At 49.3% G+C, this 142,267-nt stretch overlaps 4 protein-coding genes across 9 annotated transcripts in view; 1 reads left to right on the forward strand and 3 right to left on the reverse strand.

Annotated features, from left to right (window-relative positions):
* The window catches only part of ZNF407 (zinc finger protein 407), a 425,669-nt gene extending 421,707 nt beyond the window's left edge, over nt 1-3,962 (reverse strand). Inside the window, exon 1 of the mRNA XM_060122030.1 lies at nt 3,724-3,962. The gene's annotated coding sequence lies outside the window, so the exon portion shown is untranslated. The remainder of the gene's footprint in view (nt 1-3,723) is intronic.
* Nucleotides 3,963-10,204: 6,242 nt separating this feature from the next.
* CNDP1 (carnosine dipeptidase 1) lies at nt 10,205-41,588 on the reverse strand. The gene is made up of 12 exons (XM_060122032.1): nt 41,538-41,588; nt 29,987-30,112; nt 27,287-27,436; nt 26,564-26,726; nt 25,785-25,873; nt 21,704-21,904; nt 19,227-19,311; nt 17,128-17,288; nt 15,858-16,022; nt 14,278-14,419; nt 11,225-11,372; nt 10,205-11,043 (listed from the first exon to the last, which is right to left on the reverse strand). Exons 1-12 carry the CDS (start codon nt 41,538-41,540, stop codon nt 10,977-10,979), a joined length of 1,500 nt encoding a protein of 499 aa, XP_059978015.1. The 5' UTR covers nt 41,541-41,588; the 3' UTR covers nt 10,205-10,976.
* Nucleotides 41,589-43,911: 2,323 nt separating this feature from the next.
* On the reverse strand, nt 43,912-61,394 carry CNDP2 (carnosine dipeptidase 2). 5 transcript variants are annotated; one of them, XM_060170483.1, is made up of 12 exons: nt 61,376-61,394; nt 58,273-58,362; nt 57,033-57,176; nt 53,485-53,647; nt 51,281-51,369; nt 49,595-49,795; nt 49,279-49,363; nt 48,364-48,524; nt 46,389-46,553; nt 45,298-45,439; nt 44,938-45,085; nt 43,912-44,545 (listed from the first exon to the last, which is right to left on the reverse strand). In XM_060170483.1, the coding sequence occupies exons 2-12, from the start codon at nt 58,330-58,332 to the stop codon at nt 44,476-44,478; spliced, it is 1,428 nt and encodes a 475-aa protein (XP_060026466.1). In that variant the 5' UTR covers nt 58,333-58,362; nt 61,376-61,394; the 3' UTR covers nt 43,912-44,475. The 5 variants fall into 5 exon arrangements, with proteins under 5 accessions (XP_060026466.1, XP_060026465.1, XP_060026463.1 ...); XM_060170482.1 differs by lacking the exon at nt 61,376-61,394 and adding an exon at nt 60,796-61,342; XM_060170480.1 differs by lacking the exon at nt 61,376-61,394 and adding an exon at nt 60,083-60,119.
* Nucleotides 61,395-78,822: 17,428 nt separating this feature from the next.
* Nucleotides 78,823-106,983, forward strand: DIPK1C (divergent protein kinase domain 1C). 2 transcript variants are annotated; one of them, XM_060120657.1, is made up of 4 exons: nt 78,823-79,089; nt 98,405-99,079; nt 101,815-101,979; nt 106,279-106,983. In XM_060120657.1, exons 1-4 carry the CDS (start codon nt 79,060-79,062, stop codon nt 106,477-106,479), a joined length of 1,071 nt encoding a protein of 356 aa, XP_059976640.1. In that variant the 5' UTR covers nt 78,823-79,059; the 3' UTR covers nt 106,480-106,983. The 2 variants fall into 2 exon arrangements, with proteins under 2 accessions (XP_059976640.1, XP_059976641.1); XM_060120658.1 differs by lacking the exon at nt 78,823-79,089 and adding an exon at nt 93,813-93,947.
* Nucleotides 106,984-142,267: the final 35,284 nt, after the last annotated feature.

Here is a 142,267-nt window from a genome sequence, read left to right on the forward strand (position 1 = left end):
TTTCCAGGTAAATGACCTACCTTACTTTCCCCCTTACTCTTTTTTAATTCAACTTACATTTCTTCAATATCTATTACAGGCATACAACCTGTGCTTGGGCCCGATAAGATTTTGATATGTAAGAAAAGAACATTTTAGTACACAAAACAACACAGAAAAGCATAGAAAAACAAAGATGGAAGTAACTTTTTACTCCCATACAACCTAGCAATCAACCTGGACACGCTTTTCAGTGTGAATGTTGGTAAGACTGAGGGCTCTCACAGCTCATGTGTAGCCCCTTCAATAGTAAGTGGCTCTGACCACTAGAATTGTCTCCAAAAATTACCCTTGAATATGCCAAAATGACGCTGAGAAATACTCCATTTCCAGTCCTTTTTTATTTTTCATCTAATCATATGTTGTTTATGCATTACTGTTTGTGATACAAAATTTAAAAACTTGATTCTCTGAGTACCAGGGAAAAGGTTAGGCGGGTAAAACCTGCAGAGGTTTACTTACTCTCCTCTTATGAGAGATCAAAGGCAACATCACGTGAGGCCAGGGTTCCCGAAGTGTGGCCTCAGAGCCAGCAGCTTCAACATCACCCAGGCACCTGTCAGGAGTGCAAATTCCCAGTCCCAGCGCAGGCCTGCTGAATCAGAGCCCCTGGGTGATGCCCAGCATCTGTGTTTTCACAAGGCCCCCAGGTGGCTCTGATGCACCTTAAATTTGAGAACTATTGATGCTTCAAAGAGCAGAAAGCCTAGCCTATAAATCAGGGGGCCTGATTCTAATCCTTGTTCTGCCACTAATTTCTGAGACATGTTTGTCACTTAGCTTCTGGGGGGCTCAGCCCTCTCATCAGACAATGAGAGAATGAAAATAGATCACTGCCACAGTCCTTATGCCCTCTAAAATGGGACAACTCTATGAGGCCTAAAAGTGAAAAGAGAATCACAGCGATTTCTCTTTCATCAAAATGAAACAATTAAAATTTCTCCCTTTCATCAACTGGTCTCTGAATCATATTTCTTATTAACTGCGTTAACTTTGCTTTAGTGAAAGCCATATAAACTCTAATTTTACAGTTTCCTATTTAGTTCTGTAGCAAGTCTATTTTGGAGGAGTTCCACATAATAACAAAACTTCCAAGAAACCTACGCTACAGACTGAATTATAATTCCCGCCCCCAGCCCCCATCCCAAATTCGTACGGTGAAGCCCTACTCCCCAGTGTGACAGTATTTAGAGACAGGGCCTCTGGAAGGTAGGTTTACCTGAGGTCATGAGGGTGAGGCCCCCAAGATGGGATCAGTGTCCTTAAAAGAGGAAGAGAGACCAGAGTTCTCTCGCTCTCTGCCACGTGACAACAGAGCAAGAAGGTGGCTATCCGCAAGCCAGGAAGATTCCCTCAGCAGGAATCGGCACCTTGATCTTGGACTTCTCAACCTCCAGAACTGTGATAAATAAATGTTTGTTGTTTCAGCTACCCAGGCTATGGTATTTTGTTATAGCAGCAAGAGCTAAGACACTCAAATGTCCCCTCTGGTGTGGGGATCTAACACGCCAAGTTACAGTGCAGAACTGTGCTCCATGACCTCTCATAATGACTGTGATCGAACCACAGGAAGTATTTACAAGCAAGAAAATCAAAGAATTTAAAAATGTATAGATCTAGATATTTCCATTACTACACAGCTTTCATTTATCCTCCTGTTCACGGATTTATAAACTGGGATGCTTCTCGCAACCTGTATTACCTGTGAAACAAATCTCTTCTTAGAGGGGCTGTGAGAGAGGGAGGTGAATCAAATAGAAGAGTCTGTTTTATAGAAGAGAGTTCTCCTCTAATAAAACAAACCTAATTAGAATGAATGTTGGGGAAAATGTCCCATCAATCAAGTGAATAGCCATTAACCCTTAAGATCTCCACTCAAATATATCCTGAAAGCTCTCACCACTCCTGCCCCAGCAGTGATCATTTCCTCTGTGCTCCCGTATCTCCATTTCAGCACTTGGCAAAAGGCATTACATTTGTTTACGTATCTGTCTCCTCCAACGGACCTTGAAATCTTCTAAGGCAATATGTTACTCTCTCCTGCACTAAAATGGTGTCTGGCATGAAGCAGGAACCAGTGATTATTAAGTGGAGCCACTTTGCTTTGTTAAACACCAGTGGAACTCTGTCCTATCTTGCAGCTTTCGTGTAAATCTGAAATTATTCCAAGATAACAAGTTTTTTTTTAAAAAAGGCACCAATAGCAACTGCGCTATCAGCAATCACCACAACTGTCTTACACATCGTGTAAGAAGACATTAGCTACTACAGAGCCTTGCCTTAGCGGGTTTTGTTTGTTTCTTCGTTGCAGCACTAGGGATCATTCGTTGCAGCATGCCCGCTTCTTAGTTGCAGCTTGCCAGCTTCTTAGTTGCGGCATGCATGCGGTATCTAGTTCCCGGACCAGGGATCGAACCCGGGGTCCCCTGCGTTGGGAGCACAGAGTCTTACCCACTGGACCACCAGGGAAGTCCCCGCCTTAGTGTTTTCCAGACGTGACACTAGGAGTTAGTAATTTCACATGTAGCAAACTTGAAGAAGAATGAATAACAAACATTTGAGATTTGAATCCGGACGTTAACTTTGGTCAAGTTATTTAATCTTGGTCTCAGTTGGTGGAAAGGGGTTAATTCCTGCTCTACAAACTGCTGTGCTAAATAAAGTATACAGCGTATATATCAAATGAGCTCTCCTAATGATGTTCTAGTCAATAGATAATCAGCGTCCTTCCCTGCACGGTGTTCCAGCTGGACTAACACCTCGCCGCAGAACAGGTGCACACCGTAATTAGTTCCACGGGCACGAGCTGTAACGTTATACCTCAGTCACCATTAGGGTTATGGTTACCTATAAAATAAATCCTACTCGTGTGTCCCTGGATGCCAACCCTGCCAAGATATATCCCACTCCAGAATTCCCCCTTGAAAATAAACAAGCTATTCCCACCTCGACGCAGCCGACAGGGGTCAGCCGCTCCTGCCACCCGCCTCCACCAGACTGGTCCCCAGAAAACGGACAAGCACACACAGTACGTGCCCGCTAGCTGGGAAGAGGGGTACCCGCTGCTGCAAAAACTGGTGTGCGGCAGCCTGGGGTCTCCGTCCAGGGCAGAGCGGCTGAACCCGAGCGGCTAGGACCCTCCCTTCCTGTCGTGCCGCTCTCGGGCACCAGCGCTCCAGACCGCTGCCCGGCCGGCGTCCTAAACGGAAGCCGACGCTGGTGGCAGCGGCGCGGCTCCGAGAGACCGGGAGGGGACGGGCAGCCGGAAGAAACCGACACGCGGCAGCTCGGCGTGTGCGTTTCACTCGGGGGAAGCCCGGCGGTGAGAAGCGCCCGACCGCGGGCAGGGGCGCGCGGAATCGCCGCCTCCGCCCTGACAGCCAGGCCCGTGTGAGTCGGGCCTCGGGGCGAGCAGCGGCTGGCGGCGTGGAGCCCGGGCGGCCGCAAGGCCGCGCGGGCGGCGGGCGTGTGTCGGGTGAGTCTGGGCGGCGTCGGGAGGGACCGGCGAGCGGGGAGGGGCGGAGGCGGGGGGAAGGGGGGAGGAGGAAGAGCGAAGGGCCCTGGCGGGGCTCCCGGCGCCCAGCCGCCCGGGCCCGGGCCCTCAAGCCACCGCCCCCAGGCCCCACGCTGACGCTGGACGGTCCCCGCCTCCAAACCCCCCGCCCCGGCCAGAGAATAACTTACCTGTTTGCCGACGGAATCCCTCCTGCTCGCCCCTCTGACTGACTCCTCCGGCTCACCGTCTTCCCTTTGGGAGGAAGGGGCGGGACTTCCTGTCTCTCCGCTGAGCGACTTCCGGCGGTCTTCAGGCCGACTCCTTCGTGGACTGCGCACCGGACACCATGACCAAAAACCAGGATCCTGGAACTGGATTAGTAAAACCCACGTCGAGTTCCCTTTTTCTGTCCCGACTGACCGGGGCACCTATGTGCCTCTTGTTTTTTTTTTTGTCTGTCAGCTCTCGCCGGAAGTTGCTAGGAGATGGGACCGGAAGTTCCGCCCCTCCGCAAGAGAGGAAAACGGAAAGCCAAAGAAGACAATCTAAGGAAGGGGAGATGCGTCCGGCTGGAAATGTCTGAGCCGGAGGGCCAAGTGGGGTTTGGGGAGAGTCCCCAAGCGGATTTCTCTGGACATTCTTCCCTTCCGTGTCCCATGTCTCCTCACCCCACCCCGTCCCCCGCCCGCCCGCCGTAGAGGACCCCTGAGGGCGGCGCGTGAGCGCAGAGGGCGGCGCGGGGCGAGCGGCCGCTGCCCTGGGCCTTCCGGGCCCCGAACGGTGCCCGGCGCTTCTAGGCGGCCGTCTACGGTGACACGGTTTCTCTGCTGGGCCAGGCGCGTGCGCAACCCTAGATGTTGAAGACAGTCTGTCGGTGGACTCCAAGAAAGGATCCTCGGAGTCACGGGCCGCAGGGAGCCACGAGCCGAGTTCCGATACTAAAGGGGAGGCAGAGCACCGAGTGTGGTGGCCGGCCAGTTGGGCAATAAAAGCCGAAAACGCCCTAGGTGTTTAAAAAGCCCCCGCTGGACCGTTTTTATTAACGGTAGTGACGCAGCGCAAGAATTGTTAGGAAGAAAGTAAGGCACGACCGAAGCGTGGTCGTCCCCGCCGCCGCCTGCCCCTCTTGCGGGAGCATCCGCGGACCTGAAGCTTACAGCCCTTCCCCGGAAACTCCAGATCCAGGAAGGAAGACCGCGGCTTGCAAAGTGCTCTGACGGACACCTATATAGAGATGAGAGGCGACATCCCACTTGCGATCAGCTTGAGACACCGCTTGCTCAGCATTTTTGACTTTATCTTGTAGGTATAGGGAAAGCTCTTAAATAATTAGATTTGTAAAATTTTAGGTAAACGGAGTTTTTAAAGGATGGCCCTGTAATAATGATGGTAGGCTTTCTAAACCAAACCCATCTCTCAAGGCCAGTTCCAGCTCAACGCTTATTTAAGTCAGAATATTCAGGTGATAATAACGTTTTAAATACTGGTTTACAGAGTACTTTTCATAGACATTATCTGGTCGAATTTTTACTGTAATCCACATGAATTCTCATGTCCGTCACCCACAACAGGAAGTTGTAATTTAGAAGAGTTAAATAACTGTTCCAAGATCACACAGCTAGTAAAGGTGGAACTCACTTTTCAAACTCCAGAGTCAGCCTTTTCCAGTCCACCTTGCATCTTTTAATGAATAGCTAGTTCAAGAGTGTTAGTCTTGGATGAGAAGGTGATGAATTTCTCAACACTTAAGAGTAGCTAGCACTGTTTTCCATGTTGACGAGGCATTCTGTTGATTTGTAGGAGATTGACCTTGCTACCTTTCTTACCCTGGGAACTGAGTTAACATTTCATCTTCCTTCTTTGAGCAGCGAGTTTATTTTTCTTCTGAGTTTGTTTTTCAGTTCCCCATCATGCAGTATTTTACTGAGACAGGACCTTTGCATCATACCTTAAGGAAGTCAACCTTAAGGACAGTGACCTTAAGGAAGTCAACCTGACTTCCTCGTGTATAAAATTAGTCATTTAGAGTAAAGTTCCGGTCTTTCGTCATTCTGTTAATAGAAGAGGCTCTAAAATTTCTAAGCCACAGTAATAGTGTCTAATACTGTTACTCTCATTAAAACATTTAAAAGACTGTTCCATTAGATAATACAGCGGTGATAGCTGTGGTTTATTAAGCACCTACGTGTCATGCAATGCGCAAGAGAATCCAAGAATATAGGAAAAATTTGTTTTTCTGTGTCTTATTAGGAAAATTTATATATAATATATATATCCTTTATATATATATATTATATATATGTATATATATAATAAAGCTCCTTTGGAGCTTCTTTAAGACATGTTTGCCAAAGATGATGTCTTTCCATTACTTCTGGCCTCCATTTTTTCCTGATGAGCAGAGGTCATTCAGATGTTTTTCTCCCTTTTATGTTTCCCTGTATGTAATTTCTCATTTTTCTCAGGCTACCTGCAAAATTTTCTCTGTATTTTTGGCTTTCAGCAATCTGATTGTGATGTACCTAGGCATGATTTTCTTCATATTTATACTATTTGGGGTTTTCTGAACTTTGAACACCTGTAAATTTATGTATTTCACCAAGTTTGGAAAATTTGGGACCATTATTTCTCCAAATACTGTTACTTTTCACCATTCTCTCTTTTTCTTTTGAATTTCAATTAAATATATATTACACCTCTTGATATACATAACTCACTGAGGCTTTGTCCTTTTTTGTTTTGGTTTCATTCTTTTCTTTCTCTCAGACCTTCAGATTGGATTTTTATTGATCTATTCTGATTCTTTCTTCTGTCATCTCCAATCATCTGTTAAAAGCAGCTAGTGATTCTTTTTTGTTCTTAATTCAGATATTGTATCTTTTAGTTCTAAAATTTCTATTTTGTTCTGTCTTACCGTTTCTGTTTCTCTGCTGAGATTCCCTATTGGTTCATTTACTAAAGGCATATTTTCCACTGTGTCTTTGAGCAAAGTTATAATAGCTGCTTTGACATATTTGTCTGCTAATCCCAGCGTATGAATCATCTTGGGGTTAATCTTCATTAATTTGCTCTTTTCTCTTGATTGTGAGTCATGTTTCCCTTTTTCCTAAATGCCCAGTAATTCTGGTTGTATCCTAGGTATTTGAGTAATATAACGTAGAGACTCTGAATTCACTTCTATTCTTCTGAAGAGGTTGGTTGTTGTCGTTACTGTTTTAACACGCAGTTGTTCTGGCTGTACTGCTACTCCTTAACTTTGTCTCTCCTGTCATGGTAGCAGCTGAAGTCACATTCAGTCCCCTCAGCCTTAGCCGAGAGGCTTTCGTCCGCCTCACACAGGCATGGTTCAGAGGTCATCCAGAGACCTAGGCAGGGCGTGCAGAATGCACTGCTTCCCCTCTGTGACTGTCCTTTCCTGAACCTCTTCCCCTCACTCTGTAGGAGCCCTAAAGTCTGCCTTCCAGTTTTTCAAGTGGGGTTTTAAATAAAATTTAGATAGCTGCCTTTATTTGACTATAATTATTTAAAATTTGAAAGGAAGCATTGGTCATTTTTGGTGACTAACCATTCTTGATGACTCATTTACTTTAACAGTGTCATTTAAAGTTCTAATTTCCTTTAAGTTAACATTTTCTGCCACTACACTCACATGCCTACCTACAGTAACAATGAGAGTAGGCTAGGAACACTTAACCACCCACGCTAGAATTTTAAATCTAAGTTCTCTTTGAATGCTGTTTTGGTGAATTTCAATGTGGGAGGTGAGATGATGTAAAACTTCATATTTTCTATTATAGTCAAAGGCATAATTTCTCTGACATCTTTTTTCATTCTCAATAAGAAATTACACTAGAATAATTTTTTAAATAAAATTTTTCCACGTAGTGACAGTTTTTTTCTCTTCAATCTACCTAGTCAAAGAAAGCTCAGAAGCATTTATTTACTTATCATAACTGTTAAGAAATTATAGTCATTAATCCGTTCTCTTCCACATCATGCTGGAAAGAAAAAGAACACTTTGCTTCAGAAAATCTGTATTTCTGGCTTTATTTCATCGACTGATTGAGCCTTTGGACAGCTGAACAAAGAACACCCCCAAGCCAGCCTCAGCCTCCCAGAGCTTGCTTCCCAAAGAGGACAGTTGTTTTGATATAGTAAAGAGGGAGATTATCTCTCTTACCAGTTAAGTGCCCTGCGATATAGAATGCAGATGTTACAGAGCTGTTCAGTGGAAGAACAGAAATGATATGTGCAGGTATTAGGCCTGGGTTTAAGTTTGCTGCTTGTCATGAACAGCAGTGGTATTACAGATAGATAATAGAATTATGCTAGATTTAACCATAGGTACATTACCATTGAAACAAATATTTTATTTCATCTTACATAAGTCCGCAACTCATTATTTAACTGTTTATCTACTACATGTTCAGTTAGTATTCAAACTTGAATTGAAACATAAAATTTAAAAATAATAGCTAGATGGCATTGAATACATATAACACTAGATATTTAAAATAGTATGGTATTTAAAAATCATTTGGACCTATCATAAAATGGTATTTGTTTGGGGGCTTGTGTTTTTTTTGGTTGTTTTTTTTTTTTTTTGTGGTACGCGGGCCTCTCACTGTTGTGGCCCCTCTCGTCCCGGAGCACAGGCTCCGGATGCGCAGGCTCAGCGGCCATGGCTCACGGGCCCAGCCGCTCCGCGGCATGTGGGATCTTCCTGGACCGGGGCACGAACCCGTGTTCCCTGCATCGGCAGGCGGGCTCTCAACCAGTGCGCCATCAGGGAAGTCCGGGGCTTGTGTTTTTTTAAGTGAGAGTTACTTATCAGAAGTGAGAAGCCAAATACAACTGTATTATTCGTGAGCTTCCTTCTTACTCTCTGCATCTAAGAAACTTACTGAGCACATATTATGGGCCAGGCACTGTGCTCAGCACAGCGTCTCCTCAGCTCAGCGGGCTGTCACCCTGCACGAACTGCAGATGGTGTTACCCAGTCTTCTGACCGCTCAAGAGAAATCATTTGGGTGAGGTCTGCTGATTTTGAGATGCTGGCATCCAATTCAGAAGTGCTTAGAACAACGTGAAGGCCACGTGAAACGCACTGAAGGCAGCCGTATGGGGCTCACGGCTGCTGATTTGTGGCCCCTGCGCAGACAAGTGCTGCCTGGGCGGATACACGGGCGCTGTTATCAGTCGATGGCACCTCAGCATGACTTGTTTCATGTGCTTTTTCCCAGTGCTAGCTGCTCCCAAGACGGTTTCAACTAGGAACAATGTGAGGCAAAGAGCATAAAGATAGAAGTTCAGGCCAGGGAAAGCCCAAAAATGCAGCTGCGGAACCAAGAGGAGGATTTTAGCGTGCAATATTGAGTACCTACTGTGTGCAGCGCACTTCACTGGACCCCTGAAGTACAGAGATGAGTTGGAAATGGAAGACAGAGATTGGAGATAGAGAATATTTAAAAATTTTACTTGGCCTCCTGGCCAATAAGTGGGTAGATTTCTATCACCCGTATGTGTGTAACTGCCCTGAAAATATTTCCCTTCTGACTCCAGATCACAGCAGAACCCAGGTAGGCACCTGGCTTGGGGCCGGGTAGAAAACCCAGATGGACCTGGGAGAGCTGGGGACACTCATCGTGACCCCTAGAGGCAGAGAACTATGGCTCTGCACCCAGACATTCCAAGGTTGGGATCTCCTAGACTCAGTGACCTCAGCCTTTGTCCTGCCTTTCTTGCCTGGTGGTAGCTGAATAATTAACCAGACGTTGCAAGTCTCAGAGATTCAGCAGGAACGTAGATCAGTGAATGAGTAGTCTTATAATTTAGATGCTTGGTAAAACAAACTGATGTTACATTGCTCAGAAGCAGTTACAATACATTTTAACCAGCCTTGTTAATTGATTAATATGAACACCCTTTTAAAAATATAAATGGGGATCATAAACTTCTTGTATATTTAGTTCTTGAGAAGTCTGCCAAATACACCAGTTAGGTCCCACAAAATCCAAAATGTCAAAAGGTTCTATGTAATCTGGCAAGCACAAACCAAGCTTAATAGCAAAAAAATATCAAATTCCTGCCCATACTCAACAGACAGCATTTAAATGTTCTCCAGCATCAGAGGAAAAGTGGCTAAAGCCTCAGCTGGGTCCCATTTCTGTGACGCAGTTCAGGACAAGCCGAATTACTGGCCCTCTGGTCCAGCCATTTTAGATGAGGTGCAGCAAGTTTTAAAACTGACATTTCAAGAACCCATGAAGCAGTGGAATGTGTTATGCTTGTTTTTTATTTAGAATCATGAGAAACATTTTTAACAAACCTTTAAATTCTTCTCCATTAATGTGATTTAAATAATTTATAGAGATTAAATCTGTTTGTTTAAATATACTCAACTGTAGAAAAATTGCATTTTTTGTTTGTTTACACTGTCAAATCCAATCAAGCCAAACAAGATGGTTAACTAAAATGATTAATGAACCCAGCATTAGCTGACGGCTTTAAATTTAGAATGTGTTACTGATGTCAGGGTTGATTAGCTCTCTATCTAAAACCGATGCTATTAAAAGCTTTGAGCAATTTATTAGATGTAGTCACTGAGTACAGTTCCCGCAGGGTGAGAGAAATTCTATCAGGATTAATTCTGCTGTGGCGCATTGACAGGTGCGCAGATGTTGAAGAGAGCAAGGAGGCCTTCACTGACGGGGCAGGAAGAAAGAAGAGGCTGCAGGAGGGGCAGTCGGCTGGCATCAATTGCAGCAAAGGTAAAGAGGCTTGGAACTTAGAAAGTACTCATTTTCGCACAAGGAATCCCAGATGGCGTAAGCATATGAATATTGATCATTTCCATTTCAGCACTTTTGAAGAAGCAGGAAAAATAAATGAAGGGGAAGCAAGAGGTTAATGCGGTATCATGCTTTAGTAACGCCTCTAAAAATGAGCCCACAGGGAAATTACAGTAGGCAGTGCTGGAGACCAACATGTTTGTCAATAAGATAAAGGGCACAAGTGGTAAAAGCAGGGGTGACGTAGGATGGACAGTCACCGGATGGGATGACTGTGTGTCAAGCACTTAGAGGCCTAGAACGCAAACTGCAGTGATTACACCAATCAAATTGCAAGCGGAGAATCTCATCAGAGACTTGTCCTCATCCTGAAGGGTACCGTGAGTCCAGGCCTGGGGCAGCCGCAGCAGGACTCAAGGAAGTCAGGTTGTTGAAGGTGGCTGTGGCTTTAGAAAGGTGTGCACGGTGACACAAAACCACGTCCGATGTCTGCGCCTTGGAAATATTTTATTACTGGTCCAGATGTCCAAGGGAAAACATTATTTGGGGGACCAAATTCCTCTGAATAGTTAGATTTTGTTCCTGCCCAGGGTTGTGTGAAAGGGGATCTGTCAGTAGGTCAGGCCTAGGCTGGAAGGTTCCTACCATGATTAATGCAGCTTAGCCATCTCTAGGAAAAAGGCAGCAAATAATTTGGATCCCTCTATGTAATTCCACCTAACAAAAGAAATAGAGACACTGTTACTCTCATTCAGATGACAGAGGGAAAGTAGTCTACAGTTTAAACAGGAAGACTTGATGACAAATTGCATCTGAAGTATGCAGCCTGTCTGGAGGTTACCGGTGTGAGGACCCAGGCTTGTGCAGTGAGGGGCGAGCGCCTACAGGACGCACTAACCTGTTGATCTTCTCCTTCTGGGAGTGCTCCCCGTCATCCACCGCACCCAGCGGGAGCATCATCACACTCTTCTGGATGGCGTCCTGGAATATTCTGGCAATGGGTATGGTTGATCCATCTCGGATCATGTCTGGCTCTGTCCCAAACACTGAATGAAGCACAGGAAAAGAAGGCATTTGAGTAAAATAATGACAAGACTACCCCCAGTAATCTCCTCAAATGTAGTGTTTGCTTTGTCTTTTTCTTCTTCTTTGTTTTAATCATTAAATTTGATACTTGGGTTCGGTAAGCTTCTTGATTTCACATAATTTATGTTCTAAAATCATCAACAGAGTCAAGAAGAAAACTGTGGTTGCCTTCTTTACAATTATCTACTTTTAAACTTTTTTTATTTATTTTGGTCATGCAGCATGCGGGATCTTAGTTCCCCAACCAGGGATCAAACCTGAGGCCCCTGCAGTGGAAGTACAGAGTCTTAACCACTGGACCGCCAGGGAAGTACAATTATCTACTTTTTAAAAATATTTTTAAATTTATATTTTGAACTAATTTTATACTTACAGAAAAGTTGCAAAAACAGTGCAGAGTTCCCATATATCCTTTTACTTTCCCTAATGTTAACATATAACTATTGTACAATTATCAAGAATAGGAAATTAACATTGGAATAATATTATTAAGTAAACTCAGACCTGATTGGAATTTTACCACTTTTTCCCTTTTTCTATACCAGGATTGAATCCAGAATCCCACACTGCATTTTGTCATTGCTTTTGAGTCTCTTCTAGTCTGTGACAGGTTCTCAGCCTCTCTTTGACTTTCATGAACTTGACCCTCTTGTAGAGTACTCATCAGTTGTTTTGTAAAATGTCGCTCAGTTTAGGTTTGTCTGATGCTTTCTCCTGATTGGAAGAAGTCATGCATTTTTGGCAGGAGCGGCACAAGATGGTATGCCCACTTCTATGGCTGGTGCATGAATTAAATATTGGGAAGGTGGGACTTCTTTGTTTTTTTGTTTGTAACCAATATACAAATAAATAGCTGTACTCAACCGTCACCTGAATGTCTCAGCGTTTGTGCTCAACTTTCAAGGTATCCCAGGAAATAGTTTTAACGGATATCCTAGGGTCTGGAAAGAGATGAGTTCAAACCTTGTAGGCTAGAGGACAAGTTGCTGGTGACAGAGCAGGAGTGAAAAATGAAACAGTTGCAAGAGAGAGCGTGCCCGACCTTCCTTACCCACAGAGCAAGGTGTGAATGTGAATAAAGATGATGGACTTTGTTAGCAGAACTGGTCCAGCACACAAACAGGCCCAAAGGTGCCCATGCCTTCCTGCAAGAGTACGTCAGGCCTTGACATTTCAACCACACGCCTCTCTTCAGGGGCATTACATTTACCTTCCTAACCCTTCCTCCTCTTTTCTTCACTCCAAAATTGGCAAAATGCTGCTACAACTGGGACAGTAGGAATGATTATGCAGAGAAGCACGGCTCTAGGTCTTGGACTTGTCCTGTGATTGTTAATGTCTGTGTCCCTGTAGTGATAATCCTGACAGACAGTGAGGGCTCCAAGGAGGTCTGGACCCCCAGTTCCAGCTCCAGCATCTCTGGGGGTGTGGCCCAAGGCCCAACTGTAATATAGTGCATCGTCTATATAAACACTTGCCAGTGTCTTCCCGCCTAACGTTTGGAGAGACCCCAAAACTCCCCCTGCTTTTAGGAGAGCCCCCCACTTCGCAACTGTTGACAGTGTCCCATTCCTGCTGCAGAAAAGACTGGCTGTTCCTCCTCCCCGGGCAGCCAGAAGCCCAGGCCTGTGTCCCTGCTCACCAATCATGTATCCTGTCCAGGACTTTGAAATACACGAAATCAAAACAGGCACCGCTGAGGAAATTACAAATAAAGCTATTCCCTACCTCTGGAGAAGCAGAATGGCATTGTAAAAAAGACCGCTGGTTTTAGAGGCGGATAGGCTGGAATTGAGTTTCTCGTGTGTTCTGTAATTTTATACAAGGAGCACATATCCAGGAAGCTTCTTCAGTGCAAAGCTCACATGGCCTGCCTTGGGGCCGTCTGCACCAGCCAGGCAGTCCAGGATGGGCTTGGGAAGAACACGACCACACACAGTAATTAAAGACCCAAACCCATGCCAAGACAGGTCCAAGGTTCAAAACTCTCAGGGGAGACTCTGTGTTCACCGAAAACCCAAGCAAGGACAGCCAAGCTTGCACACACACACACCCCGTCCAGGGTGAGCGTGGCTCTTGGAGCGAGGCTTTTATGTAGTGGGTCTCGTTGTCTGCTTCATGCTGACCCGAAACCACTAAAACCCACACCTCCTTGTGAGCAGGAAGAACAAGTCCCCGCAGGGCGGCCCGTGTCAACTTGCTCACTGCACTACATTTGAGCTCCTTCTTCATTGTTAATCCCGGAAGATTTCCTTTACTTTCATGCGAGTTCAGCTGTGCCTTTAAAAGGATGTTTTCAAATGTTGGTCATCATTTCCAGGAGTACTGGAGGTTTTCAAGTCCATCATTTTGCCCCAAATTCAAATCTCATGGTGTGAACTTAAACCCTGGCTTTGCCACTAATAGCTGGGTGCCCTTCAGCAAATTACTGAAATGGTGAAGGGCATTGGTGCTGAAGAACCTAGGGGCAGGTGCTGAAGAACCTAGGGGCAGGACAGGAATAAAGACGCAGACGTAGAGAATGGACATGAGGACACGGGGAGGGGTAAGGTTAAGCTGGGACGAAGCGAGAGAGTGGCATGGACATATATACACTACCAAACGTAAAACAGATAGCTGGTGGGAAGCAGCCGCATAGCACAGGGAGATCAGCTCGGTGCTTTGTGACCGCCTAGAGGGGTGGGATAGGGAGGGTGGGAGGGAGGGAGACACAAGAGGGAAGAGATATGGGGACATATGTATATTTATAACTGATTCACTTTGTTATACAGCAGAAACTAACACACCACTGTAAAGCAATTATACTCCAATAAAGATGTTAAAAAAAATTTTTAAATAAAAAAATAAAAATATCTGAAGTCCAACCTGTTTTGATGGCTCTTTTTGCCGCAAGATACTGATTATCTCTGATATTTGCAACCCACGGGTGTAGTCCTAGCGTCATAGATACAGTCATCTGGTTGGAGCTATTTCTTTTGGAGAATATATAGTCAAGATGCTGCTTCACCTAAAAGGAACATTTTCAGGTGGAAAAGAAAATTTCAAGTTATTCTCTCATACCATGAACATACAGTCGTCTTTCAACAAGAAACTGATGAAATCTCAACCCAACAAATTCAACTATTTGGGTTTTACCTTAGTTCTTCCGGAGGGATGGCATGGAGTGAGCAGGGCTCCAGGACTGGGAGCTTCGCCAGTGGGAGGAACGCGAGCTCTCACTCCCCTTCTGTCCCCAGACCCTCCAATCCCAGCTCTGACCCTCCCCATACTCACCAGGGTGTCTGACTGTTAACGTTTGGTTATTATGAATTTTGGTAATTATGAAACACAATACAAGTACAACTTCTCCATCTGACGACTGACCACTCTTTTTGGACTTACCAGTACCTTAATGACTCTTATGGGGAATACCATGCGTTTGGAAATTTCTGAGAAGTGGAAGCAGTTCCAAGCTAAGCTGTGAAGGACCCGTGTCATCAGCGCCCTTCTCTTTCTTGGCTCTGTTCCAGCCGCTAGTCAGGAAATCCTCTGAGAACAACTCCATACTCTAAAATAGCCCTTCTAGGGACTTCCCTGGCGCTCCAGCGGTTGGGACTCCGCACTCTCACTGCCAAGGGCCCAGTTTCAATCCCTGGTCAGGGAACTGGGACCCCACAGGCCGCGTGGCGCGGCAAAAAAAAAAAGAAAAAAAAATCCTTCCAATATTTGCTTCAACCAATGTTAATGGACGCCTGTCATGTGGCAGGAACTGTTCTGGGTGCTGGGGTCACAGCTGTGAGCACGACCAGGACGGTCCTGCCCTCGTGGAATTTATACGTTGTAGACAGAGGGACAAAAAGGGAGGGAGGGAGGAAGGATGGAGAGTATTTTAGGATGTAATCAGCACTGAGAAGACAATGAAAGGGACAGTGGGATAGACGGGGGTGGGATGAGGTGTTTCCTGAGCTTATTTATTCAGAGTCTACTTTCTGTTAAACTTGGGGTAAACTGATGACTGGTGGATAACTGAGACAGGCACTCCCTCCAGATAAGGAACGTTTTCATTAAAATGGCTGCTTTCAGAGTGTAGATTTCAGACATCACAGACAAACTGATGACTGCAGCTTGAGATGTCCCAGCTCAGCCCAGCCGTAGGCAGTTAGCTTCTCCATCTGGGTGTAAAACCAATCTTGCCTTCATGGCTACCATTTAATTTTTTAAAATTTCCCATCACTCCAACTCCAAACGGTTACTTATCTGACTACTATAATTGCGTATAATTGAGCAAAGAGGTTTCTACCGAACAAAAATTTATCAGTTTCTTGACATTTGTTCCAGTCCCTTTTGTATTGGAAAAAAAAAAAATGATACTTCTATGCGAACAGCTGAACTGCCCGCTAAACTGTGGTGTTCGGCGCTCAGAAATGGCACTGCCACTGGGCGGGAGAAAAACGCACGCTGGTTACCTGCTTCTCCACCACAGACATATTCATGTGAGGGACTAGACGGATTGAAAATTTTCCTATCACTCGGCCAGGGATGACTGTTTTGGCTCCAGGCTCATGAAACGCGCCCTCGATCCCATGAATAGAAAGAGATGGGTATCTCCACAGGTGCATTAGAAGTTCCTCCTAAAGTAAAATAAAATCATTTTACTATCTAGAGGAGTGTTTAGTTAAAACCCAGTTGAATTATATTGCTTGTATCACCAATTTCTGTACATCTGTGACACCATTCATGACAAGTTAATTAGCACCTTACTTAGATATGTCTGGACTAATAGTACAGGTGGACTTTTCCCTCAGGACCTGAGACCCTCTGCTGCCTTCACCTGCCCTAGCTGCTACCACTGACAAGGGCCCCTCACCACTCCAGCTCTGAAGTTTGCAGTTAATAGATGGCAAAGGGGCCCTTTCCAAACCTGGGGTTCAATTGTAAATTTCTATCCCCAGTCATTGCCATGATAACTTATATGCTAAATGCGTTTTATTTTCCAGAAGGTTTCAAAGAAATCTACAGACATTTGAGCCAGTGGCCACCAGAGAGCTAGTCTGAGGCAAGAGACATACTTCGTAAGAGTAAACTCCCCACCTGTATTCGGCATTTTTCCCTCTCCTGGAGCGTCTGCCCAGGAGCCAGCCAGAGCTACCAAACACCACAGCAGGCAAGGGTCTTTTTTGTTTGTTTGTTTTGGGTTTTGTTGTTGTTATTTTAAGGAGGAGGAGAAGTAGAAGGGAAAAGAACAAAATCTAAATTTACCAGTAGCCAATGCTTTGGGCTCTGGGTTTACTTACTACACTCAAACAGCAACGTAGCAATTTACACATTAGCCCCATAAAGCTCTTGGTTTTGTCTTTTAAAAAATGAATAATTAGGGGTCTTGGAGCTGAAATGATCTCAGTCTATTCTCAACCTTTAAACAGATAGATAGGAAGCTCAGCTCACTGGCTGAGGGTGGCGTGAGGTTGAGTCTCATAAGCCAGTTTGGAAACGCACGGCTGTGAAGTGAATCACTGCCCTGTGGTTAGGCGCCTGAGGCCGGTGCCAGACGGACCCCAAGAAAAGGCCCAGTTGATCTAGACCACGAGGACCACGAGGTTTCGCGAAGGGAAACCTGCCCCTCATGTGCTCTCAGCTCTGAGATGTGCAGAACAGCAGCACATAGCAAACTAGGCACTGGGAAAATACGGGTTTTCATCGTTCCTCTTTCAGGTTACCCGTCAACGTGTGACCTACCTTGGTGTCAAACAGAAATTTCTTAACCTGGCTGCTGTTCCGGTACTCCTCAAGGTCCAGATCGATGGCTTCGTATGTTCTCTTTTCCTCCTCTGTAACAGGAGCCACGTGGTCATAGATTCCAGGGATCAGAATTCGACCAGAAGAGTCCACCAGGCTGCCTATGAGAGACACACAGGAGACAAAGGCGGGTGGAAGCTACAGGTGCGTGGGGTCCTGGCCCTGGAGCAGAGCCTCAGGGACCCTCCTGGGGCTGCAGCGAGCCTGCGACCGGCCCTGGGACCGGCCCTGGGCCCTACAGCAGAGCCACTTGTCAGTAGCTCACATCCCAGAGGTGACAGTGGGAGAAAGGAGCCGGTCACCAGGAAGACTCAGCCTGCGTCAGACCCGTTTTAACGTCCACCTTGTCGACAAAGGGATGGAAACACACGGCTCTGCAATCAGTTACATTTGGAGTGACTTACCTGTGTTACATGCAAGTTCTCAGCTACACTCTTACATCATAAACAAGGTTCCTTTTTTAGTTTTATCTTATCCTGAGTTAAAAAGTAATGTGTTCATTAGAAAAATATTTTAAATATATATGTATGTGAATATTTGTACAAACCTGAGAAACTGAAAGTCATCGTTCCTTCTCAACCTCTCTCCCCTACACACACCACAATAACATAATAAATACTCATCTTTAATCAAAAACGTAACAGCCTTGAGGTCTAGTCTACGAGCTACGTCATAACCACAAAAGCTTTCGTAGTGGCGAAGCAGATACACTGTTCTGTTATTTGTGAAAAAGTTTGGGGATTAACAGCAATGAGTGAAAAATCATCAATGAGCATCTATAAAAGAAGCAGATGCTGATGACATGGATGGATGGATGGATGGATGGATAGAGAGATAGATAGGTAGATAGATAGATGGATTTAATTGGACAATGAAGGAGCAGGAAGCTCTAGAATAAAGGTGATACTGAAGACCCAGAGGCAACCTCCCAACAGGTCGCCCCGTGGGCTGGCGGTTCCCTGTCAGTTCCCTGTCGGAGGCTGCCGAGGCCAAGGGGATTCGGGAGGGCGTGGCCAAGGTAGAACTGTGTCAATATGGAAAAAAGAGAGATTTTTGCTAATTGATTCCCAAAGAGGGAGTGCTTTTTGGCAGTTTGCCCAAAAGGGGCACGTTGTAAAATTTGCATAAAGTCGCCCTTGGGACATCACACCTGGCTGTGGGACACAGCTAATCAGCGGACCTGCTGGAAGAAGTCTTAGGATGTACGTGATCATTTCTGGTTTGTTTATCTGCTTCACCAAATGCTCCATAGCTCATAAGGTAAAAACCATAATGCAACTACCGTTAAAGAACAAATTTTCTTTGTTCTTTAACGGTGAGAAAGGTGAGAAAGATCCAGGTATTGCGAGGTCTGAGGCTTATGTAACCTGAAAACCTCTTTTTTAAAAAGAACCAAATTATGACTATGAACGTGCGCAGTGTCCCTGCCAGGACTGTGCAAGCGAGGCCCTGGAGATGAAGCCTCCTTCAATTCCGGGATCCACCCGGAGGCTGGGCTGTCCGAATGTAGGCAAGAGCTCCAGGTGAGTCAGGTGGGCAAGCTGGCTCTCTGGAAACACACACGCACGCGCACACACACACACACACACACACGACTCCTACCTGCATCCACCAGGCCCACCACCTGAGGAGGTCACAGGCAGGGGCAACGAGCAAACTCAGTGGCGTCGCTGAGCCACGTGGGACCACAGCGACTCACAGGAAGGAAGCCAAGAGGTGTGGGTAGATTGGGCACCAACTCTGGATGCTTCTCCAGAAAGGTCTCTGCCACTATCCTCAAGTACAGCCAGATGTGTCGCAACATCCAGTGAAAGGAAAGGGGGTGGATTGAGGAAGGGTTTCAGTCCATGAAGAGAAACAACGTGGATGTAATAAGCCTAAGAAACGTTTAGCCAAGGGGGAAGCTAAGACCGTGGTCTTCCTCCGCTCCACCCTTATTCAGGGCTGGCCTGGAAACCAAGGGGGAGACAACTGAGTCAAACAGAACTACGTTAGCAGATTCCCTGATGCTTAAAAAGTGAAACGAAAGAAGACATTACCAAGAAGAGCGACCAGATCCGCCATGGGTTCGTTAAGGATCCCACCAAAGGTCCCCGAGTGGAAATCCTGATCTCTGCACTTCACCTGCAAGACAGGGAACGGGAAGGGAGCTGCTTTTCGCCGTGGCTGCTCAGAGACACCTTTCACCAGGCAGCAGACCCGCCCCGGCTGGCCCTCAGTGCTCAGGGGTCAGCTGACATTGTCACCACCGTGCTTCCGTCACACAATGTGGAGCGTCTGCCCCCCACATCTTCAGGTCCCACTGAATTCCCCGAAACCAACCTCAGCCCTAGCCTGGCCACCAACAGTGCCGAATCCCAGACCACCAGCCCCTCCTTGGCCTAACGGCTGACGTGCAGCGCAGTTGCCTTGCTCTGGGTTTCACGCCATCTCATGCTCAGCCCTCCTTCAAGAAAAGTCTCCGGGAAACTTTCTTCTCCTTGTTCTTGTCCTCCTGCAGGACCATTCTACTTACGTCTCCTCTGATGACTTCTTTTCTGTCTTAATCCTTGGATCACTCTACACACAGAGCTTCAAGGCCCACGGGACTTCCTTTACAACCGCCAGACTCTCAGCGCTCCTTCCGTAGGTCTGACCTTTGACCTACTCACAAGACCTAAAGCTTCTAGTCGCTTATGGTACATAACACTTTGGTGTGCTCCCAGCTTCTGAACTTGAGGAGGTCTAGACGGAAACATCTTCTCCTACAATTACTTCCTCCTAGCTTGCTGTTTCCAAAACAAGGAGAGATGCCAGTCCTATAAATCTATCCCCTTAAAATGATGTTGGGGACTTCCCTGGTGGTCCAGTAGTTAAGACTTCGCCTTCCAGGGCAGGGGGTACAGGTTCGATCCCTGGTCGGGGAGCTAAGATCCCACATGCCTCGCGGCCAAGAAACCAAAACATAAAACAGAAGCACTATTGTAACAAATGCAACAAAGACTCTAAAAATGGCCCCCATCAAAAAAAATCTTAAAAAAAAAATGATCTTGGATTTCTCCCAGGCACATTATGTCCAATCGGTTCCCAAGTTCTAATGAGTTTGGGTTTTTTAATTCTCTTTGACCCATTGCCTCTCCCCTTTCCTGGCGGCTGGCCCTTCTCTGCCTCTATCGCCATCTTTAAAGCCCTGCCAGGTGAATCTTCCATTTAGTCACTGTAGCTTAGGACCCGCATCTCATCAGGCAGGGATGCTAACAAAGCGCTCTGGGGTCGCAGGGCCCCACCTCTGAAATCTTTTGCCGCCTTATCCCACCTCTGCTCACAGCTTCCCTCCTCCTGGCCCCCTCGTCACGAGCCTGCCCTCCCCCGTTCTGGGCCACAGCAAGACGTCCAGTCCCTCGACCCATCCAAGACCTCCCCAGCTCTCGTCCTCCTGTCCTTCTTTTCTCCCCATTCAACCCGAATGCCCCTGTGCATCCCTTCAGCCTCTCCATGGGCAACGTCTTGACTGACTTCGTCTCCTCCATCACACCATCGGGCACAGCCTAAGCCCTGGATCAATCCTGCCCACTGGGGTGTCTCCACCACCGGCTCCTGAGCACAGCTGCAAACGATATCCCACTGCTCGGACAGGGGACTAAACACCCTCACCTGCCCGCCAGCCACTTCTTCCTGCCCACCTGTTCCCCACAGAGACTACTTCCAGCACGTCTCTGCAGAGAAACTTCCTTCTGACTCAGCAGTAGAAAGAGGGCAACGACAGACAGCGAGATGTTCCACGGCCTGCACAGCTCGGACCCCACCCTGCTTCTGCAGCTGCCCGGGACCCCGGCGGGAGAGCGGAAGCCCTTCCCGGCTCAGGGTCGCACCCGCCCTCTGGCTCTCATACACCACCCCCCACCACCCCCCCACCCCCGCTTTGCGGTTTCCAGCTGCTCTATGAGGGAGGACTTTCTGATTCTAAATTGCAGGCTCCATCACAGCTTGTCTGCATTAATAGAAAAGGAGCAGGAAGCAGACTACGTGTCAGGGCGGAGCTCGAGGTCGCTTTTAGTGATCACAGCAAGCCTGGGAGGATTACTGTGCTCACTTGAGAGGTAAGGAAACAGGCTCAGACTTAAGGCGCTCTCAAGGCTGTTCGTCGGATGAGCCAGACCTCGGGTGCCGGCCTTGTCGGTGCTAGCACCCCTTCTCTTTCTGTCCAAGACGTGGTGGGCAGAGCAGGCAACGGCCGCTCACAGCATCCCCAGAACCCGATCAGGCGGTCAGTCTCCTTACCCCAGTGCCCCCGTGCCTGCCTCCAAGTTTCACAGCTGGAGTTCCTAAAACGTGGGGAGTCACAAACCCCTCTGAATCTTCTCTCCAGAAGAACGTACACAGCGCATGCGTTCACGGCTGGGGTCTTCATGAACTGCCCCCGTCCCAGGACCCCGGATCCCCCGGGGCCATGCCCCCGGGTCGGGGTCTACTCCCTGTCCTCCCCGCCGGGACCGCAGCACAGATCCACCTCCAGGCGGCTGCCGTTGGCAAGTACCTCCACCATGAAGTAGCTGTTCCCTCGCGTCCCCCACGTGAGCGCGGGCGTCCTCCGGCTGACCCACAGATTGTCTGAAATCACGATGTAGTCTACGCTTGAGAAGAACCCGGCCTTCTCCTTCTGGACAAGTTCCTCCAGGGCAAGAGAACCAGCCTCCTCCATCCCCTCGATGACAAATTTGACGTTCACAGGCAGATCCTGAATTAACAGTGGAGCAAACCACGCTGTCAAAAAAACTGGACACCTTGCCCTTTCACCTTTTAAAATCCAGGATTTGTTTGCATGTAACTTAAACACACTGAATTATTATATACATTCCCAAAAGCTCTGTTTATAACGAAGAAGTTTTAACTCAGGTTGTGACGGAGAATTCAAGGTAATGGCCAGGGGGCCATCAACCTAAGACTGATGACAGAGGATCTGGACAGGGCATCCCTAAAGAAAAGGCTGCGTGCACCATATGGGGTTCCGCTCGGCCCCTGCAGAGAAGCCCGTTCCTCTTTCTCCCCAGAAGGAATTTTTCCAGAAAGGTTACTCAATTACAAATCTCTTTTCTGTCCTCATAATTCTGAGCATGATAAATGAGAACTCTTTGAAAGGTTGTCTAACGTTTAAGCCTCAGGATAATTTTCATTTCAAGTATCTGTTATCTTTCAGCTACGAGTTCAATCTGCCTTTTAACTTATTCAAAGGCTTTGATCTTGCAGCAAAATGGACCTTGAGTTTTTCTCTAATATTAGGACATGGAATAGCGCCTTTAAAATTTTTACAATGTGACTTTCCCCATTTGGTTTTGGTCTTTTTATATCTGTATAATTTATAACTTCATATCTTTGAGAGCCGTGTGGAGAAGAGGGGCCGACGGCTTTTCCTAGAGCATAAGGCACGTGCAGGGTGGGGGTGAACAGTTATTCTATGCAGACGAGGCAATGCAAACACACTCATTACCTCTAATAAGTGGGATTGCCTGGCCCCAGATTAACAAAGGCAGGATGAGTGGAGGATTATGTATTAGGAAATGTGACCTTCGGTCATTCAGCTGCTTAAGGGCATTTGGGGATAACAAGTTTTTCAATGCATTCCTTGAATACATTTCTATGTGTCTTAGGAAGTTACGCTAAAGTTCTGAAATCTTAATATTTGAAAGCTCCTTATTAACATTTAACTAGAAAACAATTCCCAAGAAGTAGCTGGAAAGCCTAAGAATTTTCTGGCAAAATGTGATTAATAAAATACAAGTCAATAGCTATTAAGTGTTGGAGGAGGACGTGGGGCTGGCAGCCCAGCCTGGGCTTTGGTCTCTGCCCTGTCCCTTGACACCCAGGGACCCGGGACCAGCCATTTCACCTCTCGGCAGCCCACTTCTCTGTTAATACTTGCTCTGCCTCTGGGTAAGACGATCCAGTGAGGTGATGTACATTTAAGTGCTCTGTAAGCAAGACAGAAAGAGGGGATGGAGGGCAGAAGGGAACGAGGAAAGAAGAGACCAGAGCTCATAAAGGGCCTAGTACTCGCAGGCTCCAGGGAACCTTTCCATATTCACTGAATCCACGCAACAAGCCTGGAGACAGATATGCGCATTCCTATGGACGAGGGGAGTGAGGCTCAGGGAGATTAACTGACTTTTCTAAGGGCAGAGTGGGGATTGCTTGTTTTGTTTGCGATTATACATTTCAGAGTTGAAATTTAAAAAGCAAAGCAGGGGCTTCCCTGGTGGAGCAGTGGTTGAGAGTCTGCCTGCCGATGCAGGGGACACGGGTTCGTGCCCCGGTCCGGGAAGATCCCACGTGCTGCGGAGCGGCTGGATCCATGAGCCACGGCTGCTGAGCCTGCACGTCCGGAGCCTGTGCTCCGCAGCGGGAGAGGCCACAGCAGTGAGAGGCCCGCGTACCGCAAAAACAAACAAACCAAAAGCAAAGCAGATTTTGACCTTTATATAGGACCTGTCTTATAAATATTGCTTTCCTCTTCTTAAGAAAGAAGGACAGAAAACGAGAGAGAGGGGTGGGATGTGGGGAGGGAGGGAAGGAGGGGGAGAGAGAGAGAGAAAGGAAGGGAGGGAGGGAGGAAGAAAGAAAACAGAGAGAGAGAGAGAGAGAGAAACCAAGGGCTTACTTAGGGGAGTGCCATGAACAAGAGGACAACCTTGCAGTGGTCAGCAGGGCCCAGGCAGAAAAGCGTCCTGATTCACTAAGCCTGTCTTCCTCAGTGAGATGAAGCAGTCAAGTGAGAGCAGTGAAACCCTCTCTTCTGCTTATGTCTCAGGAGACAACAGACTCATGAGAGAGAAGCCCCTGGAGTCTGATGAAATCACCTCCGAGAAAGAAAAAACGCAACGTCAGGACCTGCTCAATGGACAGGATTTGGGAGAAGCAGCATCAAGGACCTGAACCTCGGGCAGCAGCTGGGCAGCTCCACTTGCCTTGTGGACAAGTGGACACGGTGCCCGGAGGTGGACCCAACCCAGTCCTCAGCAGACAGGCACATCATCCCAGCCCGACCTCGCAGCCCTCTGTCTCGGAGGAGTGTGCTGCTCCCAGAGCCTCTTTGGGGACGGGGTAGGGATGGTTGGCGGGGGTTTGCCCTGTGACTGCCGACACGTCCCTTTCTGTCCATGAACCCAACAAATGGGCCCCACTTCCTCTTAAATTCCCAGTGTTCCAAAGTGCTTAATTCAATTCAGCCACACAAGTAAGATGAGGGAAAGGTAGCAAGGCTGCACATTTTTAAGGTGACCCCACAAACTCCTTCTGCACCCCCAGGTTACAGAGCCCATACTCTGTGGAGCCCAGACTGGAACAGGCTGGGTCTCATACCTGGGCCTGGTCTCCCTGGCACAGGCTCAAGCTCACCGACTAGCAGGGCCATTTCTGCATGAAAGGGATGGAATCACACCATCAAATCCACCCAGTGTTAGAGGGCCGGCGCCCATATCAACACCCTCACTTTTACAGAACAGAATCTGAAGCCCAGAGAGGTTAAGTCTCCCACCCATGGCCACACAGCTAGATTGGATCCTGTTTGGAGTGCAAGCATGCTCATTACCAGAAGAGAAAAGAGCAGTGCGAGATGAAACCATCCTCGTGGGCACAGCAAACGACAGTTTTAGTTGGTGGTCTGAGAGAGTAGCCCTCCCCTCAAAACTGCACCCCACCATAACCCCTCCTTGGACGGATTGAAACCACTTCCCACAAGAATGGAAAGAACTCAGGGATTCAGACAGAACGTCACACCTCAGAGATTGCTATCCTGCTAATTTGCAAAGCAGCTAATATATTTCTTAAAGTGTATGTCTGTCTCTATTAACAAAACCATACTTTGTGATAAGAAGGACGGGTTGCAGATAAAAAAGATAAGCTGAATAAGTTGAAGATAAAAAAAGACAAGTCCCAGCAGATGGTGATGTAGCCACAGGCTCATCATGTTTTTTGCTGTGTCACATTGTTGCATGTCAACAGCACGGGATCAAGGTATCACCCTGCCCCAAACCAGCTGGGTGGCTTTGAGTACGTTCCCTTCCTTTCCCAAGCCTCTCTCTCTTTATCTGTAAAATGCGTGTGATTGTAACACATTCCTCTGCAGATTGCTGGAAGAGTAAAGGACATCATGCAGCTCAGAGCCAGCTGCCTCCATCACCATCATCGCCATCATCACATCACCATCATCATCGCCATCATCACCATCACCATCACCATTATCACCATCACCATCATCATCGCCACCATCACCATCACCATCACCATCATCACCATCACCATCACCATCATCACCATCACCATCACCATCACCATCATCACCATCACCATCATCATCACCGTCATCATCACATCACCATCATCATCGCCATCATCACCATCACCATCATCACCATCACCATCATCATCACCGTCATCACCATCACCATCATCACCATCATCATCACCGTCATCATCACATCACCATCACCATCACCATCACCATCATCACCATCACCATCACCATCACCATCACCATCATCACCATCACCATCACCGTCATCATCACATCACCGTCATCATCGCCATCATCACCCTTGCTCCCAAGCACAGCCGGCACCTACCTCGTCCAGAGCTCTGAATGTGCTCACAGCGTTGATCCACGCTAAAACAGGGCCTTTGTTGTCTGTCGTTCCTCGGCCATACAGTTTTCCTTTGAAAATGGGGGAAGAATTTTCAGAAAAGCATGGACACCTCTGCCAAGTTTAGTGAGCCAAAACCAAAGGTAGCTTTACAGGTACTTGTTTTAATGGTGCTTTCTATTTTTCTAGGCAGAAGTCTTGCTCTGAAATCACAAAGTATTGTTTCTTATGTACAAATAGTATGCTAGCCAGCAAACGTAAGCTAATTTGAAATATACAGATCCCTTTGGCCTTAATAGTAATTAGCCATCTTATCCAAGTTCATTGAAGAAGACCCGCGGGTGTGTTGCAGAATGTCACGTAATACAGCCTCTCACTCAGATTTTACAATTAGCAGGACAATGAAAAAGGGTGTATGTGTCTCTCCATTAACCTTTCTTTTTCTTGTCTTTATGAAACATAATTACATTTGGTGTTTTTAAAAAAGAAAATATGTGACCTACACAACTATTTTCCTTGAAACCCAAGACCTCTCCTAATGGGGACTTGATCTGCCCAGAGGCACAAAGGTTCATGGTTTCTTTCACAACTGAAAGAAAATCAGCCTCGTTGGACCAACCGGTGGACCATGAGATCAGCGTTCTCTGCACTCCTAACAATGACAGGTAAGGCCTGGAGCCCGGGGCAGTCACGTCTCGAATTCTTAAGCCCTAGGAGCAGTCCTTCACCCACAGAACAGCCCAGCACGAGGTGTCACTGACCGTCCACCTCCGTCAGCGTGTGAGGGTCCGTGACCCACCCATCCTCCCGGCTGGCAGGCTGCACGTCCAAGTGGCCATAGAAGCACACGGTGGGCTTCTTGGGATCATCCCCCAGTGCGGCCAGGATGACGGGAGGTATCGGGAGGCTCTGACCATCAGGCAGCTGCAGACGGAAAATGGATAACTGTTTTGAAAAAAAAGCCATTTGGTTCTTCCAGAAAATTCAAAGACATGGAGGGCGTTAGGAGTCTGTTACTAGCTCCAATCAGGTGGACACAGTCCCGTTAACAGACTATTCAGACTCGTCAGTGCTAAAGCAGGCGACACTGGGAGGGTAGATTAAAGACCCGTCCACTCCCGAGGGGCAGTAATAAGCCTTGATTCTGACGAGGGATTGGGTCCTTTGAGAAAGAGGCATTTGAACTTTAGGGAAAGAGCCATCTGGGAGAAATGTGAAGCACGTGAAGGACATGAACAGCACAAGGGGGGGGCCTTCATGCACCCCCTCCACCTTCCCCCCGTCCCCCCCCGGTCCCGACAGGACGAGAGGCCGATGCTACAGCCTCCTGTGGGCTGAGGTGGAGATCTTCGCCCTTACTGGGAATCGCGGTGCTGCTTCTGCTGAGCATGAGGGCGAGCAAACCCCCATCCTGCCACCACGAAGGGACGCCTGGCTGATGCCCAGGGAAGTGGCCGCTTGGAGGCGGGAGGGGATGCCAGCACCTGCTGAAAACCTGCGTCCACCAAGTCCACGTGGGCTCCCAGGTTCCGGAGCCGGTCTGCAGCCAGGTCCGTCATTCTGAGCAGCTCTCGTCGGAGGCGCAGCACGGGCTGGACCGAGTCACTCTCGACCGCCACCCACTCCTTCAGCGTCTGGGAGGAAAGGCGACAGGCGGTCAGCACGCGGGTCATCCACACCCACTCTTGGGGGCGCACCTCGCCGGGTCCCCAGCGCCCTCATCTGACCTGGAGACCGAGCTGGCAGACGACAGCTGGAGGCGTGACCAGGAGCCCAGAAGCCAGCGACGGCTGGTCAATGCAGGACGGGACGGTTGGTGGAAGGCCGCCTCTGAAGCCTGGCCTGGGCCCCTCAGCGCCACCAGGCTCATACAGAAGGCGCGGGTCCCCGCCCCCCTTGTGGTCTCTAGGAACTGAGAGCAGCCGCCCCGCGAGGGCTCGGCTTCCCACAAACGTCCCTGCAGGTCACTCTGATCCACCCCACGGTGGCCTCAGCTAGGCTGCAGGACCCCCTGTGACCATCCCGTGCATTTCAGCTCTGAGGTCCCCCCGCTGCACCTGCAGGATCCGGGAGGGGGTGTAACCCCGGGTTTGAACTCAGGGCTGGGCAGGCAGACAACCCGAGTTCCTGGTCCTGGTTCTGCCCACTACAGGTGGGTGGCTTCAAGGACACTTCTGAAGCTCTGGAATTAGCCTCAGCTTCCTCCACTGCAGGAGGGGCGTGAGGCTCCCTCGCTGCGGATTATGGTGGAGGTAATGCTGTGAGACAGTAACACACACACACTTTGGTCTCTCTCCCCGGTTCCCGGCCAGCGCTCCTAAGACTTTTACAATTTCCTAAGCGATGAGGTACTAGGAGCATCTCTTGTTCTAACATTTGGTCTTCGACGCCGGGTCCTGACAGAGCTCCTAATGCCCTTGGGATTTCCCGGGTGAAAAGGAGCGTGCTTTCGTTCTAGTGAGGAACTTTGGAGGCTTCTGGGCGTGTGGGCCGGTCACCAGAAAGACCGAGCCGTGATCAGACGCTCAGAACTTCCAGCCCCAGCTCCCCACCTTGGGGGAAGGATGACGGGCTGGAGATGGAGCTAAGAATCGGTGATGCCTACGTGACGAAGCCTCCATAAACATCCCCGAGGCTCGGGGTTCAGAGAACTTCCGGGCTGGGAAGGGATGCCCTGCAACCCACAGGACAGAAGCTCCCGCCCCGGGCAAACGTGTAGAAGCGTGTCCCTGAGTTCTGCGAGCTGTTCTAGCAAACAATGAGCCTGAGGAGGGGTCACCAGAGGCCCTGATCTGTAGCCGAGTCAGGCAGAAGTGTGGGCAACCTGGGGGCCCACCACCAGCTACTGGCGTCTGAGGTCGGCATCGGGGTAGGGGTGACACTACCTCCAGGAAGACAGTGTCAGAGGTGAGCCACGTCGCAGGACACCGGGGGGGGCACACAGAGAACTGGAGACTTGCTTGTTGTGCAGAAAACCCACACTCTGGGGACAGAAGAGGAAACATGTCTTTCTTGGTGAGGACGGAGTGAGAACGTATACACGGGAGACCCAGGCCGAAGCCTCGCCCCGTGGGAGCTCCGTAACCACTGCTGATTCTCAATGTTAGGAACAATCCTTCCCATTCCAGGGTCCGTACTTGAGCCGCTTACACTGGGACAGCCGCAGTGTTTATTAAAAACCATACATGTGATTTTGGACTCTACTTCCTAACTTATTTTAGTTTGATTTCTATCCTGGTTGTAGCACTTCTATTTTTATTGTGAAGAAATGTATTTGATCTGAAGGAATATTGTGTTTTACATTTTTAAACTGGAATTTGTAGGGCGGATGCTGCCAAGTTAGCACTAAACTTAATGGACTGGGAGGATATGAGGACGCTGCAGAGCAGCGATGGGCTGAGAGGCCCACATTGGCGCATGCTCCCACCGCATGCCTCATCTCTCCCTGCTGTGAATTCCAGCCTGCACTGCGAACCCCAGTCGGGTTTCAACATCCCAACAGGCACTTACATCAAGTTAACACGCTCACACGAGGAAGGATTCCATGAAGGTCAAGCTTAGGCACTGCAGCCTGTACACTGAGCTTTGTGCTTTAGTATGAATCATGAGGGATTCACGTCTGTTTGCACAGTAATATTCCCGACACGGGTTGGTTGACCCATAAATGTACACTGAACACACATCGTGTGCCAGACGCAGGGTCGGGGGCTCGGGGTCCAGGGTCCAGGGCGGCCCCAGGGGGTTCCCGGGCTGTGGAGGTGGGCCAGGCATGCCAGGGGCACAGGAGAGCCAGCAGGAGAGGGACGTGCCAGGCGGTGACACGACGGGGAGGATGCATTTCAGCTAGTTTTGCAGGTGGGGAGGGTCTCTGAAGGGGAGGATGGGCCACCTGACGACGGTCCAGAGTAAAGGTGATCTCAACAGAGCTTGCTGATCATTGCTAAGCAGACATTCCTAGATCAAATGTGCTGGGAATGCCCTTTTTGGAAGGAATGGCCGGAAGGGATCTCTTACCTGAATCTAACCAACATTTATTATTCTAAGTCAATGAGGAGTCACAGGCATTTTAAATGGAGTTGTCAAGCAAAAAAAAAAAAAAAAAATCCACATCTCCCAGCAAATAACCATTCTCCCAGATTCCCAAGGGGCATATCCAAGCATTTTGTGCGTGCCGTGTCTCTCACCTGTACAAATTCATCCTGATGGAGATCGATGTATTGGAAGACCTTCTCTAGCAGCCCGGTGGGCGGGGAGGATGGTGAGAACATGCCTCCGTCCAGCAGCAACAGGAAAGCAAGGAGAGATGATGCCTGTGAGCATGTGACAGGGGGATATTTTAAAATAAGGACCAGGTTTTGGACTTTCCACCTTTCAAATACTTCAAGAAAGTTAATGTTATCCAACACAGCTGATTCCAGTCTTCTGAACTAAAATAACACAAGGTAGTAGAATGGGAAATATATTTTTTGCTATATCTTCACCCAAACCCTTCATTTGCAATGCTAAAGAATTTTAATAAGATAGAAACCAAGTTAACAAGCTTGTATTTAAGCAATGCTGTTGTTCATTTTTTTTCCTATGACACAATTTTCCTACGGGTTCACTTCCTATAAAGCTAAGTCAGCTCCCTACATCCCGGGTGTTAAGGGCAATATTTATAAGAGAGAAAAACGTGAGATAATTAAAAACAAAACCAAAAAAAACAGCAACAAGGCTTCTTTGTGTGATTAACCACTTTATGAAATATTAGAAAAGTAAGGACTGAATAAAATCCTGTGCAGTGCTGTAGGGTTTCTTTCCATCAGCTCCTGAGGTTAGAATACCTTGAGAAGAAACTTACAAGCCACGCTGTGATAAATAACATCGCAGGACTGGCAATCATGTGGACACTGTTGGCCACAGTCTCTGCCTGGGAGCCCCGGGTCCGTGGCTTTCTCCTCTTTCCCTCCCACCAATCTGGCCTCTCTGCTTCCATCCCTGACGGGTCCCTTCCTTCTTCTGCCCAAGACCCCATTTCCTCCCTCCCCCCTCTCCCTGTGACCCCTTCCTAGTCTCCTCTGGACTCCCACAGCAGGCTCCAGGCTGGGTGCAGAGCAGAAAAACTGTGTCCAGAAGAGCGTAGGACTTCCAGGTTGCAGACTAAACTAATTATCTTCTTCCAAACCAACTCTTCCTTCTGGATTGGCTCTGTTCATTTCTGAAATAGACTTTAGTTTTTAGAGACATCTTAGGTTCAGGCTGCTTCTTCCCTTGGCCTCCAGTTGCAGGCACCAACAGAGCCAAGGGGAGGACTTGGGTCTAGAATATAAAGAACTACTACAACTCAATAAGAAAAGACAAATTAACCCAATTAAAAACGGGCAAAAGATTTGAATAGACATTTCTCCAAGGAAAACATACATATGGCCAAAGCACATGAAGAGATGCTCAACATCGTTAGCGCCAGGGAAACGCAAATCTAACCGCGACACGACCACAGTTCACACCGCTCAGGATGGTTAAAATCAAACTGCCAGATGACAGCAAGAGCTGGCGAGGACGGGGAGGGACTGGAACCCTCGTGCACTATTGCTGGGGATGTAAAATGGTGTGGCTGCCTTGGAGACAGCCTGGCAGCTCCTCAGACGATTAAGCGCAGCGTATCTTACAGCCCAGAAATCCCACTCCTAGGTGTGTGCCCAAGAGAAATGAAAACATACGTCCACACAACAACTTGTGATTGTATGTTTACAGCAGCATTATTTGTAATAGCCAAAGCTGGAGACAATCCAAATGACCAGTAATGAACGACTGAATGAACAAAATGTGGTACAGACACACAATGGAATATGACTCAGCCATAAAAAGAAATGAAGTATTGACACGTGCTACAGTACGAAAGAACCTGAACACATTCTGTTAAGTGAAAGAACCAGAAACAAAAGACTACACATTGGATCAGTCCAATTATGTGAAATGTCCAGGATAGGTAAATCCTAAGAGACAAAAGTAGATTGGTGGTTGCCTAGGGCTGGGAGGATTGCGGGAAAATGGGGTATGACTGCTGATGAGTTGGGGATTCATTTTCAGTGATGAGAATGTTCTAAATTTGATTGTGGCAGTCGTGCAATTCTGAACGTACTAAAACCCACTGAATTGCAATGCACACTGTAAGTGGGTGGACTGTAAGGAAAATGAATTGTATTGCAATACAGTTGTTATAAAAATAATAAATGTAAGCATTCAAAAATATAAATATATTACTGAGTATGAGAAATGTCTATAAAGGAAGCTAAGGCGGGGGTAAAATCAGGGTCAAAGCGAGCCATGCTCCTCCGTGAGTGGACGAAGCACTTGGTCCAGCAGATGGCGCCAGTGAGCTGTTCAGCATCTGCCCCGTCCTCCTCCGCGGCTCCCAATTCACCTTCTGAGGGCAGCTAAGTCCCGTGGGCAGAGCCTAGAGCCAGGGGCTGCGAGGACCCAGGAGGGAAAGGCCCCTGCAGACCCACAGTGGCAGGACGATGAGGTTCGTGCAAATGGAGGAGGAAATTTTTTGCAGCCGATCCATCTAAATTAATATTTGAACTGTTATTTTTATTTTTCATTAATTCAATTTGCATTAAAAAATTATTTGGGGGCTTCCCTGGTGGCACAGTGGTTAGGAATCTGCCTGCCAATGCAGAGGACATGGGTTCAAGCCCTGGTCCAGGAAGATCCCACATGCTGAGGAGCAACTAAGCCCGTGCGCCACAACTACTGAGCCTGCGCTCTAGAGCCCGCGAGCCACAACTACTGAGCCCGTGTGCCGCAACTATTGAAGCCCGCGTGCCTAGAGCCCGTGCTTTGCAACAAGAGAAGCCACCACAATGAGAAGCCCGCACACCGCAACGAAGAGTGGCCCCTGCTCACTGCAACTAGAGAAAGCCCGCGCAGCAACGAAGACCCAATGCAGCCAAAATAAATACAATTAATTAAAAAAAATTATTTGGTGCTCCTCTCCAATGAAATATGAAAGGAAAACTTGAAGAGGAAAAGGAAGCCAAAGGAAAAGGAGAGGAAGGAAAAACCTCGATTGTGAGGACCGAGAGTCCTTCCTGAGGACTGAGCTTCCATCAGGCTTGTTCCTGGAGATGCGGTCCTGCCCACAGGGCCTGCACCACCGCACCCCTCGCCCCCAGAGCCGTGCCCCGTCTGTCTCCCCTCTCCACTCGCCGTCAGGCCCGCAGAGACCAGCCGTGGGCACTCATCCTGCTCTTAGGATCCCGGGTGGGGCCCCTGGGCATCCTTTGGTCCCCTCCCGAGTCTCTTGTGTTCCTCATCGTTCTGTTTCTTTTCTTGGGTTATAGTCATGTTTGACCTGAACAAATCACCCAACAAAACCCTGGGGACTTAGAAAGGGTATTCCTGGCCTTGGCCTTCGCAGGAAGGAGCAGTCGCTGGAGAAGGCAAGGTGAGGGTGAGGGTCAGGGAGCAGAGACGGAAGCCCAGGTCTCAGTGTCCTCCTGGGGGGCCGGTGGCCCAGCCTGGGCTGCAGGGCCTCGCAGAGGAAACTCCTTTGCTCCAGAGGCTCCTGTTAATTCCAGCTGGTTGTTCTCATACTGGGAACCGAAGTTCCACGTGCCCTTGTGCTGAGTACTTACATTTAAATGTAAGGACCTCCTGACTTCTCAAAGTCAGGCCACACCTCTGCGGTGTAGCCATCCCCCACCCCGTCCTTCCCCTAATCCAAAGAGCTCCACTTCCTCAAAGCCTCGCCTCCCACTGGACGCAGGCCTCAGTGGTCACTCTGCTCTCTCCCAGCCCCAGCCAACAACTGGAGACAGTTAGGTGAGCCGTGTACCTAGCTGACAGTGGCCTTGAGATCCCATGGGCTGCCTCAACCAATGACACTTCTCTATCTCCTGCCACAAAAACAGCAGGCATCTCAGAAGGAGCCTGGGGTGGTTGTTAGTTTCTGATGTTGAACAGAATAAAGAATAGAAAATGAAAGCGCTCTCACCCCACACAGCCTGGGCCAAGGGTACAGACAATGGCCCATCAGCCAAACCCTTTTCCGCCCGTAAGAAACTTTAGTGCCAGCGCCAACCTGGATGCCAAGAATTCTGCTTACCAAGTCCTGCAGAGCTCGGCGTGACCTTTACAGAGGTCGCTCTGCCGGTGTCTGCTCTGATGAATTTTATAACACAGGCAAATGCTTTGTTAGCCTCGTTTATCTCACCACGAGAGGATTAAAAACAAAAACTCCAAACCGAAACACAGGCCTTTCTGGCTTGTGTTCATTCCCTTGCCGGCTCTGAACTGAGCCCAGCGGCTCCTGCTGAGGTTAACCAGTCCTGCAGGCTGGTGAGGGCGTGGCTCTCAGAGGGCAGCCTGGACTCACGCCAGGGCCAAGGAGGCAGTTTCAAGGAGCGGAACGCCCCAGAACGTCCCAAGAACTGCAGCGTGTCCACCATCCTCTCGTGGGGTCTGCCGGGCGAGTCTGACCCCAGAGAGGAGAGGTCAGTGGCCGAGCCTCACTCCCAGACCCAGAGGCGACCCGCACGCCGCACAGGCGGCTGGGACGCCAGCACAGGCTCGGCAGGGCCGCGGAGGGCAGAGGTCACCAGAAGCGGGCACGGAGGAGGCCCCGGGCGCCAGCCTGGGGCGCACGTGGAGCTGAGAACAGGCTCTGGCCCTCTCGATGGCCGACGGCCCGCTGCGGGCAGGGGACACAGGCTCTGAAATGGGCACAAAGCACCACCACGTGCCGCCAGGAAGGGCCCGAGGTCAGTTCCCACAGCGGCCGGCCCTTCGAGGCCCGGGGCTCCGGAATGCTCCATCCGGCGCGGCAGGCGGCCAGTCCAAAGACCCGGCTCCTGACGGCGGGGGCGTGCGTGTTTCTCCACCGCCTGTGGTCTTTGCCAGTGGGGAGCCGGCCGCCTGCACAGGCTGCGGGGACCAGGACTGGCCTGCCAGTGAGCGAGGCCACCTCTTCCCGTCTGGCCAGGGACCTGGGCCTCTCCTGACATCAGCCTGAGGGACCGCCGGGGCTCACTGCCTCTAGCCTCTGTCTTCTGGAAACAGGGGCAGCACAGAGACAAATGCGTGGAGCAGAGGAGGGACTGAGCTCGCCAGAGACCCCGCTGCTGTTTCTCCCGCAGACAGGCAGCCACGCCCACCGAGCCGGGGCAGAGGGTCTGAAACGGTGAGAGCGCCGTCACCACTTAGAGCTGGACGGTGAACTCCTCAGAGGCGAGCCTGTGGCTCTGATCCCGCCCCTGGAACCCAGGGCTCCCGCTCCGAGAGGGGAGGGTGTCCATCCCGAGCGGCCTGGAGCCCAAACCTGGGGTGAACCTGAGATCTTCAGAGCTCCTGGCTGAGGCTACACCACAGCCGCCGCCCCCTTTTCCTTCTTCTAAATCTCTTTTGAGGGATTTTTGCATAAGAGTGCTAACAGAATAAATCTAAAATACCTGTAGGAGTGACTGAATGATCTCAGGGCACAAGAGGTGAACTCGGGGCGTTCCGGCGGCAGAATGAGGGAATAGGGGAACGGGATGGCGGGGCTGAGGTCAGTGGGACCCGAGAGGCAGGGAGACCCAGACTTAGAGCCGCAGGAGGGTGACCAGGGAGGAGCAGAGGCGCCTCAGCGGGGCGGGAGAGGAGGACAGGGTTCTGGCAGGACTGGTCCAAACGGAGCTGTCACCAGAGAACACGTCTGCTTTTTACCTAGATACTCCTTTAAATCTTATCTTCTAAAGCTGAAGTTCACAGCACAAACTTGTTTTGATTTCAAAACATGGGGCTTTATGACCTTCACCACTGGGAAGCAAGGTCCCAGCGATAAAGGGAAGGAAGAATTCCAGGCTTGGCCTCCTCCTGAATCAGTGCCACGGGCTACTGTGCAGTTGGGGACAAAAGTTCAACACGTGAAAAGTCAAGAACGAGGGCCATTTCAAGGACAGGGCAGGAACTTTTCAATCCCTGTGTACTACGCTCCTGTAGCTGCCGGAACCAAGTGCCACCGGGCTGGGTGGCTTAGGGCAACGGGAGTTCAAAGGCTCACAGTTCTGGAGTTAGAACTCAAGGTGTCAGCAGGGCCACACCCCCTCTGAAGGCTCCAGGGGAGGGTCCTTCCTGCTCTTCCCTGGGGGGGGGGGGCGTGGCTGGCAATGCTCGTGTTCCTTGGCTCGTAGCCGCATCCCTGCCACCTGTGCCCGTCTCCTAGGTGTATCCCTGCCTCTTCTAAGAAGGACTAGGCAGTGGCTTTGGGGACCACCCCAGACAGTAGGACCTGATTTTAACTAATTACATCTGCAAAGGTCCTCCTTCCAAGCAAGGTCACATTCTGAGGTTCCAGGAGGACATGGATTTGGGGCCACTATCTGACCCAGTACACTCTGTTAGTCTCTTGTCACTAATATTCTCTTATTTGCTTTCTTAATAATTATCATCTGACTCACTTGAACATGAGCCGCATGACAACTGGGACTTGGTCTTCCTATGTCCCAGGTCCCCGAGAGCCTAAGCTGTGCCTGTCACAGAGCAAGACCAGGTCCAGCCAGTATTTACTGAATAATTACATGCATAGTCCTGAAGGACACCAAGAGTAGTTGATTTTCACTAATGTAACTAGTGCTACTTCAACGCCGTGTAGAAAATGCAGAATCTGTCTAATAAAACTATTCCAGCTGTAAACCTGAATAACGGAAAAAGTGAAGGTCAAATTTGGGCAGACTTTTCCCTCCTGGCAGTCCCCCCAAAACCCCCATGTGGACCTCTGTTCACTGATCTGCCTGCCGGGAGTCTTTTGGTCCTCTCCAGCCTCCCAGCTCTTCATCAGCAAAGCCATGCCAGCTGCTCCAGGCTCACAGGGAACCCCTCTGCATCCCACGGAGTCCACAGCCTGCACCTCACAATTCACAGCATCCTCGCCAACTGCCGCCCCCCTTCCTCCCTGAGTGATTGCAGGCTTGCTCTTGTCCCTTGACGTCCTCAACTTCACTGTGATGGGTGTGACTGACATATTTACACATTTTGCTCAATCATCACTGTCTGTTTTCAAACTGAAAACTCATTTCTGTCTTTTTTTATTCTGTAAAATGCTTAGTAATTCTCTAATATCACTGTTACCTGAAAACTGGGTTCACCTCTTGGTGGGTGTCGAGCCAAAAGACACAACCAAGACAAAGAGTGGGAGAAGGAAGGATTTATCACTTGCAGCGAGTAAGGAGAACATCAGGGATATTTCCCAAAGCAGTGTCCCTCCAAACAGCAAATTGGGAAAGTTTAAGCTAAGGGAATATGCATATTCATGAAGGGGCTTCAGCATAGAATTGGGGCAAAGGTCACCAGAGTCCAAGTTTTGGTTGACTGAGGTCACGAGGGTCAGAAAAGGTCAACATTATCACCCCTGAGGTTCCAGTTGGTCTCGGGGTGGAGCCTTCAGGCTAATCTTTATCACTGAACAGAACTGGGAGTCTTTACAACTGATTTATTATCTTCACTCTTTTTACTTCTCTTGCTTGATGACAGTCATTTGTTCCCACCTCCTTTTGTTCCCTTAAGATCATTAATTACAGAGACCTGTTCAAGGGCAAGCATGGTGGCCAGGCGTAGATCCCAAAATGGCTTCGGCTAAAATGGCTTCTCTTCTGTCAAAAAGCTGCATCTGGCTCTTTTCCTCCAGGGACCCCCTACCCTATGTGCTCACTTCTCAACCATTTCCTTTATTCTCTTTCCTAGGACTGCTACTACAGCTGGAGTCTGTCAATCTCTCATATGTCCTCCAGCTCTCTTCTCTTTTCTGCCTTTTTTTCCTTTTATCTCTGTGCTCCACTTCCCAGGTGAATTCCTCAGTCCTGCTGTCCGGCTCATTCATCCTCTCTTTGGCTGAGGCCAGCTGGCATTAACACCCTCTACTGAGTTACTGCAGTGACTAGTTTCCTTTTTCAGGGTTGCTGATTGGTTGTGTTTCCATCTGTTCTTGACTCATATGTGCCCACTTGTTTTATAATTTCTTAGTCTATCATTTATCTCTTGAAGATTTTAAATGTACTTTGTATCCATTTTAAAGCATGTTCTACTGTTTGCATTTCAGTGGCAGTAAATCCACTTCCCAGTTAATTTTGTGGATTATCTTTCTCATTGTTAGTGTTTGCTCACCTACTACAGAATGTTGTATGTGACAAACAGTTCACCATTGCCTACCTCCTAGTTCTCACTAGATGTTAATTACTAAGGGTTAAGAATTCTAGTCTTATATGTAAGTGAAACTACTAGAAATAAAAAGGGTAAAGAAAAAATCTCTATATACAAAGTATGCAAGGATGCAAGATATGATTTTGGTAAAAAAAAAAGTATAAGGTATGAAGATGTGTTTCTGTTAAGGGAAAAATTTTGTCCTAGTTTAGAGGTTATTTAATGGTTGTTTCATTTTTTTTAAGGAGAATAAAGGACAAAAAAATAAATAGTTATAAAAAGTTGGAGAAGAGAGAAAAAAAGTCTTACGTTGTGTGGTCAAGCTGGCTAAAGTTAAATGAATTTATGATAAGATTTTTGTTTTTTAAAAAAGGATTTTTAATATCAACAGTGTGCCTATGCAAAACTGGAATTCAACTTTCTTACTCTGTTAAAAGGACAAGGTTTTCTTGGATTATTGCAAAAGATTTTTCTTTACCTGTTGAATAATCTGCCTAGAAAACAAAGATTCTGCACTTATCAAAATAATTTCCTGTATTTCATGTTGTTTTAATCAGCTCTTTGATTACTCAAGAAAACTGAGTCTTCTCAATATTAAAAGAACTAAAGTCTTTTTATAACTATGCAAATTTATGAACATGCCTTTGAAATCTTTTAAGTCACTTTAGTTAGAGATAACTTAAAAAAAAAGAGATAACTAAGTATTGTTTCACGGTGACTTGTGATCACGTTGCATCAAGTGTCTTAAACCTGTTGACATATTTGAGAACCTCTCGAAGTCAAATTTTAAATGAAGTCTTTTTGACCTAGAACCAACTTTGGGATTTTTCCAGAGGGCCCCCAGAAAATATCAAAGATTTGTTCTCTCTCCTTATAAAAATAGTGATATGAAACTAATTAGGCTTATTTGATATGTTAAGTTACATGAGAAGCATTGTCAAATAAAAGTGATGTTTAACTTAGGTTATATTTGTATGGATATATGTTACTAATATAAGTATTTCAAAATTGTGTAAAAATTCCTGGAAATTTGTCAGTGTCCTTACTGTCCATATAATCATCGTAATTCCAACTGTTATCTTAAAACGTTGTATGCCTTAGAAATAATCAAATTTCCTTTTCCACTGAATCATTTTTTTAAATGAACTCTCACCATATCTTTAACCATGGCTATTTAAAGTCTTTTGTCATTCACAAAGAGTTATAGCTTTATTCTGATCATTCTCTGAAAACATTTATAATCAGTTACAGGCAAGAAGCACCATGATGACATCACTTGAATTAATTTTGAGACCATGCCACTGGACTGAGCAAGGATTTCCAGAACTAACGGAAAAGCTGATGGATTCATAAAACTTCTAACCCAAGATTTAGCAAAACAAAAATCATTATATGGGACTGAATGAACTGATGAGAATTACTGCAATTTTTATGACTTTTTGTTTGAAATATTGCTAGTTCTTTAATGTTTTGTTTCCAGGTTTAAGGAAAACTTTTTTTCTCTTAAGCTATCTGTAACTTATAGTAATCTGATAAATTGTATCTTTGTAAACAGAATTGAAACATTTATGTGTTTCTCCCTCATACCTCCAGTACTTATAAACTCTAAGTACTCTGATTTTCATGACACTGTAGTTCATATATATATATATATATACACACACACACATACATACATACATACATATATATGTGCAAATGCGTAAGTTAAATAAGAATCTTTTCTCTGTATCACAGGACTAAATTGAAAACATTGGTTTATTACCAGGGTCTTGGCTGGGATGCCATATTTGAGAATGACAGGCATAGAATCAGACGTGAACAGAAGTTTTAAGGAACTAAAGTTGACTTTACTGAGCCAATAAAGCCTCCTGAAAAGACAGCCTGGTGCCTCTGTTACAGAGTTCCTACTCTTACAGGTGAGCAAGAAAGGTCACTTTCTGGCAGACCCAGGACTCTTTAGGTATACTGGAGGCCTCAAGAAGAAGGGAATTCACCCAAATCTTGGTTACTGCAGGTGAAGCCTGATGGTGACACTCGGCCTGGCTTCCTGCCCTTGAGAAGCTTTTACAAGTCTAATCTGAGATTCCTTTTGAAAGTTCCAGTAAAGCGGACTTCAGAGCTGATATGATCAAACACTACTCTTGCAGCACTTCTGCAAATAATCAAGCCAAGTGTAATGAGACTAGACTCTTTACCAATTAGTCTTGCTGTGATTATATTTGATAGGAATGGAGGTGACTGTTGAGAGAACATTATGTTACAATAAAAAAACTACAGTACATCCATTATCAGATCGAAGCCCTATTCGCTCTTTGAGGTTTTGTTATCTACTCGTAAGCTGGACCCTGAACTCTGCTAGTTTCCTCCAGTATCTGGCGACAACTCTTTAACGTTTCCAGTTTTCTCCTACCCTGCTAACTTGGAGTCACTAAGAACTAAAGTTGCCCTTTTCCTGAAGCCCTACAAACTGGAGCTGATACGAACTACAGAGAAATCACCACGATGAGTCACACATGGACAACTTGCTTGACTGCTGCTGGGTGGGCCCCTCGGAAAGCTCACCAGAACGCCCAACACCATCCCAGAGTCATTCAAACTACAAACCAGGACACTTGTCAGAACTGCCCTCACTCCACCATCTAAAGATGCTTTGAGCCCAACAGCCAGAGCTTTTCTTGACTGACTGCCCTCTGGACTCAAAAACAGAATTTGTAGTTAGTTTTAATCATTAACCTTTATTTTTGTTTCCTTAGAAATGCTTCGTATTAAATAGCTCATTGCTTGCACCATAGAGAGCCCTAAATGAGATACAGGTAGATCACTGGTTGCTTAGGGATGGGGCAGGAATAGGAGAACAGGAAAGTAATTGCTAAGGAGTATTGGACTTCTTTTTGAGGTGATGAAAACATCCTAAAATAAACTGTGGTGATGGTCACATATATCTGTGAATATACTAAAAATTATTGAATTACATGCTTTAAAAATGCAGATTCCTAGACTTCCACCTCAAAACTATTCACACTAATGTTTTGGGGGGGGCAGCAGGAGGCAGAGCAGAGTTCAGAGTTCAGTGAGGAAGGGCAGCGAACTGCATCTGGGTGTGTAGAGTTCTCCACATCACCCTCTAAGCGGTACTTGGACTTTTGCATTCAGCAGCTGGAAGTTGTGCTCTGTGGTTTTGATAAGAATATTGCTTTTCGTGGTAAGAAAAGATGAGTATGGAGAAGTGTGCTGTTGAACGTCTAGGTCACCCCACCTGCCTGGGCCTTGTGTCAGCACCCCGGCCCCCAGCATTCACTGAGGGGAACTGGCTTCCAGGTACTGTGTAAGATGCTTGAAAGTAATGCCATTTAACTATTTGTTGGAACATACAGCCACCCAAAGCGCGCCGATAAACTGCTCCCAAATGCCGCGTCGCTCAGGCTGAGACAGGCAGCACCCGAGAACATGTCTAAGTGCAGGTGGGGATCCGCTCCGCAACCTGCCTCACAGGCATGGCACACGCACCGTTAGGCAAGCGGAAGGCTAGGCACGCTGCTCCCCTGGACCCTGAGCGGTGGAGGGTCTACTCACCATCCTTCCTACTTTGGGATCCACTGGGCGGCAGTTCTGTGGTCTCGGCAATTCCCCCGGACCTCGAAGGAAAGTGGAAGAGGAGGTCTCACCAAGGCCCTCAGCTGGTCACATTAAACATCCCCCCACGAGGTGCCTGTCTGCGTCCTCCCCGTTCCCCCAGAGGAAGACAAGGCTGGAATAGTGGACCTATTCACATTCGGAAAACAAAGCTGCTTCAGAGACATGCGTTCAACTCGCCAGCAGAGGGAGAGACAATGCGTATCGCGTGCACAGACATGGGATGAGGCCGTGGCCCGGAAGTCATCTGATGTTACTGAAGGGCAGCGAGGCCAGCCAGGCCGTGCGTGGCAACCCAGGGGCTTTGCCTGGCACGTGTGGAGGCGTCACCTGTAGCAGGGAGCAGATGCACGTGCCCAGGGCCGGCAGACCTGAGGGAGGCCGTGCGAACACACGCTGTTGCCTCTGGCGGGCGACACCTCGGCCCTGCGCCGGCACTGTGGGCCTAGAGCGTGTCAGCACGACAGGCCGGGTGTCAGTCTGCTCCGGCTGCCATAGTGAAGGGTGGCAGAACGGGCGGCTTAAACAACAGAAATCTATTCTCCCCTAGCTCTGGGCCGGGAAGTCCAAGATCAAGATGTTGGCAGGGTTGGTTCCTCCCTAAGGGTGGGGGAAGAATCTCTGCCTGGCCTCTCTCCAAGGGCTGCAGGTAATCATCCAGGTTCCCTGTCTTGCAAACGCATGGCCCAGCCTCTGCCTTCGCCTCCACGTGGCCCTCTCCCTGGGTACATTCCTGTCCACACGTTCCCCCTTCATGAGGACACCAGTCATACTGGACTACGGCCCACCCACATGACCTCTGCAAAGACCCCATCTCCAAATCCGGTCCCACTCTGAGGTACTGGGGGTTAGGATTTTAATACAGATTTTGAAGGGATGCAATTCAACCACTAACAGGCTGTGAGTCTCCAAAGCACTTAGAGTGTGCTGGGGAGAACTTTCAAATCACCCCAGGCCTGGGAGCCAGTTATCCCTGGGCGGGGTTAGTCCCTGGTCTCTCCCACACGAACGGCTGGGGCCATGGGACCAAATCCATGCAACGTCTGGGTCCCCGTCCACACTGTTGGCTCCCCAGTATGTCTTTCCTCTCCTGCAGCGATAGAAACGTCATCCACACGTTTCCTGCCTCTTGTGCAGTTAGGAGTTGCTGTGTGACTACCTGAGAAAGATGCGAACTCTGCACGGTGCCCAGAAGCGAGGAAGCCTGTCTTCCCCCATCCCTCCTTCCTACAGGCTGGGGCTGCAGGCTGGAGCAGAGGCCACGACCTTGACGTTGAAGCCGGGGAGCCCCGCCTGCCCGAGAAAACTGTCATCACCTTGAAGACTGTGTCGTCGCGGTCACAGCGGCCTAATACATGTGGTTTAAGGATCCTGACAGGTCTACCACGCTTTCCTGATGCCGTGGCCAAAAAGCAAGAGCAAAGGAACTATGACTTTCCCTTGGTCGCACGGAGACGCTCAGCTTTCCTTCAGGTCGGGACTCCTCTCAGCTCCTTCTCTTCTGGGTCAAGAACGCAGCCCAGTAAGTTCTCTTTTTCTAAATAAGACCAGGCAGGGTATTCTTGTTAGCGGTCAGCTTCCTGCCGTGGAGTAACACCATTCAGGGTCACAGTTGGGGAATGCCTCTCCTCCCACGGAACAGTGGGATGAATGCATTTCACGAGCACCGAGTAAAGCTTCTGCCCCTAACTTGAAACTAGAGTTAAAGTGCACTGACCCTGAGCAGGTAGCTCCAAGGACTCAGTCCCTGGAGGGCGCAGGGTGACTGGTACCAGACTGTTTTCCTGGACAAGCCTCCCCAAGGCCTAGCAGCATGAGTGGTAAGGATGGAGATAAGGAGGCTGCAGCTCACAACACTGCTGAGGACACTGTGGAGGTGACTCCAGGGCTGAGGAGGACCCGGGCAGTGAAGGAGAGATCCAGGGGCTGAAAGCATGGCTTCCACTCCACCCCGTTAAGTGTCAGGTGTGACAGGGCCCAACAAACATCACCCCCGTCCCCCATGCCAGTCCCGGCCTATGAGTCAGGAGGGTCAGCAAAGTAGACAAAACACAGACTTCACGATAAACAAGGGCCCGGTTCCTTCGGGGGAGTTTAGTGTGGCCTCCTCCATCAGCTGGGCCGGGGGACTCTGCGGTTTAAACCAGTCTGATAGGCTCTTCTGTGGCTCGGCAGCACCAGGAGTGGGGACAGGAGAGGACGAGCGAGACGGGCACCGGCGTTCTGAGCCCGGCCCTCAACCCGCCAGCCCGCACCGCATACCTCACCGCGCACGGGCACGGGGCTGCGCAGAGAAAGGCGCACAGGCAGCAGCTCCTCCAGAGGCTCAGTTTTTATTTTTTATTTAGCAACTCAGATTGAGATCAGATAACCCTCCCAGCAGGTTTAGGTTTTGAGGGATCGCAGTAAAGAGAAGATGTGGAACACCAGTAACAGTTAAGGTCTCGAGAAAAGGACAGAATGTGCCCAAGACAGCAGCGGACAGAAAGGATGGACCTCGAGGCACCAGGTGCCCGCGACTCAATGCTCCAGGTGTGTGCGACCCTGGCTCTGGGGGCAGAGGTGGGACCAGGAAGCACCAAGGCCTCTCTTCAGCCCAGGAGACATCGACCAGAACTTTCTACAGAAGCACCTGTGCTTTTAGGCCTCGGCTATTTTCTGGAGACACCACTGAGGATTCAGCTGTCACCCAGGGTCGTTTACAAGCCCCCAGGACTGAACGTTGATCGCTGCCGGGATAGGTTCACTCCATCCTGAGATGTGGTCTCGTGTCCACTGCCGGATGCCTGGAGAATCTGACGAGAGGGAAAGGAGAGAGACGGGCTTCCACGTTCCTGAGCGACGGGAAGAGCGCGAGGTGATGGGAGGAGGGCGGTGCTCAGTTCTTCAGCTGGGACACTTCGTACAGGTACGCAGCCAGCATCTTGGTGCCTTCAATGTAGTTGTGCCTGACAGGGAGGAACAGTCACTACGCTGGCTGGTGTCCCGAGGGCCGGGCACACATGCTGCATTCCTCCCGGAAGCGGAAGTCCCACCGTCCCAGCGTGCTGGCCCTGAGTGCTGCTTGCCTTGGTTCTCAAGTCCAGTCCGACTGCCCCACCAGGGACCATCCCTGGTCCTGGTCTAACGGAACGTGCGGCTCTCACCTGGTACTTAGTGTGAAGGGCCTTACTGGACCACAGCTGCTCCCTGTCTGTCTGGATGCAAAGTCTCCACCTTGTGTCCTAACACCCAGGGCTCTGTGCTCTCCCCCTGCCCTCCAAGCAGGGCCTTTCTTTGCCTCAGTCCCTGACTGGCCCACCCCAGTCATCCCAAGACGGCCCCTCTTTTCTGCCCTCACCTGTTGAGCTTCTCATTCTGGGAGTGGGCTCCGTCATCTGCTGACCCCACGGGCAACAGCATGACATTCTTCCCCGTGGCCTCCTGAAATGTCAAAGTCACAGGAATACTGCCGCCTTCCCTGGTCAAGTCCGGCTCAACACCAAAAACTGAGGGAGAATGGAATAAAAGACACTGAGCTTTAGGGCTGCGAGGCCAGGGATCCGCCACAGATCTACTGGCCCGCAACCCCAAGTCCAGACCAGCAGCCCCGCTCTCAAGGTTGGAGGTGGCACAGCCCAGCCCGCACAGAGACAGAGCCAACACAGCCACACGCCCACAATCCACCAGCGCCTATCAGCCCCCAAAGAGGACGTCTGACCTGTCTTCAGGGCTCTTCTCCCAGCCAAGTAATGAGGGTGGTTGAAGTCGGATACCCAGGGCTTCCCACCGTGGCCCAGGTACACCTTGAACTTGTTGGGACTGTCCAGTTCAGCAAACTTCTTGGTCAAGTAGCTCGTAACCTGAAGCACAGGCAGGAGAGACAGTGTCTTACAAGCCTGGCCTCTGATCTAGTGCTGGGGATCTACTCCACAGCAGTCTCTGGGGGTGAGCCCACAGTCGTCTACAATGGGTCTATAAGGGGTCTACAGTGAGTCTATGGGTCTACAATGAGTCTCATTTGCTGCTGCTAAACACTGATCTGCATAACTACGATAGCAGAAAGAGGGATTTTATCATGAAACAAACTTCAGTTATTTAAGGTAAAAGGTAATGTTTTAATTTCAAGCAATTCACCCTCTACGTAGATATTCCCATATGATGTTAATATTTAAATCCCATATGATGATAACACTTAAAGCAAGTTTAAAGAACACGTCCCTTAACTTGCTTTACAAAAATGATTATATCTAAAGCAAAAACAGAGCCAGGTGCTGACCCAGGGTCACCTCATGATGAGAAAATCTCAGTCCTAGGCTTGGAGAGTGGCCCTCAGTTTCCCCTCCCAACAGGGAAGGTCCTGACTCTGTCTCTCCATGAAACCTTCCCAGGTGAGGACGAGGGACTGCTCCCCGCAAGCCTGGCTGACTTTCAGATACCAGACGCTGCCCCACTCTGGATTCTCCCCCTCTGGACTCTTCCCCCTCTGCCGCTCACCAGGGACCAAAGGCCCGTGGACTCCCACCAGAACACATGCAGCCCAAAGTCAGCAACTGCCTTGAGCCTCTGGATGAGGTCAGAGGTGAGATTTTAGCACGCCTCAGCAGTGACAGAGGCCAATCGCACAGGATGCCTTTTCATACAACCTTTACCTCTGATTAGCTCTGAACTGCTTATCCCAGCAATCGCTGAGCTGGCGAGAGCCAAGGACAGGGCTGCGCGGGCGGAGGCGCGCTCTCCTGCTGCCCAGAGCCCCGGCGGCAGGCGCTGCACGCACGGCACGCCCTCCCCGCGCCCCCGCGCCCCACGTGCCTGCTCGGTGACCACTTCAGGAGTCATGTCTGGCACGAGCCTGATGGAGAACTTGCCGACCACCTTGCGAGGAATCACGGTCTTGGCCCCCGACCCAGAGAAGGCACCTTCGATCCCGTGGAAGGAGAGGGACGGGTACCGCCATCTGTGCATCAGGATGTCTTTCTGCAGAAAGACGACAAAGTGGGTCGGAGACGGCACCGCCTGCTCATGGAGGAGCCCGGCCGGCCTGGGGTCCACACACCATCAGGAAGGCAAGAGCGACCCAGCAGCCGCTACAACAGACCCCCAAGCGGGGGCCCTGCGCGTCCAGGATGGCTGCAAGCGTGTCCTCTCCGCGCCTCCCAGTGAGTCCGCACCGCCCGGGTCAACAGAGCTGACCACACAGAAGCCACGGTGTTCTGGCCGGCCCCACGCATATGCGGGCTGTTGCAGAGCCAGGGGCACCAGGAGGGGGAGGGAGGCATGACCCCGGCCATCCTAGGTCCCGGGCTCACAGGACACCGAGGGTGGGGCGAGCTCCCCGAGGAGGGCAAGCCAGGCCGTGCACCACGTCCTAGGCCAGTGCCCACGGACAAGCCCGGCAGTTTCTGCCCTGGGGACTGGCACAAGGCAGCCCCCCGTCTCGCGAGCGTCTACTCGACACGGCCCCTCTCGTCCCAGCGGAGGCACGCGACGTCATCAGGAGAGGACACGCCGCCGCCCGAACCCCTGGGCTTCCTCTGCGACTCAGCACGTAACTCTGGACATGTCTGTGAACCAAAGAGCCCAGTGACAGCTGGAAGGAGCAGACACGGCCCTTTAGCAGGCACCTCACGCAAGGGCAAACGTTACCGCAAGGCAGCGGGGCAGGAGGAAATGCAAATGTGTCCATAGCCCAACCTTCCCCAGACTCGTCCCTACCCCGGGACTAGTCTCTCTTGGTCACGGCGTCAGGACCTAACCAACTACCGTCCGCGAGGGACCCGTCTCGGCTCTGCCTGTGAAATCCTTACTCCGCTCGGTCCTCTCCGATGTGTCCTGAGCCTGAGGGGTCCCAAGTCCTGCCTCCCCGTCCCCCCAGCGCCCCCTGCAGCCTCACGGCCCCCCAGCCCCAGTGCCTCAGCCCCTATGCTGCCACACCCCCGCCCACAGTCTGTCCCCAGAGAGGTCTCATCAGCGCGTCCCTCTACTCAACACCAGTCACACCGCCGTCGTCCAGGACAGCGCACGCGCTCCTCGGCAGATCAGAGGCCTTTCCGTCAGGCATCTTCACTCCGAACCCCGGGCCTCACTGGCCGCCCACGAGCGGGACAGCTGAGCCCGCTCTGCCGCTCGGCCCCGCCTGTCTCCTGCAGGCCCCGTGGCACTCCTGTCTAAGGAGGCCTCCCCCCTGCCCCCAGGCGCCAGACCACCCCACCGTGGCCTCCGCACACCCCCTAAGCTTCTCTGCCCGTCTGTCACCTGGAGAGGTGACACTCAAGAGCCAAGCCCGGTTGTGCCCCTCCTGCCTGCCCAAGGCCTGCCGCTGCGGCTCAATGAAAGCTTAGTTAACCACGTGAACTTACATTCACACCTTAGAAACCAGGAACTAAGCTAATTAAGAGAAAAGTCACAACATGATTTTCTCCTGACAGTTAAGTAAACGTTTTGTGCAAATGGTTTCCACCTCAGCACCCAGCTCCATCAGGAACGGCTTAAATCATCTCTGGGCCGGGTGGTAAAGCGACTTCCCCGCGCGTGCAAATGAGGAAAAGCCCCCGCCTCTCTGCAGACGTGCCCCAGCTCCGAGCTCTCCACAGTCGACATCTGACACGTTAAAGAGCTCCCAGCTCCCAGCCTGGCGCGTGGTGCCTTCCGGCGCCTGCACCGTCCTGCTGCTCCCGTGCCCAGGGTGCGCCCGAGTCCGCCCAGCCCTCAGCCTCCTCCCCGGGGCCCCAGGACCGGGGACGCTGCCAGCCTGGCGGAGGCAGGCCTCGCGGCGCCCGGGCAGCACCTTGCAGTCATGCAGCAGGGTCTCTGTCCCCACATCCCGGGCGTACTCCTCCAGGTCGAAGTCGATCTTGTCGTAGAGCTCCAGCTCCTCGTCCGTCACGGAGGCCACTGCCTCACTGATGCCGGGGACAAGGATCCTCCCCTTCCGGTCCATCAAGGAACCTGGAGGAGCGGAGAGGATGGGCACTCGGCATGCACGCACTTCTTAAGCCGTTTTGTTACCGTAACAACCCAGGGAGGAGAGCGGGGTCACCTTCCGTGTAAGATAAAGGGATGGAGACACGGAAGGTAGGTGAGCCGCCCACGGTCGCGGAGCAGGATACACACGGAGCAAACGGGCTCCCGCAGGCCCGCCCTGAAAACCACTCCTCTGTCCATCATGTCCTGTTCAAGGCACGTCCCACGAGAAACTACCTGCTCCCACGCTGAGGACGGAAAACCGAGTAGGGCAGGGTAGACTCCAGTCCCAGAAAAGTCGACTCCATGCAGGGCAGCCGCCGCCCGCCAGGGAAGGAAACAGGACTGAGCACACGGCGGGCCGAGGCCGTGCGCCAGGGGGACACCGGGCAAGGCAGCCGTGGCCTCACTCTCAAAAGGGCTGAGTGCACAGGAGACCGCTGCGGCCAGTCACAGTGTCAACTAGACCGAGGCAGACGCCCTCCAGGGACGTAAGACACAACGGCGTCCAGAGGAAGGACCGCCGTGATGCCAGGTGACAGGGCAGGTGGGGTGCCCGAGTCGGGCCACGGAGACGCCGTGGGGGAGAGGGGAGGCAGAAATGAAGCATGGGGGTCTTTTAAAGGGAACAGTCAGTCGCGGGGGGGGAGGGAGGGACAGAAGGCATGAAGCAGCCTGGAAGCAGTGCCCGCACCAACCTCCTGCCCAACTGCCACGCGGTGACGGAGCCCACGCTCACCCATCAGCATGATGAGGTCGGTCATGGCCTCGTGCACCGAGCCGCCGTACACGCCGGAGTGCAGGTCCCTGTTGCTGCATTCCACCTGCGGACACACGGCCACCCTGCTTGGCTGCTCACGGGAGCCCGTTCTTACCATGCGACAGTAAAGTGAGCAAAGAACATTCACACGACCATTTTCAAAATCAAAATCTGCTCCCTCAACAAGCAAAGCAAGGTGCTTCCTAAATGCCAGAACTCTGGAAACGCCAACCACAGGAGAAAGCGTGGGCACCCAGAGCCCTCCCAGCTGCTCCCTGCACGACTCGGCACACACCTCGATGAAGAAGTAGCAGATGCCCCGGAGCCCGTAGGTGATGCAGGGCTTGTTCTTCCCCAGCCAGTAGTTGTCGGAGATGCAGACGTAGTCCACATCCTTAAAGAACGCGTCCTTCTGGGCAAAGATCAGCGAGTCTAGGCCTTCAGAGCCAGACTCCTCCATGCCCTCCAGACAGAAGCGGACGTTGACGGGGACTTCCTGGGCAGGAGACCGGTGAAGGAAGGTACTCAGCACGCACGGACTTAGAAGCAACAGCCAGGAAGCCACCCAATGTTGTGAAGTCACGAATTTCAAATAACCGACTTCCTCCAGACCCACCACTGGGCAGGCTGTGTGTGGCCCACACAGACCCTCAGTACCCAGGCACTGGGCCACCAGGGGACAAGCGTGGCTTAAGCCGGTCACCCTTAGAAGGACTCCTTCCAAGGAGCTCCCAGCCCGACCACATGTGCCACTCGTTGGGGTCTCTGCGCTCACCCAGCGCGAATCTGCGTCTCCAGCAAAGCTGAGCCGCTCCCTCTAAAACAAAGGCCACGACACAGACAGCCGGAGCCTTCATCTGCGCGGCCACCAGCAGCACACGCAAGAGCGAGAGAGCGCTTCCCCCAGTTCAGAAGGCGCTCCACGCACTGTAGGCCCTTTTCCTCCAGAGCTGACAGTGACCCTAAGATGCCACCTGGCTCCTGCTCGGTGGCCTTCCAGGTCTCCCCAAGGCTGTGCTGTGAGGCACGTGGCCCTTCCACAGGACAGAACGTGAAGCCACACTTGAGCGAGGCGATGCCAAAGGCCACGGAAGGCTGGGCCTGTATGGACTCAGGTCTGCGGGGTCCTAGCTCAGAGCTGCCCCCAGACAGTGCTGCTCACCACACGCACCGCCCCCCCTGCCACTCCAGTGGAACAGGGGTGAGGGGAGGTGCGCTGGGCAGCTCTGCCCTGCACACGGCCACCCCTCTGCTTGGCCACGCGCTGATCCCAGGGGCCCTGGAGGAGAGGGGCCTTCCCAGCCCGAGCCCAGCTCCCTCGAACCTTTTCAGATCTACCACCGCACGTCCTGACAAAAATGCTTGTCTCATCATTCTTATCACAACACAAGATAAAAGCAGGATGCAGAAACTGCCTATACGTTATGGTCACAATTAGATTTAAAAGAATTCTCGAGAAGATTGGTCAGTAACAAAATGTTAAGTCTCTGAGGCCTGGATTCTAGGCACCTCTTTTTTCTCTCTACTTTTCTGTATTTTACAAACTTTCAACAAGGAGCAGATGTTTCACTTAAGGAAATATATTTTTAAAAATCAAACTTACTTTTAGGAGGATAAAAACCACACAGAGAAAGTAAGGGTTTGTCGGCTAGCACAGGGCCTGGGTCACGCCCTGGCAAGCACCCACTTCCCAGGCGCGGTCAGAGCCCAGAACTCTCACCTGCCTGGGTCCCTGCTGAGTCACCAACAGGGTGACCTTGGGACAACTGTAAAACCAATGCACCTTCAATGTTTCCTCAAACTGGAAAACAACCTATAAACTGGAAGATGACCCAGCTGTGCTGATACAGTTTGGCGGGGGAAGCCTGCTGTCTCCTGGCCCGTGCTCTTTGATCTTTACGGGCTGTTCTGGGAACAGAAAGTCCCACTCTGCACCCCCAGGTGGAGCAGGTGAATCGGGCGCTAGATGTGGGCAGCGTACCTGACACGTTTTCTGGAAGGCTTCCAGGGCGTTCATCCAGCCGGCCACTGGCCCCTTATCATCGGTGGCTCCTCTCCCGTACAGTTTGCCTGGAACAGCAACCAGCAAGTTCATCAGGTGATGGTCGCAGCGCACAGAAAGGAGCACCTCTCAGTGAACATCTGACGACATCCCAGCACGACCCCACGCAGCCGTCCTAAGCCTCTTCCTCGTGTCAGAAGCCCCGTTCCCATTCTATCAGAAGCCCCGAGTCTCCACCCAACACGATTGTTAGGATCTTCCAGAGAACTCGCCCGATCTAAGAGCAGCGCGGGAGTGCAGCCAAGGTCCCCACCGCCTCAGGGCACGGGCTGCAAACCCAGCTCCGCGGGACCACTGCCACTTGGCTAGGGTGTTAAAATCCAGTCCACAGCCAGCCGGCAGCAGCGGGTGAGGGAAACCTGGCTGGATGCAGGTGCACCGACCAAGGAGAACCACAGTCTCACCCACACCACAGCCCAGTTTGATGAAGAACAGAACTGACGTTCGTCACGTACCTCTCTAGGTTATCACTAAAGGACAGGATGTTGCCCCTCCCCAGTGTAACCAGTCACCTCCCCTCTGCACAGCCACCTCTGGGACCCCCGTACAAAGGCGGGTGTCTGGGCTAGGCGTTGGCCACCTTGAAGGACACGAGGGAAACAAGCCCAGACCCCCCTCCCAGACAGGACGCAGCGTAAGGCCCGAGGGAGGCCAGAATCCCGGGTGCCGCGTGCTCAGGGGGCCCCTCCCGGCCTCAGTCTGTCCCGGTCAGTCGGTCCTCTGTTCTCCTCACCCTTAGCCTGTTTTCAACGTTCGGCAGGTCAACCTGACCCACCCCAAAGTGGGCGTGTGGGGCTTAAAGCCATCACTGCCTTGGGGATTTCTTTTTTAAAGTAAATCTGCTTTTCACAAAAGCTAAAAAGCTCTTCTAAGACGCATCCTCATCCCTGTGGCAAACACTGACCCAGCGACCCCAGGGAGCGGCGCTGTGCGGGCCGAGGTGGACACAGGCCGAGAGCGCCCACCCCCGGCCCGGCACGCCAGCAGCCGTGTGGGGGCAGCTTCTCCGGGCTACGGGGCGCTCCAGGTTCTTCCATCCTGCGTGTCTGTATGTCTGTCTGGGGGTGGGCTGTCAGGGAGGGGCTGAGCAGTAGGAGACCAGGGCTGGCACGGGAGGAGGCGCAATGAGGGGAGAGAAGATGGGGCCCACTGGGTCCCCCAAGAGGCACCGCTGTGGGGCAGGGCGGGAGGTGGTGCAGGACCCGCCTCCACAGGCCAGGGGAGGGCCTTGCAAGGGGAAGAGAAGGGGCAGGACGAGGATGACCTCTGGGGGGTCCTGGTGCAGAGGGGAGGGGAGGAGGGCCGCCGCTGGGAGAGAGGAGAGGGGACGAGAGGAAGGGCGGGGGCCCAGGCCCTGGACTGAGGACACGTTAGCAAGTGCACCCTGAGGACCGCTGTGCACAGCAATGACGTGACTGTCCCTGAGCTGGGGAAGCTCCAACAGAAACTCAGCGTGTCCCACAAGAAAGGCTTTTTTTTTTTTTAAAGACGGTCTGGACTCGGCCCAAGGGGACGAGGCACAAACGAAGGGGCTGCTCCATGTGGCGAAAGGCTGCATCCAGTGCGGAAACGTGAGGTTCAGTGACAAAGGCAGGAGGAGCCTTTACCCGGGGCAGGTTGGGGGGCAGCGAGAAGAGGGGCCAGTGCGGGGGGCCGTGAAGAGGTGCGCGAGGTGCCCACGGGGCCCAGCCCAGGAGCCCTCGATGGCATCGCTGAGCCATCACTGCCATCCTCACCAGGGCAGCAGGCATTGGGGAAAGGCCGACGCTTCCCTAAACCCTGACGGGAGCTGCTAAAATGTGCCACGGAAGCAGCTACGAATCGTATCAGGTTTGGATCCCAGGTTTTGGGAGGCTGCACCGCCTCAATTCAGATCGGGCTTCCTGGGAAAGTGTCAGCAGCAGGAGAGGGAAGCCCAGCAGGCCCAAGGCCCCAGAGACCTGGTTCCACAAAGAAAGGAAGGCTTTTGGAGGTTTCAAGGATGGATGCACACGCATGAGGCTTCCAGAACCCAATTTCTAGATCGTGTACAAACAGCCAGCTCTGGAAAGACAACCCAGAGGCCACGGGTGTACCTCCTAAGCAAATGCCACAAGTCCTCTTCCTCGGGGAAGCGTCCCTACCGTCTCGCTCCACCAAGGTGAAGGGCTCGCTGTCCCAGCCGTCCTCCAGGGCTGCCGGCTGCACGTCCAGATGTCCATAAATGCACACCGTTTTCTTCTGCGGGTCGGAGCCCAGTGTGCCGAGTAAGATGGGCGGAAGTGGTATCTCCGAGCCATCAGGGAGCTGGGGGAGGAGAGGAGGCCGTGGAGGACAGGCTTTGTGTGAAGAGGGTGGTGTTGACAGCAGATGTATCAACGTGCCCTGGACAATCTTGTGTGTTCTCATCAACCACTTCTATTGCAGAGCTCAAGACCACACTGTTCAACCGAGTCATTAATCAACAAGAATACACTTTCCCATAATCCGGAGCACAGAGACTGGACTACGGCCACACCACCCCGAACGCGCCCCATCTCATCAGAGCACAGAGAGTGAATTACGTTTACCAACTGCAGGTGGCTTGGTCAATTTTTAAGGTTGATTTTCAAAAAAAACTTTTATGTAACAAAACATATTACAAAGGCTGAGTTTGGGATGCAGCTTAGTTCATTATTTTCTAAAATAATGTATAAAAACGCCTGTAATCTTAAAGCAGAAGATACACTTTAAAGTTTTTTATGTAAATTACAATCATGCACAGAAAGGGCCATAGACCAGGGTGTGAGGAACTGCAACTTGCAGGAGGCCACACTGCATCAAGCCGCAGTAGCTGGGACGCCTTCTGAGCCTTCTCCCAAAGGCCGCAGCCTCCCAGTCCCCTAAGAACGGGGTACAGATATTAACCACAGGATTCCCTCCTCATCTAGGGTAGAAATGCAGGTGTACGAAGGCAAGTCAGTGCCAAGCCCCACATCAAACTCCGGTCCCTTCCAACATTCACATCAGCTGGGCGTCTGCACCTTTCATGGTAAGCCACGGCCCACTAAAGGCCCTGCAAAATATCCGGCACCCCATCCTCCCCGCCCTTCCTGCAGTCCAAGAGGACAACCCGAGGTCCTTACGAAGTGCCCCAACGGCAGGGAGGGTGAAAGGAGCACGTCCTGAGCTTCAACTGCAAGAGCGAGGATGAGTCACAGAGGAGCCATCACACACCTGGGTGTCAGGCTAGTTATTAGAAAACGCTCTGAAAACATACATAACTAAACAGAACACACAAACCTAACTGGTAATGAAACTATGGTAACAACTTACAATTAAGAGGTAAAATGAGCAGCAGCTAAAACCGACAAGCAAATCAGTACAAAGCTGGTGATGGGCCGGTATAAGTGTCCTTCTCCAAACTCCCAGGGGCACTAAGCACCTCTACGTGTCCGCGCACGCATCAGGGAACGTTCCAGGCCGCCGAGTGCTCTCAGGATACAGGATCTGTCTTTCCAGTACACCCGACTCATAAATGCCAACTTAAGTAACTGCTGCTGACCCTGCAGCTGCCCATGCGCAATCCTGGACTCCACCTCGCCACGCACGCACGCGAGCTGCCCTGGGGCTGTGTCCTCGCGAGGACGGCCTGTAGCCACCAGGGCAAAGAACCGTGCTCGAAACCAAATGCCCTGACCTGGTCACACAAGACACGGAGCGCTGCAGTCCCAGCTGGCCCTTAGCTCGCCTCATAGGAAAGTGATTTTTAAACAACAGACTTTCTCTAAATAAATCTCTGCTCCAGGCAGCTCCTCCGAAACACTTCAGCATTTTCTAAGAAGCCACTTGGGCCCATAGATACTCATGCCGCAAATTGCAAATCTCTCTCTGGGCTTCCCCACTTACTCAGATGTCACAGGACAAGGCCTGGGCGAGGGACACAGTGATGTGTTTACAGGGAGAACGTGCTGTCCTCTCCCAGCACCTGTGTGGGCACAAGTCTGTGACACAGGGTCCTCGTGTCTCCCTCCTTTCCACCCATTCTAACAGCCACCACACGAGTCCAGCTCCCGACCCCTGACCCACTGCACTGGCGCCGGGGGCTCTTCCGTCACTGCTCTGCTCACGAGCCATGACTGTCCCATTTGCTGAGCTCCTCTGTCTGGTGCTTGGGCCCTCAGGGACGGGGCCCGCCACCGCCCGGGGCAGCGCTGGGCTGCAGGCAGGCTGGACGTGATGGCTCCTGCACCGACCCTGGCAGGGAGGCCCCAAGAGCCCCAAATCAGCCCTCCCACCATCACACCGGCCCCTGAGCCTTGCCCAGCAGGGACCGGGCTCCCAACATCATCTCTCCTCCGTGAGCCTGAAGGTACCCCAGCTTCTGCGCGTACAAGTGCTGACGGCCACCCCACACCTGCCCCAAGTCACCACCACCTCCAGAAAAGGGCAACACCGCTGCCAGATGAACTGATGCGCTATGGCTGCGCCCCACGAGGACTTGGCAGAGCTTCTCTAACAGTGATGAAAGCTGCCAGCTCCTTCCCTGATAAAAGTAGGCATCATGGAACTCAAAGAGTGTGGCAGTCATTTAGTCTTTCATGGAAGGTCGTTTCTGAAGAACCGCACTGTTACATCCGTGTTAAACAGAATAGATCCATATATTTTAACAAAACAACTCTTAAAAATTATTTGCCACCTAGATTTTTTTTTAATGTATTAGGAAAAAAGGAAGAGGAAGCAAGTCAAGTATGCTCCTAACAGAAACTAACTCAAAGAAACCTGGTTTAGCCTCTCATGAGTGGGCAAAGTGCCATGAAGCTCTAAGGTGTCTTACGTAATCTTCAGTTAACTATTAAGTCTGTGGTCAGAAGAAATCTCACACAAACAACACTGGACTGGGAAGCGGAAGGCCCAGATTTTAACCTCCTTTGCCGTGGGCCTTTTATTGGTTCCCAGGGCGACAGAGCCCACCTGGGCCTCTGGGTCCTTCCATTTATGAAAAGAGCTGAGTGTCCACATCTGAAATCCCAGGATATGGTTTCAACAGACACATAAATCATCAGGCAAGAGAACCAAGATAAACCAAACCCAGTTATCACTGCAACACAAAAGAGCGTTGCAAACTTTGAAAATGCATGCCATGAAACATGTAATTAACACGGGACTGAAATCATCTGAAAGGAAAATAGTGGAATAATGTACCATAAAATGAGACTGTTCATTCAAGTTAGAATCTGTCAGAAACCTGCATTAAAATGCAACTGAGCCCCAAGTCCCACACATAAAGTAGCCCTTTTCCAGGAACCAAGTCATGAAAAGTGCTGTTTCTACCAACTGGGGACACAGTGGGTGTGAGTGGGAGTCTCCATTAGTTTTGCATCTGATTGGCAAAGAGCAGCTTCCTGGTCTGAAGGCTGACTGACTTCTGGGAAGGAATGTCAGCTCGCCTCAGAATGGCCATTATGTTAACTTCTGCTTAGATAACACTCAACAGTTCTCCTCCCTGGAGAACAGTGATGAGTATCACAAATCTCTCTCTAATCCAGCTCAAGAAATCACAGTTTAGCATCCAAATCAGGCCTTCTTTGTTTGTTTGAAAGACCAGCAGGTTATCTGAAGCAAAGACATGTAAGAACTAGCCTAGTCCTATCAACTCCTCAGTAAACCTGCTCGCTGTGGCTCTGCAGCGCGGAGATTGCCGGCCACCTACCTTCTGGTTTCCAATGTCCACCAGCTCCACGGAGCCCCCCAGCTGCTTGATGTCGGCAGCGGCGACCTCCATCATCCTCCTGATCTCACCTCTCTTCTCTGGCCACGCAGACACGCTCTGGATGGCCACCCATTCCGCAAGTTTCTGTTTGTGGATAATAAGCAGATGGGATTCTGAAAAGGTGCTCCTTGAGGAAGGAAAGTACTCACAAGTGTGCCACTGTCAGGCCCACAGAGGTCACTTGCTACCTGCGGCCACTCCATTTGGAACATGCTGCCCAGACACAGAAGAAGAGCTCCATGGCATCTGCTTTTTGCTTAAGATGTAAAGGGACTGTCTGTACTGACCCTACACCAAGAGCTATACAGCATGACAGGAAAATCGTTAACCATTAGGAGTGACGTGAGTGTAACATGTACAAAGTTCCACAAACACGTTTATATCTGCATCTGACAAAATTACAACTGAAAGATACAGAAAATACCCAATATTTTCAGAGTCCAAGTTGGCTTATTTATCATCCTGACAATGGCCAAGTTCTCTAAAATATAAGTTTTGGAATGAGAACTCTAAAGATTTCACCTGAAATATGTCTACCAAGGGCGATTCTAACGTATGATGCTTTAAGTTAACATCAAGAAACAGGTTAATGCATAACATTACCAAATCATTTAAAACATGCTAAATGTAAATAGTTCTTTATATCTATCACAAGAATAAACAAAAATCTTCAATTAGCTTTGCCATTTCTAGAAACATGTATTAAGAGTTTCTGTCAAAAGCCAACTTATATACTGTAATGAGAAAGCAGAGGAAAAGACCTCTAGACAATACACATTTTTCAGTTACTTTTTATTTTTTTTTTTAGTTACTTTTTTTTTGTGGTGAGAACACTTAAGATCTACTCAAGTACACAATACAGTACTGCTGACTATAATCACCATGCAGTACACTGGATCCCCAGAACTTACCCATCTTGTAACTGAGGTTTGTACCCTTTGGCCAACACCTCCCCAGTTCCCCACCCCCTGGCAACCACCGTTCGACTCTCCACTTCTCTGAGCGCAACTTTTTCAGATTCCACATGTGAGATCACACTAGCGTTGGTCTTTCTCCATCTAGACAGTATTTTTAACACTTGATTACAAGAGCATAATTCATGTTAGCTTCTTGAAAGTTTCTCTGGGTGCCATGGAATTAAACTGAACTTGAATGCTCACTAGAATAAACATTCCCTTACCTTAATGTAGCGATCCTGATTCTCATCAACGTACTTAAACAGGGCAGTGAGGGCCGACATCTTTCAACCAGACCGCAGACCTTGGAGATTCTTGGAAGGAAGAAGAATCTGTCAGTGCTGCCTCGAGACAGGGTCCAATTGATCAACAGGCCTGGAGGCACTTGTGCAGGATCATAAACTGTACTCCACCCCCCGACCAGCACTGGATGCAGTTGTCACGAGGACTCCAGCAAGTGACCTCGGCAGATACAGTGGTTCTGGAAAGCAGTCAGAGGCTCAGGCTGATCTCCATTCTTTTTTCAGAAGGAAAAGGTACACAGAATTGTGTGTCCAAATGGAAGGTAATCGAAGGAAGGGCCTGAGTTGAAGACAAGCTGATATAAATTAAAAGCAGGTACTCCCCAGGAGCACTGACATACCGGCATTTTAAAACGTTTCTTAAAATTTAATTTTACTCTCTTAAAGCCCACAACTTCCCCTTACTATTACCACAGAGAAAATAATCACTCCAAGGCTCCCAGCAAAAATGTCACATCTTGTCTCCCTGCCACAAACCAACAACACAGCAAACAAAGCCTGAGGAGAGGATCTTAATTCAGTTTAAGGAAACTGACAACCTGGGCCCAGAAACAGCCAAGACAACGTACGAAACTCCACTAGGGCCCGATTAAGATTAAAGAAACTTCCAGCCTCCCAGGTGCATTTTCTAACATCCAGTTTCTGCGCTATGCGACCCAACACGTCCTGCTCCACCTTACAAATACAGGGGAAAAGAAATCATGTGACCCATCATCTGTTTTGTTTGTTTGGCCGTGTCTCAAGGCATGCAGGATCCTATTGATAGTTCCTCAACTAGGGACTGAACCTGTGCCCACTGCAGTGGAAGCTCGGAGTCCCAACCACTGGACCGCCAGGGAAGTCCTGACTCATCTTCTTTAAAACCTGGAATCAATATGAAGCACAGAAAATCCTGGAATTGGCGCCTTCAAAATTGGTTCTCCCCCCTTCCTCCAACTGACAACTCAGGTTCCATCACGTGGCAAGACTCAAACCTCAGCAGTGACAGGAAGAAAGTGCTCAGGGACAGGGAGCAAACTCAGCACCGCAGTGACAGGAAGTATTTCAGAACTGCAGCTGCAGAGTCACAAGACCCTACTACATCTCTGTAGTTACGGAGCAGGACGCCAGAAAAGCACCTGCGTGTGGATACACTGGAGTTGAAGAGCATCTTTTTCTTGGTATAGGATTCTGAAGTGACTTCTAAAGACAGGAGAGACTTTATCCACTGAGACATAAAGCCTGGCAACAGATCGAGGAAGTGCAGTGTGAGTTCAGTAAGGTCAATCCTCTTCCCACACCCATAAAAGAGCACACAAACCTTCCAGCCAACTCAGAGGGTTTCAGCTGAGGCTCTTACCTCAAAGACAGGGATCCCTGAATGCAGAGGCACAGCATACAAGTCAAAGTTTTCAGTCACAAAAGAAACCCTATTTAGCAGGACAATATGCTACATCAGGTACTTTTCATTTGAGTTTCTGGTCATTAAATGCCACAAATCCCACACTCACTGTGATATATTCTCATTAATATTATGTTCTTTGAGGCCCAATTAACCAATGGCCTTCCAGCAAAAGCCAAAGATTCAACTATCTAAGCTGCACCTTCTATCAAAGGAGAGTAAACAGAGACCGAGACCAACTGTTCAGCTCCGCAGGCCACCTCACCAAGGCCGGAGAAAAAGCACCTGCTCCTCTGAACTGCTAACCCAGTAAGAGAGGTCAGGCCAGGTCCATTTCTCCCTCCCACTCACAGTTCTGGTTATTCCCGTTTCACCACCACTTCTTTTTTTTTTTTTTTTTTTTTTTTTTTTGCTGTACGCGGGCCTCTCACTGTTGTAGCCTCTCCCATTGCGGAGCACAGGCTCCGGACGCGCAGGCTCAGCGGCCATGGCTCACGGGCCCAGCCGCTCCGCGGCACGTGGGATCTTCCCGGACCGGGGCACGAACCCGTGTCCCCTGCATCAGCAGGTGGACTCTCAACCACTGCGTCACCAGGGAAGCCCACCACCACTTCTTTTATATGCCCTGGTGAACTCCATTTATTAGGGTGAAAGCACTGAGCTGGAGTGAGCAAAAGCAAATATTTACCCTCTCGAAAGAAATGCCAGCCTCACTCTCCTCTTGGAATCTAAGGTTCTGGGGAGTAACATAACTTCAACAGTGAAACTAGTGTGAGAGGAAGAAGTGATACGGTAGCACCTGGAACCACCCAGCAATGCCTATGAATGATTCTCCCAGTTCTGAGTGCCCCTATCCTGTCCCGCACTGATTCAAGGCACATGGTACCCTAAACAAACGCCGGAATCATGGCTTCAAATCTGTGTAAAACCACTGAAACAGCTGTGGAGACGTCTGGTTTGCCCAATCTAGACCTTCAATCCAAACGTACAGTTCTACAGAATTACTTCTCGCCACCCCTCCCTGCAAACTCCAGGGACGACAAAGGCATGAATAAAACCTGCACCAGATCACTGAGCCAGCACTAGGATCCCGTGTCGGTGGCGCGGGCGGCTCGCAGGCCCTGCCCGCGAGGCCCAGGGTCTCAAGGGCTCGGTGCAGGCCGAAACGGGACCAGGCATCACTCCACTTGACAGGTGAGAAAACGGAGGCTGCCTGAGAGCTGCCAGCTGCAAACGCGCAGCCTTAAATGTGGGCGGGGTCTAGAGACCCCGACCCCGGGCCTCTGACCCCCCGGGCGCTGGCCGTCCCGCGACACCAAACTCAGGCTTCCGCCAAGGGCTCTGCTGAAAAAGACAGGCTTTAGTTTTCTGCGGTCCTCGCCGAGGGAGGGTCGAAAGACCGGCACGCGCGCGTCCTCCCCGCCGCCCCAGATCCCCGACCCCCGAGCGGGCCTTTTGACCCGACACCCTCTTCTCCCGTCAGGCCGGCCACACGCGGAGCGGGCCTGTGTCCTCGGCCCCACAGCCGCGCCCAGCCTCCCCTGCTCCCCCGGAGGCGGCCCGGGGCCCCACGCTCCCGGCCTCCGCCCCGCTGCCGCCGCCCTCAGGAGCCTCCCCGCCTAGCGGTCCGTAACAGCACCTCGCCAGCCCGCCGCTGCCGCCTCGCCGCTTCCGTACCACGTGCCCCGGTCACGCCCCCGGCGCGGGCCCGCCCCGCCCACCAATCCCCGCCCACCAATCCCCGCCCTTGTCCGGAGAGCTGGCGTCGCCCCGCCCCCGCCGCCGTGCCGTCCACCAATCGCGGGCCTTTCTGGAGACGGCGTCGCCCCGCCCCCACGGTCGCCCCGCCCCTCCACTGAGAGGTACGGGGGCGGGGCGCGCGGGGGCGCGCGGCCTGAGACCCAGGGAGGCGGGGTGCGAAGCACCTGCCTGGGCGGCGACATCCTTCCGTCCACCGCCTAGTGCTTTCACGGTGAGGTCCGAGAAGAGGTCTTCAGTGCAAGGTGGTCCGAAGTGGGGGCGCCCACACACACCCCGAACCCTCCCGCCGAAAGCTCCCGTCCCCGCAGGCTCCTGAGGGGCGCGCGTTGCAATTTCACATACCTTTGGCACTTCGCTCTCCAAGCCTTCACCAGTACCATTGCTGAGAGGGGGAAATATTTTAGTATTTAGTCTTACAATAATCCTAGGAATTAATGAAGAAAGTAGACCCACCATTTACTTATTCAGCATGTACTACTTCTCTTTTTAACCCTTACAAGGATCCTTGGGGGTACGATTATCTCCGTTAGAGTATTCCCCCAAAATTTGGCAAAACTTTTACCCCTTCCACATTCTTTGTTGTTTTAATAACAAGTTTAATAGTTGCAAGGGATGTAGTTTCCCACACCCTGTAAATATTTTGAAAGAAACTATTTTGAAATAAATTTTTACATGGTTTGTTTTTCCTTCGAAATTCTATTTCCATCCATATCCCTCACAGAATTTTGTCAAATTATAACACGTTTATACTTGAGAGTCTTTTATTGATGATACTATCATACTTCTCTGCAACAGAATATGTATAAAAATTTAAATTAGTATTTACTATAGCTAGAAAGTTCTAAGTGTTAAATCTTTCCTCTGGGCTAAATTCTCATTACAATTATTAGTAGTACATGATTGATTTAAAAAACCACCTACATATATTATACGCTTTGGTAAAGAATTTTTAGCTATTTAAAGTAATTTATTGGAAATATATCCTTTACTCATATCTATTAGGCTTTAAAAAAATTAGTTCAGTTATCTATAAATGAGATTATTGCTCGAATAAGACAGGATTCGGTGAAAAACACAGCCAAAAACAGTGATTTAGAATAAAATCCATAATACATTACTCATATATTAAAATTTTATGGGCATGTGGTAGAAATAAATAAGAGCAAAGAGGAAGCTTGGGTCCAAGTAAAAAGTGAATGTGCATTTACAGTAGCTAATAATCATTTGACAAAAGTTAATGAAGATGTTTCTCCTGCAAATCTGAATAAAAGTCAAGAAAATGCACAATTTAATCTTGATACAAAACTCTTTTACTTGGAAATATAATGTTAATTGTCAGAAGGTGGAACTTTCTATCTCCTACCCCCTGAAATAAAGCAAAACATGCAACAGACAGGTGGTCTTGAGTGAGGAGGCATTCTCCCATAACATACTTTCAAACTGTATTTCAAATTGTCCCTTTGTTTGGAGCATTTTGGCTTTTAAAGAGGTAATAAATGTACAGCACTTAGAACGATGCCCGGGGTTGAGTGTCTGGGTCTGCTCAGGCTGCTATAACAGAATATCAAAGACTGGATAGCTTATAGATAACAGAAATATATTTCTAACAATTCTGGAGGCTGGAAGTCTAAGATCAAAGCGCTACCAGGTTCAGTGTCTGGTGAGAGCCCGCTTCCTGGTTCATGGACACTGTCTTTTCCATGCAACCTCACATGGCAGAAAGCTCTCTGGGGTCTCTTTTATAAGGACGCTAATCCCATTAATGAAGGTTCTGCCCTCATGACCTTATCACCTCCCGAAAGGTGTAATACCAAATACCTCCAAATACCATCCCCTTGGGGATTAGGTCTCAACATATGAATTTCGGGAGGACACAAACCTGCAGTCTGTGTAGCTCTGTCTTGTAAAGGAATGCAGGAAGGCAATAAGGACAGCAGGTGGCTCCACCGCCAGCAGGTTCTCAGGTTTATCTGCTGTAGGAGAGAGAAAACATGGAACTGGGGCAGCTGGAAATTGGTGCCCTTAAAACTTTCTGAACCCTTCTTCAAAAGTCTTCTTGTGCCCATGGGTATTTCAGTCTGAAGATCACTGCCTTACCCAGCGATTAAGTAAATGAGCTAATATTTAAACCTAAGGGTACACAGCTGGAAATCTCCAGCAGGTGGCGATGCAATCCAGTCCTTGGGTAAAGGATGCTTTGCAGATTGCTCGGTATTGACAAATCTGATCTTAGTTTAAAGAGCTAAGTAAATAGGTTTCACTTCTTTGCTGGATTTTTTTGGGGAACAGGGACACTATGAGAGAAGACAAAGAAAGAGTTATGTGGTCGGGTGACCAGAGGTTGGGTGCTTCAGAAAGAGAAATGACATGACTTATTCTGAGAACGTAGGGAATACCACCATCACGGAACTTACTATTGATTACAGATCCATTGATACATTAGATCGTCCTTCCAATCACCACGATTTTCAGTTCCCAGCACGGTCACAGAGCTTAGTCTCCAGACTCCCAGGCAGCTCTGTTTAACCAAGCTTAACTAAGCACACAGACCATGGGAGCACCCATCACCCTGGAACTTTGAGAATTTTCCTGAGCACAGGGGCCACTTTGGAAAGCCTAATTGTTCTCAGGAACCCAGATGCAGAGAAGTGGTAGGTCACCACGTTAGATGCCTGCGACATTGGATGGCACAAACAGAGAACAGCGGGGGAGGAGGCTAGGAGGGGGCAGCAGACGCCAGCTTTGCTCCACACGCCTCAGCCCCAAAGGGGCTGCTGAACTCCAGTCCCCCCACAGTGGTCTCTGTGGGTCTCCCTCAGTGTGTCTGTCACACACCGCCCCCCATTCTTTTTTTTAATATATAAATAACTTTATTTTATTTATTTATTTTTGGCTGTGTTGGGTCTTCGTTGCTGCGTGTGGGCTTTCTTTAGTTGCAGCAAGCGGGGGCTACTCTTCGTTGCGGTGCGCAGGCTTCTCATCGTCGTGGCTTCTTGTTGCAGAGCAGGGGCTCTAGGCGCGTGGGCTTCAGTAGTCGTGGCTCGCGGGCTCTGGAGCACAGGCTCAGTAGCTGTGGCGCACAGGCTCAGTTGCTCCGCAGCATGTAGGATCTTCCCGGCCCTGGGCTCGAACCCGTGTCCCCTGAATTGGTAGGCAGATTCTTAACCACTGCGCTAGCAGGGAAGCCCACCGCTCCTCATTCTTTATGACAGGGACCACGCAGCCCTTGGAAACTCAAAGGCTGAGACTGAACTGTCTAGTGGTCTCACCGTCCCCATCCCAGGGAGATGGAAGGTCTGAGCCAGAGCGGAAGCAGCAGCATAGATGTAGCGGCCGCAGGCTCCACGTAAACAGGATTCGCGTTTCATGCTTCACCCGCCTTACGCACCCCCCCCCACATCCCCAAGTAGAGCATCCAGGAGCCACGGTTGGTGTCCTCTATCCTCCCTATGAGCTGGGGATTAGGTCTCCGCCCAGAACCCCTCTCTCCAGAGCAAAGGCTCTCACAGGCAGGGCATGCAGCAGTCTTTGTGGGCAATAGTTGTTTGCTTAACAAATACCTTCATGTTTTCCTATTCCTGACCCAGGAGGATATTTCAAAAATAAGATAGAAAATGAGTTGGGAAAGGTAGGGCAGCTTCTACTGAGGACACTCTTCCTTTGTTCTGATTCCTCACCGGTTACACATCACTCCAGGGTAAGGCCCATGCCCAGCATGTCTTCTGAGGCCCGGGTTTAGGCCCTTGGTTCCCGGGGGAGAGAGAAGCACACAGGTGCTAAGATGGAAGGGGCTTCCTAGAGAGAGATGCTCACAGACCGTTGGGTGCCATGCACGGCCACGGCCACTGGATGGCCAACGTCCACCCTGATGACCCAGCAGTTACCCGAGGAGTCCACGGCACCCTTGCCTTTGGTTCCTGCTCCCCATGAGTCTGCTTCCACTTTCTACTCGGACACTGAGAATTCATTTCCTTTGCTTCAAGTTGACATTTCTCAAAAGAGAGCATATGACTGGTTTAGCAAGTCACCATTAGGAGTCAATTCCCCTGCCAGACGGTCTGGCCAGGTTCTAACCAGGCCAGCAGCCTGCATGATGACAGCTGCCTCTGGGTCGGTCTCCCCAGCTGGTGCAACCCCAATCTGGCCGAGGGGGCAATGTCCCAGCTCAGCGCGGCGCTCTGTGCTGCAGGAGCCCAAGACAGACGCGGTCTGCAGTTGACGGTGGACAGGGTGGCATGACTGAGGCCCCTGCCTGGCCTGGCCCGTTCCCCAGCGTACAGGACACGGAACAGGAGAGTCTTCTAGCAGGTGGGACTCTGGGGGCCGTTGGCCCTGGCTCTCTGGGGATTCGGGCAGAAGTGACAGAAGCTTCCATTCCAATTTGGGGTCAGGTCAGGACGCCGTCCCAGCACTTGAAGAAACAGGACTGCTTTTATCCTCAAGACAAAAGCTACCGCCGACTCAGCACCAACTTCTTGACTTAATGGTTTCCAGGACAGCACTTTCATCCAAGAGCCTGGAGGTGCCACCCTGGGCAGAGAAATGTGAGTAGGCAGGTAAGAGACGGAAACGAGAGCTTTTAAGTCACTACTTTGAAGAAAACTCCAATTATTCTGACGACTCCCCCCTCCCCACCCCCCAAACTAAAAAACAACTAGAACAGCAGCAGCTGCAGCGGAGCCTGGTCTTCACCTTTGAAATCAGCGTTTCCTGCTCTCTGGCCTGGAACAATTATGTGACACCTTAACTCTGAGTATATTTAAGAATGTCAGTTGAGTGAATTCATAAACCCCCCTGCAATTTTCTCTAATTCAGTGAAGTCTATGTTGACTATGCCAAAGATTTTCAAGTTCAAAGAGCCTGAAAGAGCTTCAAGATATAAGACTTTGCTGTTTCCCCTAATATTTATGAGCTTTTTACAAAGGTCAATGAAAGCACCGTGAAACTGGAATAAGTATCCACGTGCCACAGTTAACATTTAGACTCCATAGTTCTGGCTCTATGCCTTGTGCTGTCACGTCCAGGCATCCAGGACAGTCTGCTCTCTGTTTTACGGCAAGTGTTCTTAGCCATGTATTTTTTACTAGAGATAGAGTTCGGCTGTTGTGTATCTGAAAAGGGGCTTTGTTGTCAGGTTAGCGCTGAATTTTCTTTTTTCATGTTTGCCTTTTCAGAGATATGTTTTTGTTGATGATCTCAATTGCCACACAGATCTTCACAATGTAACACTTTTGGAAAGAGTGTTCTGAAAATCACGGTTGTGTCATATCAACAAGAAGCTGTGGGAACTGAGAACGTTGAATGTGGGTCGCAAGTCCTGAATTAGTCTAGTGCCTGACACACAGTAGGTGCTCACTAAACGTGGAGAGTGAGTGGACAAATGAATGGACGGATAAAGCTGTTCTTTCTATCATTCTTTCCTCCCCTGCCTGGGATGGTCCTCTTCAACAGGTGTATCTTATAGGTGTAGTGACCGGGAAGGAAAGTTACAATGCTCTCCCTTCCCCCAGTCTTCCTGTGTTGGATGTCTTCCGCCTACAGGCGTGACAGCATCACCTTGATTCTTACAAAAACCCTAAAATTCATGGATTCATGGAATCCATGAATTTGCCTTAAAAAAAAAAAGTTATGACTCTCAATATACAAAAAAGTTAACTTTGGCAGAATTTCCAAAAAGTTTCTTTTTTACTGTAGTAAGAACAATAACATGAAATCTAACCTCTGGACAGATTTGTAAGTGCACAAATAGGTACCATGTTGATCTCTTGGGCTTATTCACCTTGCATAACTGAAACCTTATACCCATTGAATTACATCTCCCCATTTCTCCCTCCCCAGCCCCTGGCAAGCACCAATCTACTCTCTGTTTGTGAGCGTGACTATTTTATCGATAGATGCCTCATAAGTGGAATCATGCAGTATTTGTCCTTCTGTGTCTGGCTTCTTTCCCTTAGTACAATGTCCTCAAGGTTCATCCTTTTGTTGTATATGATAGAACTGCCTTCTTTATTATGGCTGAATAATATTCTGCTATACGTACATACCACATTTTCTTTATCCATTCATCTGTCAATGAACATTTAGCTTATTTCAAAAATTTAAAAGTAAAACTACCATATGATCCAGCAATCCCACTTCTGGGTATTTATCCAAAAGAACTGAAATCAGGATCTTGAAGAGATATTTGCACCCACATGTTCACTGCAGCCTTACTCCAATAGCCAAGACGTGGAAACAATTCAAAAAGTATTTTAATTACCATTTGGCATTTTTAAGTACAGACTTCACAAAGTCTTTCATTTTTTTAGACTTCAGAGAAAAACATTAGCTTCTTGTCCCATAAAGGGAAACAGTGGCACAGCATCTGTAAGTAGGTATCTGACCAAGGAAAAAGAGAACCGAAGTCATGGTGGCCCATGATCTGAAAGGAACGCAGGGCCAGCCCACCCCACCTGCCAGCACAGGGAGTTAGTTTTGAGACCCCATGTCTCCCGGTCACAGCATACCAGGGTGCAAAGGTCTGGAAGCAGGGATGAAGAGGACTGCTTAGCAAGTTTACCTGTTAGGCTTCTGTTTACACGTCTACCTTTATTATGACACTAACTTCAATAAAAATGATTTTTCATTTTAGTCTTTTGCATCTATTCCACCCTAATAATGTGTGCCAATTTCCACACCATCATGAGAATTTCAGACTGATCTTGGAGTTTTGCCATTAATAATATTAATTGAGATTTGTCATCTTTTATAACGTGACAAATTTTCAGGACTCACCTGTGAGCTGGTGATAACTCTTCTGGGTTTATATCATCTCTCTTGGCTGCAAGAATACTATTATTCATTTCTCAATTATACTTTTAAAATATCCAAATAGTTAAGGGTTATATTTACTAATTAATCAAGAAGAAACTTTTTAACGTTTCAGTCTATTCCCACACTCCCCATCTTGCACTGATTATTTAGAAAGGGTCCAAATGCTGAGTCTAATTAAAAGCATACACCACTTGTTGCAACTTACTTCAGATTTAAACTAAAAATTATGAAACATAATGGAAACATGTTTGCTCACCAGAAATTATACCCATTTAGCAATAACTCACAGTAGATTTCTGCCAAAACAGTTCTCGAAATACATGTTCTATTTTGTGCTCCATGATTTGTTCCATCTTCACCTATTTCTAAGCCAGTGCAATTAGGTGATAAGGGTTTCCATTTTCCTTTTTTTTTGATTGACCGACTCTCCAGTTATCTTTCAATTTCTTATCTGAGAAGCAAAGCACATACTTGAGGATTTTTAAAAATTCATGATTTGTTTATATTTCATTGCCAGTTGGAGGCTATTTCCCAGTTTGTTTTTTAAGTGAGAGGAAGAAAAATACCCAATAAAACCTATCCTGAATATAAACAGTTTAAAGACCCCCAGATAAGCAGAGGGAAATTGAAGTGCTCTACTGTCCCAGCAAACATCAAGAATTCCGTGTGTTCTGAGTGATAACAATCTGTCCAAAGCTGGAGGAATAGGTGGATGGGGGGTAGGTGAGGCCTGCTAAACAATTCTCTTTATTTACTGCCCCCAAATCTGCAAACCCAGACTGAAATTTTCATTTTCTTCTTTGGGAAAAGCAACATAACCAAATGTACAGAGAAATGTCCAGTTATGCGACAAAAACGTCTGCTCACATTCAGATATTTGCCACCTTTGGTGCCCACAGGAAGGTTTCAGAAGGCTGCTTGGCCCAGAGCATTGTTTTCAGCCTCAGTTACGTCAGTACATTGCCTCTCCTGGACGCATTTGCACTTAGGTCTTACCTCTGACTGTGAAACAAAGGCCGAGTCAAAAAGCTTCAGCCATCAACATAGGTAGGGCTTTCCTCTCCTACTACTGCACATGTACTCAGCCACCCTGGGACTGTTTCTCAAAGTGACTTATTACATGCATGTTAGGTTCCCGGGGCTCCTGCAGCAAACTGGGCGGCTGACGAACAGCAGAATTGTATTGTCTCCGGGTTCTGGAGGCTAGAAGTCGGAAATCGAGGCCCAAGGCTCTGGGGAGGCTCCTTCCCTGCCCCTTCCAGCTTCTGGTGGCCCCTGGTGTTCCCAGGCTTGCAGCTACAGCCCTCCAGTCTCTGCCTCTGTCTTGCCATGGCCTCTTCCCTGAGTGTACATGTGTGGCCTCTCCTCTTCTCAAAAGGACACCAGTCATTGGATTTAGGGTGCCCCCCCCAATTCAGTCAGACCTCATCTTAATTAATTACACCTGCAAAAGACAGATTTCCAAATAAGGCCCTGCTCTGAGGTTCCGGGCGGACAAGAACTCGGGGGCACACTACTCAAGCCAGTGAACGTGTATTTCACAATCACGTGCGCACAGTACACACCCTGCTCCGCGGGTCCCCGTCCTCGGGGAAGCCGCAGCTGCCCTCATGCCACTCTGCTGGGTCTCTATCCACTGAGTGAGCCCAAGAGACACCCTGATAGTCAGTGTCCAGAGCAGCTTCTGACTCCTATTCGAACTCCAGAAGGAAGAAGAGAAACAGAAAGAGGAAGAAAAATAGGCGGAAAACGGGGAAAAGGAATACCTAGTGGAGAGGAGGTCCCGAGGCAAGGAGGGGACAGAGCAAGCCGGGTGGTCAGGCTCACAGCGGCCACACGTGTCCCGGTGGTGAGACCTGCCCACCCCCGGGTCCTGAGCGCACCTTTGGGGCCTAATAGTGCAGGTGGGATGATGGCAGAGGTGGAGTTGTTACTCAACTGGGGTATTTGTTAGTAGGGCCCATGGTGCGTCACCACCCCACCCCACCCCCATGTGTGTCAGGCGCTCCTGGAAGATAACAAGGCTCTCGCCGCCCACTGTCCCTCCCCAGGGGGCTAAGGACACCACGCAGGTCATCACAACGAGGAGGCAACCAAGGCTGGACACGTCGGCACACGCTTGGCTGATGGGTACCAGCAGAGCCAGAACGTGATGGAATATTTGGACTAATCGGAGAAGTCATTTACCTTGAAATCAGTGACGTTCAAGATTCAGGGCTCCTCTCCCGCAGGCCCCTTCTAAATAAATAAGTATCCAGTTTTGTGCCTAAGTTTTAGTCACAGTTCTGTATTCTTTTTCTTAAAGAGATCCCCTAAATTCTAAGACGTCAGGTCCCACGAACTTGAGTCCAGGCTGGGCTGACGAGGGAGGACAGAGCTGCCCAGACCTCCAGGCAAGATGTGCAAGGCCCCCCAGCCTGCATCCAGGCTGCTGCCTGGAATCCCCATTTGGACGACATGTGGGCTTCATCCCAGAGGTTTCTGCCATCTCCTCGTGATTTAAGTTGTGCTATTTTTAAAACACCCGTTTAGCTTTTCACTGTACTTAATCTTACAGAAAATAAAATGGAAGAAACCACGTGTACTGGCATTTCTGCTGTTACTTTTAGCTTGGTCTCTTCATTATCTTCGAGAACTATCTCAGCCTATGGAACATCCCCCGGGAAGATTTAGGAAACACGGTGTCTCCCTGTGGGCTCACGGCGGTTCTCGTGCAGCCGGTGGGGCTGGGAGCCAAGATTCCCAAAGCTCGCAGGCTCCCAGGTTGGGGGCTGCCCATAGGATCCAAGTCTGTTTGCCTGGCATGGTTGTGTCATCAGGAGAGGCCGTTAGGGGAGAAGTGGGGGGATTTCTCTCCACCTGGGGAGGGTGATGCGGGGGGAGATGAGCGTGGATGGTTTCTTCCCTCGGCTACACTTCCTTCAGGACCGGTTGCTGAGATTCCTAGGGAAGGCCCTCCTGCCTCAGGCGCTGTGGGTCCAGCGAGGATTCTGAGCATGTGGGGAGAGCAGGGGAGGGAGGACGCTGCGTGTGGATGGGTTCTGAGCACCTGTGGGGAGGGGCCCCAGGACCAGACCAGGCGGACCGGCTTTTCCACGGGCAGGGGCTGCTGCAGGGCTGCGGAAGGAGCCATTCTCAAGCCTGCACCCCAGGCCAGCAGACGCCTGGCTCCTGAGCCCCCCGACGGCAGCTCCCACAGGGCCCCTTGTTGTCCTGGTGGTGGGTGAGGCTAGGCTGAGGGATTCGGCAGGCAGGGCCGCCCATGCGGCAGCAGGTATTGGAGCTGAGGAAGAGCCAGGGTACACGGGGACTGCCTGAAACCTGAGGACAGTGTGGGACCCTAGGTCACCCCACTGGGGACACTGAGAAGTAACGGGGGCGCCACGAGGTGGGTGTTTATGGCACTGAGCAGTCTGGGGAATTGTGCAGCTGTAACATAGAGAGAGAGAGAGAGAGGGAGTGCATCCTTGGTCTGTCATCAGGGTCTGCTCAGACCCGGGACATAAGGCCAGCAGTAACAGGAACTTCTTTTTCAGTTTGGTGGGTTAAAGAATTTTGTCGATGCGATCCAAGATGACAAGTTTCCAACTGAAGCTTTTATTTGAATAGATGGGGTTCCATTGTTGAATGCTGCCGGGAACCCTGAACGAAGTTTTATTTCTTTTTAAAGCATTTGATTCCCGTTGGGCAAACATGGGCAAGGTAAGTGAAGTGCTGGGTTCAAAGACATCATCTGCTCATGGATGATTTTGCAAGTTTTCAAACTGTAAACAGTTGCTGTCACTCACAATTCAAGTGCCACTATTCATTGTGGTTCAAAAAAAAAAAAAAGGAATTGGAACTTGGTTTTATGGATGTGAGGAACTCATCCTTAAATTAACCCAAGATGGAATTTCTGCTAAATGTTGAAGTGCTCCAGTTTTCCCTCTACGTCTGTTGACAGTTTATAGAAGACAGTTCTCCAAGTAAAAGACGTGTGCATTAGTTTCCCGTGGCTATTGTAACCAACACAGACCTAGTGACTTAAACAACAGTAATTCATTCTCTCACAGGTCTTTAGGTCAGAAGTCTAAAATCAAGGAGTCAACAGGGCTGGCTCCTCTGGGGGCTTCAGGGGAGAATACACATCCTTGCCTTTTCCGGCTTGCAGAGGCCACCCTTGACCTGTGGCCCCTTCCTCCTTATTCAAGTGCATCACGCCAGCACCTGGTCCATCACATCTCCTTTTCTGACTCCGACCATCTTACCTCCTTTCACAAGGATTCTTGCGAGTGCATTGGGCCCCAGGGTAGTTCAGGATAATCTCCCCATCTTGAGATCCTTCCCTTAGTCACACCTGCAAAGTCCCCTTTTCCATGGAGAGAGTCACGTCACAGGGCCCAGAGATAAGAACGTGGACATCCTCATGTGTGTGTGGTGGGGGTTATTACTCAGCCTCCCGCCACGTGTGAGGTATTAGTGGAAAAGTCTCCTGGGAGACGAACAAGCTCAGATCAAAGACCCAACTTGAGGGACCCTGGCGGTCCAGTAGTTAAGACTTTGCCTTCCAACACAGTGGGTGCAGGTTCCATTCCTGGTCGGGGAGCTAAGATCCCACATGCCTCACGGCCAAAAAAACCCCACAAAACATAAAACAGAAGCAATGTTGTAACAAATTCAATAAAGACTTAAAAATGGTCCACATCAAAAAAATCTTAAAAAAAAAAAGACCCATCTTGAAAGTCCAACATTGCAGTGTCCAGACAACCACGCAGGGTCACGTTCCCGCCCAGGGAGTTCGGCTTAGCCACTAGCTGCTTCCTTTTTACTCTACTCACATCCGTGGATAAACCAGAGGACGTGGCTGGGGCAGGAGTGGTCTGTTTCCAGGGCTTCCTGTGGGCCAGATGTGGACCCTGCAGAAGGGAACCGTCTGGATTATGTGGAGAGAGAATCTACCCACGTGGAGAGAGAATCTACCCAATTGGGTAGATTGGGTAGAACATCTGGAGGGGGGCCCCTAAAACAGGGCAGAACATGGAGTGTAAGCACCAGAGGGAGTCTTGGACCACCAAGGAAACTGTGGGTCAGAGACTCCCAGCCCCAGCAGCATGTTACCTCTGAAGATAAAGCATCTCGAGGAAAGAAATCAGCATCTGAAATATGCCATCTCTCGAGGGCCCCAGTGTCAAATGACAACCGTCCTCATCCACTAGGGCCTCTTCCTCCCGAGGCTGCCATATACGTGTGAAAGTCGCCCTGTGGAGTTGTGTAGTGCACAGTCTGAGGCACGATTTCTCACCACAATGAATGAAATAAGAAACCAATAAATGAAGACAATTTGGGAAAGTCACAAATATGTGGAAATGAAACAACACACTTCTTACAGGTCAAAGAAGAAATCATAAGATGAGAGTTATAAAACACGCTGAGATGAATGAAAACAAAACTACAACATGCCAAAACTTAGGGGCTGCAACTAAAGCAGTGAAATAAAGCAGGTAAAGGAGAGAAATGTAATATAGCTGTAAACGTCTGTATTAAAGAGAACAAAGATCGCCATCAACAACCTAATCTTCTATCTTAAGAAGAAAAAGAAAAGTAAACAAAATCCACATCACGCCGAAGAAAGGAAACGATTAGAGATTCCAGCATAATAAATAAAATAAGGAACAGAATGACAACACAGAAAATCAACAGAACCCAAAGCTGGCTCTTGGGAAAGACCAGTACCATCCACAATCTCTAGCTAGACTGACCAAGATAAAAAGAGAGGTGATGTAAGCTACTAAAATCATGAATAAAAGAGGGGACACCACTACCAACTCTACAGAAATAAAAAGCACAGTAAGGGAATCCTATGAACAACTGAATAGCAACAAATTAGAAAACCTCAATTAAATGGATAAATTCCAAGGTAGGCAGAAACCAGTAAAAATGACTCTAGAATAAATAGAAGATCTGGGACTTCCCTGGTGGTCCAGTGGTAAAGAATCTGCCTTACAATGCAGGGGACTCGGGTTCGATCCCTGGTCAGGGAACTAAGATCCCACATGCAACGGGGCAACTAAGCCCACGCGCCACAACTACTGAGCTCACGTGCCTCAGCTAGAGCCTGCCACGTGTCGTGGAGCCTGCGTGCCACAACTAGAGAAGAGAAAACCCGCACACCACAACTAGAGAGAAGCCCGTGTGCCGCAACGAAAGATCCCGCGTGCCTCAATGAAGATCCCGCGTGTCGCAAATAAGACCTGACGCAGCCAAAAATAAATTTAAAAAAATAATAAATAATAAAAATAAATCTTAAAAAGAAAGAAATAGATCTGAATATGCCTATAACAAGTAAAGAGATTAACTTAGTAATTTTTAAACCTCCCACAAAGAAAAGCCCAAGTTGGCTTCACTGGTGATTTCAACCATATGTTAAAAGAAAAATGAAAACCAATCCTTCATAGCTCTTCCAAAAAAATAGAAGAGGGGGAAATACTTCCAATATCATTTTATGAAGCCAGTATTACCCTGACACCAAAACCAGACAAAGATCACAAGAAACGAAAACTATATGCCATATACTTTATGGCATATTAACACAAGAACCCTGAAAATACTGGCCAGCCAAATCCAGCAATATGTAAAAAGAATTATATAACATGACCAAGTGGGATTGATCCCAGCAAGGCTGTCAGTAGAGTGAACAAGATGTTTCAGAGCCTGTATGTGTATGCTGTATGTTTATATAAATATTTATATATTAATAGCCTTAAATACTTGTATCTTTTAAAGAGAAGAAAGTAAAAACTCAGTGAGCCAAGTTTCAAACTTAAGAACTTAGGAAAAGCAAACTATAGTTCAATTTTTAAAAAAGGACATTAGGAAAAGAACAAAAGAACTCCAAAAAAATCTAAGAAGGGAGATAATAAACAAAAGACCGTATATTGCCAGACAGAAAACAACGCTCTAAGAAGGCTGATCAAGCCAAATGTGGTCCTTTAAAACTTCTGGTAGATTCATTAAAGAAAAAGAAGAGCAGTTATAAATAAATAACGTTATAAATGAAAAAGAGGACGGGACTAGACAGAGGAGCTATTAGAAGGTATAATAATTTACTACATGCGGCAAGAAAAAATAGAAAGCCCCAATAATCCTGTAACTATTAAGAAAAATAGGAGTAATTAAAACTCTCCCCACAAGAGAACCATATCCAAAAACTTCTGCCAACTTTTCAAGGACCAGCTCATTCCAATCTTATGCAAACTCTCCCAGAAGAAATGCTCTCCAAATCATTCTATGAGGCCAGTATCATTCTGATACCAATGTCAGATAAAAACAGTATGTAAAAGGGAAATTAGAGCCTTATTTTACTCATGAATACAGATGAAGAGTTCTAATAAAATATTAACTGAATCTAACGGCACATTAAAAAAGATAACATGCTATGATCAAGTTGGATTCACAGGAATTCAGAGGTTCTTTAATATTTTCATGTCTGTACATTTGATTTACTACATTAAGAGATCAGATGATCATATATGGTTATAGATAACCATATATGAACATCTCAATAGATGCAGAGAAAAGCATATGATAAAATTCAACATCCATTCATGAAGGCACCTTAACTTGATAAAGAATATCTGTAAAACACTTGCAACGTAAGTCATCATAAATGGGAAACAGAATAATTTCTTTTAAAGCTAGAAACAACAATCTGGAAACAACAGGATTTATGGGCTGAAAATACAGAATCTGTATGCTGCAAACTAAAAATGTGATGAAAGAAATCCAAGAATGCCAAATCAATGGTGAAATATATTGTGTGCATGGATTGGAAGACTCATAATAGTAAAGGTATCAAATCTTCTCAAAACAGTCTGCAGATTTAATGCAATTCAGAGCAAGATCCCAGCAGGATTATTTTGCAGATAAAGACAACCTAATTTTAAAATTCATATGGAAAGGCAAAAGAATTAGAATAGTCAAGTCAACTTTGGAAAAGAAGCAGAAAGTTGGAGGAATCACACTTCTCCCTACTTTATGACTTACTATAGAGACAACAGTAATCACAACAGTGTATATTGGCAAAGGGATAAGCACATAGATCAGTGGAAGAGAACAGAGTCTAGACTTAGACCCACATAAATATGGCCAAGTGAATTTCTGACAATGGCAAAGAAGTAGTTCAGTGGAACCAGGATAGACTTTTTCAAAAATGGTGTTAGAACAGTGGGACTCCCATACGCAGAAAAGGGACCCCGACATCCTTTGGCTTTATTCAAAAATTAACTCAAAGACTGCAATCAGCTGTTAGGAGAATGAAAAGACAAGCTCCTCACTGGGAGAATATACTTACACACCATGTAGCCATTAAAGGGCATTTATCCAGAATACATAAAGAACCCTCAACTTCAGCAGTCAGAAAACTCAGTTAAAAATTGGGAAAAGGCTTGAGCAGACACTTTACTGAAGAGGATCTACAGACAGCAAATAACCCATAAAAAGATGTTCGACACCATTAGATGTTAGGGACATGCAGACTAACGCCACAGTGTGTTGTCTGCAAGCCTTACAGGCCCCTTCGCAACAATGTCGTCTCAGACTGTAAATTCCAAGAGGCCAGGGGACTTGTTCCCTGGTACAGTGGCTGGAATAAAAGAATACTTACAGTAGCAAGTCCTAGTGAGGATGCAGAGCCCCTGGAGCTCTCAGCACTGCTGGTAGCGATGTGAAGTGGCAGAGCCGCTCTGGAAGACAATTTGACAGCTTCTTGTAAAGTTAAGCAATCCCATTCCTAGGTATGAGATTCCTAGAGAAATAAAAATGTATGTTCACACAAAAACCTGGACATGACTATTCATAGCAGGTCGATTCATATTCACCCCAAACTGGAAACAACTCAAGTGTTCTTCAACAGGTGGATGGGTAAACTGATAACATTCATACAATGGAATACGACCGAATAATGAAAAGGAATAAATTACTGATACATGCCACTACTTGTATGAATCTCAAAAGCATGATGCTGCGTGAAAGAACCTAGTCTCAAAAATGTGTGGCTCTGGGGCAGGAGACAGATGGGCCCCCAGGGCAAACAGTTTGAGTTCATACCTTGTGGACCAATACTCCTAGACGGGAATAACAGGACAATTGAGAGAGGAGGCTGGGCCCTGCCCAGGTAGAAGATAAGATACCACATATTCCTCATTCTTGAAGTCAGGAGACCTCCCCGACTGCATGCGCAGAAAGGCTCCTTGGTGGTCAAAAGGGGAGTGATGCCAACTGACGCTCACTTACCCATAGGCCTCTTCCGTGGAATCCATCTTGGCTAAGAGATGTGCACGCACACATGGGAAAATCCTGAGATACACCAAATATGGAGTCTGAACCAGGCAAAGCAAAATGACTGGACAAAGAAAACACGGAAGAAATGCCCCATGTAAGTGATTTAAACTGTTGCGAGGGCACGACCCTCTCTGAGTCCGCCCGTGTGTCTATCCACACGTACTCTTTTTTTCTCCTAAATAAATACTTTACTTGTTTCACTATTTTCCATCTTTGTGGGAATTCTTTTTTCTGCAAAGCCGTAGAGGCAGGGCCTTGTCACTAACCACTGGTCTAGTGGCTAGGATCCGGTACTCTCACTGCTGCGACCCGACCTCAGTCACTGGCCGGGAACCGAAACCCTGCTTCAAGCCGCTGCAGGCCGAGGCCACCCGAGATCAGTTCCATTTCCATGACGGTCTCAAAAGGACAAAACTCAGTGATTACCAGGGGATGTGGTGGAGGGGCAGGGCAGCATGAGGGGGTTTTTTGGATGGTGGAATTGTTCTGTATATACGGTTACTTGATTCTATATATACACGTGTGAAAATTCATAGAATGGTACACATGTTCACACAGAAGTCAATTCCACTGTATGTTGGTTTACAAATCAAACAGTAGAAGCTAAGATCAGTTAGAACTTGCACAGGTTATTCCCATGTACTTTCAATGATCAGCATCAGAAAGGCCCTCATTATAGCAAAATTCCTTAAAGCGCCCAATACCAGTTGCCCATTTTCTTCAGTTATACAAATAAAATATGTGACTCAGTCACAGGGAAAAATAATGTAGTAGTAAGACACGGATGCTTATTACTACTACTTCTAAACAAGACTGCCAGGAGGTTCAAAAAAATTAAAGACAGAAGGATTGGAAGGGACGAAATCACACCATCATTACTTGCAAGTAGGGAAGAAGGGAGGCTAAGAAATACAAAGAAAAGAGATCACACCCCCTCCTCAGCACAGATGTTCTGGTCCGAGGCTGACCTGAGCCAAGAAAGGAGGGGATTTGTAAGTGAACTCTGGAGCACTCCTGTTCCACAGGATGAGGCTCTTCACTACTTAGAAAATAGGCTATTGTTTAGCGCAGAAAGTGACGTCAGCAGCCAGGAGCATTGAAAACACTACATGTTATGGAAAAGAAACACCCAGAAATCTGCTTCCTGATTGCTCCGAACCAGATCAGCTCATTCACTGTGCTGGTGAGATGTTCAGTCTCTGATGTGAGGAGGGGACGGAGCCCTGGGGCCAGGACCTGCTCTGAGACTTCCCCACCCTGGTTCCCTTCAGTGCATCTACCATCCAGGGCTGCTGGAGAGGCGGGGAGCGCAGGCAACTTCCCAGCTCAAAGTACATGAAACCAGTACCTTGCCTGCCTTCTTGGAATTCACAGTCTAAGACGACTGGGATGTGAGGGGCAGGCAAGGCTCAGGGACGAGTAAGCAGAAATTCCCCATGAAAACGGCAATCTGTGAAAGCAAAAGGGTAAGTGCACTTGGCGGAAGGAGCAAGTGGGTAAGGGAAAAACTTACATGATAGAATGAGAAGACCTTGGCAGTGAGACTGGAAAGGGGGCCGGGACGCTGGCAGAAGCTGCTAGTGAGGGAATTAGGTGAGGTAATCGGGTCTGCACGATGAAAAGACAACTTCCCCCCACCCCTGAGGCTAGAGTTATTTAATTATTTGCATTGACTGGCATTGGTTGTATGAGATTTTCTTCCTGAGTAATCCTGTACCTTGGCAAGCACGTAAAATATAGTTTTTGTAACTTAAAAAAAAAAAAACACATTGCTGGTATATGTTAGTTGCAATCAGAATGGCCATAATCTGTGCTTTCTAGAGAATCCGTTTTCTGATTTCACAGAAGCAGCCGTGCTTTATCAGAAGGCGCACTTTCGTTATCGCTTGTTATTTTCCTTTATTAACAATCATGCATTCTAGCAGGGACTCATGCAGATGTACGTACGCCCATGTTCACGGCAGCATTATTCGCAATAGCCAAAAGGTGGAATCAATCCATGTGTCTATGGACAGATGAATAGATAAGCAAAATGTGGTCTATCCATACAACAGAGTATGATTCAGCCATGAAAAGGTAGGAAATTCTGACACAGGCTACAACATGGATGAACCTTGGGGACATTATGCTCAGTGAAATAAGCCAGACACAAAAGGACAAATGCTGTAGGATTCCAGTTTATGGGGTACCTGGAGTAGTCAAACTCATAGAGACAGAATGTAGAATAGTGGTTGCCAGGGGCTGGGGAAAGGGAGGAATGGGGGTTATTGTTTAATGGGACAGAGTTTCAGTTTAGGGAGATCAAAAGTTCTGGAGATGGTGGTATTATTTGCACAACAAAATGAATGTACTTAACGTCACTGAACTATACACTTAGAAATGGCTAAAATGGTAAATTTTATGTTATATATATTTTACCACAATAAAAAAATGCTTCCCAATGGGGAATTATATACCTTTCAGTTTATCCATTCACATACTGAAGGACATCTTTTTTTTTTTTTGCGGTACGTGGGCCTCTCACCGTTGCGGCCTCTCCCGTTGCGGAGCACAGGCTCCGGACGCGCAGGCTCAGCGGCCATGGCTCACGGGCCCAGCCGCTCCGCGGCATGTGGGGTCTTCCCAGACCGGGGCATGAACCCGCGTCCCCTGCATCGGCAGGTGGACTCCCAACCACTGCGCCACCAGGAAAGCCCTGAAGGACATCTTGGTTGCTTCTAAGTGTCGGCAATCATGAATAAAGCTGCTATAAACATCTAGCTGCAGATTTTTGTTTGGACACAAACCCTTTGGGTAAATACCAAGGAGTGTAATTGCTGGATTATGTGGTCAGAATATGTTCACTTTTGTAAGAAACGGCCACGCTGTCTTGTCGAGTGGACGGAGCCCTTTTGCGTCCCCACCCGCAAAACACGAAGAGTTCCTATTGCCCCACACCCTCACTAGAAGGACGGTTTTGTCGGTGTTTGGATTTGGGCCATTCTAATAGACGTGTAGTGATAGCTTACTGTCGTTTTACTTTGCAATCTGCTGAGCACGAACGACGTTGAGTGCATTTTTCAGTGGGGATTGTGAGCACAGGCTTAGGACACATGGATGGCACGAAAACTCAAAATATGTGTGGAAAGTATTTCATTTTATTTTGGATTTTTCATGAGAAGCAATGGAATAATCATCACGGGGAAAGCTAAATTTGTTAGACTTCCAAGCAGTTAATTTATGCTGAGGGTTATTTTTATGCTGACTTAGTTGGGGGGTGGGGTGCCACCACCCTTTCAGTGCTTTGGGGGCCACTAAAGGTCTCAGCTGGTCCTCTGAGGCCTCACATCCAGGTTTCCATCCAGGATGCGGGCCCTTCCTCTCCCCAAAGGCAGCCTCCAGTCTCACCTCAATAGAGCTATGAGTTACCTTCTTGGACCAGGAAGCCGACTGCCACGTTCCAGACCCAGGGTCCTGATCGCTGTGTGATGCACTGCCTGCTGGGCCGTTCCGTCCCCCGCTGCATGGGCCCCGCCCCAGGCCCTCTGTCTGCACCTCCGTGTCTTCACTGTGGAGGCCCGGGTCCTCCTTCATTACTGGTGGCCCCTGCTCCACCCTCAAGAGTCAGCACCAGGGCCACCTCCTCAGGGTCTCACCTGACTCCCCTCCCCTCGCTCCACCCGCCACTGTCTGAACACCTGGGTGTGTGTGTGTGTGTGTGTGTGTGTGTGTGTGTGTGTGTGTGTGTGTGTGTGTGTGTGTGTGTGTGTGTGTGTGTGTGTGTGTGTGTGTGTGTGTGTGTTTGACAAACCTGGTTCTCCCACCAACTGGGAAAAGCTGTGTCTCTTCGTCTTGAATTCCCCGGCATCTAGCCCGCTACCCTGAGGAGGTGAGAGCTGGGAGATGCTTTCTGGGGAGTGGGGCTCAGGTGGCACAACCTCTTGGATGTAATAGTGCGATCCTTTTCACTCACGAGGCCACCGCTGTCTCTCAACAGCACTTGGAGAGCCAAGGTTAATGGGAGGGGAGGGGAAATGGGGGTGACTTGACACTGTGTCTTCTCATAGGCTGACATCCGATAACCTGGTGAGAAGAATCTCATCCCAGAACTATCAGTATTTTCAGGACGCATATCTGGCAAAGGCATTAGGCTCTCCCGACTTCAGCAACCTGGACCCACCAGAGCTGAGGGCCTTCTGCTTTCAGCTGCTGGTGAAGGAGACCCCCTTAACAGGACCCAGCTCTGAGCTAGGTGAGCAGTTCCAGCTGCAGACTATTTCAGGCACGCCTTAGGGTGGAGCACGCTCCCTTGCAGAGCGGCATGTCATTCGTCAAAAGGGAAATAAGTTCTGGAATGTCACCCTTTCCTAAGAGCCCTTGTGTAGGAGTCTCGAGGCCAAATCGCAGGCTGCATGTTTTCCCCGCGAGGTGCTTTCACGGGAACGTAATGGGCGTGCTACCGGTCTTTCTCGTGCGCTTGCTCGGAGACAGCACCGCACACACGATGTGGGCTGGAGCAGGTGCTCCGGGTGGGAGGGAGGAGTGTGATCAGTCCCATCGCTCCCCTCGTCCTGGAGGGAAATCCCAACCAGCAGCTGTGTCTTGAGTTGAAATGAAAATGCAAGAAAGGAGGCCAAAAGAAGGGCAGAGATTTCCTAAAGTTTGTCCCAAACAATGTAGTGCAACTGTGTGGGGGGTTAGGAAACTCCAAGGCTTATACGACCAAGGCGAACCCTGCAAGGAACACAGTGATTTGTTCTGTGCAACGATTTCGGGCCAACCTTAACACACAGCAAAGGCACCAGCAAAACAGCACCGCAGAGACTGCAGTGGGTGGTTCCAGAGGCTCAGGTTCAAGACAGCTCAGGAAACCATGCTGAGTGCCTGCCGGCCTTCAGCTCCCATCCCTTCAACCAGCATCACCGGACCCAACTGCAGGACAAGGAAAGAGTGATCACACAAATCGTGGGGTCACTTCTGGCCACGGAAAATAGTACGATGACTCTTCGTGAGGAAAATGCACTTTAAGATCACAATGAAATGCCACTTTACAGCCACTAGAACCAATATAATGAGTGTTGGCAAGGACGTGGAGAAACTGGAATCCTTGTAATTTCTGAGGGGAATGTAAAACGGTACAACCACTTTGGAACAGTTTGACAGTTCCTTAAGCTAGAGGTCAATTTACATAAGACCCAGCAATTTCATCCCTACGAATTCAAGAAAAATAAAAACGTGTGTTCGCATAAAGACGTGTACGTAAAAGTTCATAACGGCATTATTCGCAACAGCCAAAAAGTGGGAACAACCCAAATGTCCAGCAACTGATGAATGGATAAACAACGTGACTTGTCCATACGATAGAACACCATGCAGTAAGACAAAAGGAATGGAGGATTGATGCTCTTACCACACGGATGAACCTCAGAAACATGAAATGGAGCGAAAGAAGCCGGAAGCAAAAGACACCTGTTGTACGATTCTATTTAGATGACACGTCCAGAGAGAAGCAATCCTACAGAGACAGATCAGTGGCTGCCTGGGGCTGGGGGCGGGAACAGGCAGCAAATGCAAATGGGTGCCCGAGACAGATCTTTCTGGGGTGACAGCAATGTTCCCAAACCGGATGGTGTGAGTGGTTGCACAGCCTCTGTAAATTTACTGAAAATCACTGAACTATACATACACCTAAAACGGAGGAAATTTCATGTATGTAAAACGTGCCTCAATAAATCTGTTAAAAAATAATGACGACGACTACAGCCCAGCAATCTGAAAACCTAAGGTGTGGAGGGTCTCTGATCTAGGAGGCTACCTGCCCTCCGGAAGGAGGAAATTGTGTCCCCTCATCTTCCAGGCAGGAGTTGGGAAGGGCAGGAGCCGTTCCTGAGTTTCGGGCAGATGGTGAGAGGCTTTCTCTGGCTCCTGGTAGATGACAAGGACGAAAGAGAAAAGAACCTCTATCATCCCGTGGCCTGGCCCACAGCCCCTCCCCCCTGGGGCTCCCACTCCAGTCCTGGCGGGATCCCTGTGTGCCCGTGCAGCGCAAGGCCTAGCAGGTGGTCCTGGGTCCAGCAGAGGTTTGGCAACATCAGCCCCAGACCTGTCCTTTGGCAGGGTCCCTCAGAGGGCCTGGGGGGTCAGGAAGGAACAGAGAGGAGCAGAGATGCAGCAGATCCTTCTGCAGAGAATTCCACGCTGTAGAGCATCTGCTCCCAGCAAAGGAGGACTGAGACCCTGTGTCATTCATCTTGACGTCTTTAACACTAGAGTAGCGGCGCTTACAGAGTGAGTGAATGAATGAATGAATGAATGAACTCCCACCACGGTAAGCATTATTACAGGAAAAGGAACAAGGCTGAGAGGTCACAGAAGACGAACTAGCCCTTACAAAGTGATTCAGGATGGCCAAGGGCTGCACCTCTCAGACGTCCAGCATCACAGCAGCTCTTGAGACTAGAAGCTACTGATCCCAGAGCCCTGATGTCTGCTTCTCTTCCTGTAATTCATCTCCTTAAATAAAAACGCTTTTTCATTACACAAATAAGGCAGGCCTGTCTTACTTAAAATTAGAAAATTAACAGAAGAAAAGAAAAATCACTTGTCATTCCTCCAGCTAGAGATAACATACATTGTGATGTCTCTTTCCAAGACTTTTTGTGTCTATAAATAAGTATATGGTATGCTTTTAAAAACTAAGATGGAACATAATGTTTTGAAACCTGCCTTTTCCCTCCATGATGTATCATGAATGTCTATTGACCAAGACTCTGTCCATTGTAAATGTCAGAAACCCAGCCCAAACTGGCTTCAGCCACAAAGGGAATCTATCCACTGGATAACTGAAAAGTCAGGCGCTCACACAAAGTCCTGAGGAATCCTGCAACCCATGCCCTCCTTCCTCGAGGCTGGCCTCATCCTCCAGCAGATCCTCGTGCGATGGCCCTCTAGCCCCCGCATCCTCAGAGCCCGGCACTGGCATCCTCAGGGGGAAGAAGCCTCCTCTTTCCCTACGGTTCCAACAACGCTGAGAAGTGAGTCCCTTCCATCCCGCTGGCCTGCTGGGAGCCCCGGACCAGCCCTGCGGTTGGGAGCTTGTGTCTCTGTTCTCCTCAGTGGGCTTTCTCACAAGCCCTCAGCGCCGCTGCATTTCGGAACAAACCATAGGACTGAGCGTGAGAGGTGTGGTTCCCTAAGAAGATGTGGGGTGTGCACTGAGAAGGGAAGGTGCAGGGCCAGGAAAAAGGACCATTTCTCCAGTAACACCTTTCCTATCAACACAGGCTTCGTGTCCAACCTCTGGTGACAGTACACATGGTTCCACCGGTGGATGAGTACCGTTTATCAACCCAACCCCTAGGACACACACTGAGGTAACTTCCAGCTGTTGCTGTTAGCAACCATGCGGGAAAGGAAATCCTAACACTACATCTGTGCCCGCATCCTTCACCTCTTCTTAATTCTCCCGAATCACGGTGAAACAGTTACTGATCTTTATGAACTAGATGATTTGGGGAGTCTAGGCAAAAGTGCGGGAGAAGCCCCACGTTTCTGCTAACCGTTCTAAGCTCTTCTCTCCTCGGCTCTTGGAACCCAGGCTTCTGGTTATAAAGGGCTCCCAGAGAGACCTACACCCAGATCTCCCATCCCCACCCCGAGGCTGGTCCCAGACAACGAAGTAACTTCTTCCTTTCCAAACAAAACTCTCACTTTAAAACAGGCTGGTCTCGCTTCGGAGGAAAGCAAGGTAAGCATCTGGAAAAAGTAAAACCCCAACCACGGAGCAGCTGAACTTGCTGAAGTGTGGGATGAGTTTGAGGGGAGATGTTCTTGAGTGGGGAGGCAAGTTTGTCTGGCTCTCATTTTCTTCAGGCTTATCCTCCCTCACCCCGCAACCCCGCAGGTGATCGGAAACTCGCCCCCTTCCGAAAGGTGGCCTCCCCTTTCCTGCACTTTGACCCTTGTGCAAATGTGGTCGCCACTGCTGGGAGAGGGCCACAGAGACCATGGCAAAGCTGGGCATGAGCTAGAATCCTATTCCAACTGTAATTTTGCAAATGACTGGTAAAGCTGATAAATGTTTGAAACTTTCTTGGCCTGAGGCAGGATACGTCAATAAATGATTGTGAGGTGCATAGAACACTTCACCCCCTCACTTCTAAGGTGGGCAATTCCGACATGGAAACAGGCGTTAGAATATAACACCTAGAAGCAGGTGAGTCAGCCTCTAACCCTGTCACTCCTACTAACAGATGATAGTAAAAAAAAAAAAAAAAAAAAGGCCATTACCCTTTTCTATGAAATATTAGATAACAACATTCACTCAATCCACCCTACCAGGTTGCTAGGCCAATTGTATGAGCTAATGTCTGGGAATATACCAAGTACTATACAAACAGGGATATTTGTTGTTGTCAAAGTCCTTTGAGGAAGAAAAATACTTTTATGAGCTCATAGAAATGTAGTAGAATTGAGCACTAATAAACCTATTTGTCTAATATAATCAGAGCCGAAACTATAGAATTTTACCTTTTCTTCCAAGAAAGGCCTATAATCAAAATATTCATATCCTGTTCTCAGTGACAAGTTCAACTGCCAATAGATGAGTTCAGAATCCAAAGCGTACGTTCAAACGTATTCCTAACCCTGTGACGTGTCTGGATTGCTCCATTTAGCCTCAGGAAATCAGAGAGAAATATTTATGTGTTAAAAGCACTTTCTCAAGAAAAATTCCATAGTGCTCGAAGTTTTCTGACCTTTCAGAGGAAAAGCTAGGATACATATTCCACTCATTTCTTTAGCAGGTCTTTAAGGACCTCCTTTGATTCAGGTACCAGATTAGGTGCTGGGAGACGCTGTCCTTACCCTCAAGTAGCCTCTGGTCTGATGGAAGAAGTAAGTGAACAAATACAGTTTCGCCTAAGTGCTTAGTTAAAGCAGACGCACCCTGGTTAGTACACTCCCTCTGCTTGGCTGTGGTGGTGCCTGAGTGTGGGCACAGGGCCCTGGACCCCCAGGCCCCTATCACCGGCTCAGAGGACTTTTTGCCTCGTGTGGTTATAAAGAGACACGTCTCCATCTCCTTCAAGACAAAGGAAAACCACCTCGTGAATATCTGTGTGACCAGAGTATGATTGGCAGGGTCACTGCACTCAAGCCATTTCTAGTGTTATGACTTCAGTTTTCACAGTCTGGGTAAGGGAGTGGGGAAAAGTGGTTCTTGGATTTCATACAGTTTTTTGAAGGAGTCAAAGACTCTTCAGATCAACTCCATGTGAAGCCTGCACTGAGCCAAGCCGCTCCGCCAGCTCTGCCTGTCCCCTCATCCTGACCTGCAGGCTCCCTGCCGGGCGCCGCCAAGGCTGCCTGGGAATTACGACTGGTGCTACCAGCACGCTGGCTCCTGGGAGATGAGACCAGACTCGTTTTACCTTGCTTGTTAAGCCAGAGCTTCATGTTTTATTGCTAATGTAATTATTTGTTTAGTTGTTTGCTGCTCTAGGGGAATATCTAGTACCAAGGGTACAGCTGGCCTGTAAGGCACTGTCATGTGAATCCCCAGAAAAGCCCCCTTTGCACAGGTCATTTAAAAAGGCATCCCCTCTGGTCGGATGGGGCGCCCAGGAAAAGGGCCTGGTGGCGTGGGCTCTGGTGGACTTCAGCTCCATCCACCCCTCAGCGGCTTTGTGCAGCGTACAAACCGCACGAGAGGGTGGCAGCCGGTGTAAGTTCTGCATTCTAAGCGTTTTGTTTTGGCTCTAGAGAGTACGATATCTTCTGTTTTAAAACGATGCTCATGTATGTCAACTATATTTCAATTTAAAATATGCTGAATGCTTAAAGGATCTCTTTACTGTGGGATTATCATTTTCTTTGGTATACTTTTCTTTATAAAAATGCCAAAAGAAGTATTATTAATAATGTATTTTTAAAACTTACGAAAGTAGAACTTACCTTGCAAATCCTAATATTAATTTTGCTTTCATGTTCTGCTTTTCCCCTGTGGTTTGCATGCCTAGGTTTTAAAGGAGAAGTGTTAACACTTTTGTATCTTATTCTTCTTCCTATTCCTGCCTCCTCCCAATAAAATTCTTGGGACAGGGAATCAGCTTTACACCATCAAGCCAAGATTTTTTTTTTTGCAGTACACGGGCCTCTCACTGCTGTGGCCTCTCCCATTGCGGAGGACAGGCTCCGGATGCGCAGGCCCAGCAGCCATGGCTCACGGGCCCAGCTGCTCCGCGGCATGTGGGATCTTCCCGGACCGGGGCACGAACCCATGTTCCCTGCATCAGCAGGCAGACTCTCAACCACTGCGCCACCAGGGAAGCCCCAAGCCAAGATTTTAAAGCAGCATCCTAGGATGCCTCCTTTACTCCACAACTGCAATATTTTAAAAGAAGAGACCAAGTTTTCATAGAGCCAGCCTAGGGAAATATTCCCACATGGTTCTTCTTGGTGGGGTGTGCCCTGGGGGGGGGGGCTGGTAGGGTGGAGGTGAGAGAAACGGTCACACAGAAGGAACTCGAACAGGCACTACTGTTACCAGCCAAGTGATCCCCAAATCCCAAGTGTCTGTTGCATTAGGGAATAGCTGCGGGGTACCCAAAGTGTTCCTGAGGGCTGAGCATTTGTTAATTGGATGCTTCATAATTCCTGGAGAACTTCACCAGTGGGCCACGAAACTGAAAGCTAAACCAGCAAGTTGCAGAATAGACAAGGTTAAGAAGCCAGTTCCTCAGGGGTGATTACAGGATGCTCCATCAGGGTGAGAGGAATTCCTGTTAGCCCCTCACTGCGGGTGGAGGGTGGGAATATATGAAATTTAGGTACAGGGCGGTCAGGTAGGGCCTGACCTCCCGGGACAGGCTGGCTGTAAAACAGGCCTTGAATAAGCTTTTGTTGAGTGAATGCAGGAGCGGGGGGGGGCAGCTTTCAGAGGCCTTGGCTGTGACAGTTCCCCCGCCCTGGCTCTCCGTTTAGGGGAGAAACGCTTTTAGGGAGCGGAGGGCAGCTGGGGTGGGGTCAGAGAGGGCTGGAAAGAACCAGGGGCAGCTCTGAAGGCCGGGGCTCCTGCCTACCTCATACGACGACTGCGACGGAACGTGGAAGCCTGCTCCCCAGAGGACGTTGCAGATACACAGAAACACAGGTTTAGATACATTCAGTGAACGACTCCTCCTCGCCAGGGGGAAGGGAAACGTTTAAAGAGTGTGGCGCTTTTTCACCCCTAGCAAGGACACCCTGGAGTTTTTGGCAGTCTGGGAGACGGCGGTGGGATTCAGGAGCTGCCTGGGAAGGGCGGGCGGGGGCCGCCACGACATTCCCAGACTGTCCCGGACCCCCGACTCAGGATCTCACCCCGGGAAGCGCTCGGAGGAGACCCAAGTGGGGGGATGGGGGGTCAGGGCTGCAGCCGAGGGCGCCCAGGGGTCCGAGGGGCGGGGGTCTGTAAAAGAGAGTGCAGGGCGCCGAGCAGCCGCCCGGAGAAGGGGCGAGAGCTTGTCTTCAGGGGAGCCAGGAGTCTAAACGGGGCGAGCCTGAATCTACGCAGAGTCGGTACCAGGAAGGAGCTGGTCTTCTTGGGGAAAAGGTGCAAAAAAAAGTGCAAACGGTGGCGGGGTGCGGCGGGCGGAGCAGGGCGTCCCGCGCGCGGACACCCACTGAACCCCGGCTGCTCGGGCAGGCGCGGGTTGTTGCCGCGGGACACCCCCCTCATCCCCGCCCCCCAGGACGGGCCGGGCGCCCGCGCTGCCTCTCCCCCGCGCCCCCTCCCCTCCGCCCGCTCTGCCTCTCCCCCGCGCTCCTCCCCCGCCGGGCCGCCGAGCCCAGACGCGAGCGCGGGGCGCAGGGCGCGGGGCGCTGGGCGCTGGGCGCGGGGCGGGCGGGCCATGGCGCGGGCGCGGGCGGCAGGCTCGCGGGGCCGGCCCGGGTGGTGCGGGCGGGGCGCGCTGCTGGTCTGCGTCGCGTGGACCGCGGGTTGGGTGCTGGCGGCCGCGCTGCTGCTCCGCGCGCACCCGGGCGTCCTCTCCGAGCGCTGCACCGACGAGAAGAGCCGGCGCATCCTGGCCGCGCTGGTAGGTGTCGCCGCCGCCGCACTGCCCCGCGCCGCGCGCCCCGGGGGCAGGGCTGGGACACCCTCCGCGGGCCCCGGGAGCCGGGGACTTGGGCACGGCCGTGGACCGAGGGGAGGGGACCCGGACACGGTGCGTGGGATGTGGTCTCCATCCCGGGAGTCCTCTGTGCGCGGGCGGGGATGTCTCCCCCCCGTTTCGCCCAAATTGGTCCTTTGTCCCAAGAGAGTCTTCCTGCCCGACTGCTCTCCCGCCGCCCCCAGCCCGCGCTCCTAAAGCAAGTGTTCGGGTCTGTTCCCAGTCTCCCGACTCGGACAGCGGGGCTCGGGGCGCGGGCCGCTGAGGGCTCGGGTCGGGGAGCCCACGCCCCTGCCCCTGGACTCGCCGTTCGGTCGCTCAGCCGCTGTTGGGCGAGTCCAGCCCGGGCTGCACCTCGCCGAGCCCCATGCAGACGGCTCGTAGGGCCCGGCCCCCGCCTCGCTGCGCCCCAGAGCCGCTGCTCTCCCCGGCGCAGTCTGCGGGACCCAAGACAGAGCGCGTTCAGGCGAACGGAGCGCGAGGGAGGCGGTCGGACCCTGGGGTCCGAGCGGGGTCTCCGGACAGGGGAGGGCCTGGGGGCTCCATAGCTGAGCCCGGCAATTAGGGAGAGAAAGAAACACCTGGGCTTGCAGGCTGCTGCTGCGCGCTCTGGGCCCCAGAGGCGCATTAGTTGATTCCGAACGCCGGCTGCTCTTTGGTCTCTCTGTTTGGTTCGGAAGATGAAGCGCATTAGGAGACTTGGATAAAGGCAGGAATCCCTAAAAGGAAGGCCAAGGTGAAGGTAAAGGCAACTATTGTTACATTGATTGAGTGATTACTCACTTCCTAAAATACTGACCATCTCAGTATTTGGTGTGAAAAGTGATCTATTTTCTAAGAGATCTTCAAGAAACTCATGGGAAGTTTTCAGTCCAATTGCTTACATCTGGGTGAGCCTTCTGAGATTGTAGGTTTTCAAAACGTGGTAGCATAAAGGCTTTCAAGTAAATGATTTTTTTAAAAAGTGAGCTTGGAAAAACTAAAGGAATGAGGTGAAATGGACAAGCTAGACCAAATCATTTTCCCTAATTGAGTCTGACGTGTCCTCATGAATTGATCATAACGTTGGTGAGATACTCATCGATTCCCTCCATCCTATCTATCAATAATCTATCCATTTATCTGTTCATTGTTACACTGACGTTCTATCAAGTTTTCTTTAAGTTACAAGAGCTCATTGATTTTCCTCAATAACTCCTCTAAAAATTCCTTTCACTGATAAAGATTTTTTTCCCTCTGTTTTGGGGAGACTGATTGACTAATTATAGTATAAAATGAATAGCTTGGCCAGGATGACTACCCATGTACCAAAAATAATATAATAGTCTTTTAGATTAAAATAAAAAACAAACACTATTTTTTCATTTCTTTACCTTTGGTTAAGTGAGAGAAAGCCTAATGGAAATTAAATAGCCTAGTATAACTTAAGTCATTGCTCATCATAACTTTCCCAGCATTCCAGCTCATAAATTAAAACCAATTCTGTTTGGAGGCTGAACCAACATGTCTCCTGTGGCAGCCAATCTTTTCTGTTGCCAAAAGGACAATCTGAAATACCATGTCAGTCTGTCTGCCTGAAGTTCACCTGACCAGTTCTCAATGACCTGCTTTTGGGGGGAGCGTCATTTGGAGGCCCCCTTTGAGGCCGCCATTTCTCACGCTCTGCTCAGGACCTGACTTTCCCTTTCTACCCTCTCCATTCTGGATTTGCTGGCGGGAACCCCACCCAGCACCGTGGCTCCCTTTCACCCAGGACACTGTGAACTAGACTGAGGTTTGAATAGGACCCCAGTCTCCACATCCTAGACTCTGCCGGGCCCTGGCGGCCACGCAGAGGCTGGCATTGTGGCACTGTGGCCTCCCAGGACTGAATCGAGCCTCTGTCTCTCAGCTCCGCCGGTCCTTTCAATTCATTCTGCCTGGCTTTTATCCTTAATAATAAAACTGGCTGTTATTTTTCTGACTGGCCTCCAGACTCTCATTAGCTTTCACTCTGAATCCCAGAGCACCAAAGGAATAGCCGCAGCTGAGCCAGAGGGAACCCCTTTCCCTTGGGCAAAGCCAAGGGAGTTGTGAACCTCTGAGCACGTTCCCGGGCCCTCATGCCAGGCAGGTGGAGAATCTGAGGATGAAGCTGAGGGGCTGGTTAGGAGCGGGGAGTCATGGGCGCTGGGGCCCCCCCGAGCCTCACCCCACCTCTGGAGGGGGCCCCGCACACTCCAGTCTCAAGAGTGAGTGTTGGAAGAGCCAACTGGATTGGTTCCAGAGTCAAGCCCAGGTCTTCCAGCTTCAGAATTTTCTGGGCAGACGGCAGCCCCCCTTTTTCCTGCGGCTTTTCAGCTCATTCCGTAATCAAGACATCTCTGTGAGGTTTCCAGAGCCCCACTTTCCCAGGGAACCGTGTCAGCAGGCTGTGCCAGGCTGACTAGCGTTGGGTCTGACCGTTCACAGGCCCGGCTTCCGGTTCTGCAGGCAGAGCGCCTCCCAGGGCGGCGGGGACGTATGCTGCGGGTGCCCGCTGAGGCTCACTTGGGGCAGGCTCTGTGCTAAGTAGTTTTACACGTATTAATTCATTTAATCTCAGCCTCTGCGGGGTACGTACTTTTACTCCTCCCATTTCACAGATGGCGAAACTGAGCCCCAGAGAGGTGAAGTAACTTGTCCCGATTCACACGGTTACTGTGTCGTGGAGCCAGGATGTGCCTCTGATAGTAGAGACCCCGTGACAGAACTGGCTCCTCCAATACTGAAAACCATAAGTAACTAACAACTGGGCATACTAACCCTTCTATAGCACATCACTTTCAAAGCATCTCAAAAAGATTCCCACAGACTCTCTGTTATTCAGAAGGTTTAAGTCCCTTCCGGCTGGTTAGGTCTTGATGTGACTTAACTTGGTTGCCTACATCTGGGATTTCTTTTTAACAGGGCAGGCTTATCTTTCTTTGCTCTGATAGAAACCCAAGGTCCCAGTGGGACTACAGCATCCAGGGCACATACCCAGAGAGATTTTATAGCAGGGAATGAGTGCTTTGGCCACGTATGTGATGTCTATCTTCTAAGCTGTCCAGGGGTCAAGAAGGCTTGCAGAGTGGCCTGGCTAATTGCTCTGAGGTTCTGCAACGCACAGCGTGACTGCTCCATGAAGGAATTCCACCGTGAGATATAAGGGCCGCTAACCGCATAGGAACTTAATTCTCCTTAAAAACAAAAACAAACACACAAAAGAAAACCCAGCCCTTGGGCATGACCTCTGAGACCCTGTCACCGGTTTCCCAGACTAGAGAGGACAGGTTTTGTTTTTGCCTGAGAACCGAGATACAAGCCAGAGAGGGAGGTTCTAAGTAACCACCACTGAGAACGCTTTCTGCAAGAACTGGGGCTGCTGGGAGTGTGCGTTTGCACACAACCTATAAGAAATATGAATTCGCTGTGAGTTTCATTAATTTTTTAAAAATGCCAGTTAACTATAGTGAGACTTTATTAACTTGGTTTTTTTCCCAGCTTATCTTAAAATCTGATACCTGTGGATTTTGTATGCACACACATTTGGGTACAGAAATGTACCTGTTCAAGATGGCAGTCAGGGCCTCCTCATATCCAGAGGAAAGTGATTTTTTTTAAAATGGAGTTAAAAGTACATTACTTCTATTGAGTTTAAAAAAATTAGCTACCTCAATAGGACATGCTGCTAATAAGATAATTTCACTCTTGTCTCTAACACGATGACACTGCTTAACTAGCTTGTAAACTTGTAATCTGTAAATTTACTGGTTTTTAAAAGCCGAGCTAAGTCTTTCTCTGAGTTTAGCAAGCACAGGCATGCAAAAAGATCCTACAGAACTCACTGGAACTCTGGTAACCAGAAGAGCCACAGTGGATGAATTTTACATTCTGTATCAGAAGAGCAGGGACTGATGTGCCAAAAAGGCTTCATCACAAAGGGTGACGACAAAGAGCAGCTCTGCACTAACTACCCCTGCGATCTCCCGTGACAAACGAGGTAGCCGGGGCACGGAAAGTTAGGTCAGAAACCTAGGACAACACCTCCAGTAGCTGGTGGCCCGGCAGGGCTCTGGGCGCCCAGCGCCACTGCCCACCCTTCCTGATCGGCAGCTTCCCTGCAAGCTGCCAGCCATCTGGAGGTATGCCTATACCTCAACATGCTGACCTTCAGAAAAAAACAGCCAAAGGTAACGTTCCCCTCCAAAATCAGCAGACTATATGCCAAATGTCCTTGCAATCCGTTTGGAACTGCCTTCTAAATTTGCAGGGGCAAATCTCGTATGGGTTCAATTTGAATTCGACTTCATCGACGCAGTACAGTTTCGTAGAAAACACCATGCTGTGGGGAGCCAGCGGGGGCCGGGGATGGTACGGAGGCTCACGGGGGTTATTTAATGGAACCTGGGGCCGAGGAGACAAGAATTCCCACTGGCAGGTGGGGCGGCCTCCCAGGGAAGGTGGGTCCGACCCTTGCAGGGGGCAGCATTCTGTCAGGTGGAGACAGAGCAAGTGGCGTTTCTGGCAGGACGCCCAGTCCCTGACGCACGGCACTTGCTCTAACCCTGCCCTGTGCTCCCCTGAACTGTCCGGTTCTCTGAACACTCGAGCGACTTCGCATCTGTGGGTTCCTCGGCAGGTCATTCCCTGCTCTCTCCCTCCTGGTCCGCTAGGCAGACTCGCAATTCATCTTTCAAAACTGAGCTCGAGTGTATCTCTCCAGAAAGAAGCCTCCCCAGCCCCCTGCCTTCTAATGACCAGGGCTGGAGGGAACTAGAATTCAGAGACCACCAGGTCCTCCGCACCCATGACCTTGGTTGACCTTTACAGGTCTCCCACGACACAGTGTCATCATCCCATGTTACAGACTTGGAAACAAGCCACAGGCCAGCAAGAGGCTGAGCCCAGAGGCAAACCCAGCTGGCCCCAAAGCCAAGCCTGGCCATGTGCCTTTCTTGCTTACACTCCACTGTCACTTGAGGAGTCTGAAAGGCAGCCACCTCGTTCTGTGATGCCTGAGCCTGAGCCCGGCACCTGTAGCTGGATCGTGGCTCAGCTCACACACAGCACTGTTAGCTGGAAGGTGGCTGGGTGCGCCCGAGGCAGCTTGCCCACGGCCACTCCCCGCCCCCGGGGTGTGGAGCGGGCTTCTGGGCCCACAGGTGTCTCTCATGGCCAGTGACAATTTCGGCCGCAGTTCTAGATGAGGAGAGTGAAGGCCCTGGGCAGTCACAGCTGACACCCTCGGCACTCCCCGCTCTCCGGCAGTGGCCCAGCCAGGGCCCACACCCCTATCTCGCCCTCCCCATGCCTCTCCCCTCGGCCCAGCACAGCAGGATTCTGAAGCTCGCAGCTCAGGATCCATCTCCTCCTACCAAACTCGATTGTATCATCTGCTTTTCTTTCTTTTCCAGTTCTGTTCTGTCCTTCATACAAAAACACCTTTGATTAAACTACAAATTGGATGACACTCTAAAAAGGATTATGGAATTGAATTAAACCATTTTGGATATACTCAAAGGGCTTAGGGGCTTCATAAGGCAATCAAGAAATAAATGTTGGGCTTCCCTGGTGGCACAGTGGTTAAGAATCCGCCTGCCAGTGCAGGGGACACGGGTTCGAGCCCTGGTCCGGGAAGATCCCACATGCTGCGGAGCAACTAAGCCCGTGCGCCACAACTACTGAGCCTGCGCTCTAAAGCCCGCGAGCCACAGCTACTGAGCCCGCGCGGCCACAGCCAGTGCTGCAACAAGAGAAGCCACCGCAATGAGAAGCCCATGCACTGCCACGAGGAGTAGCCCCCATTCGCCGCAACTAGAGAAAGCCCACGTGCAGCAACAAAGACCCAACACAGCCAAAAATAAATTTATAAAAAAAAAGAAAAAGAAATGTTGCCTTTCTTGTCAGGCTTGTTACAGAGATGTGAAACTCTGTAAATACCAGATAAAATAGAACAGAGCTGCAGCAGGTAAAATGAACAGCCCACATTACTTCCGTCACTCACACCTTTTTTACTCTTGGGAGTCTCAATCATTTAAACCTTGCATTCCCACCTTACCTCTAAGATTACCCTGAAAGGTCTCAGAGGAACCAGAATCAGCTGATGCTTTCTTCCGAGGCACCGTGATATGGAAGCAATTCCAAGCAGAGAGAGTCACTCAGAGGGTCCTGATCCTTTGATGCTCCTCTTATGACCCCACGCCTTGGAAAGAGGTACCAGGATGAAAAGTAAAAGGATGGCATTTGACCAAAATGGTGTTAAGTTAAATTGCAAGATGTACACAGCATCAAGTGTATTTAAAACAGTTTCATGGGTGTTTATTAATACAGCTGCATTATGGTTGTCTGTTTTCCAAAGACAAAAAGCGAGCCCCAGGCAAACAGGGCGCACTCCCAGACTCCAGGATCGGGACCATCACGTGCATCTTTGGGTTTGGCAAGCGTGACATCCCCACCGCCCAACACGGTGCGGCGCCGAGATCTAACGCGGCAAAGGAGAAGCAGCTTGTGGGAGCCCCTCAGCAGGAAGCTGGGGGGGTCAGGTCTGATGGCTTGTCTTGGTCCTTTGGGGCTGTTGTCCAGTTACTGCCTGAAACGGTCCCTGAAATCCAGATACTTGTTTTAAGAACAGGGAGTATATCTTTTTTTTTTTTTTTTTTTTTTTTTTTTTGCGGTACACCGGCCTCTCACTGTTGTGGCCTCTCCTGTTGCGGAGCACAGGCTCCGCACGCGCAGGCTCAGCGGCCATGGCTTACGGGCCCAGCCACTCCGCGGCACGTGGGATCTTCCCGGACCGGGGCACGAACCCGTGTCCCCTGCATCGGCAGGTGGACTCTCAACCACTGCGCCACCAGGGAAGCCCAGTATATCTTTTTAATGAGCGTTTTGGTTATGTGCTTTCAACAAGTCACTGGGAGTATTTATAAAGATCCACCATCCCTTATCCAGTGCTCTGCGGCCAGGCCTGTGTTAGAATTCACACTGTTTGGGGTGTTAGATAATATGCAGCATATATATACCTTCTATTTTGCACATGAGGCAGCACCCGTAATCAGACAAATCCAGCTGATGAATACCTCTGCAGCGAAGTATATGCAAAGTCACAGGTCAAATACACTCAGACCATAAATAGGCTCTCATCTTTTCAGTCGGATTTGACACTCCATGAGGGCGAACGAGTCATGGAAAAACTTGTAGTTTTCCGAGCTTTTTGGATTTGGGGATTATTCACATATCCAAGCATTGGAGGTGTATTTTCCGACTTGAAGGAGCTGTATACAACCTCCTTGGGGTTACTAAAGCCGAGCAGCACAGAACCACCAGAGAGTCTGGCCAGCATATAAGTACATACCTGACCTGCCTCTGCCCACGTGGGAGGAAGAGGCATCTGGGGGGAAACAGGTGGAGTCAGGAAATAGGCTCAACCGCTAATAAACGTGGGTCCAGAGGTTTAGGTTTCCTGAAAGAGATAAAAAAGAAAGAGAACAGAATAATAATCCTCCCTTTCAATCGGTTTCACACTGGCATCTCCTGCTCCCCCTCTAGCAGGTCTGAAGGGCAGGGCCTGGCTGGACTGTATTCTTAGCACGGATGCTTGCAGTGTCGTGGTGGGGTCACCAGGTCCCCCATGTGGCAGGAGGGCCTAAGAGCCTGACGTTTAGGAGAAGTTCCCCATTTCAGGGTCCCTGAGTGCCTTCCTCACCACCCCCAGGAACCGAACACCCCCTGCTTCTGGAATTTACCCTGCAGGGCTCCTCTTCTGCAGGTGCCCAGTGCCTGCCCCGCCAGCCACGAGGCCTCTCCTGCCTCCTGTTTCCTGCAGTGGGCTCTCCAGACCCCGCAGTCCCCCAGAGCCTGCTGGACTTATAGCCATACCACTTCCCGGCGACCACAGTGGGTGCAAGGAGAGGTTCTAGAGGAAGGGCCATTCCTGGGGTCGCCGGGGACCCACCTCCCGAGGTCTGGCTGACCTGTACTTGACCGGGGGTTGAAAGCTCTCTGGGTGACCCTGACGTGAGGCCAAGAGTTGGGAACCACGGGCCTGGCCCAGCCCTTTCGCTGACAGTCAAGGAAACTGAACGCAGCTGCCAAAGGCCTTTGCCAGCATCACCCACCTCAGCTGGAAGTGGGGGAGGGCAGAGACCTGCTTCCTAAGACCTGGGCCTGGGCCTGATGGAGAACAAACTTGAGGCACTCTTTCAAGTCTTTTTTTTTTTTTTAACTTAAATGTATGTATTTATTTTGGCTGCGTTGGGTCTTCACTGCTGCGCATGGGCTTTCTCTAGTTGCAGCAAGTGGGCTCAGTAGTTGTGGCACACGGGCTTCAGTAGTTGTGGCTCACAGACTCTAGAGTGCAGGCTTGGTAGTTGTGGCGCACGGGCTTCGTTGCTCCGCGGCATGTGGGATCTTCCCGGACCAGGGCTCGAACCCGTGTCCCCTGCGTTGGCAGGCGGACGCTTAAGCACTGCGCCAGCAGGGAAGCTCTCAAACCTTTGACTTCATAATTCCTCTCTGACCCGAGTAGCCTCGTGGTTCACTCTGGTGAAGATGGTCTGCACAGCTGTTAGGAGCGTGCTGGGTGCGGGGACCAGCCTTGTGTCTATTCGCTGCCCCTCCGCGGTGTAACCGACTGTCCCCTTCCTTCCAGTGCCAGGACTACCGGGGCGGCGCGCTCGGCGGAGACCTGTGCGAGGACCTGTGCGTGGCGGGGCAGCTACGGTACCGGCGCTGCCTGTACTACGAGCGGGGCAAGAAGGTGCTGCAGGCTGACTGGCGCGGCCGGCCTGTGGTCCTCAAGTCCAAGGAGGAAGCCTTCTCCAGCTTCCCGCCGCTCGGCCTCCTGGAAGGCCAGCCCGAGGCCGGCGGCCAGGGCTTCCCGGAGGCAGAGCTCCTCCTGCTGGCGGCCGGGGAGGTCAAGAGCGCGCTGGGCCTGGAGCTGGCCGAGGGCGGCCTGGGGCGGCTGGGCCTGGGGCGGCGGGGGCCCCGGCTGCGGGGTCAGCTGGCCAGCCTGTGGGCGCTGCTGCAGCAGGAGGAGTTCGTCCTGCTCAGCCTGCTGCGGGGCCGCAGCCCGCACGCGCCGCCCGTGCTGGGCTCCTGCGGCCACTTCTACGCCGTGGAGCACCTGGCCGCGGGCAGCCCCCGCCTCCGGGCCCTCTTCCCCCTGGACGGCGCGGCCCGCGGCGGCCGGGCCCAGGCGCGCGCGCTCAGCGGCGTGGCGCTCAGCTTCCTGGACATGGTCCGCCACTTCGAGCACGACTTCTCGCACCGCCTGCACCTCTGCGACGTCAAGCCCGAGAACTTTGCCATCAGGAGCGACTTCACGGTGAGTGGCTGCGGCGTGTGTTTCGCCCGTGGAGGGCAGACTTGGGTCTGGGTGGTCCTAAACGAGGGGGTTTCTGAAATCAGGGGAGACCCTGCAGCGTTATGCAACCTTCTAGCCAGGACAACTCCGACCTGCCACACCTTCCGAGTGGGAATGACAGAATTTAAAGAACAGAGGCGCCTGCTCGGTGCCGAACTGGGAGGACGGCCGCGCGCAGCGGGAGGCGTGGTCTGTAGTCCTTAAGGGCTGCTCTGTTTTCTCCAAAGCGACTTCGCGTCTTCTTAGGGCTATTTTGAAAGCAAGCAAATTGTGCAGAAAACAGTCTTCAGGAGACAAGGAGCCTCGGAGGATGAGGAGAGAGGACGGCCTTTGGGGGCCTTTGTACAAAGGCTCCGTAGGGGGACACTGTTTTCAAGGTGTCCATGCTCTAGGATGATGGGCAACTTTTTCTAATACTTTCCTCTGGAGACGTTCTAGTTTCCCTTCTGTGGGTGAGACTTCTAGAGGGACAACTGGCGTTTTGGTGCCTCACACAAGGGAGAATCCTGCCCGGGTGGACACGTCAGCCTCTGCAGGCTCTGCAGAAGGCAGGTGAATGTTATGTCCCATTCCAGGCAGTGCAGGCCTACAAAGAAGGGACCGAGGTGGAGAAGCAGCAGCAGGAGGCCCGGGGCTCCGGGGTGGGATGCGGCCCTCTGTGTTTTAAAAGCAAGCCCTCCAGGTGATTCTGATGCACACTCAGTGTGAGAACTAGCAACTGACGGACCAGCAGGAGGGTTCCCCCTTTGGTCCGTGTTGCAGAGGGGAAGGAGCGCTGTCCTTCAGGTAACGTGTTAAGAACGGATGACTCGCAGTCATTCACTTTCTCGGGTCCCCCCTTGCAGGTCTTGAGCATCTGTCCAGCGGTTGCAAAAGAACTAGGAAAACATCTTTACTTCTTGCTCCCAAACTGTTGCCAGAAAGTGCTCTTTTCAAACAGATGATGTTTCCTGCTCTAGAGGCACACTTTTCAGTGGAGAACAAAATAATCCTCGTCAATCCGTTCTAGTCTGATGCTAGGACGATGTCTGAAGATGATGCAAGTTAGGTAATTTTGTGCAGGAAAAATTTTAGGATTCTCCCGATGTTATCTAAGAAACCTCAGGCAGGTTTTTCTGTTCATTTTGTTACTGTTCTTATTTTAGGTGCATAGAGTTATGCTTCCAGGAGCTGTAATCCATTCTACAGCACACACTAAAATTAAAAAATAAACCTGGCTCTTCCTGGGAGATGAACAGGGAACAATCAGAGCCAGAAGACAGAAGTAACAGGGAGCTGAAATTCCACCGGGGCCCAGGGGAAGCTGGGGAGATGGCCAGGAACTATCAAGTGTCTTGTAGCCCCCCAAAAAAATTATGAAAGACAACAGACTCATTAGCACAGCCTCATATATTTCTAGTGTATTAACAAGTATAAATAATGAAATGAGCTATTTCTTTTGTCTGAATAATAAGACAGGAAAAATTGATTAAAATGATAATTTCTGTTTGCAGAGCCTGGATTAGTAATTAGACAAGGCTGTTAAATAGGGGAAAGTTCCCTGTTCTTTATTTTCATTATTCTCCACATATTTTGAAATAAAGTATTTTTCCCTCCTCTGTTTTACTGGATAATCCCCAAGAAGCTTTACTGCATTCTGGCATCAATCTTGAAGGAAAAAACAGAAACAACAACCTGGGAATGTGCCTCCTGACTTTGCAGAGAACGGAGATGTAAATGAACACTTTTTTGAGACGCTACCAAAGGGAGAAGGCCGATATTTTGAGGTTGATCTGTGAAGGCTTGTGAAATGCCACAGACTCCATTAACCTCATCGAGTCTTCTAATAGCTCTTTAATACCTTGAAGCTATACACTGCTTGATTTGGGCAGAGTCCAGGTTTTCTCAGGTTTGAGCTCATCTTTTTTTTTTTTTAAATTCAGGTGGTGGAAGAACATCTGCATAATTTAGACATTATTCTTTTTCTGGTTTTGAAGTCTATTTGGGCTGACGCTAGGAAGATAAATCTGAAATTCCAGGGGCTCATCACATTTTCACGCTGATAGTGGGACTTAGTTTTTGATGCTGCTGGACCAGGGTCCATATGTATCGACCCTAATTTAAGAACTTTGGCTTTGCCACTCCCTGCACTCCCCCAGCTCCCCACAGCTGGAAACCAGTCACCTCAGGTAACAGACAGCATAAATAGACGACCTACGTACTGCCCACCCCACTCTCACCATCACACCCTCCACCTGTCCCTTGAATGTAGTTTTCTTTTGTTGCTTATATTCATAGGTATAGATTGTCTGTGTCTCACAGCTTTTGTGTTCCTGAGCCTTGAATGTCAGAAACCAAAGTGATAAAGCAACAGAAGGGGAAACCAATTCATTTTAAAGATATTTCAGAGATTCAACTTTTAAATCTGAGAAAACTTTTAAAGATGAAAAGTGATACTAGTTCCACATTCTAGGCTTTCACTGGTGACCACAAAGGTCCTTTTTGCAGTTAAAGCCTTGCCATACCATCTATGCCGGTGGCTTGTATGTCCCCAGCACAACCTGGCCCCTCTTCCCTGCTGGTAGATTTCTGTGACCCCTGAAGTCTGTGACACTTGCACCTGCAAAGGGGAACAGGGCTGGGGTGATACTGCAGGGCTCCCTCTGTGTTGCGGCCTTGGGGGTCCTCTTGAGAGGCGTGTGCTGTTTCAATTACAGGTGGTGGCTATTGACGTGGACATGGCCTTTTTTGAACCTAAAATGAGGGAAATTCTTGAGCAGAACTGCACGGGAGATGAAGACTGCAATTTCTTTGACTGTTTTTCAAAGTGTGATTTGCGAGTGCACAGGTGTGGAGCCCAGAGAACCAACAGCAACCTGCAGGTGAGCAATGCTGCTGTCCTCTCTGGGTGGGGGGGGACCCTGTCCTCTCCGGGGGGGGGGACCCTGTCCTCTCTGTGGGGGGGACCCTGTCCTCTCTCAGGGGGGACCCTGTTCTCTCTGGGTGCCTCTGCCTGCCACACTGTGACATCCCGGTGATGTAGCGGAAGGTCATTACCCTTGCCATGTCACCTGGGCTCGATGTGTCCAGTAAGGGCAGGGATGGTGGGAGACAGGGATCATTTGTTCTTAGTCGTCTACCCCGGAGGTTGTCGGCCAAGTGACCCCATGGGGCTAATGCATGGTGCTCCCAGCACAGCCTTTACTGGGTCCCCCAGAGCCATGGGGACTTGGGTAGCCCTTCTCTCTAGGTCTAATTTCTGCATCTACACACACACACACACACACACACACACACACACACACACACACACACACCCAGAATGAGCACCCAGAGACTGATTCACCAAGGATAAATCTAGAAAAAGGACAAAGCAGTCCTGAAAACTGGCCAAACCAGAGAGGGTGGGCGACACCACAGATCCAACAGGCAAGGGGTTAGGCCAGCAGGTGGTTAATAGAAGGAGAAAGTGCATGGGTCCCACATCCAGGAGACCAGTGACAAGTAGGAACCCATCCTGGCTTCCAGCTCTAGGATCCAGTCTAGAGTGAGGGAGACCCAGATGTGGGGCTGGAGAACCCTGCACTAGGAGGACATCTCCCCTCTTCCGGCAGAAGCTCCCTCCGGCCCTCACTCCAGGCCCTCAGGTGGGTGTGGATGAGCTGGGCTCACAGGTGCTGACCACAACCAGGAAGAGGTCATAGCAGGGAAGCTGGGCGCACCTCCACCACCGCTGATCTGTGCTCTAGCCTCAGCCTTCCTAGTGTTCCATTCTCCTAGCCGGTCCACTCCGCAGTCTCACCTCCACCGCAGTCTGTGTACAATCCTCCAGCCCATAAGGCCAATATAACCCCGGTGCACACCTGGTGATGGGGCCAGAGCCTGAGGCTGAGTCACGCCAGCACAGAGGACTGACCTGGGGAGACCTGGACAGCTGTGTAGTTAACCTGGCGGTCCTGGACCAGGCCGAACAAGGCCCTGGCTCGGCAGCCTCTACAACTTAACGTGGACTCACACCCTCGGTGGGTCTGCAGCGCAATCGTTCTTCTCCAGATGTGGGAACAACATGCTTTCGCTAGAGCATCAACCACCCTGTGACCTCAAACCACAAAGTGGAAACACTAACACCTGCCCTCTGCAGCATAACTGGAGACTAGGGTTGTATCCTTAATATATAAACGGCTCTTACAGAGCCGTTAAGCGGTGAGAGGTACACACACACAAAACTGGCAAGAGAAGAACATATGACAGATACACGGGAGCTGAAGTGCAGACGGACAGAGAACCTGGAAAATATTTAATCTTACTATTCAAAGACATGCAAGTTAAAACCCAGCGATAATAATTTTTTACCTTTAACTATTGGGAATAGTTGTTAAAATGCTATTAACAGGTGAGGCTTCAGAGAAATAGAGGTAAGAGTCTGTATTGTTAACGTGATTGTGAAATTCTACATCCCTCTGGAGGGTGCATGACTGTTGGAAATACTCTCTTTAGCTGAGCAATTTCATTTGTGCACCTTTTCTGATTATTGCCTTTGAATAAAGACCTAGAAATGAAATTTCGCTTCCTTTAAGGATATGAGAAAATATGAAGCATTCATTAAGCGAAAAATGCAGGTTACAAATCAGTATTTACCCATGATCTCATTTTCGTTAAGTAGTACGTGATTGGGAAAGAAGATATGAAAACGTCAAAAGCAATTACTTACAGATGATAGGATTACAGATAATTTTTATTTTCTTCCTTTTGCCCTATATTTTATAAATTTTCTACGGTGGCATGTATTACTTTTCTAACTTACACTTTGACTCAAAAAAAAAAAATCCCTGCCCTGCATCAGTTGATTGACAGATCAAAGGAATAGAATTTTTAAAAATTGCAGAAGTATACCTAATGACATATGGGTATTCAGTATGTTATAAAGGCAGCCTCTCAGGCCAGTGAGAGGGAAGCTGGGTTATACAGTGAGTGGTGCTGGTAAAGTGGGTATTCAGGAACAACAAATGATCACATTAACTCCTGGTCCACTCCTTATATCAAACTAAACTTCAGACGGCTCAAATACTTACACCTAAAAAATGGAATCCTGAATGTTCCAGAAAAAACTGGGAGAATTTAAAGTACTACCCTAGAGTTCGGAAGGCCTTTCTGAGTACAGAACAAAGTTCAGAGGCTATAAGAGGAACAACTGACACATTTAACAATTAAAAAAAAAATCCACATGGCAAAAACAAAACAAAGTTACAAAAAATATGAGCAAATTTAAAGGTTAAATGAGAAAATTGGCAAAATATTTGCAACTGCTCTTACAGACGAGGAGCATAGAGGACAGAGACAGCCCTTATCTGTCTGAGACTCAGAGCTGCTGAGACTCACGGCATCCCCCAGCATCGTCCTTGGCTCACGGTAACCCCACATCCCAGGGGCAGCGTCTAGTGATTGGTCAGTGGGGAGGGGGGAAATGCCAAGCCCAGCCCCCTGGCCTCTATAAGGAAAACTCTGTAGGCCATTCCAGTACCAGAAGTTTTCCTTCTCCCTTAGTTCCATGGAAAGATGGTTCCTGAGAACGACCCTCAATAAATCCCTGCATGCAAACCTCCACCTTACAGTCTGCTCCCCAGGAAACCAATCTAAGCAGGGGGTTAATGTCCTTAATATATAAAGAGCATTTACATATCAATATGAAAAAAGTTAACAATCTGATGGAAATGTGGGCAAAGAACATCACCTTGACCACTCACTGGAAAGGAAGCACAGATACTTTCAACCTGACTGATAAGAAGAGCAATACAAATTAAACCATTTTCATTCATCAGTTAACAAAAAAGAAAGACGACACGTGTTGTTGAGGGCATTCTTGTCATACGCTGCTATGACAGTGTAACTCGGTACAACTTTTATGGGGTCAATCTGGCAATATCTATCAAAACAACAAATATGCATACCCCTTGGCCCAGAAATTTCATTTCCAGAAATTTAGTCATATGCAAAATGAAAAAGATATCTGCAAGTTAGGTACTGAAGCACTTTTCATAATAGCAAAAGTTAGTGAACAACCTAAATTTCCACCAATAGGGAACTAGCTAAATAATTTATGATATGCATTTGAGGTACAGCCATTAAAACAAATGGAATATCCTTATAAGGACTGATTTGGAAGGCTCTCCCTTATATTTCGTTAAATGGGAACGGAAGCTACAGAACAGTGTGTGCAATATACTCCCATCCATGTAAAGTAAAAGAAAAAGGAAATGCATGTATATTTATAGTCTCTCCAGAAGGACATTCAAGGGAGTGGTTGCCTCTCAGAGCCAGGAGCCGAGTGTCTGGTTATGAGGAGTGGGATGGAGACTTACAGCCTATCTTTTGGGACATTTTCCATGTTTGCCCCTGAAAATGTATTATCAACTCAAAAGAGAAATAAGATAATTTGTTTTTAAACAGAATCCTTAGTCTTGCAGAGGTTGGGAAACACAAGTCAAAATTATAGAAACAGTAGCTCTATAAAATTGAGGCATTTGTTAACTGAGTCTAATATAAAGTGTGACATAGGAAAATGGAGCAGAATATTAACTATGCAGCGCTCCATCCAACAGGGAGGAAACCATGACGGCTGTAAAACAGACAGTGTGTTTAAATGGAGAATTTAAAGAGATCTTCAGCCTCAGTGAACTTCATACCCAAGGAGAACTAAAGGCTGTGAGATAGTGGCTTAATTTTTACTTCTCCTAAAATAAAACTCTCAAAGCCTCCTCAGAAAGAGTCTGCAGCCTTTCCCTTCCAAAATACCTTTTTTTCAGTGAGCCTCAAAGTACTATCACGTTTGCATACCCCTCGTCACCAGCGTGTCCTGGGGCCCTCAGGACAACCCTGCCAGGTGGCGATGACTGTCACCGTGACCAACCTATGGATAAGAAAGCGCGCCCTCAGGGGTGCGGTGATGGCGGGGCTGGCAGGCTTGGGCCTGCCCAGGGCCCACTCCTTATGCAGCAGCTCCCGCCTGTGACTTTCTGCTGCAGTGTCCTCAGTCCTTTCGGAGTGTCACCCGGAGCTTCCCCCTCGGCATTTCCACCACAGCCGGGGTGGCCTTTTCCCCGCTGGGCGGGTTAGGGTCCAGGAAGGGCCCTTCCAGGAGGCCCCCGGGCCTGAGCTGACCGCCCCCTCTCGCCCTCCCCCAGGTCGTCTGCGACAAGATCCTCCGCCACTGGTTCTCCTCGCCCCGCGGCAGCCCCGCCGTCTCGGCCCCGCTGCGGCGGCAGCTGCGGGCGGCGGTGCTCGAGTGCGCGGCCCCGGGGGCCCAGGGCGCGGCGCCCCGCGTGCTCGCGAAGCTGCGGCGCCTCCTCCAGGCCGCGCTGCGGGAGCTGCGAGAGGACGAGTAGCCGCGGCCCCCGCGCGGTGAGGGAGCGCGTCTGCGGCGCGGATAAGGGCCTCGGGGACGCTTACTGTGTGCGGAGGGGGCCGCCCGGCGCTGTTCGTCCCTCAGCCACCTCCTCCCTCTGCTCTGAGGAACCCTCCGGGCCTCGCCCGTCACCCCTTCGAAGTGACACAAGGGAGGGGGTCCCGGCGCCGGGTTCTCGGAAGGAGGCTCCGCTGTGCTGGAGCAAGAGCCCCGCCGGCGCCCTGCAGACGTCACCACGTCACAGAGCGCACCTGCGTGTGCGCACACGCGCATGCGCGAGGGTGAGTGCGCACGTGGCCGTGAAAGTTGCGCAGGTGTGTGGACGTGTGTGCACGCGTGTGTGAGCGGGTGAGGGTGTGGGCCCTGTGCGCCTCCGGGCGGGGAAGTTGCCTTCTCTGGCGTAACCACTGGCACCGCAGGCCTCGCTAGCAGAGAAGAGTCATCTTGCTTTTGGAATTGAAAACAATAAAAAACCCAAGTCTCATCTCTGGGAGCTGTAGTTTGTACTGGCAAGGGTGTGAAAGCACAGTTTACAGTGTTTTTCATTTTGAGGAATGAATGGATTTTACGGATTGTAACATCGCTTTTAGGGAGCACTTCATCTCTTATCACAGTACATCCTCCCTGGGAGCAGGGGTTGCAGGCTTGGTGAATTCAAGGCAGAGCCAGGGCCAGGTGGCCTGTGCTCAGTGCCTGTCTGTGACCCGGCGCCTCTCTGCCGCTCCAGTGAAGACCAGGCCGCAGGCCCCGTGTCACCTGTTGGCAGAATTGTTTCCAAGGCGTTCCCGATGCTGTGGCTCTGCTGCAAGAGAGCAAACGGGAGGAAACCGCATGCTGGTCACTCCCCGGGTCGGGCACGTGGAGCCGGCCAGAGGTCTGTCCACCTTGGGGGGACACAGCCCAAGTCCACATCTGGGGAGGGTGAGAGCTCAGCAAACCACCACAGGCCACCCTCAAGGTAAACCCAGAAAGACGCCAAGAGAGGATTAGGGATTCTGTTGATGGTTTACAAACAGGAGAAGACAAATTAATCTGAAGTTTTAAAATATCACAAATTGACAAATTCCAAGTATTTCTTTTTTCCTTGCCCAAACCCCTTCTGATGCAGACAAAGAGCAATTGCCTGTGTATGCTGGTTCAGCTGCATCTCCACTCACCCAGAGGAAGGACGTGTGGGGGGTGTAGTCTAAGGCCCCCCAGTTCTAACTCTGTGACTCCCCACACTCTGGTTGGAAGGACCCCTCCCCTCCCCCATCACCACTGGCATTTTCCACATGACTGAATTTCATCAATGGCCTCCTCTAAACAAATATATGAACGACCCACTCTGCCTAGCAGGCAGTAAAAATCCACGTCTGTCATTTTTGTGGCAGAAGTAAACTAAAACTAAAGTTTGAGCGCAGGCCCTGGATTAGTAGATTCTAAAAGAAAAAGAGAATTGGCTGCGGTGTTCCCAGCGGAGGCGTGTTGCACCTGAGCTGTGCTATTCGAAGTTGTGTCTGCAGTGGTGAGGGTCTTAACGAGCCTCCGGGCCCTCGGGGCAGGTTCTCTTTCTGAGCCAAAGGTTCCCACAAAACCAGTGAGAAATAGACGGCCAGGGAGGGAGGCGCAGGGGCTTTGCGGTCTGTGCCCTCAAAACAGTCGTCTTTTGCATCGTGAGGGCACATGGGTCTCCTGTGGTTGCCCTGGGGTTACAGCCCTTCCTTGGCCTTTGAGCTAACCGCCCAGGCAGCGGAGGGAAAAGGTTCCTTTTCACTTCAACCAGAATGGAAACAAATGTTTCTGTTTGTCATGGAGGCTGTGCAATATGTAATTACCCAACACAATAGTGTTTTTATTGTTGAAAATTGCAGTTATTCCTTCCCCTGCTGTCTGACCACCCATCTCACACACAAACACACACAGACACACACCACGCCCCTTTCCCATCCCACCTGGAGAATTCCCTCTATGGCAGTATCTCTTAGACTGGGGTGAAGTTCAGGTTTTGTTTTTTTTTCAATTTTCAAATACTTGCAAAATAATACTTTTATATAATACAATAAACAAACACTGTATCTGTATTTAATATTTTCAATGTGACAAGTGAGATTCTTTCTTGCTTATCTGATTAAACCACCACCATATTTGTAGGGGAAATGTCTCCCTAAATATTTCTATGTTTTGTTTTAATAACATGCATAGTAGACAAAACACACTCAGTACTGTGTGGACGGGACTCGAAGAGATTATAAAGTGAGCTCAGCAAGCACGGTTTATTCCTTTTAAAGTTTTATCCAAATTAAAGCAAGTAAGTGCTTTATTCATTTATAAACCCTCATCAGAAGTCAATTTTCACAATTTATCTTAATAAATGACAGTTAAAATGATCTTTTGATGAAATGATTCCAGATTTTATGCCCTGTTGGATTACAGGTGACAAACCTTAACTGCACAGAAATTGTAGGCAGCTCAGGCCACATGCTATGACTGCATGATGCCTGAACTGTTCCACGAGGCGTGGACGATGTCAAGTGGCCACAAATGTTTCTAACCCTCCTCTCAGTTCTTATCTCCTCACAGGAAGTGAGTAGCAAGCAGTTCACAGATGTGCCACCTCCAAGAAGTCCTCTAGGCTTGCCTCCCATGGGTCTGCCCCCATGTTCGGCACCAGCCATCTGGGAACACCCAGGACAAACGCCTAGCATTTTAACTTAAATTATTGGAAGAGCAGCTATTTTAAAAACTTGATTTGGAAGCTGTTTTTTGAGCAGCTGGGGTGGGAGAGTTAGGCTGGAAATTTCTGAAACCAAGGAACATAAAGAAACTGTAACATTTACTGTGCTAGTAACTGCAGTGTAGGGGAAAAACGCCACTCTGGCTCTGTAACATACGTGATTTCTCCCACCTTTTGGGTCCTGAAATCTGTGTTGAAGACGTTGATTCTTGACTTTGGCCTCAATCTTACTCCTTGTGTTTTTCCAGTGGACTGTATTTCATTGCTCTTAAAGATCGCTGAAATGAAGCTTCATGAGAAATCCCATGGGAAAATGTTAAGAGCAGATACATTTGCTGGGCCCACTTTGAGTCCCTTGGTGGGGCACCTGATGGGTGAGGAGTTCCGGTTTTTCTTCCTGTCTTTGGGAAAAGTCTCCATGAGCCCCCTTCTCTCTGCTTCTTCCTCGTGGTGCTCTGGGTTCAGCCTTTCTCCCTTTCCTCTTCTAAAACTGCCAGCATCCCCTGTATTTCCCACGAGTCTATGGTATTTTGTTATAGCAGCCTGGGCTGACTAAGAGGACTGCCCTGCCCTGCACGCTGCCCTGGACGCTGTCCTTGACCCTCCCTGAGAGCGGTGGGCTCAGCAGTGCCGGGGTGCGTGGCAGAGAGCCTGCTAGGGTGTGAGCAGAGCAATGCCGGAGCTGCCAGGGTCTCCAACTCCCACTTACCTGTGAGTGCCCAAGGTGCCTCCTGGGCAGAGCTGCTGATACTGGCATTGGCCGTGAAGAAGGGAGCCAGCTGCTCCCCAGTTAGTCTGAGCCGGTGGGAGGGGTGCCTGTGGGAACAGTCTCTCCCTCACCTCCTAGGGCCCGCTTCCCAGTGCAGACAGCGCGGACGCCCAGCTAGCATCTGTGCCTCCGCGTGTTGGGAGGCTCTGACCCTGCGAAGGCCTCCGTGCGCAGCTGCTTTCCTGCAGTGTCCGTTTGCTCTCAGTGCCCTGAGCTTAATGCTTCAGAAAGACACTGTAGCCAGCGCTGTGTGCAGGGATCAGGGAGGTGCTTGTGGCACCTCGTGGTTAAGAAACTAAACTGGGGTATTTGGGCTCACTTGGTTGCTTTGTCCTTTATTTTCCCCAATAGAAACCTGAGAGGAGGAATGGAATGCATTGTAGTTATGAAGCAAGAGTCAGGACAGATGGTCAGTTCTGATGTTCAAGATGTACTAACTTGAAAAGTACACAATTAAAGCATTTACCGAGCCGTTTTATGGAAAGGGATGTGCTTAATGGAAATCACAACTGCCTTGGCAACTGCAAGGTGATTGCTCAGCACACTTCTGGAGAACAAGGAAACAAAGCACATTTAGAGAACTTTCTGGAGAAAAGCACTGTGAGAAACACCCCACTCTGCATTTTTATGTTGTTCCAAAGCAGCTTGTCATCTGGATAGGTTTTCACAAGAGGAGTGAATTCTCTCTTAGCCGCTTTAAATTATTTTCTCTCTTTAGGCCCAGCTTTATTTTATTGCTGTGTGTCAGGATATACAAACTGACCTGGCATTTGAATGAAAGTAAGTACGTGCTCCCGAACTTGGAGCCAGAAGCCTGGGGTTAAGGTTCTGGTTCTCATGCTAACTAGTTGTGTAACTTTAGGTGAGGCGATTACCTTCTGCCTCAATTTTCTCACCTGCAAAATGGGACATAAATGTTCTTCAGGGAACTGAATGAGATAAAGTAGGTGAAAGAGTCTGTGAACTTGGCAGGGTAGATTCATGCACAGATGCAAATGTTTCCCTGTAAAAAATATCTGCATTTTCATCCATTTTCTGGCCCATGCTGCTGAAGAGGGCTCCCCAAAGAGCAGGACAGAGCAGAAGGGGGTGGAGGCCGGTGGGGTCTGCTGGATGTGGCCCTTTGTGGGGCTGGCTGGAGCAGAGCTGGGAAAAGGCATTCATTCCTTGATAGGCATAGAAAGCATCTCTACTTACCGCTATTTTTTAAACCCCCCAAAGTCAGTTTTTCTCTCATCTTTTCAGTTTGCAACTGAAAGAACTCTTTCTCTTGTGTCAAGAGTAAGGCCTGGCTCATAGAAGTCACGCTGAAAGTGTAGCTGGTTACGAGTATGATTCGATCACTATTACAACTTCTACAAAAGCCACTCGTACTGCAACTACGAAGGAGAACTGGCCCCAGACAATCCTGGAGGGAAGAATTCTACTTTGGACCCAGTCTGGCGCAAAGCAGGGTCTCAGTCACAAAATTCTGCTGACAGAGACATTGGAACCTCTGCCACCATGGCAGCTCCATCTGAACGAGATGGGTTGACAGAAAACTGTGGAGTAGTGATTCTCTGGGAGTCGTCCCAGAATCATCTGGAGGCTTCTTCAAAGTGAAAATTCCTGCGTCTGGAATCAGGGTCTCTGGGGCTGAGGCTGCCTCCAGCCCCCATGATTTCCGATGCACCCCAAAGGCTTGAGGATAGCTTCTAAGTCTATCGTTGCGGAGGCCGTTACCAGTTGGCTCCCAGGGGCCTTGGCTGGAGTGTGATGCCTACAGAAGGTCTTTCCTCCAGCAAGCTCCTCTGAGCTGCAGGGCGTTGAGTCAGTTTTTCTACAAAGGATCATCTTTACATAAAATAATGGCCTGCTGACCAATCACTTTTGCGTAATAGACACGGAGGTACGACTTCTGTCCTTCCAGCTTCGATTCCTTAACACCAACTGCCACCAGCCCGTTTACCAAACTCCCAACTGGTGGTCCAGAAGCACCGCGCCCTGGCCCTTCAGCTGCCTGCCCTGGCCCTTCAGCTGCCTGTCCTGGCCCTTCAGCTGCCTGTCCTGGCCGAGGAGGTGCCGCTTTGTCCCCGTTTCGTTGGGAAGCGCCCCCTCTGACCACTCCTTGCTCCCTCCCTCTCACAGCCCTAAGAGAATGCCCCTTGCTCAGGGCCAGGACAGAAAAGGTGCAGGCACCCACGCGCTGTGTGATTGCTAGCTGAGAAAGGTTCCCCCCAACTCCACTGAGATCGTGCTAACTCACTTACTCTCTCTCACTCCACCTTTGTTGCCGAAGCTTGACGTGCCCTGAAAGAAATCTCTGGCCTGGGACGAGCAGAGTCTAGGACACTTACCAGCTGTCACATTTAAAAACACATCTCAAGAAACTGCATGACTGTTTTCAATGGCTGTGGAAGGGTTCTCCCTGGTGCTTTGGCTCCCCTTCTTCTTAGCAGGACCACGTTTCCTCCCTCACATTTCTGAAGACTGTGGGCGTTTTGATTTGGTTTTCCAGTGGTGATGATGAGAAACTCAGGGCCATTCATCCCTTCTCACCTGTTCCTTTCCTGCGCAGGGTACCTGTGGGTGTTCTAGAAATATCTGCCTATCTGGAGAGGACCTGGCTGACCTGGATCCTCGCCTTCCTTCAAACCACGTCTTGCAGGCACCGCAGGGTTTCAGAGCCGGAAAGAGTGGGCTGGGCTCTGCTTGTTAGCAGTGCTTCGTATTGCGTCATCACACTGCTTCCCCGAACGGAAGGCGTATCATCCCCAAACCTCCTTTCTCCAGACTCTTAGGCACTTTCAAAACTTCATTCTTTGCTACTGTTCTCCTTCTCTCTAAGCACTTTTCCTTTTATCCTCTCCAGCCTCCTGACAGGCCTTTGAAGGCAGGGAGAAGAAACTGGAGACGTCTAACAAGGAGGCATGTCATTCCGAGAAAGCTACAAAAGTCTCCAAATTAGTGCTTTTTGAATCAATACTTTGACTCACTATAAAGAATTCCTGCTTACCTTCTGCTCCTGCCACATCTTTAATATTGCTGTTTCCTCTGAAAATACTCGGCTGAACCCCCTGCAAGCCGGCCTTCCCCAGAGCCCCCCGGGACCCTGGGCCCTGTGGGTGCTCTGCTGTGCAGAGACCAGGGGACTCGGGGGCTGCCCTGTGAGGGGCAGCCTCTCTGTGGGCGGTGGGGCTGGGTCCCTGGGAGGGGAGGGGAGACCGCATCCCACGAGCACAGCTTCTCGGGGTCAGGGCGCTTGCAGCAGCAGAGGGGCCGAGGGGCCCTCTGGTCCCTCGTCCTTGCAGAGAGTCCTGTTCCATGGGTGTTAACGCTGTAGGCTTTCAGTTCTAGGAGGGCAAAGTACAAAGCGTTTACAGGCAATTCTGATTTATTGCGTTTCTTTCCCACACGTTCTGTGCAGTTCTGTGCACCTGGGACCTCGCCTCATACCCACACGTTTTCCTAAAGGAGGCCAATGTCTACAGCAACGCTTGAGAAAGAAAGAGGCAAAGAGCAGGCAGGAACGTGTAGCTCGGACTTGACAAGTAAAATCGATGCACTCCATAGGTTCTTTTCTTGTGGTAAATATACATAACATAAAATTTACCATTTTCAGGTGTACCGTTCAGTGGCATTATGCACACTGACGATGCTGTATGACCGTTCCTGTCTGCAAATTGAGACTCGTGCCTGCTCTGGGGCTGCTGGGCCGAGGCAGTGTGGACCCTGGCTTGGTGGGGACTCTGCACACAGCAGTGGCTCCTGTGACCCTCCCTGACACCCACTGTAGAGCAGGGTCCCGCGCCATGTGGGTGCTCTGCGAACATGGGCTTATTTAATTCTCATCTCAACACTGAGGCTGGAACGAGCTCGTGTTAGAGATGCGAGAACAATATGTGAGGTCAAATCCGAATTCTGTCCAAGGCAGAAAACCCTCAGTCTTTTGACCTTGGCCATCACTGGACAGAGATCAAACGCTTCATCAAACTCCACCTACGTGTCATGCGTGGGGCTTCCAGTACTTCAGGGAGCTCCAGGGGCCTCTGAGCTGACTGCGAGTAAACGCTTCGCTCAGGGGCCGCTCTTGCAGGGGGACCAGCAGAATCTCTCTGCATCTCCAGGACGTTTAGGGCGCTCAGGGCGCTAGGAGCACCGTTGCTGAGCCCAAACTCCTGGCAGGTCTAGGATGCAGGCTTGGACCGACCACCAAGCTTGGAAGGACGGGGCTGGCAAAGAGTGAAGACCCCAGAGTGGCCCTGCACGGACGACCCAGTGGCATGCACGGAGGAGGTCTGTGTCTGCAGGACGCAGGCTCCCTCGGGCTGGCATGCTTAGCAGGACCAGGCGGGACCTTGCAAAATCATGCCCCTTTTATCCCGTTTGCATCCACCAAGTTCTCTGCACTCACTCACAGCACCATAGCTTCTTACATGAGAAGAAAATGTCATAGCAGCAACAGCGCCTGACATTGTTTCAGCACTAACTATGGGTCAGGCACTAAGTAAACACCTCACATGTGTTATGTCATCTAATCATCTCGATTCTAACAGGGATGGATGACTAACATGCACATAACCCAGACTTGCGGCCTAGGGTGTAGAAAGGCCAATAATTTGCCTGAATTCACGCAGCTGGTACACGATTGGGGTTGATGCCTGGGCCCCAGGCTGTCCGGCTCCAAGGCTTTCAGACTGAGCAGCAATCATTGCCAGATGCTGCTCCTGAGATGATGGGGTTCGACCTTCTCATCAGAAAACAAAGGAATGACAGGCCCAAGTGTGACTGGCCCATGATCAAGGACTGAGAGCTCTACCGTGTGCGATGCTTGCCTTCCCAGCCTCAGTTGGCAGGAAGAAAACCAGGTGGTATGGATAACTGTAGCGATCGTACCATGTGATTTTGGTTCTGAGTCCTCTCCCATGGAATCTGGGCTTCTAGGGGCCTCCCCGTTCTCTTTGAAGGCTGGGACGTTCTCTTGCTGCTTCTGCTCATCACGGCCCCTCTCACCACTGCGTCTTCAGTTGCCTCTGGCCCTGCCCCTCTGTCCGGGATGGAGAGCACCGAGGACAGGACACAATTAGGCGTCGTGATCCAGGTACCAGGTCATTAAGATGGGACTGTGGTCCCGGGAGCTCAGAGTGTAGGACAAAGCACATAGCCTGGAGCTGCAGCATAAGGTTCCAGGGTTAAGAGCGGATCTCCCCAAGTGGTGTATTGAGGCGGGGTTGCCAGTTTGTCCTGCTGGGGTGGAGAAGCATCATCACTCCAAGTGGGTTTTGAAAGATACTGACAGATGGACAGTAGGAGTAGGACCACGGCCAGGGGCAGCTGTGCTGTGGTGAACACAGGGTACACGATGAGGCCCCTCTCCCAACATGACGGGCCCCCCACTCCCGGGCTCTGTTTGGAAGAGTCTGAGAGAAACGGGGGAGGGGATGCCCAGTGCAGGTGGAGTTCTGTCTAATTCTAGAGGAGATGCCTTCTTTGAAAGAACAATCGATTCCCTCCTACTTATTAGTGAGGGCATCCCAATCATTTAGAACAGGAGGCTCTAGCTACCACAGACAGCGGTGAAAGGGCAAGGAGGCAAAGCTATCTGTAAAGACCTGAAGCGTGGCTGGCCTGAGTGATAAGAGCTGCGGACACTCCAGAAGACAGGGGCGTGAAGCTAATGCAAGCAACTCCACCAAGAAAGGCTGTAGCCTGGAAAACAAATTACAGTGCTCTGCTTTCCATAATAAAGTAACTTATGCAGCCTCTTGGAGGGAAAACAAATTACAGTGCTCTGCTTTCCATAATAAAGTAACTTATGCAGCCTCTTGGAGGGAAAACAAATTACAGTGCTCTGCTTTCCATAATAAAGTAACTTATGCAGCCTCTTGGAGGGAAAAGGGCCACATTCTCTTCTTTAATAGCGTAAGAATGCGCAACTTTAAAAGTAGAGTCATCTGGGTCATCGGGGGTATTCACAACCCAGTTTGCTGAGGGCAGGGGTGTGCCCCTTGTTTGCTTGGTTCCGCTGGCATCTGGGAGCAGGCGGTGGGGACAGCAGGGCTCAGGCCGGACTGGGGCATGAGCACTTCCAGCAGCCTCTGTAAAGCGCATCCTCAGGCCAGTGTCTGTAGCACACCTGGTGACCCCACTGCTCTGCTCCCTCTGGGGTGGAGCCTGCGGGGCTCACTGCCCCCGCCCTGCCTGCCCTCCAGCACCCAGGAGAGATGGCCTTGATAAATCCTGACATGACAACAGCCAGCTGCAGAACAGTTGGTATATTACAATCCAATTTTTTTTAAAGTTGAAATATAATTGGCATATAACATTGTGTAAGTTTAAGGTATACAACATGTTGATAATATAATATATATGATTCAACATATAATATATATTATATTATGATTACCACCATCATGTTAGCTAACAATTCTATTATGTTACATAATTACCATTTCTTTTTTGTGGCAGGAACAATTAAGATCTAATCTCTTAGCATACATTTCAATTTTTGTTAAAGAATAAAAAGCACCTCTGTGTGCATGTATGTATATACGAATATTTGAGAATATATGTATATACAAATATATGTATTTAGAACTCTAAAAGTATACACACAAAACTACTAATTGTGATTATCTCTTAGAGAGGGTGGGAAGGATAGATATTCACTTCTTAAATTATATCCTTCTGCATTATTTCTGATTTTTTGGTAATAATCATGTTTGGTAATTAAAAATTCATAACAAATACATATTTTAAAAGTCAAGGTTTTCAAAGTTTTCCAAGAGTCAGTTTTCAAAGTTTCCCAGGGAAACTTATTTTAAACTGTTAAATTTAATAAGATTATGGGCCAAGGCCTTAGAAAAAAATACAAGTCTATAAAAATCAAGGTTATTTTTGTTCGGATCCTTAGTACGGAACTGTTCTGTGAGTTGGGAAGCAAAGCAACTCTGCTCTTACACTCAAAATACGTGCTACCTATCGAATAACATACGGGGTACATGGATATTTCTTTTCATGGAAGGGGCTTGGTTTCATATTTTCTGAAACTTAGAATTTATATTTATGAATACGATCCTACATAAACACAGCGTCTATGATAGGCTATGCTCGTAGTCTGAGAGAAAACTACATTATTTGAATGGACTGTTCATTCTTGAAATGCTTTCAAATTCAAGGCACTATTTACTCAACTATGTTGACGGATGGAATTTGACTTTACTTCTGATATTGCCTTCTTTTGTTTTGCAGTTTTCTGAATAATTAACCTATTTTATTTTGGGGGGACAAGTAGACTATATACCTAAATATAAGTAGAGATAAAAGACGTGCCTTTCAAATCCCTCTCTCTCCACAAGGATGTGGCAAGTTTCTGATTGCTGCTACAACATAATTGATCAAGGACACTGGCGTTGTGAAGCCTTTTCTTAAAATCTTCAAGATACAGGGAGAATAAAACAGACATGGCAGACAAAGAAAGCAGGTTTGTAAAACTCTGAAGGTAATTCACCAAAAGTATATATGGGGCCTTTGATACCTTATTTTGCTTTGGTTTGGTTTTTGATTTTTCTGCTTAAGGATTCTTGAGAAAATGTATTTCCTTTCAAACCCAAAGGCTGTACCATAGTGATCTCTGAAACACTTTCTGGACAGAGGAGAGAGATGACTAAGCACATCTGTTTGGGTCCAGCATTAGCTGGTGTGCAGGAGTCTGCTGGAAATGAACACCAGCACATCTGCGTCTTGGCCATACCTTTGTCCTTGGATCCATCTTTGTGACTCTGTTTTCCAAAGCTTCCAGGGACTGGAACCTCCCCACAGGGGGACCATTATGGGAGGGGCTCACGGGAGGACAGGAAGCGCCACATGGTGACTTGGAAAGTTCACGGCAGGGTGGGTGAAGAGGCCAGCGGTGCAACTAATTTTCAGGCCCATCGGCAAGGGCCTCAGAAGACAGCGGCTCCTGCTGCCAATTCCCAGGGTCCACGTGGGCTCAGGATAAGTTCTAACGTGGGTTTTCCTGGGAACACGCAGGCCTGAGATCCCTGATGAAGTTGTCAACACAGCCGTCTCCTCTCCAGCTCCGCTGAAGCTCCTCTTCAGCTGAGTCTGAAGATTAAAATGGGAGGCCCAGTTTCAACCAATAAACAGCCGGAAGGGTTAGGCGCCTGTTCTAAGGAAATGGCTGGAATGTGTTAGATTAGGAGACAGAAGTTATTACCTTAGCTATCCATCGATCCATGGATCCATCCATCATGTATCTCTATCTATCTATCTATCTATCTATCTATGTACTGTATTTAAGATAGATAGTCTTTCCTTAAAAAATAGGTTGTACAGAAAGTAGAAATGACAGATCAGCACAGGAATTGGAAACCTTTCACAGTTGGGTGCCAAGTCCTCATAAACGCACTGGTGGAGCCTTTCAGCCAACATGCTTGCAGAGCACTCAGTGTTCCGGAGAGGAGAGATGAGAAGAGTCAGGGGAACAGGAGCGAGGTCCTCCCTGACCCTTCTCCCCATCTTGAAAGTTTCCTTTTAAAATGCAAACCCTCCGTGTATAAGTGAAAGAACAAATCACACTCCCTTTCAATTTCCCACTTCCCTTCCCTCCTCCCCAGCTGGAGAGGATGGCCCAGCCCCCTATGCCTTTGTAAGAAATGGGCTCATTTCTCCAGCCCGAGGAAGCATAATCTGAAAAGGTGCTGGGGGGATGGGGCGGTGAGCAAACACACTAAGACAAGATGCAGTAATGCACCCACCCCTCTGACTGGCATCACGACCTTGAAAACTGTGGGGTTCTTAGGAGAATGTTTGCATTCCTCTGTTTGGATGTGATTCCGTTACTCCTCACTGAGGTTGAATTTGGGAGCGGGTGTGCACGTGTTTGTGTGCGTGCGCATGGGTGTACGTGTGTGTGTCCGTATGTTGTACCAGTTGGTACCAGCTTGATGTTTGGAAGGAAAGGATGAAGAGACCTGAGGGGGCCACTGAGGGAGCCCATGCCAGCTTAGCCTGTTCTTCCATCGATAACACCCTCAGGGCATATTCTGAAGGCAAACTCTAGCAAGGGGACAGGCAGCCCTGGGTTGAGGAGGGGTTCTGTGCCCGGGGCAGCTTTGTGGCCTAGAGAAGGGGTGAGCCTGTGAAGGTCTTAGCCTGTTTTGGGTGCTCTTCCCCTTGGACCTATGGAGGTGATGCCATTTCGTACTGTTAAAAATCTCCTTCTTTGGGACTTCCCTGGTGGCGCAGTGGTTAAGAATCCGCCTGCCAGTGCAGGGTACAGCGGTTTGAGCCCTGGTCCAGGAAGATCCCACATGCTGCGGAGCAACTAAGCCCGTGAGCCACAGCTACTGAGGCTGCACTCTAGCACCCGCGAGCCACAACTACTGAAGCCCGCGCACCTAGAACCCGTGCTCTGCAACAAGAGAAGCCACCGCAATGAGAAGCCTGCACACAGCAACCAAGAGTAGCCCCCGCTCGCCGCAACTAGAGAAAGTGTAGCAATGAAGACCCAAAGCAGCAAACAACCCCCCCCCAAAACTCCTTTTTCCACCGTGTAATTCCCTTTAGTTGTTGTTCTAAACCCTTCAGGAGAATCTTCCTCAACTTCACAGGAGGTCGTATGCAGAATGGGGGCTGGGCAGAGAGGCAGGGGAGCAGGCCAGCATCTCCCTCTGCTTTGCCTGGGAGAGGAGCATGTGGTGTCCCCAAGTCTAGGAAGGGAGTTCTGGGGAGAAAGCTGAGGGGGGAGGGGTGCTCACGGAGGAGCAGCTGCAGAAGGACCCGGGGGCGCCCCTAGAGGAATAACTGAACTTCACACCTAGAGTGGAAACAATGGAAACCTTTTTGGTCCAATAAGAAAGGACCCCAACAAGTCAATTAGCGACTGTAAATAACTTACAATTGCTGAGTAAATTTCTGACATGGCCGGCAAAGTCGTCCATTTGACATCACAGGGAGGAAAAGAGATGTCCACACACAGCTGGCAGAACAAGTCATGAAGGGACTCTTGCCAAACGGACCTAATTTCTGGATGTGAGAACAAGCTTAGTGGATAATGGGAGTGCAGTGAGCTAGAGTATCTTTCTGCTTCTTTTGGGCACTTGTGGCCTCTCCATAAACCTATCTCAGGGAAAACCAGCTAGTTTTATATCCATTGATTGCATGGATTTATTGGCTCCTATTTTTTTCCCAGTGAAATCATACACCAGGTAATCATTAATAGCTCAATGTCGAGTCAGGAGGAAGTATTGATCTGAAGAAAGCACTTTTCTCAATTGCTCCCAGGTTTGGAAATTGAAATTGACATTAAGCTTTCTGATTCCTTGGAAGAGATAAATGGGAATCAATAAAAGAAGACTCAGTGAGACCTAAACAAAGAAATTGGTTGGGAAAAGAGAAACTAAAAAAGTAAATGAAAAATGGTGGAGACAGACATTTGAGCAGGAAAAGAGAAGCATGCCATAGAGAAAGACCAACAGTCGTATGAGACCCTTTCTGGATGCCTAATGTAAAATGATTGGAGTTTATCCCTCATTCCTAAGGGGGATGGCCAAGTATCTACCAGTCACACATGGGTGCTTTGCCATGCATGCCAGCTCTACCCTGAAGGCTTCCTGACCAAGTTCACTAACTCATGGGTGGAACTCATCTCTGTTAATAACCCAGCACGGGTAAGGTGCTTCCTCCTCTCTCAAAAGGAGGATGCCTAGAATCTATTATGGCAAAATTCAGGGATAAGAGAAAGTAGATTGGCGTTTTCCTTGGGCCTGTGAAGGAATTCTGCTGGTCCCGCATGTTTCTACGGTAAATGATTTGGGAGCATTGAGGCAGGAGGAGGCCTGCCACACAGTCCTGATGGGTCCCCGGATTCCTTGCTAGCTCAACTAATCCCCATTCAACCATCTTCCTAAAACGCCCTAATCTCATCATTTTTCGGCTTTAAAATCTGCATTGCCTCTAGAAAAAGTCCAGGTGCCCGCTGGGATAACATGGGTTAGTATGAGCTGCGGGAGCTCGTCTGCACTGAACTGAGTCATGCTAGCTCTACACCAAGCCATGACATCCAAAAAAAAAAAGACTTTATTTCTTGGAGCAGTTTTAGGTTCACAGTAAAACTGAGCAGAAAGTACAGAGAGTTCCCATATACCCCCTGTCCCACAAAAGCACAGACTCTGCCACTATCAACCCCCCCACACCAGAGTGGTGTTTTTGTTATAACTGATGAACCAGCATCCACTTATCATTATAACCAAAGTCCACGGTTTATATTAGGGTTCACTTTATGGGTGTTGACAAATGTACAAGGACACGTATCCACTATCACAGTATCATACAGAGTAGTTTCACCGCCCTAAAAATCCTCTGTGCTCCACCTATCCACGAAGGAAGAAGGGGAATCTGGAGGGGGATGCAGGAAAGAGCCATAAGGTTGATGGGTGGATTGCAGTCAGGGCTGGACTGGAAGATAGTCAAAGAATAAAAGGATGGGTTGGGTTTCCTCATCCTTGAAAGGAGAAATCAGACGCAGTGGTGAACCCCTTTAGGTGGCCTTTCAGATTGGTGGGTGAGAGGATGGGATGCCCCCGTGTGGATTAAAGGGCGGGGATTTGTATGTGTTAATTCACTTTTATATTCCGAGTTCCTGGCACGTAACAGGTGCTCAATAAATACCTTGGATGAATAATCCAGACAAACTAAAGAATAGGGAACTTAGCTGAGCGAGATGAACAGTTTCCATGCCGCGCCCATTACCAGCCTCTGGAACTGATGGTGAAATCCTGCCTCAGGAGGCAATCAAGTCTCTGGAGGGTGTGACTGAACACGCATTTCCTGAGTGCTAGAAGTGTGGGGTGTTCAGCGTGACTAAACGGTTTCTTAAGTATTATCTGATCTGGGAAAGCAGTAGATGCGCAGTTAGCTATAAAAATAGAGTGAGGCAGTGCTCTCAGAAGAAGGAATATTGGTGCACGCACAGCAGTGTTTCCCCAAGCTGGCTGAGCGTGAAGACGCTCCAAGACAGCAAAGGTACAGGCTCCACCCCACACCTTCTAAACCAGAATCTCTGGCAGCAACTCTGGAATCCTCCCGCCCCCCCCCCCCGACCTTTTACAAAAGCTTCCCCGTGTGATTCTGATGATCAGCTAGGTTGGTTTGCCAAATGTTGGTACAGAAAAACAATCAAGTGGGACGTCTTTAAAAACTGGCTGGCGCTGGCCTGTTCAAAGTGATCTTGGTGCAGTCCTTTGTGGAGGCCAGGGGGCCAGCCTTATGCTAGTGAGCTGAGGCAGGGTCTGCTGGCTGAAGGACGCGCCTCACCAATCTGCCCTTCTTCTGCCGAACACTCCACCACCTGTAGATGAATCCCCCATTGCAAGGACTCGCTTCTACGGAAGCAAATACGGCATTTCCGGGAGTGTAAACTATCATATCATACACCTGCATTTGTTTCCTGCAGCTGCTGTAACAAATTTCCACGAATCTAGTGGCTTAAAACAACAAAAGTTTATTCCCTTAAGTTCTGGAGGCCAGAAGTCCAAAATCAGTCTCCCTGGGCTGGAGTCAAGGTGTCGGCAGGGCTGGCTCCTCCTGAGCCCCAAGGGGGAATCCCTTTCCTCACCTCCTCCAGCTTCTGGTGGCTGCCGATTCCCCTCGGCTTGTGGCCGCATACCTCCCCTTATCACCTCGCCTCCCTCTCTGCCATAGTCTGATCTCCTTCTGCCGCCCTCTTTTTTTGGCGGTACGCGGGCCTCTCACTGCTGTGGCCTCTCCCGTTGCTGAGCACAGGCTCCGGCCGTGCATGCTCAGCGGCCATGGCTCACGGGCCCAGCTGCTCCGCGGCACGTGGGATCTTCCCAGACCGGGTCACAGACCCGTGTCCCCTGCATCGGCAGGCGGGCTCTCAACCACTGCGCCACCAGGGAAGTCCCTGCCTCCCTCTTTTAAGGACATCTATGATTATTTAGGGCCACCAGGTAATCCAGGATAATCTCTCCATTGCAAGGTCCTTAATTTGATCACATCTGCCTTTTGTCACATCAGGAAGCGTTCGCAGGTTCCAGGAATTAGTATGTGGGCCTCTGGGGGGGTGGTCACTAGTCAGCACACCCCAACACTGGTCTGAGTGAAGGACCAAACGCAGGCATTTAGCAAATTCACTGACCTCCTAAATATAAGCCAAACCAGCTGCACGGAGTGATGAGCATTTTGTTTGATGAGAAGGAGAACTGTAGAGCTGAGAGGAGGCCTGGGCTGTGCAAACAAAGGCGGAGGATGCTGGGTTCCCCAGGAGTTTAGTGGACTCCGGACTCCCGGGCTAGAAAGCAAAGCTCAGGGCTGGGAGTGGGAGGGGAAGGGCAGGAAAGCCCCAGGGACAAAGGCCCCCTGGCTTCTGCAGGGATGTGCCTGAGGGTCCTGCTCTGCTTACCTCCGCGTGTGACAGTGAGGCTCGCGGGAAAGGACGGTCGTGAACGTCTTGGGCCACATGGTAGTTATTATCATCATTGCTTCAACCTGTTCCGAAGATCGTTTCTGGGCTGAGCTATCAAGTTCCCAAAGGAGCTACTCAATTTTCACTTGTTTTCTTTTGTCCTTTTAACCTAAAACCACACTGCTCTGAGAAACTTTATTCTTCTGTGAAGCAAGAGTTCACTAACGCAAACGATGGGGGGAGTTGCTAAGCGTCGCAGCTGCAAATACTGAAATGGAGACCAGCAGGTTACAAATCATCAAGAGCCTGTCCACAAGTCTTTCTGATGAGGTCGGAGGGAAGGGAGTATTTTTAAAAAGTGCCTCAAGACTATGAATAGAAGGTCACGGAACTTAAATAACTGTATTTTAAAAAGAGACATTCTTTTCCTTAAAGCAATACTTGAATAATACTGTTTTTGTCTTTGACACCAAATAAAGTCATTTAAGATGAGAAGCTCCTTCGAGCTGAGCTGCTAATGCTTGGAACTGACTTAGACGTGAGCGCCCGTGCCCCCGACCCTGAGTGTGTGGGAATGTGTTCTTCTCTCGAGAGTGTCCCAAAGGGCACATGCGCTGTGGGACCAGCACAAAGCCAAGAGGAGAACCCGGGTAGGTTATCGCCAGCAGGGCCCCTGGGGAGCAGGGTGGAGTCTCTCAAAGAACCCTCTCAAGTCTGTGTCCTTAAGGAGGATGCCGGGATGATTCGTGGGGACTGGCCCTGGTTCCTGCGTACCCATCGCGGGAGCGGCCTGGGTTAGCGCCGCGTGCTGGTCTGATGGCCACGGGGAGCCGCCTAGGGCGCTGAAGACCCGCACCCAGATTGCTGTTGGCCTGGGGGTCAGGCCACTCGAGATGGCTGTTCTCTTGCTCTCTGTACATCCCCTGCCCAACCACTCCCTGCCTCACCGACACTACTCACAGGAACCACTTGTCCCCTGCCCCAGCTAGTGACTGTTCTAATCCCCAGGCCAGAACGACTCCAACCAGCTAGTTTATTAAAGGGAAACATCTGCCCTGATGGTCATTAACCTGCGGGGCTGTGTGGGACGTGCCCCAGCTGCTGGTTTCCCTGGTAACTGATGAGCCCACCTGACATCAATTCCCCTGTAAACTGTAGCCTCCTCCCAGAGTAGCGAAGATTGCTGCCATGTCCTGCCTGCCGTCTACCGTACACGGTGGGGCGTCGCTCCAGGACCCTTTGTTTTGGGTGTGTTAGGTCCCCTGTCCACTAAGCCATTGATGTCTCTGTTGTTGTCTCCCGGCTCTTTCTTCGGTCTCAAGGCTGGGCAACTACAAGGCTTGCAGTTCTGCAGGGTGCGGTCCAACACCTTGAATGAACACTGCCTCTTTCTGAGCTCTGTTTTTCTTGATTGGTTTGTTTTTGTTTTATAAGGTAGAATCCAGTGCCCCCAAACTTCATAGGGGTCTGAAGTCAATAAGGTATAGTGCTGAAGTGTGCATGTCACCACTTGTGGATGTGCGCCTCAGTTTCCTGGTCTGGGATCGGAAGCTGTGACCTCTGAAGGGCACTGGGCACAATGCCTGCCAAGCTGCCAGGGCCTGAGCGAGTGGCTGTCTGCTCCCCAGCGCTACACAGTGCCTGGCACAGGGGTGGTGCTGAAACGACTGTGAGTGTTTTCCAAACCAGAGCACTCCATGGACGGCTGTTCCCGTCCCAGGACTCGGTTTTCCTACTTAGGAACGGCCCCTCTAACTTGTCTCTCGGCTGTATGGACGACTCTCTTCACACAACATGGTAACACAAGGACTGTTACCCAAACCGAGCAACGCAGTCATGGTGGGGGACACACCCCCATTGACACTGGCTCTGAAGCTGGGGAGCGGGGCTCCGGGGCCCCTTCTCTAGCTGCCACTCCCGCCTGTTGTCCTGGTTCAGGTCTGGCCTGCAGAGTCGCTTGAAGGGGCTGTGGCTCCTGGGCTAAAGTAGCCAGGGGACTCGTGCCTCCGTGTGCAGTGACTTGATCTGGGGCCTTCCATGTCCTGGCTTGGTGCTCTGGAGGTTTTAGCCAGAAAGTGGCCCTGTGGCTGGACACCAACAACATCGGAGAGAGGCCCAGGGGCCTGGCTCTCGTCCAAGTCAAACGACAGAAGTCAGGGAAAAGCCGAGGCCAGGCTGCAGGGTCAAGACGAACAATGCTACAGGGCCATTAGGAGCCGATTGAGAAACCGACTGGGGCCCACCTGCATCATTAAGGAGTTCGGTCAATACCAGCCCTTTAGCTGCTGCCTGGAGAGCTTATCGGATTACAAATGAATCTCACCCACAAAAACACAGGGATTCACTCCTAAACGGTTCGTGAGTGGGTCACAAGACCATGTCTACCTGAAAGGAATAAAAGTGTACTTTGCAAGGGACAAACCCAGCAGGCCCCCGGGGCGGGGAGCGCTGCAGGAGAATGGGAATCTCCATCTCTGGAACTGTGTGGGTCAACTTCTCTCTAGGGTTCTTCCTTCCTGGTCTGTCCCAGCACTTGGATCAGGATGACACGGAAAAGCCGACTTTTAGTGCAGAGATCTTAGGCTCCATGAGCAGAAGGAGATGTTCGCTATTTAAGTAGCTGTAGGCAGTCGTCTAGAGTAAAGCCCGGATCTGAAGATGAGCACTGATCAGGATAAAGTCGTCGGCACTTTATAGCCGTCTGCATCCGTTCAGGCTGCTGTAGAGAACAGGTTCCACTGACTGGGGTGTGCGCTTATAAACAACAGACAGTCACGGCTCACAGCTCTGGAGGCAGGAAGTCCAAGAGCCAGGCAGATTCGGTGTCTGGTGAGGACCCACCTCCGGGTTCTTAGACAGCCGTCTTCTCACTGTGTCCTCACAAGGCGGAAGGGGCAAGGCAGCTCTCTGGAGTCTATAAGGATGCTAATCTCATCCATGCGGGCTCCACCCTCATGACCTATCACCTCCCAAAGCCCCTACCTCCTCATCACCTTAAAGGGTAGGTTTCAACCTGTGAATTTTGGGGGGACACAAACATTCAGACCATAGCAATATCCTCTTTAAAATGTTAATTCTGGAATGTCAGTCCGTGTGCAGGTTTCAGGAAGGACAGCCTTCCTAAGACAAGAGCCATGGCAACATTTATGGCCCTCCTCTTGAACTCCCAAGGTCAACGACCCTGGGGGGAGGGGAGGGATGGAGGCCAGGGCCCCTGGAGGCCGACGGTGAAGGCACTACATGGAGCCACATTGAGGCTGAGCCAGCATAAGAGGACACGGTGGAGGAACCGTAACTGCTCCCACTAAGGCCCTGTCCCGCGGGGCTCAGATCCAGGGCACTGAGCTCTGTGTGTGGCTGAGAGAAAGTGCTGGGGCTGGATCTAGCAACCCTGCTCATAAACAAGTCTGCTGGACAGTTACGCTCGCTCAGGGCTTCACCCCCTCAACCTGGGTGATAGGCACGTCCTGCCTTGTGGACCCCAGAGCAGGGAGCTAATCTCTCTCGTTGGACTGGGGACTAACTGGGCATCAATGCTGTCACCTGAGCCCCTGAGTCAGCACAAGCAAAGTGAGCTTCCTTCCGCAGGGGTGAAGGTGGAAGGTAATCAAAATCAGTTGCTGGGAAACACTTTCAAAAGGCTCTCCCTCCATACCCCCTTCTCTCTTTTCTTCTTTTTCTCCTTCTCAGTTCTACTCCCCTCTGCTCCCTGGTGAGGTCGTGAACCGTCACGTGGGGACAGGCTGGGGCCCTACCAGCCAAAGATCTCCTTTAGCCTGACACTGGGGGGCTGCCAGGCCGTGCCCACGGTAGAGAGAAAACACTCCCAGTGTCTGCAGCTCCCTGAACTGGATACCCTGCACAATGGCTGGGCCACCTGCTGAGAGCTGCTTAAAGCTATTTGGGTCATCAATTACATCAAAGAGGCATTATAGTCCAGTGAATGGCCGGCTCTGAATAGATGTGAAAACAGCTTTCGCTAGAGTCCCAGAGTCCCACAATCCAGGGATTGCAGAGGACCTAAAACCTTCCAGTCTAATCACTCAGCTCAGCTGATGGCTGGAATTCCCTTTGGCAGTATCTCTGCAGGTTATCCAGTCAATATCTGAGCTCTTCTAATGACCGGGAGCTCATTACCATCCAAGGGGGCCCATTTGGACGTGTTAACTGGTATAAAAATTTCTAATGTGAATCGAAGTAAGTTTCCATTTAGCTTCTTCTGCCCATTAACCTCATTTTATCACTGAGGCTGTGCAGAGTAGGTCCCCTTCCTCTTCTACACTCATTTGTTCAGCAAACATTTGGAAGATTCCAGAGAGCAGGAGAGGTCAAAAACATGGACTTGGGGCTCAGACAAGCCTCAGACAGAATTCCCAGCTTTGCTGTTTTCTGGCTGAATGACCTTGGGCAAGTGACTTAATCTCACTGGGTCATAGTCTCTGCATTTTTAAGTGGGGTTTATAAACACACAGACTTCAGAAAGTTAGGAGCAACAGAGGAGACATCTGTGAAGCATAAGCAGACAGCAGCTGCTGCTGTCTGAGTACGTAGGCTGGGCACAGAGTGTTGGACCCCGGAACTCAAGGGAGATGCACAGACTGCCCCTTCCTCACAGCCCAGGGGAGCAGAGCAGTTTTCAGGCTTAAAGAGTGAACTGGTGGCACTAGGACAGCATCCTTGGATTTTCATATCAAGCTGGACTTGGTTATTAACTGAAAATTCCAACTCTGGCCCCTGATCTCAGACTTCTGGTCAACACACACATGGTGGATGGAGCTGACATGGGAGACACCGCCGCCCTCCATGATGGCCCCGCTCCAAAAACACACAAAAGTGCTTGATAAAACAACAACACATTTGGAAACTCAGATCCAGGCTGAAAATTCCCCAGTGCCAGAAAGAAGAGAACTCAAAGCCATAGCTGAGCACCAGGATGGAAACTTAGTGAGGCTCTCAGACCTCTGCTTCCACCTGCAAGAAGGAAGGAGAGGAGACACAGGTGCCCTTCTTCCACTCTCGGCACAGAGCTGGGATTTGACATTCACGGGGGAGCCAGGGAAGGACCCTACAGTAGGGAGCTAATCACCTTGAAGGTTGGGGGTGAGCAGGGGTAAGAAACTTCTGTTCATCTGACTGAGGACATGGCTCAGAGACACACCACTCACTCTGGGTCATGTGTGCAAAAAGAGTCAGCAGAGTTCTGGGCTGCTTGCAGGTGTAGAGTCTGAATCACACCACCTATGAGGTGCAGAAACCCTCAGCTGAGAAATTAACATGTGAATCTGGTCCAGAAACGATGAAATCCAGGGAGTCCCAAGGGATGTTCCCACATCCCAGGGTAGATGCAGGGCTGCATGTGGAGAGAGCTCATACTGAAGCTGATTTCACAGCCAAATAGTACACATGATGTAGAAACAAACTACCACTTGAGAGTAATCAGATGTAGCAACTGGGATAAAGAACCTCCCAGGAAGCACCAATGACAGAGCAGTCTGGAAGAGACATCATCATAAATATGCTTGAACTCTCAAAAGGGAGGGGAGGCAATGAAACAAGTGCAGGAAGATTTAGAAAGGAATGAGTAGAAACTCTAGGAATAAGAAATACAATTATTATAATGGAAACTCAATAGTGGGCAACATAACAAGGTAGATGTCACTGAAGAGATCATTAATGAATTGGAAAATAGATCTGAAGAAGTCACCTTACAGAACAGAGAGTTAAAGAGAATGAAGATATGAGAAGCAACATGGAAGACAGAATGAAAACTTTCAACATATCTACAGAATATATCAACTGGCTCAGAAAGGAAGGATCCCACAAGGTTTCCTTCAGAAGAAAGAAATGCAGAGAACAGGGAAGATAAACTATTTGAAGAAATAAAGACTGAGGATTTTTAGAATTTAAGAGAGACCTAAGTCTTCAAGTTGAAGAAGCACACAATGTCCTGAACAGGAAAAATAAAAACAACTACACATTAGACTCATCATAAACAAACTATGGTATATTAAAGATAAACAACCTTCAGAGAAAAATCACACATCCCTTATAAAGGAATGACAATTGGACTAAAAACAGACTTTTAATCAGTAATTATAAATGCCAGGAAATAATGTTGAGAGAAAATGATTGTCAGCCTAGAATTCTATACTCAGCTACCTTATCATTCAAGAATGAGGGTAAAATAACATTTTCAGTCTAAGGCATTTGCCAGGCCAAACCCTCTCTGAGAGAATTACTAAGGGGTAGTGAGAAGAAAGCGGAACCCCTAAAATACAATGGGCAATGCAAGACCCAGTTTGTTAAAAATGATGAATTTTGAGAAACTTAAAAACAAGGTGGAACTAAAATAACTGACAAAAAATAATGTGGAAATGGAAAGGACTTGGGAATGAAGACATTCTGAGGGAGTGGTTTTGTTCCAGAAAATGACAGAAATTTTAACTAAATTTAAGTCTGAGTGGGAAGAATTAATTGCAGAAGATTTAATTGATGGAGAAACCTACTGTGCAAAGGGAGAGAAAGGAATTTAGCTTAGCTACTAAAATTTAAAGGAGTTAAATTAGGAAATTCAAGTCAGCCAGACCTTGAGGGGAGAAAAGTCAAGCTGTCGTCCTATTATTAAATTGGAATTCCAGTCTCCTGTTTTGATAATAAATATTGAAATGGATTCTGACCACCTGGATGCAACTCTAGGAAAATGTGAGTTGTGTTTGTTTAGTTTAGCTAAGGAGAATGGCAACCTTGATGATTACACTCCCCAGTATTTGAGAGAAAGATTGGGGGATGTATCATGGACTTTTAGGTAGAAGCCATTTGAAACTGGGAGTCTAGTGGCAACTCGTCAGAGGTCAATCTCTGCTAACCACTTTTCTGAAAATATTGTGACCCTTAGGTAGGAAAGGGAGAGGCAATCGCCAGGTACTGCTGATCAATGATCTGAGTGGAATCAGCATTAGATAATAAATCAATATACAACATCTCCCCATCGTCTTGTCTTCCCTAGCATTACTGCTTGGAAAGAGCTCCAGAAACCAGAATCTCCTAGACTGGAAAAGGCTGACGCTATTCCTGATGCCTTGTCCTTCAGAGCAGTTTGATTCAGAGTGAGCCAGGAAGACTATTCCAGGGTGTTGGGCCTGCCCAGAGGGGCATATAGATCAGCGGTTATCATTTAGAGTGTTTAAAAGAAATTGCTTTTTAAGAATGCACGTTAAAATAGATGAGAAATACAAACTGTAACTTCCCGATTGGGAGAAAAAAAGGAGGGGAACTAAAGAAAGTTTGATAAATCCAATAGAAAATAGAAATGGTGAAGTAAGGAGACGAATAAAAAGGAAGGCAGACAGAAAACAAAATGACACGGCAGAAATAAATCCACTGTACTAACTGCAGGAGTGAGCCAATGCAACATTACAAGGAAAAGGAATAAAAGTTATAAAAATCAAAGAAAGAAATAAAAATGTCAGTATTTTTAGATTGCATGATTGCATATGTAAAATACTGGAAAGAATTTATTATTTAGAAAACTCAAATGAATTAAGGAATAAAACATATCAATCAATTAAGAGTTAAATATAATTAATATGAAATTTAGTCTTTTTGCTAGAAGCAAACAATGGTTAGAAAATGTACTTGGTAGAGATGTTATTTATAATAGCAAAAGCAAGAACAAAAGTCTTTAGTGATAAATCTAATAAAAGATGTGTACACCCTTTATGAAGAAAAGACATAATTTTAAGAAGGGACATAAATGAGACTTAAATAAGTGCAAAGACCTACAAAGATCTACATATATTCAAAGACATACTATAAATATGTTTATTTTCCCTCATGGTTGCTACTGCTGTGGTAGTATAAAAACCAAACTTTTTTCATGCTCACAGATTCTGTGGGTTAGAGTTTAGAAAGCCAAACTCGAAACAGCAGGAACAGGCAGGAAGGCCCACTTCCAAGACGGCGCCCTCCCTCATGAGTCAGGCCCTGGTATGAGTGTAGCCCTAAGCACCTGCATGTGGTCTTGTCAGGGGCCTGGGCTTTGCATGGATAGTGCTGGGCTCTGAGCAGGAGCTTGCAGATGACATCTGATCCCAAGTTAGAAAGGTCTTGGATTTTCCTGTTATATGCAGCCTAAATTTAATGTTAAGTGATACACTGGCATATCTTTGCACCCCAAAATTCCCTCACAAACTCCAGCAGCATGGATGAGTAATGTTGATTTTACTTATGCTGGAGGGGGATATTATATCGCAAATCACATGAATTCCTAAAATCCTCTTTAAAATGTTCTTTCTTGGGACTTCCCTGGTGGCACAGTGGTTAGGAATCCACCTGCCAATGCAGGGGACACGGGTTCGAGCCCTGGCCCGGGAAGATCCCACATGCTGCGGAGCAACTAAGCCCCGTGTGCCACAACTACTGAGCCTGCGCTCTAGAGGCCATGAGCCACAACTACTGAGCCCACATGCCACAACTACTGAACCCCACGCGCCTAGAGCCTGTTCTCTGCAACAAGAGAAGCCACCACAATGAGAAGACCACTCACTGCAACGAAGAGTAGCCCCCGCTCGCCGCAACTAGAGAAAGCCCACGCGCAGCAACGAAGACCCAACGCAGCCAAAAATAAATAATTTAATTAAAAAAAAATTCTTTCTCCAAGATTATTTTTCCCTACAGCAGCTGTTTCATTCCTAGTTTTTCTCTCCCATCCCTTATCTCCTCTTATCTCCCTCATATCTCCTCTTAAGCTTAGCCAACCATTCTTTTCTCCCACTCTCTCCCTCAAAGTTTTGTCAACCTGCACACTCTGGCCTGGCTGTCTGCGGAGTAAGACAAGACCACCAATTGCTCACCAGGTATGTCCCTCTGGGGCTGCATGTCATTCCTCCACATTTCAGATCATAATTCATGGCCTACACCTTCCCAGCCACTCCACTCCCACCCGCTATATCACATGGTAGGGTGTGGAATGCACAGAACTGCCACCTGCATCTGTGTGTCCCCATGGCCAGCACAGTGTTCAGCAGCTTGGGGAACGAATGATGGGTAGAGTTCAGTAACACCTGGTCCACTTTCCTGTCGCCACACTTCCTATTGCAGCCTCCAAAGCAAATAAGTCTGATCTCTTTGCCACATAAAGAAACTGGCTGAAGCAAGGTTATGCTCAGAGCCACTGGGAGTTCTTCACTCCTCCTGACCTGTACTTGGGGGCCATGTATTTCCTCCTTTTGGTCTCCTTCTAAATAAGGAGCAGGAAAGGGAGGACCAACTGCAATTGTTTGGTAAGCTACAAATTTTGAAGCAAATGTATGTCAGGGCTTCATGTATTTCTGTGGGCTTTGCTCTGTGCTTTTCTTGGCTTTTATCCCAAGCCTCTTGGGCAATTATTTTTGGCTCATTCAGTGAATGGCTTTAAATCAAGTTCTTCTATCCCGAATGCTTAATATAGGGCTTGTCCACATGTAGTATTCATAGTACTATTGGAGAGTGTCCCTTGTTAATAAATCTTTCTGTCCCTAAGACAGATCCTTCCTCAGCGGTGCTGTGCAGTCTGTTTTCCTGGGCTGATGGAGAATTCTAAGTGGGTTCTCCCCTGGAGGAGCTGTTTCTCAGACTCCATTTCTATGGGGTGGTAGGGAAAGGTCTGAAAAATACCGCACTGGAATTTCCACAATCTCTAATCTACCCAGATTAGCATAAGGCCTTTTAAGTCTCTAAAGATTTTTGGTCAACAGTGGAGGTGAAGGGGCCAACTATATGTTTTGTGGGTGAAGAAAACCCTTGGGCAGGGTGCTTCCACTACAAATGGAAACCCAGGTCAGTGTCCAACTCCCCAGTCCCCAGGTGGGAACAAATTATCGTGCCCAGGCCCTGATCACGGCTGGGGGTGCAGGACTCAGGCTGGTGCTCCAATGTGGGCTGGGAGTGTGGGCCTCAGGCTGCTTGACGTTTTCTAATTCCCTGTCCCTCTGTATCAGTTTCCTATTGCCACTGGAGCAAATTACCACCAACTTTACCTGTGAAACAGCACATATTAATCATCTTAGGGTTCTGGAGAAGTCTGAAATGGGTCCTATGGGCTAAATCAAGGTGTCGGTGGGATCGTGTTCCTTTTAGAGGCTCTGGGGATCCTGGGTCTTTCCAGCCTCTGGAGGTCACCTCATTCCTGGGCTCACAGCTCCTTCCTCATCTTCAAAGCCAGAAACATGCCATCTTCAAATCTCTCTTCTCTCTCACCTCTGCTCCATCCTCACATCTCCTTCTCTGACTCCCCTGCCTCCCTCTTTCCCTTAGAAGGGACCTTGTGCTTACAATGGACCCACACGAATATTCCATGATAATCACATCTGCAAAGTACTTTATGCCGCATAAGGTGACATACTCAGAATTTCTGGGAATTAGGTCAGTGCGTGTTAGTGGGGCCATCATTCTGGCCCCTCCCCGTGTACTGTGAGACCCTGAAGGTAAGGCCTGTGTTGGTCCTTCTAGTTTCCACCCTTCTCACCCCCAAGTCCAACACAGGCAGCACTACCTCCAATGGCTGGATGGCTGGTAAGTGTAACATGACTGAGTCTGATAAATGGCTTCTCTTGAACATTTATTTCCCTGCACAGAATGATGGCTGCGCTGTCTTCGGAGGGCCCATGGCCCTCCCTCCGCCTCCTTTGTTTTTTATCTTCATTTCTCTATTATCAACTTCCACCTCATTTTCACATTTTTTGATTGCATGAGGAACTTCCAGAACTTAACCAGCGGAAAGGGAGGAGAAGGACCACTAACTGAGGGATGATGTTTCTTCTGACTCTGTTCCCCAAACGCAGCTGTGGGTAGAGTCAGGGGGTCACTGTGTGGCAAATGGGCCAGCCTGGAACTGGCTTTTGAAAGCACAGCAATGTGCTAGAACTTCAAATCATTTCTGTATCTGCTGTCATTTTCCTCTATTAGACGGGGCTCTTTAACATTTCTCTGCTCTTCCTTTAAAAAAAAAAGATCAGTAACAGCCCTTAAATAATTCAGTGGCTGGAAAGACAAGATAAGCTCAGCAGTTGTCTAGGAAGTGTGAGTTTTAAGATTAGGAAGCAGAAAAAGAACACACTGCTTGGGGAGCTCGAGATTCTCAACAGGAATAGATGGACATGATTCCAGCTTAAAGGTGACAGTTCCAGAGCCCAGGAATTTTCTTTAAAGACAAAACCCAAAGCAGTTCACAGTCTCTCTTTTTCACCTTAAACGCTTTTTTCCCCCTTAAATTATTTGGCCTAAATCACTTTAAATACAGAAAATATGGGGGTGGGATGCCTTTTGGGTTCCCAGACCCAATTCCAGCACACGTGTGGGGGCTCCCTCACACCAACAGGCAATTCTTGGACTCCAGCTGACAAATTCAACTCAATTCTGATGCCATCTACCAGGAGAGAGAATCAAATTCCACAGGCTAAGGTCTGAGTTCCACAAGGCCGCCCTCCACTTCAGACGCCAATCCCAAGTCCAGGTTGTTACCTGTGCTTCTGACCGACTGGCCATAAATCAGAGGTCCCCATGAGCCCCTCCTCAGGTTCAATTAACTTGCTAGAATGGCTCACAGAACTCGGGAAACCTGTTTTTTCACTAGATCGATTTATTACAAAAGGATATTAAAGGATAAGAATCAACCGCCAATGAAAAGATACATTGGGGAAGGTACTGGGAGGGGTTGTGGAGCTCCCATGCCCACTCCAGGCGCCACTCTCCCCAGATCGCCACGTGTTCTCCAACCCGGTGCTCTCCGAACCCTGTCCTCTTGGGTTAATTACACAGGCACGACTGGTTACATCATTGGCCACTGGTGATTGATTCGACCTCCAGCCCCCTCCCCTCCCAGGAAATCAGGGGGTGGGGCTGAAAGTTCCATTCTCTAATCACACGGTTCACATGGCAACCAGCCCCCATGCTTGCGTGGGATCCAGAAGTCACCTTCCCTGAAGTGTTTTCAGGAACTGAGGACGAGAGACCGAATATCATCTCACTGTCCTTATCGCTCAGGGAATTCCAAGGGTTTTGGGGCCTATGAGCCAGGAACTGTGGATGAATGACCAAATATATATTTCTCATACTGTTTCTCATCCGAATGACCAAATATACATTTTTGCTGTAAATCACTCTATTGCGGATGGGCATTGCAGCACACACCATGGTTCAAATCCGATGCTTGTCAACACAGTGAGTAAAGAGAGCCAAGCACGTGAGATTTACAAGCACGTGAGATTACCTGAGAAAGGTGCTTGCAGCCCAGTGGTTCTCAGAGCAGCATCACCTGGGAACGTGTAAGAAATGCGGGTCCTAGCCCAGCCTGACACGTTTGAGCACCATCCTCCTCTGGTACAGTCAAGGAGTCTAGCCTGTAGGAGCCGTTGTCATCTTCAGGGCCAGCTTGCACTGTCTGAGTTGAGATGTTCAAGGACAGGATCCCTCTTCCAGCCTCCCCAAGCCCTGTAGATACATGGAATTCCACAATTAGCAATGCATTCCTTTTATGTTAGACATTACGTCCCCCTTTTAAAATAAGGGACATTGAGAAACACACTTATGCTGTGCTCCTTCTGGGACCGGCAGGGTACCCTCAGACCCACAGCTGTTTTGATTGTACAGCCGAAGAGAGAGAGCCACAGCTCCTGCAAGGACATTCGTGTCATTTGAAAGACTATGGCCCTCTAAACTATTTTAATGTTATAGAATGACATGAAAAAGTATGAAGTTAGGATTTACCATGTCAGAGAGAAATAATACAACTGATCTGCGCGTTCTGCATACCAAAGTCTACCAGGGTGAGGGGTTTCCTTCTTCTATTGCTAATGGGGTGAGTTGCAGAGGGTGACCCCTTGATTCTGGGTTTATGCCCAGCTCTGTGCTGAGGAAGTGCCCCTCTAAATTTTACACAAGGTAAACCTGGACTATAAATTTGGAGAGTTCTAAACTCCCTCTCCCGTACAATACTTTGTGGAAATTACCCAGTTTTACTTTTCTGGAGAAGAGCTACCTTCTCATGGGAGAGGTGCTGAGAAATGCATTTTCTAAACATTTATTTACTTATTTTTGGCTGCTTTGGGTCTTCGTTGCTGCGTGCAGGCTTTCTCTAATTGCGACGAGCAGGGACTACTCTTCGTTGCGGTGTGTGGGCTTCTGATTGCGGTGGCTTCTCTTGTTGCAGAGCACGGGCTCTAGGCACACGGGCTTCAGTAGCTGTGGTACGCGGGCCCAGTAGTTGTGGTGCACGGGCTCAGTAGTTGTGACTCGCGGGCTCTAGAGCGCAGGCTCAGTAGTTGTGGCGCACGGGCTTCGTTGCTCCGCGGCATGTGGGATCTTCTCAGACCAGGGCTCGAACCCGTGTCCCCTGCACTGGCAGGCGGATTCTTAACCACTGTGCCACCAGGGAAGTCCGCATATTTTAAAAAGCATTTAAAAATGCTTTTTGCGATTGCAGGGCCCTCTAAAACTTGAGTGGTTGCTAGTCACTCTTTTCTCCAGGCTCCTAATTTCTCCAGGTGCCAGAGATACGTAAGATTAAATTAAACATTAGTAAATACCTTGAGTGCTGCATTTTTTTTGTTTTTATTTTTTTCTTTTTAGAGTACTGCGTTTTCAATGTTGATACATTAACTGTGGTATTTCAAGTTGGGAAACATGAGACTGTAATACATAAACTGGAACCCTAAGTACTCAACCACGCTCTCCCTGCGAACTCTTCTAATAGATGTAAGTAGCAGTGTTCCTTGAGAATGTGCCCAGAGATCTGGGGCTGGGCAAACATTTGCAAGTCTAGGAGATAAGAAAACGTTGTGTGTTACAGGCCTGAAGCACTTCTTTTTCCTCTGTTTCTGACGGAGTTGGGATCCACCCCTCCTTCTCCCTGGCATATGCCTGATGCGCCGCAGCTGGCCTAGAAGCGAATGCACGGTGCTCCTGGCAGTTAACTGTGTGCCTGAGCAGGATGGTGGAGTGGGAGGACCTGGGCCCATGGCTTGGGGGTCTGCTTCCTAGTCCTTGCTTTCCTGGCGCCCCTCTGAGTGGTCTTGGGCAAATCCAGCTTGCGATGTTGACCTCCAGGCTCCGGCTTCCCCCTCTGGACACTGTGGACTGATCTTTCTGGGCTCAGCTGTATCATCCATGATTCTACTCCCTGGTGACCCGCCAGGTACGAGGTGCCCACCTACCCTGGGGGTGATGCCACCTGTGCACAGATCAGGGGCTGCCAGGCCATAGGCTCTGATGGGAGGACCCTCATGAGCCTCGTTTCACTGTGTCCCAGAGCTTGTCACACAACGAGATGCCCAAATCAATATCCTGGATGCATGACCCTGGCCTCCCTGAGCTGGGTCTGTCACCTGTGTTAAGTTGAGGAAGGCAAGTTGACTTCTAGGTTAGGGGACAGAGCGCTGACAGCATGGAACTCTTTGCCCTGAGAGCATTGGCAAACCTGGGAGTTGCACAGAAAGAAGCACTTGGCAAGACTGGAGGGCCTCACCTGCTGCGGCCTGTCTGGAACCAAGGGATGGTGGAGAGGAGGACGCCTGGGTGGACAAGTCTCTGTGTCCAAGCCGAAGGGTGAGGCAGGGGTGGGGGAGGAGGAAGCGCAGGGACGCCAAGTGTGTGGGAATGCGCAGAGAGGGGCACGAAGCCCGAGGGGAGCGGGTGAGATCACAGGATGTGCATGCAGCGAGGGGCTGCTCAGAGTTCCCGCCGCCCAACTGCGCAGTCCTCCCAGCCAGTCCCAGTGCACGGAGAACCCGAGCGCTGTCTGCTGTCTTCTGGGTCTCAATAATGCATGAGGAGTAATAGCCTGAAAGCACACGATGGTACAGTTTCAAGGTGAATTAAATCGAGTAAGAACTGTACCTTGTAAAAAAGTCCATAAAATGTGGGTGTTTCATCAATATGCCCAGTCCTGTTTTCTCCTCTTATTTTAGCTCGGCGCCTTTGGGATGGCCATGCCCAGGTTCAAGGGGAAAAACAAAACAAAACAAAAACGGCTGTTCTTTGCCGACACTTATGAAATGTTAATGATTGGGAGAGCCCTGATGCAGGGGACACGGGTTTGTGACCCGGTCTGGGAAGATCCCACATGCCGCGGAGCGGCTGGGCCCGTGAGCCAGGGCCGCTGAGCCTGTGCTCTGCAACGGGAGAGGCCACAACAGTGAGAGGCCCGCGTACCGCAAAAAAAAAAAAAAAAAAAGATTAATTGCTGGCTTTGGGGGATCAGAGTAGGAGGGTGAAAAATAAGGGGAGAGAATTTGTTGGTGGGTGTCAGATGATAAATGAAGGGAGGACGAACTAAGATTCCTTACAAGAAGCTGAGCAAATACTTCTTGAAAACAGCCTATTTTACTACAGGAACAGACTTTGACCAATTAAATCCTAAGAAATTGTGAAAATCATAGGTCTGTCATTTCTTCCCAGGTTTCAGACTCTGTCACAATAGAGGGCAGGAAGGCACAGTAAGCACCGTTTGTCTGAATGGCAGGCCTGCGCTCTGCTTGGGAACAGAATTGGAAAGTCTAAGTCTTGCTGCCATTGGGGAAGGCAGCTTCCACGTGTACCCCCATTACATTAAACAGGTGCCCCTCGTTAGAGAGCTCAGCTGTATCATCTCGATTGTGTCGCTGGCTGAGAAATAGTTGTGCTCCCCAAACTCTGTGCTACAAGCTCCAACCCCAAATTGGCATCCTCAGACTGAACCTCAGAGTCAGTGATTCTATCTGTTGGGGATTCCCAAACTCAATTTGATAAAAGAAGACCAAAGGCACTGGTTTGGGGAACCACTGTTATGAAGACTGTACCAGTCCTTTAACAACCCTTATCCAGGCTGATATAAATAACCAGTAGCAACTGAAAGGCATTCTGAGGCCTCGTCTGTCTGGACCCACAGTAGGTCCATACAGATTGAGTTTTGTGCATTTATTTGAGGTGCTATCCAGCCTCTCTGCCACCTAAGATGGAGTTGTACAGTATAAACGCACCTCAATTCACACAATAGATGTGTTGTGCTCTGAAAAGTTGTGTGTGAATCCAACCAATTCCCTAAACACGTTTGGATTTTCCAGTTCCAGAATCTTCTATTGCATCTGCATTTGTTTATCAAAACCCACTGCATTCTCCCAGGCATGCCTGTAGCCCCACTGGCTCTGTGGCACTTTCCAGGCCAGCTCAGCCCAGCCCGAGTGTTCAAAATGGTCCCAGGCAGGCCCAAAGGCTGGTGCATTTTATGGTTCTCTGAGCCCAGAATCTGAACGTGTTCCCAACCTCTTTGAATTTGGTCATTGATTAACATTTTACTGGCATTGCCTTGTGCGTGCCTACATCCTCATATCTAACATCTTATTTGCAATTCCAATTAACAGGAAAGGTATTACTACAGGACACAGACGGCACAAAGAGTAGTGTATGTAGGATGCGGGACTTCATAGCTTGTTGATCCTATCACACCTCTAAGCCCTTGTCACAAACTGCCAGTCGATAGTGTTTTCCTGGCAGCTACGGGCAGGAAAACACCAGACTTCAACTTGTTGTCTTCATCTTTGTCATCTCTGGTGGTGGCTTTTGGAGCTCACTCAAGTCACAGGTTTATCTGTACTCAAGATTACTGAGGGCCTTTGTTAAGGCCCTGGATTACATTTCAGGTTAATTCTCACCTAGGATTATGACTCCATAATGAACTAATATTCTGCTGATAACTATTTACACTGGTTTCTCAAATAGTTCTCAGAGCAGTAAACTGGGAAGACTTCTGGGTGCTGGCCCAAACCAATGAAGAGTGATTTTCAAGGGAAAGAGAGGAGAAGGGGGAAGGAGCTCCCCTCCTACACACCTTAGATCTTGAAGGGCTTTTTGAAACTTATAAGTTCCATGCATCACCTCTAAACCCTCACCCTCCACCTTGAGATGCACTGAGCGAAATGAGAAATGTTCCTAAAGGGGGTGAGTTTACATGGGAGCAGTGAAGGAGAGAAAAGACTGAGAATGACTAGTTGAAGAAAGGTTTGTATCTCGGGCAAATGAGCGTGCAAGTGCTTGTAAGACTCAAGAGCAGTGTGTACCTTAAAGGACTATTGTGAAGGAAAATGAATTATTACTGTAAAGCATTTAGAATATTGCCTGATACACAAAGAGTATTCAATGTATGTTACGAGTCTTCTAACTGCAGTCTGTTACCATCCAAAAACAAACTCATCAAGCACCTCCAAAGGAAGAAAATGCTAAGTGAACTGCTGCATCCTAGCAGGTCTAATGAAAACTAGTTCCATGAAATCCTTTTTACAGGTGGCGGCATCACTTATACTGCATTCAATGACAATAAAACATATTTTTTATTCCAAAATAAAAAACTTTTCATTATAAAACACCTATTTAAAAATTCAAACAATTCAGACATGTATAAAATAGAAAGCAAAAATCACCCGTATTTTACCCTTTCTCCAAAGAAAACTATTTTTAATAGTTAAGCATGTATTTCTCCATTTTCTATGACTACACACACTTAACAAAATAAAAATCAGTTCATATCACATACAGTTTTGCAACTTGCATTTCCACTTATCATGGGCATAGTTTTTAATAGTGTGTAGGGATCCATTATAAGGACATAATACTGTTTTGATGGGTATCTGTAGTGTTTCCAAATTTTTTACCATCTAAAACAATGTTAGCAACCAACACAGTTGATTTCTTATCCAGTGATTCTGTCAGCATAAACCTCTAGAAATTGAATTGCTGGATGGAAAACCATGAAGAAACATCCTAACCCTACATTGTTCTAGGCAGGAAAAGGTGAGCCTCATAGGACTAAACAACCTTGTGACCCCACAATTCATGCTGCATTCCTGTTGCCCTTTGCCCTCACTGCACATCCCCACAACCCCCCATAAAGCCCCTCATTATGCTTTCAAGCCATTGTTACATTCTGAGAGCCCTGGGTGACCACCATCCTTCAGAGAACTGTCAGAATGCAATTGCTATGAACTACAGCCCCATTTTACTACCTTACAGCCCCAAAGGTAAGACCCTTCAGGCTTCTACACTGTGTGAGGGTATTTTTTTGGTATTATTTTTCTCAAAATAAAACACACACACACACCGCATGAAATATAACCCACACATTGAAAAGTGCATAAACATACAGGTACAGTTTAATGAATAATTATAAAGTCAATGCTTATATAAATAGCACCCAGGACAGGAAGTAAAATGAATACTACCACTGTTCCAGAAGGACCTCCCTACCATCCCTATCATCTACCTGCCCCAGTCATAATTCCTTCCCTCCCTCATGAGGCACTACTATACTGGATTTTTAAACAATTTCTTGCCTTTCTTTATAATTTTTACACTTATATATGCATCCTTAAACAGGATGGCTGAATTTGTCCTGTTTTTGGACTACGCATGAATGGAAGCTCATTCATGTCTTGCTTCTTTATGTTTGGAAGATTCATAATGGCCACTTAGATTGTGTCTGAGCTATTATAAACAGTGACAGTATGAAATCGTATATGTATCGGCCCATTTCTGGACTCTGTTCCAGTGGTTTGTTAATCTGCATACCAATATCATATTGGCTATTTTTTCAAAAATTAATTATTTTTTGCTGTGTTGGGTCTTTGTTGCTGCATGTGGGCTTTCTCTAGTTGCAGTGAGCGGGGGCTGCTTTCGTTGCGGTGTGCGAGCTCCTCATTGCGGTGGCTTCTCTTGTTGTGGAGCACGGGCTCTAAGGGCGCATGGGCTCAGTTGCTCTGCCGCATGTGGGATCTTCCTGGACCAGGGCTCGAACCCGTGTCCCCTGCATTCGCAGGCAGATTCTTAACCACTGCGCCACCAGGGAGGTCCCCCATTTTAATTATTAC

Source organism: Lagenorhynchus albirostris, chromosome 14 (assembly GCF_949774975.1).
Source record: "Lagenorhynchus albirostris chromosome 14, mLagAlb1.1, whole genome shotgun sequence".
Lineage (NCBI taxonomy): Eukaryota > Metazoa > Chordata > Mammalia > Artiodactyla > Delphinidae > Lagenorhynchus > Lagenorhynchus albirostris.

Coding starts and splice junctions, on each gene's coding strand:
- CNDP1 (XM_060122032.1), bottom strand. Junction 27,437..29,986: donor ATCAGGATGAATTTGTACAG/GTGAGAGACACG, acceptor CTTTCCTCCCAG/ACGCTGAAGGAGTGGGTGGC. Junction 11,044..11,224: donor CAGAAGGAGAAGATCAACAG/GTTAGTGCGTCC, acceptor TTCTTTTGTTAG/GTGGAATTACATAGAGGGAT.
- CNDP2 (XM_060170483.1), bottom strand. CDS start 58,332: ATGTCGGCCCTCACTGCCCTGTTTAAGTACGTTGATGAGAATCAGGAT. Junction 57,177..58,272: donor ATCAGGATCGCTACATTAAG/GTAAGGGAATGT, acceptor ATCCACAAACAG/AAACTTGCGGAATGGGTGGC. Junction 44,546..44,937: donor CAGAATGAGAAGCTCAACAG/GTGAGGGCAGAA, acceptor CCTCCCTGTCAG/GCACAACTACATTGAAGGCA.
- DIPK1C (XM_060120657.1), top strand. CDS start 79,060: ATGAAAACGGCAATCTGTGAAAGCAAAAGG. Junction 79,090..98,404: donor CAATCTGTGAAAGCAAAAGG/GTAAGTGCACTT, acceptor CCTTCCTTCCAG/TGCCAGGACTACCGGGGCGG. Junction 99,080..101,814: donor CCATCAGGAGCGACTTCACG/GTGAGTGGCTGC, acceptor TTTCAATTACAG/GTGGTGGCTATTGACGTGGA.